The 140,189-nt window shown below is 51.0% G+C and overlaps 4 protein-coding genes, 1 long non-coding RNA gene and 1 pseudogene across 10 annotated transcripts; 3 read left to right on the forward strand and 3 right to left on the reverse strand.

Moving 5' to 3' along the window:
• Positions 1-6,794: 6,794 nt before the first annotated feature.
• On the reverse strand, positions 6,795-12,993 carry DEFB124 (defensin beta 124). 2 transcript variants are annotated; one of them, XM_059705827.1, is made up of 3 exons: positions 12,580-12,993; positions 10,051-10,132; positions 6,795-7,006 (listed from the first exon to the last, which is right to left on the reverse strand). In XM_059705827.1, the coding sequence occupies exons 2-3, from the start codon at positions 10,106-10,108 to the stop codon at positions 6,849-6,851; spliced, it is 216 nt and encodes a 71-aa protein (XP_059561810.1). In that variant the 5' UTR covers positions 10,109-10,132; positions 12,580-12,993; the 3' UTR covers positions 6,795-6,848. The 2 variants fall into 2 exon arrangements, with proteins under 2 accessions (XP_059561810.1, XP_059561809.1); XM_059705826.1 differs by lacking the exon at positions 12,580-12,993 and having other exon boundaries at positions 10,051-10,654.
• A 508-nt stretch (positions 12,994-13,501) lies between these two features.
• On the forward strand, positions 13,502-22,379 carry REM1 (RRAD and GEM like GTPase 1). 3 transcript variants are annotated; one of them, XR_009454059.1, is made up of 6 exons: positions 13,502-13,636; positions 14,623-15,000; positions 16,047-16,129; positions 19,756-19,957; positions 21,222-21,697; positions 21,793-22,379. XR_009454059.1 is itself a non-coding variant. In XM_059705824.1 (5 exons), the coding sequence occupies exons 2-5, from the start codon at positions 14,658-14,660 to the stop codon at positions 21,488-21,490; spliced, it is 897 nt and encodes a 298-aa protein (XP_059561807.1). In that variant the 5' UTR covers positions 13,502-13,636; positions 14,623-14,657; the 3' UTR covers positions 21,491-22,379. The 3 variants fall into 3 exon arrangements, 2 of the variants coding, with proteins under 2 accessions (XP_059561807.1, XP_059561808.1); XM_059705824.1 differs by having other exon boundaries at positions 21,222-22,379; XM_059705825.1 differs by having other exon boundaries at positions 16,050-16,129; positions 21,222-22,379.
• A 33,916-nt stretch (positions 22,380-56,295) lies between these two features.
• On the forward strand, positions 56,296-94,480 carry HM13 (histocompatibility minor 13). Of its 3 annotated transcripts, none has more exons than XR_009454060.1 (13): positions 56,296-56,584; positions 66,048-66,146; positions 70,948-71,030; positions 76,303-76,391; positions 78,303-78,388; positions 78,468-78,593; positions 79,280-79,337; positions 82,279-82,362; positions 85,238-85,274; positions 87,105-87,207; positions 91,250-91,335; positions 93,031-93,233; positions 94,058-94,480. XR_009454060.1 is itself a non-coding variant. In XM_059705829.1 (13 exons), the coding sequence occupies exons 1-13, from the start codon at positions 56,357-56,359 to the stop codon at positions 94,155-94,157; spliced, it is 1,326 nt and encodes a 441-aa protein (XP_059561812.1). In that variant the 5' UTR covers positions 56,296-56,356; the 3' UTR covers positions 94,158-94,480. The 3 variants fall into 3 exon arrangements, 2 of the variants coding, with proteins under 2 accessions (XP_059561812.1, XP_059561813.1); XM_059705829.1 differs by having other exon boundaries at positions 93,031-93,177; XM_059705830.1 differs by lacking the exon at positions 93,031-93,233 and having other exon boundaries at positions 56,297-56,584.
• On the reverse strand, positions 60,272-61,915 carry LOC132240096 (small ribosomal subunit protein uS15m-like; annotated as a pseudogene).
• A 21,802-nt stretch (positions 94,481-116,282) lies between the features above and the next one.
• On the reverse strand, positions 116,283-119,482 carry LOC132239489 (uncharacterized). The gene is made up of 2 exons (XR_009454062.1): positions 119,344-119,482; positions 116,283-118,307 (listed from the first exon to the last, which is right to left on the reverse strand). It is a non-coding gene; the product is annotated as an uncharacterized LOC132239489 (long non-coding RNA).
• On the forward strand, positions 118,605-119,820 carry ID1 (inhibitor of DNA binding 1). The gene is made up of 2 exons (XM_059705831.1): positions 118,605-119,123; positions 119,366-119,820. The coding sequence occupies exons 1-2, from the start codon at positions 118,710-118,712 to the stop codon at positions 119,405-119,407; spliced, it is 456 nt and encodes a 151-aa protein (XP_059561814.1). The 5' UTR covers positions 118,605-118,709; the 3' UTR covers positions 119,408-119,820.
• The last annotated feature ends 20,369 nt before the right edge of the window (positions 119,821-140,189 follow it).

Below are 140,189 nucleotides of genomic sequence, written 5' to 3' on the forward strand. Positions count from 1 at the left end.
CGCCTCATGGAGCCCTGAGCCCCTGTGCTTAGAGGGAAATGCACATCAATAAAACATGGGCCTTCTTGGTGGAAATCTGAGGAAGGGGACAGCTCCCCTCTCCGTCTCCTCGCGAGGTCCCACTGATCTGTTGGTGAGAGCTTGATTTTCACTGGGGGTCCTATTGGACCAAATGCTTCCTTTTCATAATAAATATTTTGCAATGTCCCCTTTTTGTCCTTAAAATAAGATTCATAAATATTTTTTATTTTTTAAAATATATTTTATTGATTTTTTACAGAGAGGAAGGGAGAGGGATAGAGAGTTGGAAACATCTATGAGAGAGAAACATCGATCAGCTGCCTCTCACACACTCCCTACTGGGGATGTGCCCGCAACCAAGGCACATGCCCCTGACCGGAATCAAACCTGGGACCCTTGAGTCCGCAGGCTGATGCTCTATCCACTGAGCCAAACCGGTTAGGGCAGATTCATAAATATTTGACCTGGTCAGTTTGACTCGGTGGCATTGGCCCACGGACCAAAGGGTGTCGGGTTCGATTCCTGGTCAAGAGCACGTACCTCAATTGCAGGTTCCCCAGCCCTGGTAGGGGTGCATGCGAGAGGCAACCCGTCGATGTGTCTCTTTCACATCAATGTTTCTCTCTCTCTGTCTTTCCCCCTCCTCCCTCCCTTACATTCTCTCTGAAAATCAATGGAAAAATATCCTTGAGTGAGGTGTTTTTTTACTATATTCATAAGTATTATAACCTATCTACTCACATAATTTCAAGAAAAATCAAATTAAGAGCTAACTATAATATAAAGGAGGAGAAACTTTTATAATAATATGTATTCTGACATTTTAGGACCTAATGAAATAGTCAGATCTTGTACCATACACAGCATGAGTGTAACAGCTGTGCGTAAAAGGGTGTGCTGTGCGTACAGCTCAAATTCTACCCAAAGCATTTGCTGTCTGTGTCCTGACTTTCCAAAATGGTGAACATTTTGGGCAAAGTCCTGACTAGAACAAAGTATAAGCATCCCTTGATAATACAAAACAGCCTTTGATTCTAGGCCGGAGAATTATCCTGAGTCCCCAACCTGCTAAATTCCAGTAGCGGCCCCATTAATTTTAACAATTAAAAAAAAAAAAAAATGCCACCAGCATTCCCAAAACAACCTCTAGAGGGCAGTATCTCTCCTTTGATTGAGCCATTGGCAGCGTTCCCTTCCTGGTTTGTCTCTTCTTCCTGAGACAAGAGCCGCTGCATCACAAGCACATGTCACTTGCCCAAATACAACTACATGTGCTCATACAAACAGAGAGAAATAAGGTTTTCAGAGGTTTTTTGAAAAAAAATTTCTCACTTTCTAAGTCAAGTTAGTTTTGCCTTTCTATTTTGTTGTTGTTTGTTAATTCTCACCCGAGGTTATGTTCTCCATTGATTTTTAGAGAGTGAAGAAAGGAGGAAGGGGAAGGGGAGAGAGAAACATCCATATACCTACCAGGGGATCGAATCAGGAATCAAACCCCAACTCTTTGGGGTGCAGGCCAACGCTCTAACCACTGGGCACACCAGCCAGCGTAGTTTTGTCTTTCTTAAACTTCATATAAATGGAGTCATTTAGTGTGTACACCTTTGTATTTGACTTCTTTGCCTTAACATAATGCTTTTTAGATTAATTCATGTTATGTGTATCAGTAAATTGTTATTGTTGTTTGTTGAATGGGATTGTACCATATGGATGAAACTCAATGTATCCATTTACTCATTGGACCTTTGAGTTGTTTCCAGTTATGGGACATTATAAATAAAGCTGCTATAAGCATTAATAGAGAAATATTTATATGTGCCTATTTCTATTTAATTTTATACGTAACTCTGCAACTGTTTTTCCAAAGTGGTTGTCCATGTTACATTCCCATCGCAATGTATTTCCATTCCGGCTGCTCCATATCCTCACCAGGACTTGCCATGGTCAGCCTTGCTTTTGTTTTAATCATTCTGGTAGGTGTGTAGTGGTATCCCATTGTGGTTTTAATTTGCTCTTCCCTGAAGACCAATGATTTTGAGAATCTTTTCATGGGCTTCTTTGCTACTCACATACCGCCTTTTGTAAAATGTCTGATCAAATATCTGCCCACTCTACTATGGAGCTTTTTCTGACTGATTATGAGTTCTTCGTACATTCTGGAAATGAGTCCTGTGTTGGAGAGATATATATGTATATGTTGCAAACATGAGCAATCACAGTCCAAAGAAGCCGAAGGAGTCCCTCCTGGAGCCAGTGCCTGGTGGAGACGAGAACTGACTCGGTTTCCGCTGCAGCCAGAGCACCTGGCAATGAAGGCGTCACACTGCACTGTGGGGTCCCACTGGGGAGAGAGATTTATTTTTCATAAAAATGGCCCCTAAACATAACCAATCAGTTCCTTTGCTTTAATGTGTTCCATTGATCGAGAAAAACTTGCTGTGTTTGTCAGTCTCCGTAAAGGCACATTTCTGAGTGGTTTTCAAGGGTAATTTGAGCCATATGTGATTGTCACCTGGCTCTCCAACATAAATGTACTGGTAATGCTGGTAAAATGAACAATTCCACTCAACACTCTGCCATCAATACCCCAAGTGGGGCCCTAGCTGGTGTGCCCAGTGGTTAGAGAGCTGTGCGCCCCACTCCCCTCCCCGGCCCCACCCTCCCTACCCTCCGCCCCCCCGCCCCCCCCCCCCCCCGCCAGCTCGGAAGAGTCTCAGGTTTGAATCCTGCCAAGGGCATGTACCTGGGTTGCAGGTTGGATCCGAGCATGCAGGAGGCAACCAATTGATGTGTCTCTTTCACACTGATGTTTCTCTGTCTCTCCCTCTTCCTTCCTCCCTTACACTCTCTCAAAAAAAAAAAAAATCAATGGAAAAAATATCTTCCAGTGAGATTAACCAAAAACAAAAAACAACAGCAACCCAAGTGAGGAAGAGAGTGAGGAGTCACCATATCGTACCTGACCTCCTACAATAGCCATCATTTTAACTCCCTTGTTCTGTTCTTGTAAGCCCAAAGGGAGCCATCTGATCGCAGTATGAGAAGCTCTGCTAATCTCTACTCCAACAGGAGAATCTCAATGCATGTGAAAAATGCATATAGATTTATATAAATTATACATATTAAATATGTCCATGGAAAGGTATCTATATATAATATATCTATATCAAATATATAGATACCTATATCCATATGGATATATTATACATACACACACATACACACTAGTTTGTAAGTTTTAAATATATATATATACACACAGTCAAATTTTCAGTAAAAAATTCATATATAACTTTTGACTCCCCCCAAACTTTACTAATAGACTACTGTTCACCAGAAGTCTTACTAAAACGTAAATAGTCGATTAACACTTTCTTAAATGTTATATGTATTATATACTGTATTCATACAATAAAGTAAGTAGAAAAAAGAGTGAGAGAAATGGTAAGGTGAAATCAATTTTAGTTTCTTTGTGTGGTTTTTTTAATATATATTTTTATTGACTTCAGAGAGAGGAAGGGAGAAGAGAGAGATAGAAACATCAATGATGAGAGAGAATCACTGATTAGCTGCCTTCTGCACACCCCCTAATGGGGATGGAGCACGCAAGCCCGGCATGAGTCCTGACTGGGAATTGAACCGTGACCTCCTGATTCATAGGTCAACACTCAACCACTGAGCCACGCTGGCCAGGCCAATATTTGTCAGTATTTGAAAAAACTGGGTGAAGGGTTTATGGGGATTCTTTGGACTGCTCTCACAGGCTTCCTGTAAGTCTGAAATGACGTGGAGAAGGAGACTAGTGGCACTCCCCTTGCCCAGTAGAAGTGGTAGCAGTTGTAGCATTTCTTTGACTGGGCACTTACAAGGTGCCAGATGATCTCATCTGACCCCTCAGCTGCCCCATTAAGAGCTGTCATCGAGCCATTTTGCAGAGAAGAATCCCGACATCAGACACAGGAAGGGACTTGCCCTGATCGCACAGCCTGTGGCCTGTACCTGGCAGAGCTGGAGTCTGAACGTGAGTCTGTCTGACTCACTCCCAGAAATCACCACCATCTTCTCTGCAACAAGGACACAAATGCCCTCCAACTACATCTGAGACTGTGCAAAGGAAACCTGGCCTCATCACCCTCTGTAGAGCAACTGAGCGGGCGGGGTCAGAGTGCAGAGCTAAAATTAGTTCAATCCAGTTAAAAACTTGGTCTAATTCAACAATTTAAATATTCTCTTGAGGTTTCTTGAGTTCGGAGAAACTTGCTCTGTCTTTCAGATGCCTCCTCTCCTCCCCCAGCTCCTCCCAGTATGAAGGCTGGTCAGGGTGGGAAGATTCCATGGTTGGGTGCAGCTGCCATCTGCTGGGATCTAGGTGGCTTGAGCCAGTCACTGGCTTTCAGCGATGGCTGGTGCCTGGTGAACTGGTCTGGCCTCCTGCGGACTCACTGGGGCCTAGGGGAGATGCAGCTCGCTGTGGTGCTGAGGTCATCTCTGGGGTTCTTATCTTGTCCTGTTCCTAGGCTTTGAATCCATGACCACCTTGCCCCCACCAGGTTGCGTCCTAACACAGCCTTGTGGCTCCCAGGTCAATGTCTTCAGAACCTACTGGGAGGCTCAAAAGCAGGACTGAGATGCAGGTGTGCGCTTTGTTATCAGGTTAATTGAACGCTCCCCCCTGGCCTCCCCCTGGCTGGGAAAGACCTGCGTCTCCCTCCTCTCCTCCAGCTGCCTCTGGCATATCCCCAGGTCCCTCTCATACCAGACACTGAAGCAGTGGTTCTCACCCTTCCTAATGCCGTGACCCTTTAATACAGTCCCTCATGTGGTGGTGACTCCCAATTTCATTGTTACAAATTGAACATAATTAAAGCATAGTGATTCATCACAAAAACAATATGTAATTATATATGTGTTTTCCGATGGTCTTAGGCGACCCCTGTGAAAGGGTCGTTCGACCCCCAAAGGGGTCGTGACCCACAGGTTGAGAACCGCTGCACTAAAGGGTTAACACCTGGCACAGCAGGTCGCCTCCAAGACTCTGCTCAGGCCCCAGGCTCCACACCCCTCTGATGGTCTGACGTTAGGTGTTTTGAACTCCCCCACTCCTCTCGCAGCCTGGCCACGCAGGGTCCCTTCTCTCCCTCCACCTCTACCCCAGACTTCTCTGAAAAGTCTGAGGACAGTGGACCAGAGCTCCCCGCCCGTGGGGTTCCTCTCAACTTATCCCGCACGCCTGCCCCCTTCTGGGCTCGATCTCAGGGAGAAGATGGCCCAACACTGAGGGTCTCTCAATGGCCTTCCTCCCAAGTGGAAGTCTGTGCTCAAGCTAGAACAGCTAAACCAGTGGTTCTCAGCCTTCTGGCCCTTTAAATACAGTTCCTCATGTTGTGACCCAACCATAAAATTATTTTCGTTGCTACTTCATAACTGTAATGTTGCCACTGTGATGAATCATAATGTAAATATCTGATATGCAGGATGGTCTTAGGCGACCCCTGTGAAAAGGTCGTTCGACCGCCAAAGGGGTTGCCGCGACCCACAGGTTGAGAACCGCTGAGCTAAACACTTCCTCCCTGGCCTTCGCTGCATCAGGAGCAGCCATGTGACCCAAGCTGGCCCGTGAAAGGTAAGAAGTCTGTGAGGGAGCTTCCAGGGCAAGTTTTTGTTTTCCTGATAAAAGTGAGAAACTACCCCGTGCCAACCCTCCCCCCACTTCTTGCTTTAAAGTTAAACAATGATATGAGGCCTGAAGTTATGTGACCCAAGAGGACCCCAGAGATGCTTGCCCTGACATGGTTGCTACCTACCTCCAGATTTTCTTTTAAAATCCTCACATGAAGATATGTTTTAGAGAGAGGAAGGGAGAGAGAGAGAAGAATCTATCGGTTGCCTCCCATACTGGGATTGAACCTGCAGCTTAGGTATGCGCCCTAACTGGGAACTGAACCTTCAGCCTTTGGTGTAGGGGACAGCGCTCCAACCAATGGAGCCACCCAGCCAGGGCTCCTCCTCCAGATTTTTTTACATGAGAAAAAGTAGTTCCTGAAAATTAAGTTTTCTGTTTTTTCAGCTAAACTCAATCCTGATACAGGAAGATTAGAATGCGTGTCTGTCTACCCACCTCCCCGACTCTGCTCAGGCATCTCCCTGGTTTGCTGTCCCCACAGTTCCCTGGGCCTAGGAGGGCAGAGTGTTCCTCTATTCCTCCTCCCTGTTTATATGAAAACTTTGCTTTCATCAAATCCTTATTTTCTACCTGGGCAGGCTCTTAAAATGCTAAGACAGGAGATAAAGGAACAGAGAAAAGTCCTTTCACTCTCAGTAGGACCTACCTTTCGAGCCTAATGCACCACCTCATTCTGCATGCCAGAATTGTGGCTTTAACTCTATTATTAATTCTTAATATAATTAACTCACTTTCTTGATAATTCTTGTGATTATTACAATTAACTCCTATTATGAACTCTGCCTTTCTTCTTGCATTCCTTCTATAAAGTTCTAATCTCCTGATATGATAATTATCCCTGCTTTATGGATAAGGAGACTGGGGAGGCTGAGGGACATTGAGCAATTTTTTTCCCAAGTTGGACGGAGCAAATGTGATACAGGCAAGACCGGAGCCATTTCCAATGGTCATTAATGCCCGCTCTCCTCGGGCACTTCACTCCCTCCACCAACCACCCCACCATCTCTTCTATATCCCGGACCGCCCCTCTCTCCCCTCCCCAGCCCCGGAGGAGGTGGGGGTAGAGGGTGGTGAGCATGAAGCAAGAGGAGACGATGGGCAGCATGTGTTTTATGAAGAGCAAGTGTGCCAGCCCCAGAACCGGCTACACATTGTCTGGCTTATGGGGCGCTGGAGGCTTGAGTCCATAGGGGATACAGCACAGGGAGGCATCTGGACACAGGTGCATGAAGGTTTCATACTTGGTGCAGTAAGTCCGGCAGGCTCCCTGGCCATTCCAGCACCGTTTGAATTCGCTTCTCCCTGTGGAGAGGAAGACCACAGGTCACAGGATAGCCCGGGGGTCACAGGTTAGGCCACTGTGAACGTATATAACCACGGGTCAAAGGTGAGGCCACAGGTCACAGGTTAGACCACTGACCACAAGTTAGTCCACGGGGCCCAGGTTAGATCATAAGTTACCAGTTCGCTTTCTAGTTATGTGCTAGATGGCTGGTCATAGAGCCGTCCACAGCTCATAAGTTAGGCCACAGTACATGAGCTCTGACCACAGGTCAAGGGTTAGACTAGACTCTAGAGGAACAGGCTAGACTCCCAGAGACAACTAGTTACAATTTAGACCACAGATCTCAGTTCAGGTTAGCCCACAGGTCACAAGCTAGACCACTGGTTATAAGTTAGAGAGCAATTTCTTGTCCAGATTAATCCATACCCCAGGTACACTCTAAGCACTTTTCAAAATAACACTCTATTATTGTAGCTGGTCTTTCATTAACTGTATAACCACCCCTGTTATACAGTTAAGGAAACTGAGGCACAGAAGATTAACAACTTTCCCCACGGTTACATGGCCATTGAGGAGCAGGGTGAGGATTCAAACTCAAGCAATCGGCTCCAGAATCCAAACTCATAGCCTTAACATTACCTGCCTCACACACTTAACGGACCTGTTTAACAGTAAAATTTAGTGGAAGAATTTTCGTAAATGGCAAGGCTTTGGGGGCCTAGGACCTGTACCCTCTCTGAGGGTCTTTGGTCACAGCAGGCGGGTGGAAGCATCTGCATTTATTCATTCAGCCAACATGAGGCACTGGCCGTAGAGGGGGTAAGTGCCCGGAAGGAAGTAATGGGTAACTGCCCATTAGGGCGGGTGTGGGAACATGGGGTGCGAGGAGGAGCACTTCTACAAGGCCTGTCTGTTACAGCGATATTTCTACACATACGACCCAGCAACTCAGAAGAACTGGGGCTGAATGGGAGGTGGAGGGGAGAAGTGCCTCTCCCTGAGTTAAAAGAGAGTCCTCAGAATCTTTACATGATACCGTGGGTGTTATTCAGCCCTGTCAACCGGCCCATCCTGTATCTTGCCAAGGTAGAGAACTTAGCATGATACAGAGCTGATCTCAAAATCTCCCTGAGGCAGAGAACCCACACGCTGAAGGGGGTCTGCAGTATACTGATTAACGGGGTGGTGTGCACCCAGCTCAGACCCCCTGAGTCCAAATTCCCGCTCTGCCATTTCCCAGCCGCGTGGCCTGGGCCTCAGATTTCCTCATCTGTACATCCCTCCTTCAGAGGGCAGTGAGAGGGGCTTTAATCATTTTAGCACAGTGGCCGGCAGGGAGTAAATACTCAATAAATGGCAAGTGATTTCATCAGAATGACAGCTTAGCGAGTTGAAGCAACCAAGGCTCAGTCTAGGCCAACCCTACAATTTTACAGATAAAGAAAGGAAGGGACTTGCCCAACTTCTCCGGCCCAGTAAGTGGTGGGGCTGGTACCGGAACCCAAGACCCTGACTCCCAGCTGAAGGCAGTTCCTACAACATCTACTGTTAATCACATTTCAACCTTCCAACCACCCTGAGATACAGCCGCTATTTTCTCCCACATGATCTGCTATCCCTTCCTTTGACTTCATCTCCCTCCACCTTTCTTCTTGTGCTCCCCACTCCAGCCACACTGGCCTCCTCGCTACTTCTGAAACATGTCTGTCTATCATCTATCTATCTATCTATCTATCTATCATCTATATATCTATCTATCATCTATATATCTATCTATCATCTATTGCCCTCCTGCCTCCTTCATCCTTGCTGCTCCCTCTGTCTGGGATGATCATCCTTATATAGTAAGTCCTCACTTAACATCATCAATAGGTTCTGTGACTTTAAATGAAATGTATAAAGACACCAAGGTTACCAAGGGCTAATTGATATATACAAGAGTTAAGTTCCCACAGCACCTCATCAGCCTTATAACCAAACAAGGTTAATCAGAACCTGCTGTATTCTCACTGTAGTCAGATCATTGCTCAAACCTACCTTATGTAAAATGATAAGAGATCTGAAATTTACTTCAAAATAATTCACTGGGCAGAAGGGGCAAGTGAACAACAAAACAGGATTGGTTCAAGTTGATCATTGTTGAGGTTGGGTAATGGATACGGGGAGTTTTCTATACCATATTTTTAAATTTAGGTTTGAAGTTTTCTCAAATAAAATGATTTTTTAAAAAAAAAAAAACCTCACATCATTATGTTTTTCTCTATTTTTGCATGTTTACCTTTTTCCATAATAAAAGGTTTTTTAAAGCTCACTTGTTCCTTATATTATTCTGTCTACTTTCAGGTACATTTGAACTAAAAACTTAAAAAAAGAACTTATCAGCCCTGATCGGTTTGGTTCAGTGGCTAGAGCGTCAGCCTGGGGACTGAAGGGTCCCAGGTTCGATTCCGGTCAAGGGCATGTGCCTTGGTTGCGGGCGTGTTCGCAGTGGGGGGTGTGCAGGAGGCAGCTGGTCAATGTTTCTCTCTCATTGATGTTTCTGATTCTCTATCCCTCTCCCTTCCTCTCTGTGAAAAATCAATAAAATATATTTTTTTAAAAACAGAACTTATCAGAGGCCTTTCAGCTCTTCCACCACCCCATGCACACACCACACTAACCCTTTGCCCTGCGTTTATTCTTCTTAGCCCTTATGACCACCTGAAATAGTATATGTTTATTTGGTCCTTTTCTGTCTCCACTAACTAAAATATCAACTCCATGAAAGCAAGGACCTTGCTTTCTCTCACTACTGGATCCACAGCAATTGTACTAGTGCCTGGCACACAGTAAATATTTTTCAAATGAACATTTGTTGAGTGAATCCCATTTTAAAGATTAGGAAACTGAGGTGCAGGCTGATCTAGCAGCCCCTTCTAAGCTGCTCAGAAAGCCAGTGATGGGGCCAGAATTTAAAGATTGGTCCAGGCCTCCTCTCTTCCCCAGGAAGTGAGAACCTACTCCTTGTTTCTACACACACACACACACACACACACACACACACACACACACACGATGTTACCTGGAGGCACATGACCCAGGACCAGGAGAAACATAATGAGCAGAAGCAGCTGTGTCATGGCCACAGGGCTTCTGGGAGGCCACTGGGGAGAGAACACAAGAGGAGAGGAGCCAAGCCCACCAAACCTGACTGCCTGGGGCCCAGCCTTTATTCAACTGCAGATCAAGGCAGGAGTGTGGGCAGCAGGAGACTTAAGTGGGAGTCTGAGGCCTGTGGTCTCCAGGATGCAGCTGGATCTCAGCCAGCTCTGTGGGGAACTGGCTGGACACACTTCCAGAGGTTGCTGAGCTCTGAATCTGGGGACAGAATTTCCTGAAGCAATGTCTGGGGTCAGAAACTGGACAGCTTCCCCACCTGAGAGGGTAGGGAAAGCCTTGGCTTCAGAGAGACCTGCTTCAATGCCAGCAACGCCCTCTAATTGCTGTGGTACCTTGGACAAGTCTCTTAGCCTCTCTGAGCCCCAGGCTATCATCTAGGAAATGATCGCAAGCCCCCCTTGCAAAGCTAAATACGTGGAGGATTCCTTTCCTGAAGCCAAGGAGGTGAAACCAGAACTCACTGAGCTGTCCAAACAGCACGTATTCAGGCCTATGCAGGAAATGAGAAGAGTTTAACCCCACCACCCCCCAAACAGAGAGTAATTGTTACCTAGCTCATTTAGACGATTACACAAAATAATACAAAGGGAGGCCTGGCTGGCGTGGCTCAGTGGTTGAGCATCAACCTATGAACCAGGAGGTCACAGTTCGACTCCCGGTCAGGGCACATGCCCAGGTTGCAGGCTCGATCCGCAGTGTGAGGCATGCAAAAGGCAGCCAATCAATGATTCTCAGTATTAATGTTTCTATCTCTCTCTCTCCCTCTCCCTTCCTCTCTGAAATTAATAAAAATATATTTAAAATAATAATAATAATATAAAGTGTGGCACCCAGGCCAGCAAGCAGCAGCAAGAAATACCTGGGGCTTGTTAAAAGCGAAAGTACTCAAGCCCTACCCAAACCTACTGAACCAAAAGCTCGGGAGTGGGTCTCAGCAGGCTGTGGCTTAAGAAGCCCTCCGACTGATTCGAGCATATTGCTAACGTGTGAGAACCCCGGAGATAGATCATGTGTGCGCAGAGCTTAGAACAGCGTCTGGTACACAGGCATCTGAGTTGCATCTTGAAAGATGAGGAGAGGAAAGTATTCCAGGCAGAAGAAACATCATGTGCCTGGGAGTGTGGGGCATGGCCAGAGCAAGGAATGTGTTGAGAGGAGATTGGAAATGACCCTGCAAAGGGCAGTTTCTTTTTAAAACTCACATCATTACATTAGTCTGTATGTTTGCATGTTTACATTTTTCCATAATACAATGTTTTTCAACAGCTTGTGTTGTTTCTTATATTATTCTTTCACTGTCATGTACATTTGAAATAAAAAATTTTTAAACTTTTTCGAGACCTTGCACCTCTCCCACCACCCCACCTGCACCGCTATGCTAACCCCTTGCCCTGCTTTTACCAGTATTTACCATGGGCCTTGAGTACTGAGTTCAGGCTTTTCTATTGTAGACACTGGAATTTTTGTGGCAAAGGTGTAACCTGTTTAGATTTCAGTTTTATTTTTAAATTTATTTTGTATATGTTTTTTATTGATTTCAGAGAGAAAGGGAGAGGGAGAGAGAGATAGAAACATCAATGATGAGAGAGATTCATTGATTGGCTGCCTCCTTCACGCCCCCTAGTGGGGATTGAGCCTGCAACCTGGGCATGTGTCCTTGACCAGAATTGAATCCGGGACTCTTCAGAACGAACGAAGGCTGACACTCTATCCACTGGGCAAAACTGGCTAGGGCTTTAATTTATTTTTATTAAATTTATTGGGGTGACGTTGGTTAATAGGATCATATACGCTTCCAGTATACATTTCTATGATACATGACCTGTATATTGCATTGTGTGTCTACCACCCAGTCAAATCATCTGTCACCAAATATTTGGAGATTTGAGTTTTAAATAAAGAAACAGAAATCCAGCCCTGGCGGGGCTCAGTGGTTAGAGCACTGGCAAAGAGTAGAGGGTTTGATTCCAGTCAAGGGCAGGCACTCAGTTGCGGGCCCCCCAGCCCCCGTGGGAGCACCTGTGGGAGGCAACCAATCAATGTGTCTCTCTCACGTTGATGTTTCTCTCTCTCTCGCCCTCCTCCCTCCCTTCCAGTCTCTCTGGAAATCACTGGAAAAAATATCTTTGGGTGAGGGTTCTCCCTCCCCCACCACCTCGGGTGAGAATTAAAAAAGGAAGAAACCAAAATCCAAAGAACAGAGGTGGAGCTGGGACTTAAACTTGCCTCACTCCCAGACAATGTATGGCCCTGCACCACTCCCAGCCCATCTTGCAGGGGGGGAAGGAAAGCCAAGCCACAGAAGGAAGCCAGGCGGGAGGGGCTCAGCTGCTGTGGGAGTTGCCCTGAGCTGGACACTTGGACCCCTTCAGCCATGACAATGAGCCCCACCCACAGGTACAGCCAGTCTCCAGGGGCCTCACATACATACCTGCTCCAGTCCCTCATGACCTAAACGGAAGCGCCCCCCCCCCCCCAAGAGCTTAGATCCTGGCCCATGGATGGCCGAACTCACCTCCCTACAGCCAACTTCTCTTCTATAACCAAGACCACAGTGTGTCTTTCCTCCTCCTACATTGCTGGGAAAAGATTTTTTAAAAAAGCTACAAACCCGTGATAGAAAGGGACAGTAGGCTGAGAGGCCCCTGAGTCTCAGGCCCAGGTAAGCCTGGGTATGTTCATCCTTAGTGTTGCTTAGGGATTGAACGAGCTACGAATTCAGACCATACCAGGCGGGCACAAGTGCTCAGTAAATATGAATCAGAGAGTGGGCAGCCATTCTTCCAGGTACAGGACAGCCCTAGCTGCATAACGGGTGCTTAACCTAGAATGTGGTGAGTGAAGGAATGATGCAAAAAGAAGGTATCCAGAACTCCCCAGTGCAGACTTCCTGCGCCCCCCCCCCACCCCCTCCCCTCAAGCCACCTTCCAAAATCAATTCTCCATCCCTGCAAAGCAGTTTCTGGCAGTGGAGCCCGCGAACTCTGCACCAGGATCACTTGGCACTTGTTTAAATCGCAGATCCCCGAGCCCCTCCCAGGGCTGCTGAATCTGTCTCGGGTGGGCCTGGGTTCTGAACAGCCAACAAGCTCCCCAGTGGTTTCTGTAGGGACCAAGGTCGTCGGGGCGCCCCATTGCTGGAGCGGGTAGTTGTGGGTGCACAGATGGCCCAGACCCACTTCCTTCCTCTCTCTGGCCCCCACCCCAACACTGCCACCCCCACCCTCGACAAAGGCCGTGAGGGGGCGGGTCAGCTGACCCCTGCGTGGAGTCACTCAGCGGCCAAGGCCTCGGGGCGGGGACCCCGGGGCTGTCCCGCTGGGGCGGGGCTGGACGGGGCGGGGTCGCGGCTCCTCCCCCGCCGGGGCGGCGGGGCGGCGGGGCGGTGGGGCGGGACAGGCCGGAGGGGCCGCGCGCCGAGGCGGTGGTACAGCCTGGAGCAGCCGGCAGCTGCGGGCCGGGGACCCTGGACCCCTCCCCAAGCCGAGGTAACGGCCCGCGCAGCCCGCAGCCAACTTCGTCAAGTTGGAGCGGAGTTCGCCCGGCGCCTGCATGGGGCGGGGGATGGGGGGCGGCGTCCTGCGGGCAGGCGGGGACGAGGGGGGCCTCGAACTCACATCCCAGGGGTGAGGGTCCTTCCAACTTGGGGCCCAGAGGGTTGGGTAGCCCCGGACAAGAACCCCGCCCGGATCAGGGGACTCACAACCAGGGCCGCGGGCTGGGCAAATTGGGACTCAGACTCGGAGAATGGCACACGCATTCCCGGCCCCGGAGCGCCCCTCTCCGCCCCCCGCCAGGACCCTGTCCCGGCACCAAGCCTGGCCCCCCGCAGCCTCGGAGCCCCCCCCCCCCCCAGCAGCCACTGGAGGCAGTGCCAGCCGCTGCTGAATTTTTCACGTAGGGGGCGGGCCGGACACGCCGTTCCCATGGCACCAGGGCGCTCGGGTTACCGCGGAGGGAACCCCCGGACCCCCACGCGCTTCAGCGTCCCAGCCCACCCATTCCTGCCTCTTCCTCAGCCCTCTTGAGGCGGGGCAGCGGAAGTGACCCCTCCCCAGGGGCCCTTACCCCTCCTCCACACACCCATCTCCCAACCGAGGGGAAGAGGCCTGGGGGAAGGGGCGTCCCGGGTAATTCAGATCCTTCCAGAGCCTGGGTCTCGTGTTCTGCCTGGGAGAGGCAGGTCTGTGCACACCGTGTGTGCGTGCTCGTGGGGGCATCACCTCGCTGCTGCCCCTCTGCTGCCCGTGGGGGAGGAGATGATCCTCAAGGCACAGGATCCGGCCTCTGGGTGTGCACACATGTGCGTGCACAGCTTGCACACTCACCCTCCCAGCCTGACCCAGGCAGACCCTGGGCCTGAAGCCGGGAAGCCCCCACCCCGAGGCGGGAGGCCCTGGAGGAAGCCACCTCGGGGCCCTGCAGAAGGGGCTCAGCGCACCTGCCCACCGCCCATTCCCCTTCTTACTCACAGAAGGAGGAAGGCAGGAGCCAAGGCCCCTCCCGAGGATGACGCTAAACACGCAGCAGGAAGCAAAGACGCCCCTGCGACGGCGAGCCAGCACCCCGCTGCCCCTGTCCTCCCGGGGCCGCCAGCCTGGCCTGAGCGCGGCGCCTTCCACTTCCACTCAACCCCGGCACCCACGCCTGGGCCAGTCGGCCTCCCTCAACCCTCCCACCCAGCAGCCTTCACCTGCCCCCGACGGCTGGTCCTCTGAATCCAGCGACTCGGAGGGCTCCTGGGAGGCCCTCTACCGCGTGGTGCTGCTGGGAGATCCTGGCGTAGGGAAGACCAGCCTGGCCAGCCTCTTCGCAGGGAAGCAAGAGCGGGAGCTCCATGAACAGCTGGGAGGTAGGGACACGGGGCTGGGCTGGAATGTGGCCAAAGGAGCGATCAAGGGCACAAGGCTGCCAATAACAGCTGTACAGCTCATGCACTGCTCAGCTCATAGGGGCGTCATTCGCACAGACTATGACGTGGATATGCCCCCCTAGAGTTATGCAGGGCACAGCCTGCACAATGGCTGTGGGAGAGAGATTCCTTGAATAGTGAGAATTTTGCCCGTTTTCATGGGTGAGAGATATGGGGTTGAGTCTCTAGTATAAAGAAATGGTGGACTTCCACCTCGCTTAGAAAGCCCTAGCCCCGACTCTCCCCTGACTCTCGGATCACCCCAGCTCCATAGATAACCACCCATGGCCACCACGCCCTGTGGCAAAACTAATATCCTGCCCAAAATGGAGACTCTCAGACTCCGGGTTCTGGGCCCTGGGTTCCTTTATTCCCACAAGATGCAGTGAGCAGGGGCCCAGGATGATGGGGGATGGGGATAGGGCAGAGGAAATGAAGATAGGTTTTTGCAGGACTGGCTGAGAGGACTAGGGTAAGTGGGGTGGGGAGTTGGTTAAAAGCAGAGAGAAGGTGGGGGACACTCTAGCCAGGCCCTTTCTCCAGGCTCTGCCTCTCTGAGGGTGAGAACCCAGACGAGACGTGTGCATATGTGCATCTGTTGGTGTGACAGACAAATGGGGAGACTGTGGCGCAGAGAGGGCAACATGACCTGTCTGAAGTATACAGTAAGCCAGGGACAGGGCAGGACTGGAGAATTCCCAGCCCAACTTTAACCCCACCACCCCACACTCATTCAATCAGCAACCACAACCACCAACGCTGTCTCAGTACCTACTGTGTGCCTCATACCATGCTGGCAGCTGGGGAGACCGGAGCTCCTCCTCCTGGAGCTTCTTGACCTATCAGGAGACACAGGCATCACATGAGTGTGGTGAACACTTCACGGAGAAGTAGAGGGGGTGCAGTGACCATAAAGAGGGGCTAGGGAGCCACACCCTCCCCAGGCCTGCCCTCCTCCTGAGATCCAGCTCTTCCCTCCGTTACAGAAGATGTGTACGAGAGGACCCTCACAGTGGACGGAGAAGACACCACACTGCTGGTCATGGACACCTGGGAGGCTGAGAAACTGGTATGGCCCAAGCAGGATTTGGGGAGATGGGTGCTGAGCCTAGAACCAGACCCTTCCAAACCCCATAGCCTTTCCAACCAAAGACAGAACCTCGCGACTTTCACCTCCTTTGCTCACTCCTCTGGTCCCCTCTCCACAGCCATCCCAGGATGTGCTTCTTCCCCTGCAAGCCTCCCCCTCGTATTAGCCCCCTCATCCTGCTCCACCCACCTGCGCTGTGCAGAGGAAGGAACACTGAGTTTAGCATCAAAATGTCTGAGGTTCAACCCCCTTTCTTTTTTGACCAGTTGTCTGTCTCTGTGACTTTCCTGCTCTGAGCTTCAGTTTTCTCACCTGATAAATGGGTCGATCATTCCTGCCTTCTTTACCAACTGTTTGTTTTCTTTAAGTTCTTCTGCAACTTCAGAGAGTTGAGCAGTTTTGAGCATGAAAAAAAAATGCTGAACATGGGCGAAGAATCATAAATAATGACAACTCTTATTAATTATAATTTAGTAGCTAAGGGAAAAGGAAACCAAAGGGTGTCCTTCCCGGGCCCTGCTCGAGCAGGAAGAGAGCAGCAGGCAGGGGCATGTCCCTGTTGTGTTTTTCTTATCTTGTTTGAGTTTTCCGTTTTTTCTTGCTGTACAAGTAGTACATGCTCACTATAGAACTTTGAAGAATGCAACCAAGCAAAGAGAAGGATCTAAAAATCACCTGAGATTCCATCTCTCTAAGGAGTAGGTTCCTCCCCTAAAACTCAGGGAGGGCCTGGCCACGGAGGGTTTAGGAGGGCAGTGTTGGGTGATTGACAAAAATGGCGACAGCTCTAGTGATGGGCCCAAAGGCTGGGGATGAAGGAGCTGTTTAGCCAATTCTTTTTAACAAGCATAGAAGGAAACCCAGGTCCAAATGAACATAATAAAGATGATGATTCTCTCTTTTTTAAAAAAATATCTTTTTATTGATATTTTACAGAGAGGAAGGGAGAGGGATAGAGAGTTAGAAACATTGATTAGAGAAAAACATCGATCAGCTGCCTCCTGCACACCCCCTACTGGGGATGTGCCCACAACCAAGGTACATGCCCTTGACCGGAATTGAACCTGGGACCCTTCAGTCCCCAGGCCGATGCTCTATCCACTGAGCCAAACTGGTTAAGGCATGATGATGATTCTCTTAACAGCAACTGACATTTATGTAGCATCCTCTTCCTAAGTGTTAGCCCCTGTGCTAAACACTGGACATACATTATGACATTCAGTTAAGACAAAAATTATACAGTGAGTGTTCTTCTGATCCCTATTCTATGAGGAGGAAATGGAAGCTCAGAGAGGTTAAGTAATGTGTCCAAAGTTCTCAGCAAGTGAGATCCAAACCCAGACCTGGAAGAACCCACAGTCTGCACGTTTATGCACTAGGATAGCCCCTTCATCTCCCCTGGGAGCATCACCTTCTGAACCTCCAGCTGAGGTTCCACTCCTTCACCCATTTGGTCATTAAGAAACACTTGCTGCCCTAGCCGGTTTGGTTCAATGGATAGAGCATTGGCCTGTGGACCAAAGGGTCCCCGGTTCAATTCTGGTCACGGGCACATGCAGGAGGCAGCCAATCTATGTGTATCTCTCACATCAGTATTTCTCGGTCTTTCCCTCGCTCTTCCACTCTCTCTAAAAATCAATGGAAAAATATCCTCGGGTGATGATAAAAAAGAGGGGAAAAAAACACTTGCTGGGTATAAATCATTGGCCAGAACACTGGAGACCCGGCAGTGAATAAGGTAGACATGTTTTCTGGCCCCATGGAGCTCACAGGCTGCTAAGGGAGGAGCTATTTTTTTGGATGCTGGTAAGGGAGCGGCTACTTTGAGGGTCCTATGGGGCAGAGTCCAGTAGAGTAAGAAGAGTGTTCAGCGCGAGGGTTCCATTTGGGAGGCGGAGGAGGAAGAGTCCTGGACTAGAAGCAGGGACTGGAGTTCTGTGCCCAGCTCTCCGTGTGGCCATGAGGAAGTTTTCTCTTCTCTGGCCCTTGGTTTTCCTACAAGTAAAAGGAGAAAGCTGAACCAGTTTCCCTGGTCAGTGACTGTGAAGGCAGCTCCCAAACAGGGCCCATACAGTAGCAGCCTTGTTGGAAGAAGCTTCCATTCCTTCCATCGTTAGGCTAGTCAGAGAGGCAGAATCTGAAAGAACTGGGTGGGCCTTTGGCTCATCCAGTAGTGCACTCACTTACTAGTATCCAGCAGGGAGAGAGAATTAAAAATCAAATTCTCAGGCCTCACCCCAGACCTCGTGAATAAGAACCTGTATAAGTAGAATCCTGGAATCTATATTTTAAAATCACACCCCAAGAGATTCTTACCCACCAGTCCATGCAGCAACTGGCTTTTGTGATCCTAACCATAGAGCAAATTCTTCATAAATATTTGCGCAATGAATGAATGAATGGTCAAGACTCACCATCTCATTCAACAGATAAGAAAACTGAGACCCAGAGGGAGGAAGGGACCTGTCCATAGTCGAGGTTGAAAACCCAGAATGAGCAGCTACAGCCATCTGACTCAGCCCACAGTTATTTGACCCGAGGAAGGATCGATGTGGCTCTTGAAAACTCACCCCCTTTGACAATGATGTTGACGATGGATCTGATGTTTTCCTATTCATCTATCTTATCTGGTTATCAGATAACTTTTCTGGCTTCTTTCCCCCTCACAAACAATTCCTCCATCACACTCAATATTTCCCACGCCTGACCCACTCTCTTCTCTCCTGCTCCACCTGCTCATCCTTTCAAATCCCACTCACAGGTCCACTGTGAGCCCTCCCACACTCCACCAGGTTGAGTTCTTCTGGCCTCCCTCCACCACCCCCCTGGCTTCTCCAGCTACTTTCATCTGGGTACTTATCACGGTGCATTATAACTCTCCATTTCCATAGCCTCCCTTCCAGACCATGAGCTTCTGGAGGGCAAGAACTGTGTCTTATAAAGTTGTTACCGAGGTGGTCCAGTCTGAGTGCTGTCCCTGACAACAGAGCACCATCCAAAATGGAGCATCAAAATCATTCCAGTTCTTTCCTTTCCTTGGTCAAAAAACTTGGCAAGTACTCCACTTGCCTCTCCCACCCCCTATCCTTACACCCCACAGTTGCTCCTTCATCTCTTTAGAACGGTCCTGAAAATGCCTTCCCTTGAAATCAGCCTCCATCCTCACTCCTCTCCCTTCCTTTTTTCTCTTTTGAGGAGACGGCAGAAGACCAAAGAACTGTCTTATATGACCGATCCCATTAAACAGGCAAAGCCAGAGCAGCTAAACAGCAAACCCTCCTTAGCAGGAAGAGGAACCAACTTTTTTTTTTTTTTTTTTTTTTTTTTTTGGTCTCTAGTGCCCAGCCTACAGAAGGAACCAATGAATGAGAGAATGTAGTGAGGTAGTGTCATTAGCCCAATTTTTCAAGCAAAGAAACAGGCTCGCAGAGGATCAGCGTATCACTACTTTGAGAGGAGAACAGGGAATTATGGCAGAATTTGTCCCTCAAACCTGCCCAAAGTACAAACCTTAGCTCCATCCCACCCGCTAAACCATCCCAGCCCCTTTCTTAGCCAAGGCCTCGGTAACCTCTGAGGATGGGCCTGGGGTCCCTCCCCTACAGGATGAAAGCTGGAGCCAGGAGTCCTGCCTGCAGGTGGGCAGTGCCTACGTCATCGTGTACTCCATCGCAGACAGGGGCAGCTTCGAGAGCGCCTCTGAGCTCCGCATTCAGCTAAGGCGCACACATCAGGCAGACCATGTGCCCATCATCCTGGTGGGCAACAAGGCGGACCTGGCACGCTGCCGGGAAGTCTCCGTGGAAGGTGAGCCCTCTGGTCCACCCTCCTTCTCCGTATTCCTCTCAGCCCCACTGTCACTGTTCCTCCTCTAGTGTGTCTTCATCTCAGTGACTGCCTGCCACCTACCACCCCCATTCTGCATCTCCTTGCCTCTGCCTGAAAGCTAGGAACCATTCCTGTCTCCTCTCACACTCCCCCAAACCAATCCCCAAATCCTCACTTAAACCCACATTCCCTTCACCCCATTCCCATAGCCTCTGACCCATTCTGCTATTTCCACTTTAGCCTGGGCCAGCCCCCACCCTAAGTCTGTATCCCCACTTAATGAGTTCTCAACAGCTGCCACAGTTTCCCAGAACCAGATCTGACCTTGTCACTTCTTCGCTTAAAAATTCCCATTTGGCTCTCTCATGCCCTTATTCAGCGACACTTTATTCACCAGGCCTGATAGGCCTAGTCCTACAGGATTTTCAACTGTTGAGACCTAAAAATTCCATTAATTGGCTGCAAAATAGAGCGAGAATTTATAAATTCCAAATTCAGAAAGCTTTCGTTGTCTATAAAACATGCTATTGTGCCATCCAGCAACTGCAAACCAAAACGTTTAAGTTACTAGTATATATAAATAGCACTTAAAGTGAGGTGGGGATATTTTAATGGTTGACATATCAGACGGGACTCATAAAGATCTAAAAATGGCCCTACTTTCAGGGACCAATCTAAAAATTATGGAATCTGAGACCCAGAGAGAGAGGAAGCCAGTTCCACTGGGTCACCAGCCACTGAGGACTGGAACTCAGGTCCCTGCCTCCCAGCCCAGTGGCATCCTGGAGATGGAAGACCCTATGCTTTGTGAGCAGACCCCCAAAACTCCGCAGCACAATCCCAGGAGATTCCCTTAAAATGCAGGTTCCCAGAGCACACCCCAAACCCACTGAATCAGTAGCTCCCCCCGTATGATCACTGAATCAGTACCTCCCCCCGGATGATTCTGATGCACAAATTAGACTCCTTCGCTGGCATTCAAGACTCTTCCCTACCTACTCCCAACCCTCCCCCCCCCCCCCCCCCCCCCGCCACACACACACACACATCTTCCCAACCTCATTCTGCCACCAGTATCAGTCGCTAGCCTGTGCACTCCTTCCTCAAAGCCAGATCTGACTTCTTTCTGAGTGCCCTGGCACAATGTTTGGGGAAAGAAAGAAACTGCTTCCCGTGGAGACTGAACCCTCTCTGCTTCCTACCTTTCTCTCCTCCTCCACGCCCGCCCGTCCCCGCCTCCCAGAGGGACGCGCCTGCGCCGTCGTGTTCGACTGCAAGTTCATCGAGACCTCGGCCGCCCTGCAGCACAACGTGGCCGAGCTCTTCGAGGGCGTGGTGCGCCAGCTGCGCCTGCGCCGCCAGGACAGCGCCCGGGACTGCCCCGCGCCCCGACGGCGGGCGAGCTTCGGCCAGCGAGCTCGGCGCTTCCTGGCCCGCCTGACAGCCCGCAGCGCCCGCCGCCGCGCGCTCAAGGCCCGCTCCAAGTCCTGCCACAACCTGGCGGTGCTCTGAGGCCCCACCCGCCCGCCCAGGGTGGTGAACACTGGGGTGCACGACGCCCTACCGACGCCACCGAGGGAGGGGCCCCCGACGGGCAAAGGCGCAGTGACCTGGAGCGCGCATCGTGGGCGCATCTCCCGGAGCCACCGCTTCAGGGACCCCTCCGCCCCGGGAAGCAGTGTACGGACTATGGGACCCGATGCCCAAGCTCTGCACACAGTAGGGTTTGTTGGGTTTGTTGGGTTTTTTTTACACGATTTGTGTCTTTTTGTAAAAAAACAAAACAAAACAAACAACTTTTCTTTATCCTCCAGCTCTGGCCAACCCTCAGAAACACTACCCCAATCTCCCCACCCCCCAAAAAACACCACAGACTAGAAGGATGTCCCGTCTGAATGCCCAGACTTCTTTGGGGTTCATCCAGGCCTCTCCATCTCCTACTCCCCCATCCACACTGGCTACCGACCGGGTTAGCCTGCTGAGCTGTGTCAGGGTCAGTCAATAAAGTCATTGGATCTATTGTGCGTTCCCTGCCCCAGCCTCTGAGGGAGACACAGTGGAGTACAACCACAGTCGAGGGTGATGACCTCCTAGCTTCTCATTAGCCCATTTCTTTTTTAGATGGTCCTAGATAATAACAGGCTGATATGCAAATTGTCATTTTGACCCAGAGTTTGACCAGGGATCCGGCCAGCCGGCCAACCAACTACTCGAGGCCCCTCCCCTGGCCAGTCCCACCCCCGATCGCCCCCACCCCCGCCCCAATCCAGGGCAGGGCCGGCCTGCCAGACCCCACCCATTCATGAATTCATGCACCGGGCCTCTAGTAGAGGCATAAAACATTATCTGGAAAGAACTTTCGCGCTCATCCTGGCAATAAAATAGCTGGTGTTTGTTGGGAGCTGTCTGTGTACTAGACGTCACAATTATTACCTAATCTTCACAGCCCCTGTTCGGTAATTAGGAAACAGAGGCACAGGACGGTGAAGGCTCCTGCTCAAATTCATGCAACTGCCACAAGGGAAGTGGCCAGGATTTCCATCTTGTCAGTCTGGAGTCTGTACCCAACTTACCCACAGTCCTCTTGGAGAATGCGACAAAAAGCTATGGAGCCCGCCCCCTCCGCCCCCCCCCCCCCAAATGGACTTTCAAACACAATTTTGCATACAATTTAAGGAGGGGAGGGGAGTGGACTCCGTGAAACTCAATCCATGTATCCCCAGGATGGACCCCCAATTTAGCCCAACTCATTCGTTTTTCAGAATGTAGAAACTGAAGCCCAGAGAGAGGACATGAACACCCCAAAGCCACCCAGCCAGTGAGGGTGAGGACTAGACCCCAGGGCCCAGCCTTCTCCTATGTCTGTGCAGGAAGCAGGAGGTAGTGAGGCTTCTGGCTGGGGATGGGGTCTTGGGGTCAGGTCAGGAGTTTCCAGCGTAAGGTGAAGGGGTGTCACTAATTTGAAAAGGAACAAGATGTAAACAGTTTGGACCACGTGTCCCTGACTCCTCACACCACTGCCCCCAAACAGCTGCCCTTCCAGATGCCTCATCCCCTCCCCCCCCCCCATGTGGGCCCTGTCCGTGCCACCAGGAACAGGGTGCCAAGGAAGAGTAAAGCAGGGGCAGGCAAGCCATAGCCTGCAGCTGTGACATTCACCCCCCACCCCCAACCATCTTGCCAGCCAGGCACTGATGGCGCCGATTTCCCCATCCCAACTCCAGCCTGGGGAAGGGAAGGGAAAGGAAGGGAGGAGGGTCTTCCCCCACCCAAGCTGTCCCCAGCCTGTGGCCATGGGGGAGGGGCTGTAGTTGTGGAAAGTTGGCAGAGGCAGCCGGCAGCAGCCGGGAGAGTGGAAAAAATGATATCAAACCCAGAAAAATGCAGGCCGGATGGAGGGCCTGAGTCGGCCCTGGGAGGTGAGAAGGAGGGAGGGCAGAAGAGAGGGAGGGATGGGGCCCCACAGGCTGAGAAAGGAAGACGGGCCAGGGAGAGAGCACAGGAGCAATTTCTGAGAAAACTGAAGACTCTCCTATCATTCTTTTCTTCACCCACTAATACTTATCCAGGGCCTACTAAGTGCAGGACACAGTGCCAGGCTCTGGGGAGATGGCAATGAATAGAACGAGTAGGACGCTGTTCCTGGAGGCTGTTCCTGGAGCTCACAGTTGCGGGGGGAGGGGAGCAGATGGAAAACAAGTGAATAAAATAATTACAAACTTAGAAGGAGCTAAAAGTCAGGGTGGTCATAGAGGGCTCTAAAGACAGTCCAATCCACTCAGCTCACAGGTGGGGCAACTGAGGGCCAGAGAGGGAGAGGGCTTACCTGAGGATCCTGGGAGTGTGAGAGAAATCACTGAGACCAGGATTGGGGCCTGGGGAGGTGGGGGAAGTGGAATGGGAGGGAAGAAAGAAATAGTGCCAATATGGGGGGTGAGGAGGGGGGAATAGTATGCAGCCAGAACCATGGTTGAGGTCAAGGGCCCTGAACCAGGGGATCTGTGTTCAAACCCTACTCTCCTGCACCTCTGTGTGCCTTAGTTTCCCCATCTGTAAAAAAGGATTCATGACAATTCCTTCCCTTGGAGTTGATGTGAGGATTAAATGACTTATGATGTGTAAAATACTTAAAGCAGTTCCCACAGCTAGGAAGATTCAGTAAATGTTGATTCCTGCTATCTATCTATATAAAAGCCTAATATGTTAATTGTTCCTCTGACTGTTCAACTGTTTGACCAGTTGCTATGATGCACACTGACCACCAGGGGGCAGATGCCCTGACCCGTAGGTTAGCTTGCTGCTGGGGTCCTGCTGATCGGGACTGGGTGAGACAGGCCGGACACACCCTGGAGTTCTCCCTTGGTCTCTCCTTGACCCCAATTGTGCACTGGTGGGGTCCCTCGGCCTGGCCTGCACCCTCTCACAATCCAGGACCCTTTGGGGGATGTTGGAGAGCCGGTTTCAGCCTGATCCCCACAGGCCAGGCCAAGGGACCCCACTGGTGCACGAATCCGTGCACCAGGCCTCTAGTTATATAATAAGACCTTGGGGAAGCCAGGGTTTGTTGAGGGTAGGGTATTCTGAGACTGTGAAGACTTGCTTGAAGTCCTTGCCCTGCTATGACACTGGAGAACTTTAGGAAAATGTCTTCCCCTCTTGAGCCTCATTTCCCCACACATGAAATAAAGGGATTGAAACTGAACTTGTATTACATACTCATGTACTCATGGTTACGGCCTGCCTCCCCCACAGGAATGAAGGCCCTGTGAGGGCAGGGCCCTCAATGCTGCTCTCTCCTGAGCAGCTACAACAGTGCCTGGCTCAAAACAGGCAATCGGTAAATATTTGTTTAGTGTATTAATTAGCCAATCTGTAAAATGGCCCTTCCAATCCTGACCTCTCTGATTCTAGGAGCCTGTGAATGAGGTATGGGTGGGAAAGCATGTGAGGAAACCACAATATTCCTCCCAGGGACATGGCCAATTATAGTCTAGAAAGTTCTTTCTCATCCATAAAAACATACTGGGGGTGGGAAGATGCTAACTTTGTTTTAATACTTTCTGTGTGCTAGGCCCCATGCTATGTGCTTGCTATGCATTTTCTCATCTCATCACCACCATACCACCCACTTAGTAGGTACCATTTAAAGATGAGCCTATTGAGGTTAAGAAAACCCAAAAGAGAGAACCAAGATGGCGGCATAGGTTAACGCCGGAGTTTGCTGCTTTGAACAACTACTTCAAAAGTGAAACCAAAAAACGAAAGGGACATCACCCAGAACCACAGGAACGCTGGCTGAGTGGAAGTCCTACAACTAGGAGGAAAGAGAAACGCATACGGACACTCAGAGGAGGCGCAGTGCTGAAGTCAAATTCTGAGGTGCGGAGTGCGCGGAGCGGGCTGGCGGTGGAGGGCGCGGTTGTTGTTTTCAATCGGGAGGGATTCGCAGACTCTGAGCACCAGATCCGGGCGAGTCTTTAGGGACCCAGACTCAAACGGGAGAAGCGGGACTGTCTGGCTTCGGTCAGAGCGAGTGCAGCTTTCTCTCCGAGCTTTGCAGCGGGTGCTGGGACTCAGAGAGGCAGAGCCCCTGGGGACAGGACTGAGAGCCGCCATAACTGCTCTCTCTAGCCCACCCTGTTGATCCTGTGCGACCCGCCCCGCCCAAGCCCTGCACAGAGGCATTTGCCGGATAGCCTCAGGCAAAGGCTAGATTAGCACCTCCCTAGAGGACAGAAGTTCTCTCACTGCTGACACAGCTGATTCTCATAGCCACTTGGCCTGGAGGTCAAACCCTCCCTGGAATTAGCTACAACAATCAAGATTTATCTATAAGACTCCGAACAAAGACCACTAGGGGGTGCACCAAGGAAGCATAACAAAATGCGGAGACAAAGAAACAGGACAAAATTGTCAATGGAAGAAATAGAGTTCAGAACCACACTTTTAAGGTCTCTCAAGAACTGTTTAGAAGCTGCCGATAAACTTAATGAGATCTACACGAAAACTAATAAGACCCTCGATCTTATATTGGGGAACCAACTAGAAATTAAGCACACACAGACTGAAATAACGAATATTATACAGACGCCCGACAGCAGACCAGAGGAGCGCAAGAATCAAGTCAATGATTTGAAATGCGAGGAAGCAAAAAACATCCAACCGGAAAAGCAAAATGAAAAAAGAATCCAAAAATGCGAGGATAGTGTAAGGAGCCTCTGGGACAGCTTCAAGCGTACCAACATCAGAATTATAGGGGTGCCAGAAGATGAGAGAGAGCAAGATATTGAAAACCTATTTGAAGAAATAATGACAGAAAACTTCCCCCACCTGGTGAAAGAAATGGACTTACAGGTCCAAGAAGCGCGGAGAACCCCAAACAAAAGGAATCCAAAGAGGACCACACCAAGACACATCATCATTAAAATGCCAAGAGCAAAAGATAAAGAGAGAATCTTAAAAGCAGCAAGAGAAAGAAACTCAGTTACCTACAAGGGAATACCCATACGACTGTCAGCTGATTTCTCAACAGAAACTTTGCAGGCCAGAAGGGAGTGGCAAGAAATATTCAAAGTGATGAATACCAAGAACCTACAACCAAGATTACTTTATCCAGCAAAGCTATCATTCAGAATTGAAGGTCAGATAAAAAGCTTCACAGATAAGGAAAAGCTAAAGGAGTTCATCACCACCAAACCAGGATTATATGAAATGCTGAAAGGTATCCTTTAAGAAGAGGAAGAGGAAGAAAAAGGTAAAGATACAAATTATGAACAACAAATATGCATCTATCAACAAGTGAATCTAAGAATCAAGTGAATAAATAATCTGATGAACAGAATGAACTGTTGATCATAATAGAATCAGGGACATAGAAAGGGAATGGACTGACTATTCTTGGGGGGGAAAGGGGTGTGGGAGATGTGGGAAGAGACTGGACAAAAATCGTGCACCTATGGATGAGGACAGTGGGTGGGGAGTGAGGGCGGAGGGTGGGGCGGAAACTGGGAGGAGGGGAGTTTTGGGGGGGAAAAAAAGGAACAAATGTAATAATCTGAACAATAAAGATTTAATTAAAAAAAAAAAAAAAAAAGAAAACCCAAAAAATTTGTCCAAGACCACACAGCAGAAAAGGGCATTCAGGATTTACTCTCAGACTAGGGAGAAACTTCTGTCTTCATTATACAATTGGGGAAACTGAGGCCCAGAGAAAGGAGATGAATTGCCCAAAGTCATCCTATCTAATAAAAGAGAAACATGGTAATTGGCGTACGACCGCTACCCTTCCCATTGGCTAATCAGGGCAATATGCAAATTAACTGCCAGCCAAGATGGCGGCTGGCAGCCAGGCAGCTTAAAGTGAACATGAGGCTTGCTTGCTTCAGTGACGGAGGACTCCAACGTTCCCCGCCTGCCACTGCAGGCCTCTGAGCTGCAACTCTAAGCAACTATGTTACAAATATAGAAGCTAAACAAAACCCCAGAAACCTGCTTTAGTCCGTGGGGCTTCAGCCAGCAGGATCACAACATTGTTTCAAATACAGAAGGTAAACAAAGGCCAGAAACCTGCTTTCAGCAGCGGAGGCCTAAGGGCTGGAGCCAAGCCTCAAAGCTAAAGCTGGCACAGAATAAAAGAAAAAAGAAAAAAAGGAGCGGTTGGGAGCTTCAGTCACTGGCCAGCCTGAAAACAGCCCTCAGCCCCTCACCCAGACTGGCCAGGCACCCCAATGGGGACCCCCACCCTGATCCAAAACACCCTTCAGGGCAAACCAGCCGGCCCCAATCCGTGCACCAGGTCTCTATTCTATATAGTAAAAGGGTAATATGCCTCCCAGCACCGGGATCAGCGGAGCCGAGAGGCCTCCCGGCACCAGGATCAGTGTGACAGGGGGCAGCGCCCAAACCCCCTGATCGCCCTGCAGCTCTGTGTGTGACAGGGGGCGGGGCCACAACCTCCCTATTGGCCCTGCTCTGTTCATGACAGGGGTCAGCGCCCCAACCCCCTGATCCGCCCTGCTCTGTGTGTGACAGGGGGCAGTGCCCCAACTCCCCTATTGGCCCTACTCTGTGAGTGACAGGGGGGAGCTCCTCAACCCCCTGATCGGCCCTGCTCTGTGCGTGACAGCGGGGAGCTCCCCAACCCCCCTGATGGGCCCTGCTCTGCATGTGACAGGGGGCAGCGCCCCAACCCCCTGATTGGCCCTGCTCTGTGCGTGACAGAGGGTGGCGCCGCAACCTCCCCATCGACCCTGCCTTGAGTGTGACAGGGGACGGTGCCCCAACCCCCCAATCGGCCCTACCCTGAGAGTGACTGAGGGTGGCATTGCAACCTCCCAATCCGCCCTGCTCTGTGCATGACAGGGGCGGCGCCCCAACTCCCCAATCAGCCCTGCTCTGAGCCCGACCAGGGGCTGCACCTCTGCCACCCAGGAGCAGGCCTAAGCCAGCAGGTCGTTATCTCCCGAGGGGTCCCAGACTGCGAGAGGGCACAGGCCGGTCTGAGGGACCCCCCCCCTTCCCCCGAGTGCACAAATTTTTGTGCACTGGGCCTCTAGTCCTATATAATAAAAGCCTAATATGCAAATCAACTGAACGGCGGAATGACTGGTCACTATAACGCATACTGACTCAACGCAGGAGCTGCCCCTAGCCCACAGGCCCCAGGCCAGCCAAGGCAGGTGCCCGCAGGGCCCCACCCCCAATCCCCAATCACCCTGCCTGCCACCCCACAGATCAGCCCTGATCACTGACCAGGCCTAGGGACCTTACCCATGCACGAATTTCATGCACCGGGCCTCTAGTGTAATAATAAGAGCAAACAATCATATCACTCTTATTATGTATCAGGTGCTGTGCTAAGTGCTTTGCATATATTAAATCCTCAAAACTGGTCAGTATTGCCCAGCTGCGATGGCTCAGTGGTTGAATCTATGAACCAGGAGGTCACAGTTCTGATTCTCGGTCAGGGCACATGATGGGATTGCTGGGACGATCCTTGGTAGGGGGTGTGCAGGAGGCAGCCAATCAATGATTCTCTCATCATTTTTTTTTATTCTCTCATCATCTGATGTCTCTATCTCTCTTCCTCTCCGAAATCAATAAAAAAAATATTTTTAAAAAACTGCTCAATATTATCACCATGCCAGTTTTCAGATAAACTATAGCTTAGAGAAGTTCAATGCCCTGCCAAGATTGCAGAGTTAGCAAATAGCGGAGCCAAGATTTGAACCAGAGAAATCTAGTCCTGTGGTGTTATTGCAGTGTCTGTCGGTACAGCGAGTCTGGAGCAGCCTGGTATAAAGAGGGAGGTGTCCTTTGCCAGCACCCTGCTGCCTGGGCTGGGGGCAGGGTGGAGAACAAAAGCACATTGAGAGTATCCTCAGCTGACAGCTGGGACTTTCCACCTTAAGGGAGGGTAGTGTTATGGAAAAAATGATAAAGCTCTGGAAAGATGAACGTCTCCCAGGGGCCCCAAGTCTCCTTGGAGCCCCACCCCCTTGCCACAAACTGTGCCGGCCTGATCCAGGCGAGATGGAGGCCACCTGGATCCTGACACACCCCAGCCGGGCTGCTCGAATATGAGGATCACTGACCTTCATGGAAAGTTCCAATATCTCAGCCAGGGACACAAAGCTACCACTCAGGGACCCCCCAGGAATCAGGGTCAGGCTGGGGCTCCCTGTCCTTGGATGGTGGGAAATTCACGTCTCATGGGGCAACTCAATCCTTCCTGCATTCAGCGAAGGGAAGGGAAGGAGGGTAGAGAGGGTCATCGCTGGCTGTTTAGAAAGATTATGAATCTCTCCGCTCTGCCATGAGCCTGTGACCTCAGGCCAATAAAAGTACACAGAGTGAAGGGGTTAAGGTAGAATCCCCTACGTGATGCTGTCTCGGGAATATTTGAATAATCTAGTTCCACAGCTTGAAAAAATATACAAGTTCGGTTTCAATTTCAGCCGTGCTCCCTTCTGTTCAGTTCAGGGCTCAGTTAAAAATAATACGAACGATGGAATGGGAGCTCTGGGTTCAGCCGTGTGTGCAGTTTTCCCCAGTCCCATCTGGTTCAAGTTCAAGGCTGGAAGAGAAGGCTGTTCCAGTTGCTGTGCTGCCAAACAAACCACCCCGAAGCTCGGTGGCATAAAAACAGTCCTTTTATTATACTTACATATTTTGTGAGTCAGGAATCTGGGCAAAATGCGTACAGCTTCTCTCTGGGGGCCTCAGCGGGGCAACTCAGGGACTGGAGTGACTAGAATTATCTCACGGGTCTGGTGTCATCACTCGCATGTCTGGAGGTTGATACTGGCAGGAAGTTGGAATGTCACCTACACCTGGCCTGGTGAATTTGTTTCCTATGGCTGCTATAACAAATTGCCATAAACTTGATGGCTTAAAACAGCACAAATGTATCACTTTACAGCTCTGTAGAACAGAAGTCCGACATGGGTCTCGCTGAGCTAAAATCAAGGTGTCCACGAGGTGGCATTTCTTTCTGGGGGCTCCAGGGAAGACTCTAGATCCTTGCTTTTCCGCTGCTAGCGGCCACCCACTTTCCCTGGCTCATGACCTCTTCCTCCATCTTCAAAGCCAACAAGGCCGGGACAAGCCTGCCTCTTGCTGCCATTTCCCTGGTTCTCCCTCTCTTGCCTCCTCCTTCCACCCTTGAGATTACACTGAGCTCACCCGAATGATTCAGGATGGCCTCCCTATTTTAAAAGTCAGAGAGCAACCAAAGGACTTGTGTGCATGCATATTAGCACAACCAATGGACACAGACACTGGGGCGGTGGGGGCTTGTCTGGGGTGGGAATGGCTGGGAGGGGGTGGGGGTCAATTGGGGGAAAAGGAGGCATATGTAAAACTTTAGGCAATAAGAAAAAAAATAGTAAAAATAAAAGTCAGGGTATTAGCAACCTTCGTTCCATTTCTGACCTTAATCCACCTTTGCCAGGGACGCGAGGACATGGACAGTTCGAGGAGCTGCTGTTCTGCCACCATAACAGGAGAGAGTGAGGGATGGAGGAAGGTTGTGGCCGGGTCTTCTCTCTCTGCACATACACAGTCCACCTCGTTTTCATGAATGGAGAGGCCCTGCATTAAAGGGGTAGCGTCCTAGTGGAATGTCAGGAGCTCTGGGATGCTGTTCCCAGAGCCTGGCCTTACTTTCCTTCCCCAAGTCCATGCTTCTCTCCAAGAACTCCCGCTTCTTCAAACCTCCAGCGGGCACATCTCCATCTGCCTCTTAGAAACCTACTCCCTACCCGCCGACGGAAGCCTCGCCTCCGAATTATGTCCCTCCCGAGCAGTACATCTTCAGAAGCCTGAGGTATTGGGGGTTAGATTAAGGCTCCAAGTGGCCCAGCAGGGCAATCAAAGGTGTCCTTCGTTCTTCCGGGCTTACAGGACAGTCCAGAGTGTGACACTCCAAATCCAGGTCCCTTCAAGGTTTGCCCACCCGTGTGAATGAGGTTGGTGACCATTTTACAGGGCCAGTTGCCTAGAAAGTAACTGCTGAATATTACACACAAAGGCACTGACTCCAATGCCCACTGTTTCAGAAAGGTGCTATAAACCAGTGGGGTGGACTGGGTGAGGGATGTTCAGGAGCATCAGGGTCTGTGGCCAGTTGGAAGCACCTGTCCTGCCGCCTGGGCAGGGACACAGCTAAGCTGCCTATTGCTGCTGTTAGGGTATGAACCCCGTGTTGCCAGATATTTCTTCTTCTTCTTCTCCTTCTCCTCCTCCTCCTCCTCCTCCTCCTCCTCCTCCTCCTCCTCCTCCTCCGCCTCCTCCTCCCCCTCCTCCTCCTCCTCCTCCTCCTCCTCCTCCTCCTCCTCCTCCTCCTCCTCCTCCTCCTCCTTCTTCTTCTTCTTCTTCTTCTTCTTCTTCTTCTTCTTCTTCTTCTTCTTTCTCACAAACGCCAGCAAGCCAGATATTTGTGTGAAGTATCTCAAAATCCTTAAATCATTATTGCTCATTCCAACTTTTAAAAACCCTAGACAGGAGAAACAAAATATATCCACCGCCAAATTCTGACGGGAGGCTGACAGTTTGTGACCTCTGATCCAAACCCAGATAGTGACAGAGAAATGTATTCTCAGTCACCCCCGGCCTGCAAGGTGACCCCTTATACCATATCATAAAGAACAGCTTGTTGCTTTTGCTCGGCTCCTCTCAGTCCCCTTTCCAAGAGTGCCCCTCCAGGCCTGCTGGGATATCAAAGCTGCCCGGGCCCAGGGCTCTGTTTCTTAAATTGAACTTGGAATTACAGAAATAATAGATTTTCATTACAAGGCTCTGTCAAAACAATAGAAAATAGCTGCATTTGTCTGTTAAGCTGCTCTCAGCTACACATAATAGAAATCCTTATAAGGATATTTCCTAACAAGAGTCCAGAGGTAGGCAATTCTAAGGTGGATTCATCCGCCTGAAAATGCCAGGACACTGAGTGTGCATCTGCATAACACGCTAGGCTTTTTCTTCATGGTTGCAATATGGCTGCCGCAGCTCCAAACATCACACCCTCACACAAGTATCCCAAGTCAGGCTGGGAGGGGAAAGGCCAGAAAGACGTTTCCTTTTTGCCACGGAGGAAATTGTTCTCCCAGCAGTTCCCCTTTATATCTCCCTGGCCAGACCGAGTCTCATGGCCACCTCTAGCTGCAAGAGAGGTTGGGAAAGCAACTAGCTGGCAAAAATGAATGAGGTTGCCACACCTGGCGTGGGCCAATTACAATTCACCCCTTGCTGCCCTAACCAGATGGCTTTGGTGAGCAATGGAGAAGTGGGTATGGGTCGTCGAATAGGTGGATTTGGCATTTGTCACAGAACGCCTTTCATTCCTCCCCCAGTTCCCCTTTCTCCCTGGAGTTACCCACCATCAGCATTTTATGATGTATCCTTCCAGATGTTTTTGCCCACTTACATATACGCCGAAGCAGACGTTTGGCGATTTTTCTTCCACGCTGTCAAGGCTACAATTTTGCTGTTCTTCTCTTTTTCATGGGTCAAGAATAAACCTGATTGCTCTAAGACAGAGATTGGCTTAAAGATGGACTACAATCCAGCTGTGGTCAATGAGGTGTGAGGGAAGTTGGCTGGAAGGTTCTAGAAAAAGTTTCTTTGCTCTCACAAAAGTGCTAAGACATAAACAAAAACAGAGCTTCAGCAGAAAGGGACAGTCCCTTTTCTTCTACTGGTCATCGAGATGTATGAATGACACCTGGAACTGTAGCCAACATCCTGAAATTATGACGGAATCTAGTCAGAGAACAGCAAAGCAGGAAGATGGGAAGTGCCTAAGTCACTAACAATGCAGTCCAGCCACTGACTTAACCATTCCTGAGGCGGCCCCACCTCTGAACTTGTTCCTATGTTAGATAACATGTTTTCAATGCTGAAGCAAATTATCTTGAGGATTTCTGTATCAAAGTCAAAATCATCTGCTGTATATAGGTTTAATTTGCTTGTTTAAAAAATATATATTTATTTCTTTCAGAGAGAAAGGGAGAGAGAGAGAGAGAGAGAGAGAGAGAGAGAGAGAGAGAAACATCAATGGTGAGAGAGAATCATTGATTGGCTGCCTCCTGTATGCCTCACACTGGGGATCGAGCCCACAACCCGGGCATGTGCCCTGATCGGAATCTAACCATCACCTCTTGGTTCATAGGTCAACACTCAACTACTGAGCCACGCCAGCCGGACTTCCTTTGCTTTATTTTTCACATAAATGGGATTACACTTATATGCATTAGGACTGAATTTAGTTGCAAAGGATGAAACTCAAAATAGCAGTGATCGAAACAAGATAGGAGTATATTTCCCTCTCACGGAAAGGAAGTTCAGAGGCAGGCAGCCCAAGGCTGGCATGCATTCCACAGTGCACGACCCTGGCTCCTCCTATCTTTTGGGTCCACCGTCTTCCATCCCATATGCTGCTCAAGCTGCAGCCATCACATCCTAAACTCCAGCCAGCAGGAAGTGGTGAGGGGCCCAGAAAAAGCACCGTCCATCAGAAGATGCACACATTACCACTGCTTACGTCTCATTAGTCACATCACCACCCTTAATGCAAAGGTGTCTAGGGTATTTTATTCTGAATAGCCATGTACCAACTCAAAATCAGGGATTCTATGTTCAAGGAAAGATAGGACAGACATTGAAGGGCAGCGAGCAATATATATCTGCCATGATACTGTAAATATTCAATATAATTTGCTTTTTTGTTGTTCAATTATCCTGATTTTCTATCCAAGCCAATGCATACAAATTTACCTTGTTATTTTGAAATTTATTTTGTTCTTTTTTTAGACTTCTTGAGAACTTTCTTCTTTTTTAATACATGTATTTAACTTTTTTAGAAAAAAGCTATATAATTTATAGAAAGCTCTAAATTTCCCTCTAAGCACTGCTCTAAATACATCCCACAAATTCTGGTGTGTTGTGTCTTCACTATAATTCAGTTTAAAATATTTTCTAATTTCCCCTGTGATTTCTTCTTTCCATAGGTGGCTCAGTTTCCAAATATTTGGGGTGGGACTTCGATATGTCTTTTTGTTATTGATTTATAATTTAATTCTATTGCAAATTTGAGACTTGTTTTATAATTCAACCTGTGGTCTTTCATGATCCATGTTCCATGTGCACTTGAAAATAATATGCATTCAGCCATTGTTGGTTGTAGGGTTCTAAAAATGTCGATCAGGTCAAGGTTATTGATAATGCTGTCCAAGTGTTCCATATCCAAAATGATTTTATGCCTACTTGTCTTGTCCGTTGCTGAGAAAGGAGTGTTGAAATCTCCTTTTGGTCTGTCCATTTTTTCTTTTCCTTGTTCTTTTTCATTGCTGCAAAATATTCCTCAGTATGGATATACACGTTTCCCCCCTAGAGGACATTACGGCTATTGGAAATGGTTTGCCCTTACAGTGTGGCACTGAATTCTTGCACACATAGGAGAAATTACCAAGTTCGAAATTACTAGGTCAAAGGGCATGTACATGTCGCATGTTGACAGACACTGCCCAGTGGCCCTCCAAAAGGACTGCTTTTGCTCATATTCACACCAATAGTGTCCAACTCCCCACACCAGGAACCACATAGGTATCACCAGTTACAGTATTACAATTTATAAGAAATAGACATATTTGATCACTCAGATGATCAAAATGTATTTCTCAGATATATCTGGTCTTCATCCATACAATTCCTGGCTCACAGCTTCCAAAATCCTTGAAATTTCCTGAATGAGAAGGCAATGGGAACATCTTTTGATATAATATTTGGTCTTATTATTCATAACAAGCCCCTTTCCACTACAACTGGATTTATGTTAGTGAAAGTGATTTTTGGAAAGCACCTAAGCACAGGGTCCGGCTGCCAGGGGAACCCACCATGAATAGAGGTGTGGAACTTTCAGTTCCACCTCCTGATTTCCGGGGAGGAGAGAGAGGCTTAGAGGTGAGTCAACCACCCATGGCCAATGAGTCACTCAATCCTGCTTAAGTAATGAAGCCTCCAGGGGGTTCAGAGACCCTCCCGGTTGCAGAATCGGAACACGTCACGAGCCAGCGCACAGGGCCCCAGCTTCACGGGGACAGACGCTCCTCACCCTGTGCATCTCTTCGTATCCTTTTGTAATAAATCAACTATTTTGTCGGTAATGGGTTTTCCTGAGTTCTGTGAGCCATTCTAGCAAATTAACCAAATACAAAGAGAGGGTCATGAGAACCTCTGATTTATAGCCAGTTGCTCAGAGGTACAGATAACACGCCGGGCTTGCGATTGGCATCCTGAGTTGGAGGGGGCCGTTGGAGCCTCCTGTCTGTAGTGGGTCAGTCAGAAGCACAGGTAACAACCTCAGCTTGCAGCTGGAGTCTGAATTGGAGGGCAGTGTTGTGGGACTGAGCCCTTTACCTGTGGAGTGTGATGCTATCTATCTCCAGGTAGATAGTCTGAGAATTGTTTGTTAGCCTGGACACACACACACACACACAGGAATTGGGTTCAGGACCAAAAGACCGGTCTTTTCTCATTTGATATTCTCTTGGGAAAGTGTCTCATTGCTTACTTTGCATTTCCCTAATTATAACAAAGTTGAGTAATATTCCTCTCAATGACTGTGCCCTTAGCTGCCCAAAACCCCCCGTGAAGCTTTGAACTTACAGTTCCTAAGCGCTGGATTAAATTCTTAGCCAAGGCTGTTTCACTCTTCATTATCTGCCTAGAGTAGAGGGGTGTGTTTTTTTCTTCCAGCTACCAGAGCCTTGGTTAGAACAGGGAGTCTGGAATCAGCCAAACCTGAGTTGGACTCCCTCTGGCTCAGCCATCTGAGGGCTGTGTGACTGAGGGCAAGTTACTTGGCCTCTCTGAACCTTTGGAGCCTCAGCTTCACGAAACGATGACAAACATTTTGCACAGGTGTTAGGTGGATTAGAAAGCAGGTATGCAGCCCTAACCGGTTTGGCTCAGTGGAGAGAGCATCGGCCTGTGGACTGAAGGGTCCCAGGTTCGATTCCGGTCAAGGGCATGTACCTTGGTTGCGGGCACATCCCCAGTAGGGGGTGTGCAAGAGGCAGCTGATTGATGTTTCTCTCTCATCGATGTTTCTAACACTCTATCCCTCTCCTTTCCTCTCTGTAAAAAATCAATAAAATTCAATTTTTTAAAAAAAGAAAAGAAAGCAGGTATGTAAAGCACCTAGCACAGCATCTGGCACCTCGTAGATACTAATATAACAAATTAATTTTTAAAAAATTGGTTTTCAGTCCAGCTGGCATGACTTGGTGGTGGGACATCTACCTATTAACTAGGAGGTCATGGTTCGATTCCTGGTCAGGGCACATGCCCAGTTTGTGGGTTCGATCCCCAGTGGAGGGTGTATAGGAGGCAATGATTCTCTCTCATCATTAATGTTTCTATCTCTCTCTCCCCCTTCCTTCCTCTCTGAAATCAATAAAAACATATTTTTAGAAAAAGAAGTCAACTGGCTTTAAAAAATAATAAAGTATTCGTTGAGCACTTGCCATATGCAAAACACTGAGGTAAGCCCTTTTCTCAGATCATTTCTTTAATCCTCACAACAGTAAGAGACAACACCATCTTACAGATGAGGGAAACCGAGGCTCTAAGATGGTAAGTATCATGTCCAAAGTCACACAGTAATCAGCAGAGCTAAGGACTAAATAAAAAATGTCTGACTGCCCTGCCTGCTTCCCGGGGTAGCTAGCTCATTTCATCGATTAAGAAGCTGAGACCCAGAGAGATAAAATGACATACTACGTTAAATGGCGAGTGAGCAGCAACCAGTTGACCAAATATGTTTTCCTCCTGGGTCTGGGTGACCCGCTGGGGAAGAGACTGCAGGAGTGGAGGCAGGGACAGCCACCCGGCAGAGGAGTCAAGAGCATGGAAAATGTCTCTTTCAGCCAATTTTCCTGAGGAACCCTGGCTGAGGCTCAGGGCTGGGAATGGAAAGTGTGCAGGGAGGAGGCAGCAGCCGCATCCATCCGGAGAAGCTGTTTGCAAAGTCCTGCTGAAAGAGGCAAGGGGGGTAAAGGGGGAGGGGGGTGCTGGGCCTGGAGTGGGGGGGAGAGGAACAGCTCTGGGAGGCTGAGGACCTGGCATCTGCCCAAGGCCTGGTCTCCTGGGAGAGGAGGAGCAGGCCTCCCGAGCTTCCTGTTCCTCCTTGGGCTCCCCCGCTCTGGCAGCTCCTGCTGTGCCCTGCCCACTCGTCTGGGCATCGGCCATCCTGGAACTGAGACGCTGGCAAATCTGACTCTCTGGGGACCGTGCACGGCTGACTCAGGGAGGCGCGGCGGCCAGGAAGGAGGATTGATCCTACACGCGGAGATCTTGAGCAGAGCTGCCTGGAGCGCGATCCATCGGCTTCAGCAGCAGCCAGATCTCTGTGATCTCAGGGTGGCCCCTCGGCTCAGAAAACCTCCCTTCACTACTCACAGTGCCTGTTATCCCACCACCATACACACAAACAAGGCTGGTGCTCAGTATGTAAAGGCATGGCCATACCAGTCATCAAAATATTTAGATACATCCTAATTGGTTGTTAATAACCCCTGTCCCAAGTTCCCTCCGAGTCCCCTCCAAGCATAAAGGCCACTGCAGCCCCTCCCTCTGGGGCCACCCAGGCCTCCTCACTTACAGGCACTGAAAGATTAACACCTGCCATAGCAGCGTAGTCCAGGTCTTGTGGGTAGATTGGTGAATGACACTCATAACAGCTGTTAATATTTTTAAATATAGTTTTATTGATTTCAGAGAAGAAGGGAAGAGGGAGAGAGAGAGAGAGAGAGAGAGAGAGAGAGAGAGAGAGAGAAACATCAGTGATGAGAGAGAATCATTAATCAGCTGCCTCCTGCACACTCCACACTGGGGATCGAGCCTGCAACCCCAGCAACCCAGGCGTAGGCCCTGACCGGGAATTGAATTGTGACCTCTTAGTTCATAGGTCAACGCTCAACCACTGAGCCACACCGGCTGGGCTGTAAATATTTTCCTATTACTCTTGGAAACAACCCTTTGGCTTAAAACTGCCTTTTGTTGAAAGGCAAATTGGTAGAAATTTAGAAGTGAAAGGGCCCTGTGTAACCTCTTACTTTTCCAGATGAGGAAACTAAGGCCTAGCAGTGGTTCTCAACCTTCCTAATGCCGCGACCCTTTAATACAGTTCCTCATGTTGTGGGGACCCCCAACCATAAAATTATTTTCGTTGCTACTTCATAACTGTAATTTTGCTACTGTTATGAATCATAATGTAAATATCTGATATGCGGGATGTATTTTCAGGGGTCGCGACCCACAGGTTGAGAACCGCTGGCCTAGAGAAAAGCAGAGACTTGCCCAAGGTCCATGCCTGTCTGTACACGAAAAGACATTAGAACACAGGTCCTTGGCACCTGACACTTCCCTTGGGTGTCAACTTATCTGGCCCCACACACTGAACTTCAGGGGGTGATTGAAGGAGGTGAAGGGGAGGAACCTGTCTCAATGCAGAACTGATAGCCAATCACTTGGCCCTTGTACCTTGTAACTGTAGTCCTAGCAACAATCCCCTTGGTCACTAGTTCCACAGAGATAGTTGTCACGGTAACCACCCCTGGGGGGTGGGGGGTGCCAACTTCCTGACACCAAGAGCCTGAAGATAAACCCAGAAGCACGCCTGTTCCATAGCACTGACCCAGATCGGAGCTCCCGGTAGGAAAGAGACTTGCCCAGCACCACACAGCACGCTCCCCAGCCTGGGGCTCTCACAGCAGCCCCACCCTTCCCTTTCCATGGCTGACTTCCCTGCCCCCATCCTTCTGCCTGCCTTGGTGCTTCCCACATTCCTCCAGCCCTCATTCAGGGTCTCCTTCCCACGGCATCTCACCCTTGGCTGCCTGTCAGCCAGTTCATCCTCCTGGGAACGGCTGACATGCACTGAACGTAGGACTCGTTGCAGGGGCTTTCATCATCAGCTGAGACTCCCTGAAGACCAGAAAGCCCTCAGCACCCTTCACCTCCAAAGGCGGTCATCGCCAATGGTGGCGTGGCTAGCACCGTTAGCTCAGGCTGAGGGGCCCTTCTTGGCGGCCAGGCCCTGTTCTCTGTGTAATGTCAACAGGGCAGCTGCCCATTGTGGAAGGGCTCTGGGCTAGGAGGCCAGTGGCCTGGATTCGGGCCCCACTAAGTCTGATCAAAAGTGTTTGTTTGTTTGTTTGTTTGTTTGTTTGTTTGTTTGTTTTAATCCTCACCCAAGTGTATGTTTTCATTAATGAGAGAGAGAGAGAGAGAGAGAGAGAGAGAGAGAGAGAGAAACATCTATGTGAGAGAGAAACATTGATCAGTTATCTCACACACACGCCCTACCGGGGATCAGACCCATAACCCTTCTGTGCACGGAACAATACGCTAACCACTGAGAAACACCGCCCAGGGCAAACGTTTTGCTTTTATCAAGTCCCTTCTTCTCTCTGGGACTCCGTATCCCATTAGAGAAGCGGTTCTCAACCTGTGGGTCGCGACCCCTTTGGTGATCGAATGACCCTTTCACGGGGGTCGCCTAAGACCATCCTGCATATCAGATATTTACATTATGATTCATAACAGTAGCAACATTACAGTTATGAAGTAGCAACGAAAATAATTTTATGGTTGGGTCACAACATGAGGAGCTGTATTTAAAGGGCCAGAAGGTTGAGAACCGCTGCACTAGAGAGATGGGGATGAGAACACTGTTCTACCACCGACCCCTCATCACCACCATTATAAGGCTGCTTTTAGTATACAATCTAGCATTTTAGTATTATTAAACAAGAACTGGCCTACCTTCCTGGCACCTCCTTTTAGAATAATGGAACCTCGGGATTGAAAGGGTGGTCCCCACACGAGGAAGAGCTTAAGCAAAAGCAGGGAGGCTGAGAAGAATCTAGGGTCCTGTGAGTAATTAGTGCATTGAAGTGTAGGGTGTAATGCCGGGGAGGAAGAGAGAGTAAACTAGAAGGAGAGGATTAATCATCAAATCCCAGGGGTGAGGACATTGCCCCATGGGCCTCAGGGTCTCGCTGAAGGCTCGGAGACAGCCTCCTGCCTGACCCATGTAATTTTAATGCTGCGGATGCCACTGTGTAGGATGAGGGACAGCCTGGTGGCAAGAAAACATGGTGCATGCCAAGAAATCATTCATTCAGCCGGTCATTCAATGAATATTCATTAGATATAATCACGCTGTGTGACTTTGGACGAACTATTTAGCCTCTCTGTACCTCAGATCCCTCATGTGTAAAATAAGGAGGAGCCCTGGCTGGTTTGGTTCAGTGGTTAGGATGTTGGCCTGCAGACGGAGGAGTCTCAGGTTCGATTCCTGGTCAAGGCACGTACCTCGGTGGCAGGTTCAATCCCCGGCCCCGGTCAGGGCCAGAGCAGGAGGCAACCAATTTATGTGTCTCTCTCACATCAATGTTTTTCTCTCTCCCTCCCCTCTCTTCCACAGTCTCTAAAAATCAATGGAAAAAAATATCCTCACTCCTCAAGTGAGGATATTTTTTTTCTTTTCGTTTTGTTTTTTATTTTCTCAGGTGAGGATTTTAAAAAATAAAAACAAAATGAGGAAGAAAAAATGTCTACCCATAGATAGGTGGTGTGAGGGTCAGATGAATTAATACAGGTAAATATTAAGCACCCTGCATGGGATAAAGTTCTCCATGAATGTGCATTGTAATTATCATGATGGTTATTGAGCATCTGCTATGTGCCTGATGCTCTCTAGACAGTACATGTACAGTGTGAACATTGGGGAACGATATACATTGTTCCCCCCTCAAGGGGCTCACAGTCTAAGACGGGAGAAAAAAACTTTAAAAGACCAACTTCAAAAAACATAAATAATAAAAATAATTACAAATGGTTGCATCAAATGTAAATTTTAACTGCCCCCCCCCCAAACTCGGGTGTGCAAAAAAACATTCATTTCTTTATTTTCTCAAAAACCAAATTTAAAAAGGAACCCTCGTGCACTGCTGGTGGGAATGCAGACTGGTGCAGCCACTCTGGAGAATAGTATGGAGTTTCCTCAAAAAACTAAAAATGGAACTCCCATTTGACCCAGTGATCCTACATCTAGGGATATATCCCAAGAAAACAGAAACACCAATCAGAAAGGATATATGCACCCCTATGTTCATAGCAGCACAATTTACAATAGCTAAGATTTGGACACACCCTAAGTGCCCATCAGCAGATGAGTGGATTAAAAAACTGTGGTACATCTACACAATGAAATACTACCCTGTGCTAAAAAAAGAAGGAACTCTTACCTTTTGCAACAGCATGGATGGACCTGGAGAGCATTATGCTAAGTGAAATAAGCCAGCTGGAGAAAGATAAGTATCACATGATCTCACTCATGTGTGGAATATAATGAACAACATAAACTGATGAACAAAAATAGAGCCAGAAGCATCGAACAGACCACCCAACCTAAGAGGGAAGGCAGGGTGGGTTAGAGATCAACCAAAGGACTTGTATGCATGCATATGAGCATACACAGACAGTGGTGGGGTGAAGGCGTATGCTGGGGGGTGGGAATGGCCGGGAGAGGTCAATGGGGGGAGGAGGAGAAGGAGACACATGTAATACTTTAAACAATAAAGAATTTAAATTTTAAAAATAAATAAACTATGTTCCTATTCTCCACCTTCTGGACTGGCGGGAAATTCACTCTTCATCCTCATCTGCCAAGGGACAAGGAGGAAAACCAGGGTCTCTCCCTGGCACTGGACCATGGGAGACCTCTAACCACAGCGTCCAAACCCTCACCTGCCCCTGCAGCTCAGTAGCCCGTGCTTCCAAGCCAAGAGAGGGAGTGTTGCTGGAAGCTAGGACCACTGAGCCTGGGTCCAGCCTCCCAGGCACACTGTCCATTCATCCCCAGAGTCTGGCCACCTCTTGGGGCGCTGCCAAGAAAGAGACAGGAAGATCCCCCCAATCCCAGACTCCCTCCTCCTTCCTTCTCTTTAGAACCTCCAAGAGCTCCTTTCTCTCCCCTTGTCCTTCCCTCGGAAGCAATGAGCACCGTCTCTACACCAAGGGTTGGCAAACTCAGTCTCCAGGACCCCAGTAGTTAACAAAAAGTTGAGACTTGGTGATCAGAAAACACATGATCCACAAAGAGAGGACAGCACAGCTCAGCTCAGCTCACCCAGATGCTCTCAGGCAGTGTTGCCTAATGGTTAGAAGTCCATATTCTAGAGCTATGCTGCCTGGGTTCAAATTCTGGGGTTGCTCTTTACTGTCTGTAGTAAAGTCTGAGTTCTTAGGCAAGTCACTTATCCACTCGGTGCCGGTTTCCTTAACCATGAAAAAGAATAATGCTTGTACCCCTCCATGTGGCTTCATGTAAGAAAGCACTTCGAGTGGTGCCTGACATTGGTAGGTACTCAGTAAATGTCAGCACCCATCACATGAAAATGCAGGCTGAGATGGACAGATCCTTAAATATTCAAAAGAGGTCCAATAGCCAACTTTTTATTTTGAAATTGACCTTTTTTTTAAACTTTGGCAACTGAGTGAAAACAGTTGTTAAACCTTGGTGAAGGTCATACAAAACACCTCTGTGAGCAGGATCGGGCCCATGAAACTGGCGGTTTGCAATATCTCTTCTGTTGAAACGTATCAAAAATGGAAGCCAGAAAGGAAAGAGTCTTAGAGGCAGTCTTTGCTTTGAACCCATGACCAAACCTCCCCTAGACGATAGATACAGAAAGGGCAGGAGAAAATAGAGAGAGAAAATGCAAATGGATATATCAAATTATCCTGGTAGGTAGCGCATTGCACGTTGAAGATGGTTAGGGAAGGTGGCATTTAAGCAGAGACCCAGGAGAAGGAGCTAGCTCAACAAAAACATCAGGGAGAGACAGAAAAGCATTCCAAAAATATACGTTTTTAATTTTAAAAATTAAAATATTTAATGAAGAATATTAAATAGAGAGAAAGAAAACCAGTCAGGGAGGAGCTGCTCATGTAAAGGGCCTGAGGCAGGAAAGAGCTTGATGCCCAAGAGGCCAGCAGGAATGGATGAGCTGGGCATCTAGGCAGATGCGGCTGGCGAGGGGCCTCGGAGACCATGGTGAAGATCATCAAATTGTCTTGAGGGCAATGTGCAGCCACTGGAGGGTTTCAAGCCCAGCGGTGGGGTGTGGAGCTGACTCCTGGAGATGAATTGAGAAGCTGTTGAAATCGCGTAGGAGAGAGCAGGTGGCCTGGAGGGCCAGCAGCCTTGGGCACAGACAGCCCCAGATTTCAGTGTCTTGATCGAACTCTATGTCAAAGGCTGGATTTAAGCCTCAGAGCAGACCTGATGCTTTCCATAGCCACGCAGTAGCCTTCCCATTGCCAGCGTGCCTGGGCCCATCTTAGACCACCAGGGCTGTCTGTTGACTGGCCTAGGCTGCCCTCTGCTGGCTGAAGAGGGCCCTCCTCCCAATTGCAGATTGAAAGCGCGAGGATGCCTGTCTCCCACCAACCTTCCCCATCTCAGCTAATGGCATCTCCGTCATCCAGTAGCTCAATACGAAAACCAAGGACTCAGTTTCTCCTCTGCATCAGGGAGTCCTGCTGATTCTATATTTTAAATAAAATCCTAAATCATAAATTTCCTCAATATCTATTAATCCCATCCACTCTCCCCATCCCCACCGGCCCCACCCTAGCCAAAGCCACCACCATCTCCTCTTTGCTCTATTTTTTCACTTTTACTCTTGTCCTGGCCATTCCAATTCCCGCTCCGCAGTCAGCGTGCTCCTGACATCCTCTGATTCCACAATCCTTTCTCCTCAGTTTGTAACTCCTCACATCAACCACTGTTGGACCAAACATACACACAGGCCCACCCACCCAGGGCTCTCTGCAGGCATGGAAAACTACGAAGATGCGGGAGAACAGGAGAGCTCACCTCAGAGCCTCACAGACAGGCACTTGGCCTCCCCACTCCTCTCTCCATGTGGTGTCCCAGCCTCACACCATCTCACTGGCTCCTCTCCTTCCTCTATCCTCCTTCACTTGCGTCTGTCCCATTCTCCCCCTCCCACAAATCCCTGTTAATTTCTAATGCAAAGCAGATTGACCATTTCTGTTTCTTGGGCACCTACCACCCAAAGTTCTTAAGGTTTCACATTGCCCGCAAGCAGATTGTCATTATCTTCCCATAATATACAAACACACACATACATATATGTGTGTATATACATATATAAAGTACATATATTATATTATACTAGAGGCCCGATGCACAAAAATTTGTGCACTTGCGGGGGGTGTCCCTCAGCCCGGCCTGTGCCCTCTTGCAGTCTGGGACCCCTCAGGGGATGACCACCTGCTGGCTTAGGCCTGCTCCCTGGGGGATTGGGCCTAAGCTGGCAATCAGACATCCCTCTGGTAGCCCGGCAGCCCTTGGGGGATGTCCACTTGCCAGCGGGGAGCAGGCCTAAACTGCAGTCAGAAATCCTTAGTGCTGCTGAGGAGGTGGGAGAGGCTCCCACCACCACCGCTGTACTGGCAGCCATCAGCCTGGCTTGTGGCTGAGCAGAGCTCCCCCCTATGAGAGCGCACTGACCACCAGAGGGCAGCTCCTGCATTGAGCGTTTGCCCCCTGGTGGTCAGTGTGTGTCATAGTGACCAGTCATTCCCAGTCTTTCTGCTGTTAGGGTCAGTTTGCATATTACCCTTTTACTATAAAGGATAGAGGCCTGGTGCACAGGTGGGGGCCGGCTGGTTTGCCCTGAAGGGTGTCCCGGATCAGGGTGGGGGTCCCACTTGGGTGCCTGGCCAGCCTGGGTGAGGGGCTGGCTTAGGCCTGCTCCGGGGTGGCAGAGGGCAGGCCCAATCCCTAGGTGCAGCCCCTGGTCAGGCTCAGAGCAGGGCCGATTGGGGAGTTGGGGTGCCGCCCCCTGTCATGCACAGAGCAGGGCGGATTGGGAGGTTGCGATGCCACCCTCAGTCACGCTCAGGGTAGGGCCGATTGGGGGGTTGGGGCACCACCCCCTGTCACACTCAAGGCAGGGTCGATGGGGACGTTGTGGCGACACCCCCTGTCACGCATAGAGCAGGGCCCATCAGGGGGTTGAGGAGCTCCCCTCTGTCACTCACAGAGTAGGGCCGATAGGGGAGTTGGGGCACCGCCCTCTGTCACACACAGAGCAGGGCGGATCAGGGGGTTGGGGTGCCACCACTCTCACACTCAGGGCAGGGCCGATGGGGAGGTTATGGCTCTACCCCGTCACATACAGAGCAGGGCCGATCAGGAGGTTGGGGCACCGCACCCTGTTACACACAGAGCAGGGCTGATCAGGGGGTTGGAGCACCACACCCTGTCACACACAGAGCCACAGGGTGATCAGGGGGTTTGGGCGCTGCCCCCTGTCACGCTGATCCCGGTGCCGGGAGGCCTCGCGGCTCTGCTGATCCCGGTGCTGGGAGGCATATTACCCTTTTACTATATAGGATAGAGGCCTGGTGCACGGGTGGGGGCCGGCTGGTTTGCCCTGAAGGGTGTCCTGGATCAGGGTGGGGGTCCCCTGATCCAGGGGTGCCTGGCCAGCCTGGATGAAGGGATGATGGCTGTTTGCAGCTGGTCACACACCCTTCAGGGTGGGGGTCCCCACTGGGGTGCCTGGCCAGTCTGGGTGAGGGGCTGAGGGCTGTTTTCAGGCTGGCAGGTGACTGAAGCTCCCAACTGCTCCTTTTTTTCTTTTTCTTTTTTTTATTCTGGGCCAGCTTTAGCTCTGGCTCCAGCTCTGAGGCCTCTGCTGCTGAAAGCAGGTATCTGGTTTGTTTGGGTTCTATAATCGAAACACTGTATCAACTCCAGCTCTGAGATCCAAGCTGGCTGAAAGCAGGTTTCTGGGGTTTTGTTAAGCTTCTATATTTGTAACAATGTTTCAAACTGCAAGAGCAGAGGCCAGCAAGGCAGGCGGGGAACGTTGGTTTCCTCCATCACTGAAGCAAGCAAGCCTCATATTAGCTTCAAGCTGCCTGGCTGCCGGCCACCATCTTGGCTGGCAGTTAATTTGCATATTGCCCTGATTAGCCAATGGGAAGGGTAGCAGACGTATGCTAATTGCCATGTTTCTCTTTTATTAGATAGGATAGATATAGATATAGATATAGATATAGATATAGATATAGATATAGGTATAGATATAGATATAGATATAGATATAGAGTTCCTTCCTAGAAAAAAAATACCAATGACAAGGCAGTAACGTTTTCAGCCTTGAATACATTGTGATACTAACATCTACCATCATTCCAACGTCCTGTGGATTGGCCCAAGATTACAGAAGTCCTCCCTAACTCCAGACTCAAACTACGTAATGGAAGTCTCACCCACCCAGAGGCCTGTGACAAGGGAGCTGGACACCCTGACCACGCTGAGCCAAGGTGGCTCACGCACACAGGAGCCTCAGGGTTCCGGAGGCAAACCCTACCCTGTTAACTCGGGTCCTGAGGCTGCCGTTTGTAGCACGCATTTGTAGCTGTGAAAGAGAACAAAGACGATACGCCAAGGAAAGCAGAGGACAAGCAGCGAGAGGATGCTGGCAGCATGGCCGCCATGGTTTGGGGGTAACTGAGGCCCAGCGCTGTCCCTGCCTGTCCTTTGCAGGGATTTGTTATTCACCTCTTCCCTGGAGTTCAAGGGCCTAGACATTCCCACCTCACGTCCTCTGAGCTGGGCTTCCAGCCCCTGCAAACCGGAGAACCCTGCCTCACTGTCAGAACGACACTTGCCATTCCCTTTGCAAGTCCAGCCTGTCCCCTACCAACAAAGAACAAAGGGAGCTCTGAAATGACGGCTTTGTTTATAAGTCTTCAAAGCTCTTTTATGTTCTTTTTTTGCATGTCAGGAGCAGAGGGATGTGTCCATCATACTCATTCCCTCTTGGTAGACTGTCATCACCGTTTTCCCCAAGGCCCCTGCTTCGTTTTACTTATATACTTTTTGTTTGTTTGTTTTAATTACCAGTTTCCACACTCATTCCCATCCCTCTATAGGCTACCATTCTAATGTACTTGATATGTATTCTTTAATGTGTAAATATTCTTGTTAGCTTTGCAATGTTGCCATGTGATATGTACTATTTTTTAAATCCTCGCCCGAGGATATGTTTTTATTGATTTTAGAGAGAGAGGGAGGGAAAGAGAGAGAGAGAGAGAAACATCGATGTGAGAGAGAAATAGATTGGCTGCTTCCTATACACACCCCCACTAGGGATTGAACCCACAACCTAGGTATGTGCCCTGACTGGGAATTGAACCCTCAACCTTTGGGTGTACAGGACAATGCCCAACCAACTGAACCACCCAGCCAGGGGTTAATATGTACTTTTATATAAATCAAAAAATTTTTATATAAATCATATCGCATATTTTTCTTCATGCTCAGCTCTACGTTTTAAAGATCTCTACAAGTTAGGGGGGTTGTAAGGGATGAATTTAGTGCATCAACCAGATGCCCTCGTAGCATGACTCCCAGCTGACATCGTGGCATGACTCCCAGCTGTCGTTGAGTGGTGGCTAAAAGCCACTCACAGCTGTCACCTTCTCTGGAGAACTGCCAAACAGAAGCCAACCAGCCAGGGACACAACCCCACCCCCTTCCCTAGACTGTGGCCAATGCCTGAGAGATCCAGGGGTGCAAGGGCCTAGCCTCAAGGCAGGAACAACTCCTCGCTGCAGCGGTGCCCAGCGCTCCCCTTGGGCTCAGGCTGAAGTGAGTCTCCAGCTGAGACCCCCTCCTCACTTATCTTTTTACTTCCTTAGCCTTTTCTTCCCTCATTCATTTCCTCCTAAGTACACTTCTCCCCAACATCACTTAAACAAGAATCCTCACACAGGCTCTGCTTCTAGAGAATCTGACCTGTGGTGGTGACCATACATTGCCATCTACGCTGGGTGCTTTTAAGAGGGCAAGAGGTTCTATTACTAACTGAGCCAGGACAAAGGGCAGAAACCATGGCCATCCTGCCCAAACCAGGACATGCACTAACCGAGCATCACTTGGCTTATTGCTGCCTGTTGCCCCCTAACATCCCACAGTATACATCCAGCACATTTTGTCTACTGGTTCCCCAGTGACACACACCTAGGTTTGCTCTAACCTCCTGCTACTAACAAACAACAACAAAACTGCAGAGAAGCCCTGACTGGTTTGGCTCAGTGAATAGAGCGTCGGCCTATGGACTGAAGGGTCCCAGGTTCGATTCCAGTCAAGGGCATGTACCTTGGTTGCGGACACATCCCTAGTAGGGGGTGTGCAGGAGGCAGCTGATCGATGTTTCTCTCTCATCGATGTTTCTAACACTCTATCCCTCTCCCTTCCTCTCTGTAAAAAATCAATAAAATATATTTTAGAAAAGAAAAAATAAAAACTGCAGAGAAATCCTTGGACATGTCCCCTAGTAGACCTGTTCGAGAATTCCTCTAGGACTGTGGAGCTAAAGACACAATTCACATGAGCTATTTGGGCCTCCAAACATTTTCCCCAGGTGAGGATTCCAGCCCTAATGCAAGGAGCTATGGGGCACGGGTTTCTCCCTGTTTCTTCTGCTTCAGTAAAACCCGGTGGCATTAGTGGGGGCCCCACCCTGCTAGAAAGACAGGAGCTCCTGCGGTTCCCTAAAGAGATGGCATTTGACTCAGCTCTGAGGGATGGTTCAGGGTTAACCAGGGTTGTGGGGTGAGAAAAAGGTTTAGTGGAGGAAACAATGTATTCGTGCATTTATACAAATATTTATTGAGCACATATATTTAAAGGCCCTTGTGGTCTCAACAGATAATAAGAACAGTAAACATTTATACAGAGTTTTACTGCTTTCAAGCCCATTCTCCTCACAAGGATCAAAAACCCAGGGCCGCCTGGCTCATGAGAGACTGTACCTTCTACGAATTAAGGAAGTTCTCCTGCCCTAGCACTTCTCAAGCTAAAAGGGCATGTGGATCATCTGGAGACCTGGTAGGTCTGGGGGGAACCTGAACGTCTGCATGGGCTCCCAGGTGATGCTGATGCTGCTGATCTGGGGACCACACCTGGATTAAAAAGGGGTGCGGAACCACACTGCCATTGTCACATCCAAACAATCCGTATTCAACCTTCCCCACTTGTCTGAGGATTTTCTTCAGAAAAATGGTGTCATCGAGAATGACACATTACTCTTGGTTTTCACCTTTCTTTAGTCTCCTTTCATCTACAACAATCTCATGGATTTTTTTTTTCTTTCATGGCACTGACTATTTTTTAATATGTTTTTATTGATTTCAGAGAGAGGAAGGAAGAGGGAGAGAGCGATAGAAACATCAATAATGTGAGATTCATTGATCAGCTGCCTCCTGCACAGCCCCTACTGGGGATCGAGCCAGAAACCCAGACATGTACCCTGACCAGGAATGGAACTGTGACCTCCTGGTTCATGGGTCAACCACTGAACCACACCAGCTGGGCGGCACTGACATTTTTTAAAAGTCCAGGCTGTCTTGTAGAATGTGCCACAATCCTGACTTCTCTGGTTTCCTCATGAGTAGAGGCAGTTTAAACATGTTTGGCGAGATTACACAGGTGGTGCCCCCCACATTGCATTGCATCTTGCCATTTTGTCCCATCCTATCTGGTGATGCTCAGTTTGATCCTTTTGTTAGGGGAGTGCCCACCAGATCACTCCATGTCAAGGAAACATCTTCCTTTTATAATTAACTAGAGGCCTGTTGCACGAAAAGATTCATGCAATAGGCCTTCCCTTCCCCTGGCTGCCGGCACCGATTTCCCTCCGGCACCCGGGACCCAGGCCTTCACTCTGGCCGGAGCCGCCTTCAGTCTTCGCTCCGCCACTTCGTGCCTATGTATGCAAATTAACCGCCATCTTTGTTGACTGTTAATTTCCATATCTCACTGATTAGCCAATGGGAGGTGTAGCAAAGGTATGGTCAATTACCATGTTTGTCTATTATTAGATTAGATAGGATAAGTAATCTGTGGGGCAACACTTTAAAATAGTACAAATATCCTGTTCCTTAACAGCCTTTCTCTCAATAGTTTTAGTCTCCATTGATGATCCTTGTTTCTTTTTTTTTTTTAATTAAATCTTTATTGTTCAGATTATTACATTTGTTCCTCTTTTTTTCCCCCCCATAACTCCCCTCCTCCCAGTTCCCGTCCCACCCTCCGCCCTCACTCCCCACCCACTGTCCTCATCCATAGGTGCACAATTTTTGTCCAGTCTCTTCCCACATCTCCCACACCCCTTTCCCCCCCAAGAATAGTCAGTCCATTCCCTTTCTATGTCCCTGATTCTATTATAATCAACAGTTCATTCTGTTCATCAGATTATTTATTCACTTGATTCTTAGATTCACTTGTTGATAGATGCATATTTGTTGTTCATAATTTGTATCTTTACCTTTTTCTTCCTCTTCCTCTTCTTAAAGGATACCTTTCAGCATTTCATATAATCCTGGTTTGGTGGTGATGAACTCCTTTAGCTTTTCCTTATCTGTGAAGCTCTTTATCTGACCTTCAATTCTGAATGATAGCTTTGCTGGATAAAGTAATCTTGGTTGTAGGTTCTTGGTATTCATCACTTTGAATATTTCTTGCCACTCCCTTCTGGCCTGCAAAGTTTCTGTTGAGAAATCAGCTGACAGTCGTACGGGTATTCCCTTGTAGGTAACTGAGTTTCTTTCTCTTGCTGCTTTTAAGATTCTCTCTTTGTCTTTTGCTCTTGGCATTTTAATGATGATGTGTCTTGGTGTGGTCCTCTTTGGATTCCTTTTGTTTGGGGTTCTCCGCGCTTCTTGGACCTGTAAGTCCATTTCTTTCACCAGGTGGGGGAAGTTTTCTGTCATTATTTCTTCAAATAGGTTTACAATATCTTGCTCTCTCTCATCTTCTGGCACCCCTATAATTCTGATGTTGGTACGCTTGAAGCTGTCCCAGAGGCTCCTTACACTATCCTCGCATTTTTGGATTCTTTTTTCATTTTGCTTTTCCGGTTGGATGTTTTTTGCTTCCTCGCATTTCAAATCATTGACTTGATTCTTGCGCTCCTCTGGTCTGCTGTCGGGCGTCTGTATAATATTCATTATTTCAGTCCGTGTATGCTTAATTTCTAGTTGGTTCCCCAATATAAGATCGAGGGTCTTATTAGTTTTCGTGTAGATCTCATTAAGTTTATCGGCAGCTTCTAAACAGTTCTTGAGAGACCTTAAAAGTGTGGTTCTGAACTCTATATCTTCCATTGACAATTTTGTCCTGTTTCTTTGTCTCCGCATTTTGTTATGCTTCCTTGGTGCACCCCCTAGTGGTCTTTGTTCGCAGTCTTATAGATAAATCTTGATTGTTGTAGCTAATTCCAGGGAGGGTTTGACCTCCAGGCCAAGTGGCTATGAGAATCAGCTGTGTCAGCAGTGAGAGAACTTCTGTCCTCTAGGGAGGTGCTAATCTAGCCTTTGCCTGAGGCTACCCGGCAAATGCCTCTGTGCAGGGCTTGGGCGGGGCGGGTCGCACAGGATCAACAGGGTGGGCCGGAGAGAGCAGTTATGGCGGCTCTCAGTCCTGTCCCCAGGGGCTCTGCCTCTCTGAGTCCCAGCACCCACTGCAAAGCTGGGAGAGAAAGCTGCACTCGCTCTGACCAAAGCCAGACAGTCCCGCTTCTCCCCCTTGAGTCTGGGTCCCTAAAGACTCGCCCAGATCTGGTGCTCAGAGTCTGCGACTCCCTCCCGATTGAAAACAACACCCGTGCCCTCCGCCGCCAGCCCGCTCCGCGCACTCCGCACCTCAGAATTTGACTTCAGCACTGCGCCTTCTCTGAGTGTCCGTATGCGTTTCTCTTTCCTCCTAGTTGTAGGACTTCCACTCAGCCAGCGTTCCTGTGGTTCTGGGTGATGTCCCTTCCGTTTTTTGGTTTCACTTTTGAAGTAGTTGTTCAAAGCAGCAAACTCCAGCGTTAACCTATGCCGCCATCTTGGTTCTATAATCTCGATCCTTGTTTCTTATATTCAGAACTATTTAAGCATGTAATACTGTGTGTCAAATGTGTGTGTGTGTGTGTGTGTGTGTGTGTGTGTGTGAGGAAAAAATTTCATAATGACTGAATCCTATATAATAAAAGGGTAATAAGCAAATTGACCCTAAAGGCAGAACAACCGGGAATGACCAGTCACTATGATGCTCACTGACCACCAGGGGGCAGACGCTCAATGCAGGAGCTGCCCCCTGGTGGTCAGTGCGCTCCCAAAGTGGGAGCTCCACTCAGCCACAAGCCCTGCTGACGGCTACAAGCGCAGCAGCGTGGCAGGAGCCTCTCCCTCCTCCTCGGCAGAAATGTCTCCCCAAGGGCTCCTGGGCTGCCAGAGGGATGTCTGACTGCCAGCTTAGGCCTTATCCCCCGGGGACTGGGCCTAAGCCGGCAGGTGGACATCTAAAGGGTCCCGGACTGCAAGAGGGCACAGGCCAGGCTGAGGAAACCCCCACCTCCCCGAGTGCATAAATTTTCATGCACCGGGCCTCTAGTATAATAATAAGTGAAAAGAGGTGGGGGAAGGACTGCATTTGTTCTTCGGAACAAATATTTGGTAATTTATCTATCCCAGGCTCTAAACAACCTCCATTCTTGATGTCAGCTCAGATCTCCTCTGGAAAAGCAGCCGTATACAGGAGGCACCCACCCTCAGACTGTCTCATTCCCATCTCTGGAGAATATCAAGACAGGTAGACCCAAGCCGGAAATCCAACCCTTGGCAGGAGCTTTCTGAACTTGGGTCAACCCGTCAGTTCCCTGGGTCGCATCACAATCTCCCACCCTGGAGTGTAAAGGGAGATGGCCAGATCTGCTCTGGGCCAAACTAAATCTAGTGTTCGGCCTAGCTCGAAGCAAGTGCATCTCTGATTTCCGGTTGTAAGCTCTCAGATGAGGAGGCTCAGAGCCATGAGGCCCAGTGGCCTGAATTATTGATGAGTGATTTCATCAGGCACACTGCCTTCTCCCATTCACTGAGGTATGTCCAGCTTATTGACACCATCTGCCCAGAACTAAGCTACTCTGGTCCAAACTCCTTCGCCTTCTGGGTAGCTAGCATGTTGGAAAGAGCAAAGTCTTTGGAGTCTTACAGCCCGGAGTCTCTCCTCTCCCACAGCTGACTGTATGACCTGGGCTAGCTAGTTTACCTCTGTGAGGCTTAGTTGAGTCATCTATAAAAGTGGACCAATCGTCCCTTACTAGCATTATTGGGATCAGAGAAGACACCCATAAAGTTAGGACAGTGCCTGGAATGTACTCAGCAAACAACCTACTATTCAAACTTCCATAGTCTGGCTCCTTGCCTTTGTCTCCCCTCACCATGAACCCCATGTTCCAGCCCCTCCTCACCACCTGCTAAGCTAGGACCAAGCTGTGTGATTTTACACCATCCGTGCTGTCTATCAATTCATTGCCTCTCAGCTTTAAACCCATTTTTTTGCCAGCTCTGTGATAATGGGGCTGAGGCTTGTAAAGATTTCTTCTTTGGGTGCTCTCCCTCTCTCCCTGGAGCAGGCCTGCCCGGGCCTTTCCCTCTCCCCTTCCCTCCCCCTTCCTCCCTTCCCCCAGGCACATCACCTTTAGTTTCCTCTCTCCCAAGCTCCAAGGGCCCCTCCTTTATCTCCATAACTCATTTCCTAAGCCCATTTTGAGAGGGTTAACTTGAAACGCAGGCAGGCAGGGCAGGGGTCCAGTGGAAAACAAAAGCAGGTGGGACATAGGCCAGGGCAGACACAGCCGTTTGAGCAGCCTAATCACAGAAACCAACCAAGCAGGAATAACAAAATGTTTCTGGACTCAAATCGGGAGGCCAGGAAACCGAGGGAGGGCCTGCAACAATAAGGTGTACGAATGCATAGAAACAGAGATAAGTTCAGCATAGGGACAGAGAAAGAACACACAGAAACAGGGGAAGTTCAGTTCCATTGCTGGGCAAGAACAATGAGGGAATCAATCAGGTGATGACATGGATACAGAAACAGGCTTGTAGCAAATATACACCCCTCGACTATAAGGCTTTAACAGACAGCCCATTACTGGGGGCCCCCCGCCCCTCGAGGGGAGTCTCAATCGGCTTGTAATAAATTTCCACACTTTCGCTTAAATCTTCTGGTCCACGGAGCTCATTCTTCGGTGTTGCGAGACACGACCCCAGGAAAATACCTCAGCTCACCATTCGGGTTATCGGCTTCTTCGAGGAATTATTTACCTGTGTAATTTACCAAATAAATGTTCTCTTACAGTAAAAAAAAAATTCTCTTTTGCCAGCTGGCAGGATAAACCTTTTCAGTAGAGTATACTAGAAGGCCCCAGAGGAGAATGGATCTTCCCCTCCTGGTTCTAGGTGGCTCATTTCCTGGGTTCTGGAAAGCAGGCTTTCTTCTCCACTGCTTGGCTCAAAGTTTCCCCAGGGCTAGGTGCCTGCAGGTTGCAGCTTTCTCCAGTTTGTCTGACACACTTTCTCCAGCTCTTAACTAGGGCAGCAGTAACATAGCCAGGAGCCCCAGACAGCATGGGCCTGCAGCCAAGTCCAGGTCACTCCTACTACCCACACCCGCTCCTCATCCCTGATCACACACATACTGGGAGCCCCACAGGACTGCTCATCTACACAGACAGCCACCTGAACTTCACCCTGTGGAACTGTCTGGAACCACCCTGGCCCAAGCCATATACAGAAGTGTAATAGGTTTCCAGAGAGGGAGGCCACTCTAAATTACTTATCTCCATTAACATGCTATGTAACATATAACTAAACACTAGCATCTTATAGACTTCATATTTTATTTTGTTCATGTTATATATTGTTTTCCCAACACCACCACCACCCATTCCACCAAACTAAAAATGCAAGCTTAATGAGGGCAGGAACAGACATTTGCCTGTATTATTGAAACCGGACAACCAGTGGGTCCAGGCTGCCTGTCACTACTTGAGCCAATTAAACAGAGACAGGGTTGAATCACATAAGAACGTTTATTCCAATAATGCCAGCGGTATAGGAGAGCAGCGGATCATCCACAAAAACCTGCTCTGCAACCTTCCATAAGCCAGCTGCTTATCTTGAGAAGAAGGGCAAAGATTACATGGGGAAGTCGGGATTACATGCTTGGGGAAGTATGCAATTTGGGTTGGGGTGGGGCTCCATTGTTTGGGCAACAAGGTCGTTATTCCTTCCGTGATATTAGGTAGTTCTTCAGTGAGAAGGGACCACATTCCAAGTTGGTTCCCAGGTCCCAGGTTGACTGCCAGGTCTAAAGTTGACTCCCAGGTCCCGGGGGAGTACAACTCCCAGTCAGGTTAGAAGGTCCTATCTTTAATCAGAACAAGGCCATCACCGTTAACCGAGCATGATTAATATTTCTTATAACTATAGCGAGTCCCCAGTATTCTATTCATTATTCCTTCTCAGTGTCCTCAGAGCCTATGACAGTGCCTGGCATATAATGGGCTATTGAAATACTTAAGGAGTGAAGGAACAATGGAATATTGGATGAATGCATGCGTGAGTAAGTGAATTCTTAGTTATGAGGATTGGGATCTTTGGGACAGTCTGGTCGACTGAGGAAGTCCACTGAGGCTGAGAATAGGATACTCTGGTCTCTCTCAGGAGGGACGCCCACCGCAGGGGTCTCGCGATCCTTTCTTGACCGCATCTAGCAAGTTGCTTAGCAACCGGCCGCCGGGCCCTCCGCCTCCGCTAGAGGGCGCTCGGGCGCAGAGACGTGCACGCGTGCGCGGTCCTGGCGGCGCGGGAGGCACGTCACTTCCTGTTTCTTTAGGGGAACGTGGCTTTCCCCGCAGTGCCCATCTCCTGATGCAGCGGCCGGAACTGGAATCGGACCCGGAGCGCAGCTTCGTTATGGACTCAGCCCTCAGTGACCCGCATAACGCCAGCGCCGAGGCTGGCAGCCCGGCCAACGGCACCACGCGGCCGCCCTCCACGCCCGAGGGCATCGCGCTGGCCTACGGCAGCCTCCTGCTCATGGCGCTGCTGCCCATCTTCTTCGGCGCCCTGCGCTCCGTGCGCTGCGCCCGCGGCAAGGTAGGGTCGGCGGCAAAACCGGTGCTTTCCACCACCACCCGGGCGACGGCTGACACGGGCCCGCCCCGCCCGCCGTGGGAGAGACAGACACCTCCCCTCCCAGCGCCTGACCCCCACCCTCCCCTCCCCTGGCCCACCTCCCGCGATGGCCTGGGGCGCTGCACCCTCGGGGCCCCGTCCCGCGATCCGGTTACTGGCCCTGCCCGGATAGGGCCTGGGTTCTAGCGCTGCCAGCCGACCCTCACTCTGATTCCGGTTCTGATTGTTCCGAGCCAACTGGACCCAGCCCAGCCTCTGCTCTGGCTGTTCATCCCACCTGAGACGGGCACCCCATCCCGGCTCCGCATCAGCCCGCTCTGCCCCTGGTGGGGCGCTGGTCCTGAGGACTCCCGAGTGGTCCAGGTGGTGTCATCCCTCTGTCAGGAGCCCTGCCACACCCCATCCCAGGGCATGGGCATTGTCTAGCGTCCAGGCCCAGCCCTGGACTCGGACCTGTTTAACTGGAATCCGTGGCCTGTAGTGTGCTCTCCCACAATCCCCAGATCAGGCCCTGGTCCCTGCCTCAGAAATAATAATAATAATAATAACAACAACAACAACAATAATAATAATAGTAGTAGTAAAAATGGACACATATGTAATACCCTTTGTAATACTTTAAGCAATTAAAAAAAAATAATAATAATAGTAGTAGTAATTTTAAAAACCTAGGAGGATGGCCCCAGCTTACAGTTTTTCACATCACTTTCTGGAACCAGTTTCAGTCGGCCAGCCCCTCAGTAGCCCGCAACGCGGTGCCCCCCTTTTTAACCAGGCGTAGGCACCTTATTTGACTGGCTCCCTCTCCCTGACAACCAGCTAACCTTGTCTTACCTGAGCCTAAACCCTGTTCCCGCCCCAGGCCCTGACCCTACCCCGAAGTAGCCTTTCTCTTTATGCACCCACGGCAGTCCCTCCACCAATGGCCTACCTGCCGAGAAACGGCTGCTGTTGGCATCCCTGGCTTTCCTCAGCCCCTGTCCCATGGGACACCAGGGAGAACCCAGCACCTCCACCTCTCCTCTTCCGGCCCCCGCCCTTCCCTAAGTTAAGCCCTCTCTAGCCCACGGTACCAATGGCTTCTCATTTCCCGGCACCCAATCCCCTCCTCCACAGCCTCCTGCTCTGCAGCTCCCCCGCTCCTCCCCACCCAGACCTGAAGTTGAACCTGAGCGGAAGCTGCCTTACCCCAAGAGGGCAGGCCCACAGAGCAACTGCCACTTTTGAAACTGCTCACGCCGCCTTCTTGAAACATTACCCAACTGGAGCAGTGGCTGAAGCTGCCACCTTTCTTCCCCAAGACGCAAGGGCGCCGCTGCTGGTTCTCTCTGTGGTCAGATGCCGAGGGGAATAGGCAGGAAGTTGGCCCCATTTACCTTTCTGCTCTGCCCCTTTTAAGCAGCGTTCAGGTGGCCATCAACACCCCCTAACAGTACCTTTCTGGCAGACACTTTGGTGCAGGGAGAGGTTCTGAAATAGACCAGGACCTAGGAGGTGAGGGGCAGCATGTGTACGCTGGGCAGTTCATCTGAGGGGCTCCCAAACTGAGCGATTCTTGGCAGCTTCTCTGCATAGGGATCACTGATCTCTTCAGAAAACACCCTCCAGGCAACAAAATTCCCTGAACTTGCACCGTTGTCTAGGGTGTGGGGATGCTACAGAGATGAGTGGTTCCGAGCCCTGTGACCAGGGAGTTTAGGTGTCTGGACAAGGGAGGAACAGCTAGCTCTGTGACTGCATTACAGGTAGTGCTCAGGGTTTAAGGAGAAAGCTGGGGACCCCTGGGGCAGGCAGGGCGATTTTGTGCTGAGAAGACATGCTAGGAATGAGGAAGCCAGGTAAGTAGGGGTGCGAAGCAGTTTAGAAGATGGGGTGGCTGGAGCAGAGGGTCTGGATAGAAGAGAGCTTTAGATCCACGTCGCCTCAAATACCTCCCCCCAGCATCTGTGGGACAGCAGGGGTTGGAAGACAGTGCATGAAGTCGTAAAGGGCCGGTCCTTACTTATTAGCCTCCCACCACTAGGATATTCTAAAGTTTACCAGGCCTTCACCCTCCTTCATTCTCCCAGCAGCCGAGTGCGGCGAGCAGGGCCAGTTTTATGATCCCATTGTACGGAGAAAGAAGCTGAGGGTCAAAGAAATGGCTTCTCAAGATCACTCTGCCAAATAGTGACAGAACCCGGTGCTGCTGGTCCTCCTCTGGGGCCCGCTCCTTGATACACAGGTGCCCCTAAATATAGAATCCCATGGAGGTTGCCCCTAAATGATACCCAAGTGGCATTTTGGCCTAGGGAAAGGGCTGGCCAAATGACTTCCTTTTTCTGCCCTGAGTCATGCTTCCCCAGTCATTTGGCAGGGAGAGAGGAAAGTCAATATGGGGGCTCAAGAGTTTTGATTTCCCATCAGGGTTAAACCCCAAAGCCAGCTGAGAGAGGGCATGTGAGGACAGAATTCTCTCTGAGACCAACTTGTCCGTAACAGGCAAATTAGTGAAATGAGGAGGAGAAGGAAGCGGGGCGTCCAGGAGGGTGTTGGGAAGAAGTAGGCATGGGTGCCCATCCCTGTCAGAGACCTGTGCTCCCAGAAAAGAGCAGGTCCCAGGCCCAGCAGTAGCTGCCCAGCAGAGTCCTTCAGAGGCACTGAGCCTGTCACTCCGAGGAGCCCCTCAGCCAACTGGACTGGCTCCTGCTCTGTGCAAGGCCCTGGGCTGGGTACCAGTGGTGCCGGCCCTGCCCTCACAGTGTCAGTCACCAAAGAGAAACAGATGCACGCCCAGCCAACTAAACTGAAGGCTGATGTGCCTCCTAGAATTGACAGCAGCTGTCTGCGTGGAGGGTTAGAGTTCAGCAGGAGGTACAGGAAGAGGGAGGCCTGGGACCACAGGGGAGGCGGGGAGTAGTGACGTGAGCCCAGTACAGAGGCTTGGATGGGGAACAAGAAGATGCTGAGGGAGCCACAGGCTTTCTGAGGTACTGACTCCTGAAGACGATGCAACAGTTAATCTTCATAGTGACAACAGTACTGCACAGGTGCTCTTGGGGGAAAAATTCAAACCATGCAGAAATGAAAGGAAAAGGCTTCTCAGTACCACTCCTTGGAAGTAACCCAGTTGGCTGTTTGGTGTGTAACCTTCCAGAACGTTTTTCTGTGTTTATATGTGTGTGCCCGTGTGTATATCCATATGTAAATTTATTTTTCTAAAAATTAGGATTTATAGGGCATAATGCTCTGCAACTTAAGTGTGTGTGTGTGTGTGTGTGTGTGTGTGTGTGTGTGTGTTTTCTTTAACATTGTCTTGGTCATTTTCCTATGTCAGCACTCATGGATCTACCTCATTGTCCTACAGCAAGGAGGGTGGGTAATGCACGCTCATGGTATAGGATTCCAAAAGAACAGAGGGGCGCACAGTGAGTCTTCCTCCCCCACCAGTGGCCCACGTTCCCTTCCCAGCGGCAGCAGACCTGTTACCTGTTTCCAGGAGATTCTGTGCCCTTGCAAATAAACATGCTTTCTCCCACTTTCGCTATATAACTGTTATACTTTATATGCACTTTTTTGCACCTTTCTTTTTTTCGTTGAATATATATTGGTGATAAATACATCAGTACCTATGGAGTGGTGGTCCTGCCTACACGCCAAAAGCATGACTCAGCACCACCTGGGAATTTCTTTTTTAACTTGAACAAAATGAATTGGTTTTCCTTGATTGACGCTGGAAGAGCTCTTTGGGTTCATCTGGCCTTGTTTCCGGGCTGCTGCTGCTTTCAAAGCCCTTCGTTGCTTCTTCAGCTTTTAAACCTCCCGGTAAACCCAGTTGCTCAGAGCTTCTTGGTCACCCAGCTGCCGTGGGCTTTTCGGTAGTACAGAGGGGAAGGTGGACTCAGTCCCCAGCTCCTTGCACGTCTTCTCAAAGACATTGTAGTTGGTCTTAGGGGGGTTTTTGAGCATCTTTTTCCTCTGAGCCATGCTCATCAGCAGGTAGCGCTTGAGGGCTGTGTCCCTTCCATGTTTCTACATGTGCGCTTCATAATTGCGGATCTTGATCGTCAAGGCAACACTTAGGGCCTTCAGGGCGCTGGTGTCCTCAGGGTTTGCCACAACCTTGTTCATCCATTGTTCTTGCTTGACTTTTGTGTGTGTGTGATTTTTATTGTTTTGTTGCTTGATTCTTAGCTTCTCCTTCCGGTTCACCTTTTCCAAAGAAAAGAGTCTTTTCTCGACATCAGCCTTTTCAATTCCAGAACGTCCTGGTAATCTTTGAGCAGCGTGGAAGGGGCGGGATGCCTTCTTGGCTGGGTCGGACTAGTTGCTGGATGTCACATCCATGGCATATCCGCAGACGGCTGGGGGACAAGACCTTGGGGAGGGGAGAGGAAGGAAGGGGAGGACCCCGGGTCAGATGGAAGCCAGGCGCACCCTCCACCCGGCAGCCCAAGGGCAGGGGGCCTGGGGCCGAACGGAACTAGCACCCTCCACGCGCCTTCAGCAGCATGGTGGCTTCTGACCCCAGCGGGCAGCTGCGCTGTGGCCTTCACCGTGCCGACCGGGTTACATGAGCTGAGAACTGCAAATTCTGAATGAGAAACTCCGGTGGGCCCAGCAGGCTGTTTTCACAGGCCGTCCTGGTGAACCTGATGTGTGTTCAAGTGTGAGAACCTTGGCTTAGAGTTCTCCGCGGTTTGTCTAGGTGTGCCAGCCCTCTGCGTTACAGGCCAGGCTGCAGTCTATCTCGTACAGTCATTTCGCACTTGTCGGTGTGTCTGTAGGGTTAACTCCTTGAAATGGGCTTTCTGGGTCAGAGGCAAAGTGTTTTAACTTTACCAGATTGTCCACCAAAGGGGTTATATACCAGGTTAGACACCTGCCACCAGTCCCTGGCTTTCTGTGTAACGAATGACCGCTTAGTAGTCCGTTGGCGGAGATGTTTGCGCAGGTATGTGCTACAGTCAGGTCTGAGCGTCAGAACTCTCTCCTGGCCGGGCAGTAATAGGCAGGAGGGAGAAAGGAAAGAGGCTGGTGAGATGGTGGGAGGCAAAGGGTCGGGGTGCGGGGTTAGTTCAGGAAATACTTAGGAAGCAGAATTGTGGCCGGATGAGTGAGTGGACGTTGTAAGGAGGAGAGAAGACCCTCAGTCTTCAGCTGGAACGGCAGTCACAGAATGGTCCATGAGTTCCAGAGCGTTTCTAGGGCCTGGCTGGCAGCTGTATCCCAGAGCCTGAGCTGAACCAATGGCTGGAAGCCGGGCATCTGTCTTCCCTCACCGCTTTTGCTTCCGCCCTGATAACGGAACATCCAGAATGTCACTGGAAGCTAAATTTATGCCTGCTACTTGTGTCAGCTCCCCCCCTCCCCACTCTCTAATTATGTTTCGTGTGTCAGGAGCTATTGCATTCGCATAGGAGTGTCTGCTCTAAAAAATCCAAATTGAATTAGGAGAGAATCCTAACCGCATTTAGTATTTTTGTAACTATGACGTTTAACTGTTCTGTTGCCAGGATCTGTTCCTCAGAAAGCTCTCAGGCTCCCTGAGCATCTTGTCACAACTTTCCAGCAGAAATTTCTAGATAGGAAAGGTAGAGGGTGCCTAGGGAGTAATAGCCAAGCGTTTGGGCTCCGGAACCAGTGGCCGCAGTGTGAATCCTGGCTCTGCTGCTCTCCAGCTGTATGACCTCAAAGCAAGTTATTGCACCTCTCTGAGCCTCAGTTTCCTCATCCGTGAAATGGAGCTACTAAGCGTACCTGCTTTGTAGGGTTTTTGTGAGGATGTAGTCACGTAAAATGCCTAGAACGGCCCCTAGGAAGCTCTCAGTAAATGTTATCCTTATTACTGTTACTGTCGGTCGAATTTCAAGTCTCCCATTTTGACTCAGCATTACGGCATGGGTTATTTATAACAGCCACTCACGGCGGAGACCTAATTCCTTTGGATGGTGGAGCATCTGTTCAACCTTGGTTTGTCACCAAATAATGTGAAGCCTCTTCCCGCCCAGGCGACTGGGCTGAAATGGAAGGAATGTGTGGAAACGAGCCCTAACACTGGTAGGTGACGCCGGAGTCCCCTGGATGCTTTCACACCATGTGCTTGGCCTTCAAGGTCCTGCTTAAGCGGCATCTGCTCCAGCCACTCCTGTTACGCCCCTCCTGCCACGCAGACGTAGTGTCTGTTTGCTCTCTCACGATCCCCTTGCATGTAGTAACACACTTCGCTTCGACAGCTTGAGTGACGTGCTCAAGGCACAGCACCGAATACTTCCGTGCAAAAACCCTCGTCTCCTGACAAGTCACACTACAGCTGAGGAAGTGGAGGCTCTGAGAGAGTAACTCCCGAGGTCCCACAGCTGGGGAGGCAGCAGGAAGCAGACGGCTTTCTGACATCAGAGCCCTCTCAGCTATTTGGCATGCGTGCCATGTACCAGACCAGCGTACGTGTCTTATTTTGTCACGTGTCACAGTGTATGGTGGTATTCTGTTTACTGCCAAGGTCTTGGCCGCCTTGCCTGTGAACTCTGAGGTCAGGAGCTAGTTTGGGGCAGGGCGGGTGGGGGGTCTGAGTGTGTGCTCACACTACTGCTACGCAGGAAACAGTTTGTGGAGGCACACAGCGGGTGAGGAACTTGGCCAAGTCCCCCAGCACACTCCTGCCAAAAGCAGAAACCAAGGGCTGAGAGAGAAGAGGGAGGGAAGCCCATGCCTCTCAGTGCCAGTGCTGCTCACACACACACACACACACACACACACACACACACACACACCACCGCCACCTCCCAGCAAGGCTGCCAGAGAGCGACTCCCACAGAGCTGCCTCTGGGGGCTCCAGAAGGAGGCTTCTTCCTTCCAGCCCTGCGCCTGGGCCCTCAGCCATGCCTATGTGGGGGTGGGGCGAAGGGGCCTCCCTGATCATCGCAGCTCCTCGTGTTCACAGCACTTCACAGTTTGCCAGGCTCTTCCACATCCCATATCTCGTTTGGTTTAAGCCCCTTGCCCCTTTTAGAGGTGATTGGTCTCAGTCACCCAGCAAGCCATTAAGAGAGCAATGACTACCTTGGCTATACTTCATGTGCATCATTTTGCACATGCATGAATTATAACTAGGGAGAATTCCCAGAGTGGAATTGCTTGGTCAAAGGGTATGTGCATTTGTGCTTTTGGCAGCTATTGGCCAATGTGCTCTCTACGGGAAGACCTGTCAGCCGTGTGGGTCAGCCCGTTTTCCCTGTAGTCTCACCAGCTCACTGTATTATCAAACGTGGATTTTGCCATTCTGATGATGAAAAAATGGAATCTCAGTGTACTGTAATTTGAGCTTCTCTTATTAAGAGTGAAGATGGCCCTCGCCAGTTTAGCTCAGTGGATAGTGTGTCAGCCTGTGGACTGAAGGGTCCCAGGTTAGATTCCAGTCAAGGGCACACACCTAGGTTGCAGGCTCCTCCCCAACCAGTCAATGTGTTTCTCTCACATTGATGTTTCTCTCTGTCTTTCCCTCTCTCTTCCACTCTCTCTTTAAAAATCAATGGAAAAATATCCTCAGGTGAGGATTTAAAAAGAGAAAAAGAAAAAAGAGTAAAGGTGAACATTTTTCCTGTGATTGAGAGCCATTTGTAGTTCCTCATCTGTGGATCCTCTCTTTGTATCTTGAGCGTGTGTAGGTTACGATTTGACAGGCCTGCCAAGTGGCCTCCCCCAGAGGCTGGACCAGTTTGTACACAAATGAGTGACATGTAAGCGTCCCAGTTCACCACCCCGCCATCTCCTAGTGATCGTTTCCTGGGCTTCCTGCTCTATGCCCCATCTCCTTCGCCTTCTGCAACCTTCCATCGTGATGCGTGAGGGCCTCCCTGGGCCAGATCTACCTCTCCAGGCAGCTTCCCCCTTAGCTTGTTTTGTCCTGTCGGTTCTAAGAGGCAGCTGTGAGCCAAAATATTAATGAGACTGCAGCTGAACATGATCCCTTCTCTTAGGGATGCTGGTGCCTTGTTCACAGGATGGATGTGATGGTGGAATCTCAGGCACCCTGATGAGTCTGTGGCTCTTGTGGAGAGAACTTCTCTTTGGCATGAGCAGAAGTCTAATCTGGTGTTGCTAGGACTTTCGGTAGCTTCACTATAAAATAGAATTAGGCATAAAGTGCAGGGAGAGTTGCCGTGTGAAGCAGGCTTATCCCGGTGGGGGAATCTGGAAACGCTTCCTGGCAGTGACACTCGCTGGGTCCTGGAAGACTGAGGGTTTTGCCTAGCAGAGGACCTGGAGAGCACCGTGATTCCGAACGCGTCTCACTTTGCGTGTTTAATATTCTACTATTGATGAGTTTTCACTAGAGAGCCTTTGGGTATGAATTCTATAAAGCTGTTTAATTCCTGTGTTGCACTATTACTCTATTTCCAATTTTTCCATATTTATAACATGAAATTATTTTTATTGCATTCAGTTCTTTTTCATGTAAACATTTATCCTCTGTCAGCTCTTTACCCAGATCACATTCCTGCCAACTACGGCATCTGCCATTGTAAATTTATTCGCGGCTTTCACTCTTACCAGATTCGGTTTTCCCAAATTTCTTAAGTTTTAAGTGTTGTCAAGATTGGCTTCTCATCCCGGCCAGTTTGGCTCAGTACATAGAGCATCAGCTCAAGGACTGAAGGGTCCTGGGTTCGATTCGGTCAAGGGCATGTAACTCGGTTGCAGGCTCCTTCCCCACTCAGGGCTCAAGCAGGAAGCAACCAATCTATGTCTCTCTCACATCGATGTTTCTCTCTGGCTCTCCCCCTCCCTTCCATTCTCTCTAAGAATAATCAATGGGAAAATATCCTCCAGTGAGGATTATCACACACACACACACACACACAAGATGCTTCTCACTATTGGTGCCTTCCCGTGTGTGGGTCCAGCCATTGTCAGTGTTGTGGGTTGTTGGTTTATTTCCACTCAGTATTCACTACCTACTGGATAAGAGATGGATCATATTTACCTCTTAGCTGATCCCTAAGAAAACTGGAAATCCTTCTCATGAGTTCTAGGACAACTCTGCTGTCACCAGTTCCAAAGTGTTTGTTTTTTGTTCTTGTTGTTGTTCAGTTATTACATACCTAGTGACTGCCTCTGTCATGGATCTTCTCCCAGATAAGCCACCTGTGCACGGGGTCCTCCCTGGGCTTTCCCTGTCAGGGTCCAGATTTCCTCAATGGCAACAGAGTGGGATCAGAGCATCTTGCCCCAGAGTGGCTGGGCAGCTCCCCTGGCAGAGGGAACAGCATTAACAAAGCCTGGAGTTAAGAAGACATGGGCTCCTGCAGCACCTGAGTGAACCGGGGCAGAGCGGGGGAAGGAGGTTAATGAGCTCCTGGGGCATCAGATCCTCACCAGTGTCCAGCCCTAGGAGGCCAGAACCACACCCCTGCTCAGTGGGTCCCTCTGCTCTCTCCTCTAGAATGCCTCGGACATGCCCGAGACCATCACCAGCCGGGACGCCGCCCGCTTCCCCATCATCGCCAGCTGCACGCTCTTGGGGCTCTACCTCTTTTTCAAAGTAAGTCTTTGCCACCTGTTGTGTCATTTGGTTTCAGTAACTTTATTTTCTTTTGTTTTACTTTTTCCATCCCAGGAGACATGCATGTTCATTTATAGAAAATAAAAAGCAGGAAAAATATCCTTAAAATTCACCCCTAGGGCCACTTCCCAGAGATGCAGCCACTGTTGGCGTTTGGGCCAGTATCCCACCAATCTTGACTTCTTTTCTGCGTGGAGCTTTTTGGGTTTTTTGCATGATACCCGTCTAGTTTCATGGTACTGTTTATGTTGGGCTGGGGTATATAGCTTGTGTCTCAGACATACCTCTTCCATACTAATTGCTTTTTTTTTTTTTTTTAATTTATCGAGGTTTATTTTCCTAATAAAAGTTACACAGGCTCAGTGTTGAAAACCTGGAAAACACAGAAAAGTAAAAAGGGAAAAACAGCAGTCATCCAAAACCCCTCTTCCAGAGACAGTCACAGAGCCCCTTTGGAGGTGTGTCCTTCCACTGTTTCTCCTGTGCATGGTTTTGCCGTGACTGTGACCATGTGGTGTCTTCAGTTTCGTAGCTGCTTTTTTCACTTCCCATTAATAACATCATAAGCATTTTCTCATGTTACTGCAAACTCTCCTTAAACTATATTTAATATAATGTATCTTATTTTCTAATTATAAAAGAAATATAAAAAGGAAACTTAAAGTAAAGGAGGGGAAAATATCAAGAGAAATACACAAATGTAATCCCCTTTGACATATTAGCCTGTCTCCTTTCAGGCTTCTGATAAGCATATTTTTTAATAGTACATCACACACAAGCACTTTTTTCCTGATCAGTGAAAATTCCTCAAGGACAACCTTTAATTTACAATTTCAAAATACCATGTCTGTGGTTAAAAACCTTTTTCAATCTAAGAGAAGGTGTAAATGAGCCATAATCCTCTCCTCAATATAGTTCCTTATGAATCTTTACATAAAAGATTGTATAGATCTACATTTATGTTAAAATTTAAAAACAAATATGTTTCAAACATAATATGATTTTTATCATGGAGATATTTTTGTATCAAGACAATTGAACCTACCCCATTCTTTGTAACAGCGGCTTGTGGTTCTGTTTTATGGGTGTGTCCTGAGGGGCGCTGAGTGCTGGGCGTCACTGCAGTGCTGCCGGGACACCTTCGTGCACATATCTTGGCACGTACACGTATTGACAAGTGTATCTGCAGTAGGATTGCCAGGTCCGATAGCATCTCTGTTTGTCATTTGGACAGATGGTGCCACCTCCACCCAAAGCGATGGCACCCTTTTTACATTCCCTCCAACAGTCCCAAGTGTGCTGCTTCCTGTGTCCTCGCCTGCATTGGGTAGCAGCCAGATTCTCTGTTTTAACCAGTAAAATGGAATTGCTAATGCCTGTTTCCTGGTCCATTGCTCCCGCATTGTTGGATCAGAGCTACTCTTTTTGATGGTTTTAGACTATCCCCCCCAAGCCTATCCACCATGGTTGATTATATCATCCCCCTCACTTTAAACGGAAAAAATCATTTGGATGTTTACTCTTACCAATAAGTAAGAGTGAGTCAAGTAGCAACAGGTATTCGTCCATTTTTGTATTTCTTTGTTTTTTCGTTTTTTCCTGGGCCTCAGGTGAAGCATTTACCAAATGCTTTGGTTCATAGTGCAACAGCATCAACCCATGCCCGGTCCCCCTCCTTGTTCCCCGCCCCACCCCCCCTCCGCCCCCCGTGCCCCCGGTGCCCACCTCCATCCCCCACCTCCGTTTCTCTTTCTGCCAGAGGTACCAGCTCTAATGGTTTGATTTGTGTCCTTAGATGTGTGTCTCCTTGTAAAAAATATGGTGTTGGTGCATCAGTGTGTATGGATGAGGGTCTGTCTAGTTTCCATAAATAGAGTTATACAATACATCTCCCTCTGTTTCCTTCTGCTTTCCCCGGTACTTCTGAGATCTCTCTGGGGCTCTGTGTACATTTAGCCCATTGCCTCTGACTTTGCTTTTAGCAGGTATTTCTCAAGTCTCTGTTGTGCTAAATGCCAGGAACACACATCCAGGCCCTTACCTCCAGACCTTCTAACATTTTTAGTACTTAGGATTCCTTCCTTAGGCCAGATTCCCCAGGAAGGGACTTCTGGCAGCGGGGGTATGCACATTTCTATTTAAGGCACTGGGTGCCGTTGCTCATTGCTCGGCCTGTCCTCCTCTCCTGGCAGGTAAGCCCCAGCCTGCCTTGTGCCAGAGGACACAGTACACCTCTTCCTCATGTCTCAACGTCCACGTCAACATTTCTGAAAGGCGGCTGCCTGGACACACAGCCACCAGCCTGCTCCCGAGCTCCAGACTGACAGCTGGTTGGTTGGTCTCTTTAACAGTGACTGTCTCGCTGCCCCTTTCCTCCTCTCCTGCGTGGGGCACTGGAGTTTATAACATTTCTCAAATCATACAATTTACTTGATCCCATCTCATCCAAAACTGATTGCTCTGAGGCAGCTCACGAAAATTAAACTTTCTGGCAGCCAGGGCACAAAGAAAGCGAGACCTGGTGCACAATTCCTAGTCCACACAGTCAAGCCAACCAGAAGCTCAGAGGTGCAGCCAGAGAGGAATTTTCCCAAGGGCCTCCATTGACAGAACATATTTCAATGTGAGAGGTGCACCACATCGTCAAGTAAAGCACAACCCATGTGTCTGTGTGCGTGGGTCTTTTTCTCCTAGCGTTCACAGTGTGGGGCACTGATTTGCCCATCCACCCACTCATTCTGTAAACACTGATTGAGCGCCTGCTGCACACCAGGCCCCGTGCTAGGTGCTGGGGACACCAGAGTGAGAAAAACCTTTAACCCGCCCCTGCCCTCAAGGAGTTTCTTATCACGTGGTGGAGACAGACACTCATTACGTGATCACATAGGTAAATGGGAGGTTAGTCCTGGGAAGAGCTGTGAAAGCGAGGTCTGTAGCACCAGGGAAGCTCCGAACCATCCTGCCCAGACCCTCCGTACTAGACGGCAGCACCTCCATACACATCGCCACTGCGCCAGAACCCCCGGGAGCCATCTTGCTCCCTGCTTCTCAGCCTCATAGCCAGCCCCTCGGCACATCCTGCATCTGCAATTCCAGAACGCATCTACATCTGACCACTGCTCACGTCCCTCCATCCCAGCCCAGGGCACCGTCCTCCCTCCGCGGGATTATGCAGTGCCCTCCTCACTGGGCTCTGCTTCCACTTTTACGCTATAGACTGTCTCCCCCACAGCAGCAGAGGGATCCCCCCAGGCCCTCACATCATAGCCCTCCAACTCCAGCCTGTCTCACCCAGATGAATCCACAGCCTTCTCACAGCCCCGCAGAGTCTGTCTCCCTCCTGCCTCCCAGCCCCAGCCCCTGACAGTCTCCCCTTGCTCTCTCAGCTCCAGACTCAGGCCCTCACTAGTATTCCCTGCACACACAAGCATGTGCCCACCTCAGGACCTTTCCACTCATCCTTCCTTCTACCTCAAGTGCTCTTTCCCCAGATATCCTCACAGCTGTTCCTTCATTAAAGGTTCTATCCCAAAAGAAGTGGGTGTCATCCTGTTAGGGGGGCTTTCCCGGGCCACCTGTCTAAATACCAGTTCTCCCCACTTCTTTCTTCACCTGATTGCCCTGCTAGCTTTTCTCCTTGGCTCCCAGCACCACCTGTTACAGTGCACATTGGTTCTTTTGAGCTTCTTTCTCCTTCACTGGCACATGAACTCCATGAAGCAGGGACTTTTCTGCCTTATTCCTCGCTGAATCCCAGTGGTTAGCATGATGCCCTGCATGTAGTAGGCAGTAAACATGAGCTGAATTAATGAGGAATTTCCTCGCCATGTCAAGGAAAGCTGCTCTGAGCTGAGAGCAGAATGGTGAGTAGTGTTGGCCTAGGTGACGGGAGGGGCGCATCCAGGCAGCATGTAGAGCAAGAGCGGGCGTGGTGTGGGCTGCAGCAGAAGTCTGCGGTGGTCACGGTGAGGATGGAGGCCTTGAGCTGTGAGAGCAGAGGGAAGCTGCTGCTGAGAGCTGTAAGCAGGGAGCGACATGATCAGATGGGCAGGTTTAAACAGATTCCAGAGCAGCCCCACTTGGGAGAGCCCAGTGTCCCTGGGGCCCACACGACAGCCCATTATTGTCTCCCAGTTAGAGACCTTCTTAATAACAAATTCAGAAGACGATGCTGTGAATGGGGCATAACAGAACATGACAGAGCCTTCCCAGAGTCTAGAATGAACAGCATGTGACCGTTGGCTTCAGAGCACTGAGAGAGAACGCTTCTCAGTTTCACTAACAACATAAGACCAAGAAGCAGCTGTCAGCACTGGCTGCCATGACTCCGGCATCACCATGGAGGAGTTGTGCGGGGGTGTGATGTAGAGAGTGGGGCAGGGCGCAGATGACTCGTTCGAGTGTCTTGGGGCCGTGGAGAAGGAAACTGGAGGGCACCTCCTTAGGTCCAGATGGCTTTCTTGGGACTCTGAACCTCAGATTCCCTCGCCCACGATTCCTCTGCAGGACTCTAGACGCAACCCTAATGTTGCCTGTCTCCAGGTAATGGGGCCACCAAGTGCAAACCCACGGGCTCCGTTCGAGGTGCATCTGGTGGTCCTCTCTTTTCCCCCCATGGCCACAGAATCTAAAAGGTCCCCCACGCTGTCAGATTCTCCCTGACACTGTGCCTCAACTCCAGAGGGGTGTGACCAGCCTTCAGAAGAGAAGTGCGGACTCCAGTTTCCTGCCAGGCGCCGGCAACCCTGACTTTCTGTTTCTCTTTGTATTTCCGCCTCAGATATTCTCCCAGGAGTACATCAACCTCTTGCTGTCCATGTATTTCTTCGTGCTTGGAATCCTGGCCCTGTCCCACACCATCAGGTCAGAAGGCATCTCTGCAGTCTTTGGAGCGTCTTTTTCAGGAGCCAGTATAGGCTCCTGGATGAGAACTTGACCTTTGGCATCATTCAGAGCCAGGTTTGAATCCTGGCTGAGAGACCCAAGGGAATCTTTCCCCATGTGACCCCGCGGGAGACCTAGCACAAGAATCGTAACCTCTCTGGGCCACAGTTTCCTTACAAGGAGTGATAAGAGTGTCCCCGGTTGCTGGGAAAGTAGTATTGTGAGCAGTAATGTCATTTTACTTGTCACAGTACTGAGCTGAGTGATAGCAGTGTCCCTGCCAGCTGTTAGAGCCCCTGTGCCAAGCACTATGCAAGGCACCTCACACGTGATCTTATTTCATGAGAGAGGGCGGTGTAGGGAGAAGGTAGGAGTGCGGCTCTGGAATTTGACTACCTGACTTTGAATCCAGACTCTGCCACTTAATATCCCTGTGACTTTAGGCAAGTTACTTAATCTCCCTGGCCGCAATTTCCTCACCTGAGTGTGAAGGAAAATACTAGTACCCTTCATGGGTCGTGTGGAAGGCTTTTATCACTGGATCTGTTACTGAGCACTTACTGTGCTCAATAACCGCTAACCTGCCAGAAAACCTTATAAGGTTAGCTTTTGCTTTTAATCCTGTGTTAATTTGGAAACTAAAGCTCAAAGAGGTTAACAAATTTGCTAAGATCACACAGCTGATAAACAGCAGAGGCAAGATTCAAAGCCAGGTCTGTGTGGCCCCAGAGCCCATCCTCTTCCCGCTGTCACTGCTTAGATTGCCACATGCTTGTGTCAGTTCACTAGTGATGAAGGACCTGGACAGTGATCCGCGGGGGGCTGCTGTGGGCATTTTGGACAGGCCAGTTCTCTGTGCCTTGCAGACATTGGGCAGTCCTCGCCCTCTTACCACAGGGGAGTGTGCCCCCCGCCCAACTATGAGAGCCTCCCCATCTGTTTCCATCTGGCCCCTGGAAGTGGTAGTGAACTCAGCTAGGAAGGTAGGAAACCTGGCAGAGGGGTGAAGGAGGGAGAGGCCAGGAGCTGCAAGGTCTGTGCATGGTGAGTGGGGAGTCAGAATCTTCCCAGAGCAGTCGGAGAGAATCTAGAAAAAAAAAGAGAAGGATCTGCTCACAAGGACATTGAAAGCCAAGGTGAGTTTGGCCCCATTCCTCTGGGCACGTTGGCAGAACGGTGTTAGTCAAGAGTGTGAGCTCAAGAGGCAGATGGCCTGGCTCTGCAGGCCCCATATTTGTGTGAACTACTCCAGCTCTCTGAGCACCCCCTTTTTCACCTACAAGATGGAGATCCTCCAGGCACCTCCTGGTAGGGGCAGATCTAGCCCAGTGCCAAGCCCCACGAGTGACCTGCTGGCCCACGATCACAGCTGGAACTTGAACTCTGGTCTTTTTTTCTTTCTTTCTTTCTTTCTTTTTTTAAATGTTTTCGTTGATTTTAAAGAGAGAGGGAGAGAGAGAAACACCAATGTAAGAAAAATCGGTTGCCTCCCACACACACCCCAACCAGGATGGAACCTGGAACCTGGGTATGTGCCCGTACAGGGAATCGAACCAGTGACCTTTCGGTGCACAGGACGATGCTACTCCAACTGAGCCACACTGGCAGGGCCTTGAACTCTGGTCTTTTAACTGAGTTCAGTGTTTTCAGCTCCACCTACCTTCACCCACAAAATCTTGTCTAGGCACCTTGGGAGGATTCTACTCCAGCCTCCATCCTACAGACTCAAAGGCACCTCTGTAATTTGACCCTAGCAGGATAGTGGCAAACCCAATTATTCTTCCTCAAAGACAGACCTCCCTTCCTGGTAGACCATGGGTGGGGTGGGATCCAGGAAGTCACTTCCAGACACTGGGGCCCATCCTGATTAGCAGCTTACCCACTGCAAACCCCCTTCCAGTTCCAGGTCTCACCCGTCTTTGAATAGCTTGAAACCCCCGCCTCTCCCCCAGCCCACCCACCATCACAGAGTGAGAGAACACATAGTTTGAAAGCCACTGGCAGGCCACGTGTTGAGGCATTGGTTATTTCACTTTTATTCCAATAACCCTGCAAGAGAGCTCCATCCAGCTGCTCAAGCAGAATATTTTGAACCTGTATCATTTGTACCCTTTTGAACAATAACTGAGGAAAATGGACCCAAATTTGTCCTGGATTATCTAAGAAGCAGTTGTCCAACTACCTCTTTGTCCGTCTGCCTTTTAACGAATTCATAATTTTTACTGATAAAAATTATCAACAGAAAATAGAACCAACAGCAGCTAAAACTGCACATGGTAACATTTGTGAGTGACTACAAATTATCAGAAGAACCATTTTCTTGCCCGGCCAGTGTGGTCCAGTGGTTGAGCGTTGGCCCATGAACCAGGAGGTCAGGGTTGGATTCCTGGTCAGGGCACATGTCCGGGTTGCAGGCTCGATCTTCAGTGGGCGGTTTGCAGGAGGCAGCCTATCGATGTTTCTCTCTCATCAATGTTTCTATCTCTCTATCCCTCTCCCTTCATCTCTCTAAAATCCACCAATACATAAAGAAGAATCATTTTCTTGATAAAATTTAGAGCACAAAGTTTGACCTGGGAAGATTAGAATTTATAAAAACAGTGAAGCCCTGGCCGGGTGGCTCAGTTAATTGAAGTATCAGCCCTGATGTGCCAGGGTTGCAGGTTTGATCCCTGATTAGGGCGCATTCGGGAGTCAACCAATGAATGCAAGGATAAGTGGAACAACACTCAATATTTTTCTCTCTCCTTTCCTCTTTCTCACAAATTAATTTTTTTTTTAATTTTTTAAGGACGTGTGTTTTTTTTTATTTCAGAGAGAGGAACTGAGAGGAGGAGAGAGATAGAAACATCAGTGATTAGAGAGAATCATCGATCAGCTGCCTTCTGCACACCCCCTACTGGGGGTCGAATCTGACACCTGGATATGTGCACTGACCAAGAATTGAACCATGACCTCCTGGTTCGTGGGTCGACACTCAACCACAGAGCAACACCGGCCAGGCAAAAAAAATTTTTTAATAATACAATAACAGTGGATAGCCATGGGCGAAGAGGTGTTCTCACCATATATGGCCAAAGCTGTTCTCTGAAAAATGTGATATGGATGAGAAACTGGAATGAATGAAAAGGGGAAGAGAGAGCTTAAAGGGGGGGCCGGCCAGCCACCCTCTCCCAGTGGGCCTGCGGCTCCTGAGGCTTGGCAGAGGAGACCTGCTGAAAGGTTGTAAGACCTGAGCCCGAGCCTTGTCAGCCCCAAGGCTTGTGAGATTCCTTCCATCTCCACCACCATTTCCTGGCCCACCTCAGTCCTCGGAAGAAACCGCAGGTTAGGGTTTGGGGGACTGCAGGGCCTGTAGCCTGCCTTTACCTTGCACAATCACTGAGACCCGAGCCCATGCCCAAATCCTGTCTGCCAAGGAACCTCGACTTATTTTTTATCACCTGTGAGCTCATTCCCCACCCAGCTCACCGTTAGAGGAAAAAAGGAGTCAGAAAGCCAAACTTCGCCACTCTAGGAAGAGGAGGCCCTGTCACCAGTTTCTCTGTCCTGTGCCTTCTACCCCCAGGGAAGAGGGCAGCAGGATGTGGTTTCCCAACAGGAAGCAGTGACCTTTAGCTTTGATGTAAGCCATCAAGGACCAGAAAAAAATATCTGCCTCGAACAATAGTCTGCATTTGAAGGCCTTCAAGCAAGCATTTGCCAGCAGCCTCCTGGCACCGGGCGACTATGAGGAGGACAGTGTAGTGTTCCAAGTGAGGAAACTGTTGCATAGAGCAATTAAGTAACTTTCCCAAGGTCACACAGCTAATAAGTGGCAGAGCTGGGATTTGAACCCAGGAAGTCTGCCTCCAGAGTCCATGTTCTTAATTGCTGCTCTCTGCTGGTTGAGAAGGCAGGCATCAAGCTTCTAAGGAAGAGGCCAGACTGGAGTGAAGGGCTTAGTTCCTTGGGCCTTCTCTCTGCCTCCACACATACACTCTGGCTTTAGACTTTCCCAAAGGTGATTCAGCAAACTGAGCTGAATCATCCTCACTCATCCCAGCTTCCGCCTCCACCTCCTCAGAGCCCGCTGTGGAAGCCCACTCCCGACTCCATCCTTGGGCCTGCCACATCTCATCATGCCACAGCCTTACAGACTGGAGGGATTGGCTGTTTGACAAGTGGGGAAACTGAGCCCAGAGATCCTTAATGCCACGTCTTTCTCCAAGCCCCAGGGTCTTAGAGGCTCCCTTTCCCCTGCCTTTACCACTGTGCCCTAGTTACCTCTTGGCCTGCCTCCATTTACCTGCCATTGGAAACACTGTTCTGGATTTGCCCACCTCATTAGTCATGTCGGTCTATCTGGCATTGCCAAATGCTTTCGAGCTTAGAGTCTAGACAAGCTCCATGACGAGGGAAACTCACAGTTCTTGCGTTCTGACTGTAGATGCACTGCTGGCCTAGCTTCTCCCTGCCCTCTCTCCTGTCTTCACAGCAGCACCTCACACAGATGGTAGTGTCCCCACACAGCTGGCGTGTGGCAGGTTAGGCTTCAGGGCTGAGCCACCCAAGCTTGTAGCCGCCCCAGGCTGCATACAGAAGCCCCATGTGCTAGCTAATCTTGCTCTGTAGGTAATCCAGAAAAGAAAGTGTCTGTTCCCTGCCTTGTCTGTTCCCTGCCTGGCCAGGAAGCAGAGTATGCTGGATTACAAGAGAAGGGGCCAACCCCATGCTGGGTTAACGTGAGGGTATTTCCACCCATGGGGTTGTGATTTGTCTGGCTGATCAAGTCCAACGAGTTCATAAAAATCTCAGGCCTCACAAGTCAAGGGAGTGAGGTGACCATCAGGTCATCTAACTTAGGTTGGAAAGGGAGTTCAGGAATATGCATTCTTGACAAGGGACTCTCATACAGATGGTGCCTGGACCAGACTTTGAGATCCATTGCTCTCCTTAAAACTGCATTTTACATGCAAGTCGGCTGCTTTGTGTTTCTTGGGTGATAACCTAGAGGCAGTATGGAAGCACCAGAGCCCAGGGTTCACATCTCAGCTCAGAGACTGACTCCCTGTGTGACCCTGGGCAGTCACTTACCCTCTGAGGGCCTCGGTTTCCAAATGTGTAAAATGGGCACAATAACACCTGCCTGTCGGGACCGCTGTGAGGCTGCTGGAGATCACAGCTGTGAATGGGGGCTTTATTGGGGTGGTTGAGTCTGTGGGTGCCCACGGGAGCTCTGTTTGCCAATCTACTTTGTCTTTTCTTCCAGCCCCTTCATGAGTAAGTTTTTTCCAGCCAACTTCCCAAATCGACAGTACCAGCTGCTCTTCACGCAGGGCTCCGGGGAGAACAAGGAAGGTCAGTGCTGCCCGCTTCCTCCTCCACTCCCCTTCGTCTCTCTGATGTCGGGGCTCTTGGATAGAGCGAGTGATGGAGAGGTGGGCTCTGGGTCACACTGCCTGCTCGGGGAACTCTGGGTGAGCGCCTTTACCTCTCTGAGCCTTGGGTGTTTTGTTGGGGTTTTTTCATCTGTAAAATAAAAGTGATCTGTTACCTCCCACTTAGGTATGTTGTTAGGAGGCAAGTAGGTGATGAGTGGAAAGCATTCAGCACACTGCCAGGCTGTAGTAAGCACTCAGTAAAAGTTGGCTATTGTGGCTATTTTTAGTAGGATTACTTTCCTACCTAAGATTTGAAAGGGAGATTCTATGGCTTTTCTTTTTTTTTTTTAAGAGAGAAAGGAAAGGAGACAGAGAGAAATATCAATTGGTTGCCTCCCACAAGCCCCAGCCAGAGTTAACCCGAAACCTGAGCATGTGCCCTGACCAGGACTTGGTGCGTGGGACGACGCTCAACCAACCGAGCCACACTGTCCAGGGCTCCACGGCTTCATAAAACGTGAAAACTATGGCCTGGCCAGAGCGGCTGGTTGGTTGTCATCCATGCCCCGAAGGGTTGCCAGTTGGACTCCTGGTCCGGGCGCATACCCAGGTTGCGGGTTTGATCTCCTGTCAGGGAGCATGTGGGAGGCAGCCAGAGCCTACCAATCGATGTTTCTGTCTTTCTCTCCCTCTCCTTTCCTCTCTCTATGAAAAGAAAAGAAAAATCAATAAACATTTTTTAAAAAGAAAGTGAAAACTACAGGGAATTGGGGGAAGCCTGGGTTTTGGGATTAGTTAGGTTGTGGGTTCGAATGTTGTAACAGGATTACAATGGCTTGGCCAAACGGAAGGGGTTTCTCATGTAAAAATCTGAGTTTGTGAATGTCACACTCTCTTACTGGAGCCTAGCACATTCTACCTTGTTTCTAAAGAACAGCAATTTTATGTGACTTTTTTGCATCCCTAGTGCATCTGTTGATTTAAAAAGAAAAAAGGCTAAGCTTGCACCAGAGTCTTCAGGGTCCCAGGCGCTACCTGTCTCTTGCTCTGCCTCCTGCCATGACCCTGGCCTCGGATGGTGCTCCGTCACTCCCAGGCCCACCAGATGGAAGGAGAGGCAGCTGGACCACAGCCATTTAGCAGCAGGGCAAGCTGGAAACCGGCCAGGAGCTGTTGGCCGCGTGTCCAGATAAAAATCACCAGGGGAGAGCGGAAGTGGGGCCCAGCGGCAGCCTCCTACCCTCTGAAACCTGGGCCAGTGGCTGTGCTCTGCGGCCCTGGGCTTCCCGGTGAGGAGACTGCCTCTGCCACAGGGCTCCCCACGGGAGCCGACTCGGGGACTCCCTCTTGCTTTTCCTCCAGGCGCCCTCTCTTACTTCCTTCCTCCTCTGCCAGTGACGTAGGGCTGCCAGCAACCTTCCTGATTCCTTTGGCGGCAAAATAGGAAGGTTCCTGAAGGAACGGGACCTTGCTGAAGGCCTGGGCTGTGGCAGCTGGCATTGATTGGCCTCCCACTGTGCCCGGCACCGTGCTGGGAGCTCCGTAAGGGCCATCTCACGTGCTCCCCACAGCAGCCTATCAGGGAGGTGATGTGATCCTCATTTTACAGATAAGGAACCTGAAGCTCAGAAAGGGAACGGCCTCCCCCAGGGTCACCCACCTACAAGTGTGACCTGTGCTCCGGCCGCCTCCCATTGGCCCCACGCCAGGCCAGGCAGGCCTGTGCTCTCTGAGCCTCCATTCCCCCTCTAGGAAAATGGAGAGACTGGGGGTGGCTCCCTTGAGCCTGTGACAGTGCCCACAGCCATGCCCTCCTCCGTCCAGGGGCTGACAGGGGGAGGGGCAGCCCCGCCCCCGGGGAGTGGACTTACCCGGCCTCTCTGCCCAGAGATCATCAATTATGAGTTTGACACCAAGGACCTGGTGTGCCTGGGCCTGAGCAGCATCGTTGGCGTCTGGTACCTGCTGAGGAAAGTAAGTAGCCAGGGCCTGAAATGAGGTTCGTGGGGGGCAGGGGGGCACACGAACTGGTCTCACTCCCACCTTCCCCCAGCACTGGATTGCCAACAACCTCTTCGGCTTGGCCTTCTCCCTTAACGGGGTGGAGCTCCTGCACCTGAACAACGTCAGCACCGGCTGCATCCTGCTAGGCGGCCTCTTCATCTACGATGTCTTCTGGGTAAGCTCTCCCTGCTCCCCTCTCTCTGGCCTGGGCAGCGGTCATCTGACGGAGGGCAGCAGCTGTGGCCTGGAAGTCGAGGCCCCAGCGAAGGTCCCTCTGGGCTCGGCTGCCTTCATCCATGACAGAGGAGAGAGCAGGTCCCGGTGCCTGCAGCCCACTCGTCTCTTTCTCACGGTGGCCCTGGCAGGGGTAGTTAATGCTGATCAATGGGCCTGGCACGGGCACTGATGTGTGAAGCAGAGGCTGCTGTTGACCAAACGCTCTGGCTACACACATCCCTGGGCTGAGACCTGCCACACTCACACCGAGAGGCATTGCTGTGGGGTCGTGGGCAGCCTCGTGCAGGTGCCCTCTCTCCAGCCTCAGGCAGCCGCTTCTCTTAAGTGGGTGAGACTGCAGGGGCATCTCTTGGAAGGGCAGAGCCCTGGACCAACAGGGTGCCTGGCCAGGGACGTCACAGGCCCTTTTCCAACACCTTTGAAATGCCCAGAACCAGAACCCCCTGAAGTGTCCCCAGGGCCAGTTTTGGGGACCACCTGCTCAACTTCACATCTGCTCTGGAGCCCCTCCCAGCTCCCTGTCCTCTCCCTGCAGATCTCAGCAGGACATCAAGGCGCCTGGGGTCAGCCATTCTGTCCCTCCCGGCCCCCACCCCCTTCTAGGCGCCTTTCTTCTCCTTCTAGGTATTTGGCACCAATGTAATGGTGACAGTGGCCAGGTCCTTTGAAGCACCAATAAAATGTAAGTGACCACCCCCACATGGGGAGCCCCTTTGCCCCCACCCGAGTGACCCTTCCCCCTGGGGTCCCTGTTCTGGTCATTCCTGTCTGTTAGCTCTCCCCACACACCTGGTCTTCCTCCAAGCTCTCCTGCGTCTCCAGCCTCCTTTCCTTGTCGTCATTGGTTCATCTGGCCGTGTTCACACCCAGCCACCTGCCCAAACCCTGGCCTCTAGGCACTTGCTCACAGTGCAGTGTGCTGTGGGGTGGGCTGGAGTGGAAGCCAGCATAGAGAGGGGTCTCACGCACCTGTGGCGGGCACGCAGGGGCACTCCAGAGACCTGCAGCTCCTCACTGACCCCTTTAATGCCAGCAGTTGGGCACCATCTCCCATGTGTCTCACACTGCCTGGTCGTGTTCTTCCTGTATCCATCATTTATAAATATTAGAAAATCCAGCTACAAGCATCATTAAACAATGTGGACATTTTGTTAATGCTCACTATAGCAAGCCCAGTGGGAGAGCGCCTCGGGGTTGGGTTAATGACCCCGGTGGAGTCGCCAAGAGCCAGGTGACTTCAGTCCTCCCTCCCCACCGTTCTCAGCATGCCCGCCTGTCCCTTAAGCTCATCCCTTCATGGTCCCAAGGAGGCTGCCACAGTTCCCAGTGTGGATCCCCCACACAGCCATGTGCAGAGGCAGAAAGGGGGAATTTTGTCTCTCCTTCATCAAAGAGGAATGTTTTCCCCAAATCGGCCCTGCAGCTTCCCTTATATTTCACTGGCCAGAATTGGGTCACAGGCCCAAATCCAAACCAGTCATCAGCAAGGGGGATAAGAGAAAGCATGGTTAGCTTAGAGTTTAAGCCTTAGACTGCTCAAGAGTCACCTCCGGGGTCAGGAGACCCACACTGGGGGCTGCGCCAGGCATGACAGCAGGTGCAGGGGAGGGTGCCGCTGGGAAGGCACGAACAGTGAGGGCTCCATGGAAGCATTGGCTCCGCAGTCAGGGTGAAGCCGGCCTCAGAGAGTCAATTAAGAGCTGTCTTTCCCACAGTCATTCTCCACTACTGCAGACAGGACATCTCCATGAGCCAGAGCAGGAAGCATGGCCACACACTGCTCCTCAATGCCCTGGTCCCAGCTCAGGGACCCGAGGAAAACCAGTATCTCCCAGCTTTAACTTGAGTAAATGTATGCAGCCTGCCCTGGCCCCTGAGCCAGGCACTCCTGCTGGGGAGATGGAGGGTCAGGGGGACAGGCCACTGCTCTCCTGGAGGTATTTTAGTTAGCAGCCTTCCAGAACCAAGGGTGTCCAGTGGGGACGTTCCCCAGAGAAGCTCCCCACATGCTTTGATGGATGAACCAGCCAAAGTGTCGGGAAAGGATTTCCTGCATCATGAAGGAGGAATGTGCCTTTACCAGGCATGCAGGGGCAGTGTGGGCATTTGCAAGGTTGGTGAGCACAGCTTCAGCGAAGGGCTGGAGACAGGAACTGCATGGAGGGCCCTGGGAGCGAGTGTGATGTGTTAGGGGAGCAGCAGGAAAGAGGCCAGATTTGGGGAAGGCAAGGATATCATGCCAGGGACTTGGACACTGCTCAGTAGGGGAAATATGACAGTTGAGCGGGGGTACGGCTATCCTGTTTGGTCTCTGGTGCTTAGAGTCTGGTTTTCTGGCTGGGGACGGCCGGCTCCTCCTCTGCTGGGAGTGGCGCTCAGAGGCAGTATCGCAGAGGGTTGCCTGCACATATGCTGAAGTCAGGCTGCCTGGACTTGAATCCCAGATCTGACGGATGCTCGCTGTGAGACCTTAGGGAAGAGACTGCCCCTTTGTGGGCCCTGGTTTCCACATCTGCCACTCAGAATTGGATGGTACCAGGACTGAGATTGAATGGGGAGATCTGTACATCATCATAACTGCGTTCAAAGCAGGACGAAGTCCGCAGGGAGGGAAGGGCGTCTGTACGTTTATCAGGGGAGCACAAGCTTACCCACAACCCCCAGCGTGCCTCTGCCTATGGATCATTGCCCAGAGCTGGGTCACTTGACCTCCCGGCCCCCACCCCCGCCTCCCTCAGCAGCAAGGGAAGTCGGGAATTCAAGGACCAGGATTGTCCTGATCATCTTGGCCTTACAGCACACACTTGATCCATCACCTGGAAAGGTTGCCCCACCCAAAGTCAGGACTGGGTTAGTAAAGAAGGCATGAGGTAGCAGTTAACAATGTGCCAATCATCTAATTCTCTCCACAACCCTATGGACTCAGTTCTGTTGTCACGCCCATTTCACAGGTGAGGAAACTAAGGCAGAGAGCCGTTAGGTAACCTGTGCAAAGTCACACATCAGAGCCAGGATTCTGACCCTGAAGCTCACGCCTAACTGCTCTGCTCTCAAGGCCTGAGGATAAAATCCAGTTACAGCCGCCTCTAGCCATAGCTGGACATGGGGGGAGGGGGCGTGTCTCAGTCTGTTTATCCAGAGAAGCCCGCAGAGGGATTTCTGAGTGAGGCTTTCAGCAAAGAGTGTGTGGGCGTGTGACCTTTTCTCCCTCAGCAGATGCCGTAGAGCCTAGAGCCCAGGTTCCCCTGCTTTAGAACAAAAACCCCACTGCCCCTGCCCGGTCGCAGTGAGACGGAAAGCCTGTCACATCTCAGCACTGCGTGGGCTCTTTTATCTGCTTGGCCTAGGGTCAGTCCCATTTAACCAAGGGTTCCATTGCTGTGTGACTCCGTGAGGGCATTAGGCCTTTGACCAGAGGATCCTAGAGTCTTCCCTGCTCTGACCAGCTGTGGTCTCAGATAAAGACATTGCCCATCAGCCCGTCAGCATCCTCTCATCCCCACCCCCTCCGCCCCCCACCCCCAACCCAGAATGCAGGTGTGTGAGCTTCCCACAGCAGAGGTGGGCTGGGAGTCGGTGAGCTGGGCCAGCACCAACTCCTCGCCTCCCTGCCTCCCCTACAGTGGTGTTTCCCCAGGACCTGCTGGAGAGGGGCCTCGAAGCAAACAACTTCGCCATGCTGGGACTCGGTGACATCGTCATCCCAGGTGACCGGGCGGGGGGAGGGGAGGGCTCCCTGGACCGGGGAGGAACGCTGTGAAACAGGCAGCCTTCCCCAGTGGGAAAGAGGAGAAAGGTGATTCAGCTCAGGGCTTGGTGAAGGAATCCACCCCACACACATGATCGAGCACCAGGCGGGTGCCAGGCCCTGGCTGGGCACTGGAGGGACAGCAGGGCCAAGAGCGTCCTCACTGAGCTGGCTTGGTGGGCGGATGTCACTCAGGAACTACAGAAATAGGCGTGTGTGACAGACTGGAGTGCACGGAAAGGCACATTTCATGACAGTCGTGAAAGGAGCTGACCCCTCACACACCCACACATCACACTCCCCTCACCAGTGTTTGCAGGCATTACAGAGGCGCTGGGAGGGCTCCAGGCAGAACATGCCTGTGTTGCTCAATGGTTAGAGCATCAGCCCCCTCACTGAAGGGTTGAGGGTTCAATTCCTGGTCAATGGCACGAACCTGGGTTGCAGGTTCAATCCCTGGCCCTGGTCGGGGCACATGTGGGAGGCAACGGATCAACGCGTCTCTGTCACATTTATGTTTCTCTGTCTCCCTCGCCCTCTCCCTCCCCACCTCCCTTCCCTTCCACTCTAAAAATGGGGGAAATATCTTGGGTGAGGGTTAACAGCAACAAAAAAGAAAGAGACTGTGGGCAAAGCTGAGCTGCCATTCTGAGGGCAGGGGTAGCGGCTAAGGTCTGGATGTGTGTCTGCAGATCTGGGCCTGGTGACAGCCAAACGGCATACTTGTTCTCCTAGTCCCGGGGGGTTAGAAGTATCCCAGTGCTTAATACGAGAAAAGTTTGCAACAAATTAAAAGCCTATTTATTTTCCACTGCGGAGAGTAATAGCAGTGCTGGTAACCTGGGATGCACAGGTACTTCTGTGGTGATACTTTCATTTTGTGACACATCTGTCGGCGGGGCAGCGGCTTTCTCTCTCAGGCCAATGAGGGAAGTGAGGGGGCTCCCCTACTTCACACACTAGCCAGCAACAGGGCTGGGGCTGAGACCAGCTCTGTCTGACAGCAGAATCGGTGACACCGTCAGGGCTGCTGTTAAAACAGTCATTGCAGCAGTGAGACCATCACAGCAGCTGTCGTTTCTCAAGCACTGTGCTCCGTGCTTTTCATTCATTGCCTTTGCTGCTCCAGCAGCCCGATGAGATAGAAGGCGTTTTCATTTTACCAATGAAATTTTGGTTCGGGGAGTCTTGCCTATGGCTTGGGAGCAGGGGGCGGGGGGGGCGGGGGGGGGGTCTTGAACCCAGGTGTCTCCACAACGGGCAGTGCTGTGAGGCAGGGAGACGTCCCCCCCGGGACGAGGCAGCTCCCTTAGAGAACTGAGTCCGGCGCGCACTCAGCTCACGGCAGCATGGCCTTCACGGGCTCCCACACGGACTTCCCCAGTGTCCGTGCTGGCTGTAATCTGGGCGTGCGGCCCGCACGGGAGGGCCATCTCGGCGTTTCTGTGTGTGCCCACAGGTACCTGCCTTTCAGCAGTCACAGTAACGGGAGCCGATTGGACCCACAGAGCCCGGTGACAGTCAAAGAGCAGGTCGCTGGATTGTTTTGAGGACCAGATGCATTAGGAGTAGTGAAAGCTCTTGGCAAAGCTCTGACCCCGGTTCAGTTGGGGAACAGTTGCAGAACCCGGCCGCCAGGGGGCACTGAGGTCCCCACTTTGCTTACAGAAAGGCAGCGTTTGCTCTCTACCCACCAACTCCCTACTCACAGTCTACAAATGGGGACCAGCTCATTCCCTCTTTAAAGTTAAATATATGTTGTCGGTCGGTGCCTCTGATCAACAAAGAATGTTTTGGTTCCTGAGAGGTTGCTCTCAACTAAATGAGATTCAACCCTTGCCCTGTCTGAGCCCGAAGACCGGTCAGGGAGACAGACAGGCTGGTGTGGGGTGTGTTCAGCATGCAGAGGCTGGGCCGTGTGTCCTGGGACTTCAGGGTGTCTGGGATGGGTTTTAAAGTACAAATGGAAGCTCAGTGGATGGACAGAGCTCCCCATCCTCGCCTGAGTTCCCACGGAGCCTCCCGTGATCTCCTTGCTTCTCCTCTCCCTGCAGCCGGCGCAGGGCCTTTTTCTAAATATGCTTCGTTGTTCTCCCACTTGGAACTCTCCAGTGTGCTTCCTTGCTCAGCATAGAGACCCAGCTCCTCATGCCCCTGGGCCCTGCATGGCTGGTCTGTCCCCTGCATCTCCTGCTCTGGGCTGCAGCCTTACTGCTGTCCTTGACCTCTGCCACAGCCCCTGAGCCTTCTTTCCTCAGGATCTTTGCACATGTTGTCCCCTCTCCCTGGCAAATGTCACTTCCTCAAAGAACTCCACCCCCACCACCACCACCACCACCCTCCCCTGAGCCTGGGTCTCATCTTGATACACCTTCCCTGGGGCAGGACGCGCCCTCTCACTGTTCTGATCTTACATCGGCTCTGGTTCTGGGCGAGCAGAGTGTGTACCCCGTGTCCCCTGGCTGAACTCGGGTGCAGTGGTTTGCTTACCCTCCTGTTGCCTGTGGTGCCTGGTTCTAGCAGCCCTCGATGAACATTGGGCGCAGGAGCCAGTGTGGCGCAGCACGGAGCTCGAGGTGCCAGGTCCGTGTGGTCCCAGCCAAAGCCAAGTCCTGGGCCTTCTCGTGGTTCTAGGTGGCCTGATGGCAGGGAGACAGGATTTCTGCTGGCAGTTGGCGTATTGGCCACTCCCTGCGTCCCAGTGATCGCTCTGTGACGGGACACCAGGTCGGGGACCCAGTTATGTGTTAGTTCCTCCCTGGCCAAGCCAAAGGGCTCCAGCTCTGAGGTGCTGGCTTCCCCGCCACTGCCTAACCCTGGCTTCCTCCCGACAGGAATCTTCATTGCCTTGCTGCTGCGTTTTGACATCAGGTAAGCACCTTAGGACCCTAACCATCCAGCTCCGTGAGTGAGGGGCCTTCCCCTAGCGGGGTTCTCCACTGCCTTCCAGGAGCCCAGAGACGGGACCTCAGGGGACCAGACCCTCCATCCCCCCAGCAGCTGGAGCAGTTCTGATTTTATCTGCATTTTGCATTTTGAGGTTCTAAGTGTTCAAAGAACCTGTGACAAAAAAAAAAAAGTTAAGTATCACAGGCCAAAGGATTTAAACCCATAGTGCTTTCTCCTGCTGGGACTTTGGCAAGTGGCCTGACCTTTAAAGCTAAGGTTCTTCATCCTTAGGTTAGTGGTGAACAAGTTTCTGCCTCAGGATCGCAGATCTGGAGAGCGCTGAGCACAGTCTGACCTCGGGAGCTCCCAGGAAGATCTAGCTGCAGTCAGCCCTCGAGTTTCTTATCAGCCTGGGGCAGGTCGCCATGGCCCAGCTGCTCCGGCTGTCCCCACCCTCACCTTCTCAGACTTTTTCAGTCCATTGTAGGAAGGGAGCACAGGGGGAGGAAAGGGCCAGCTTGAGTCACCAGTTAAAGCACAGGGAAGGTCGCGCTTGAGTTAATACTGCCCCTGGCCAGCAGGTGGCATTCGGTCACCCAGGGGGGAGCTTGCAGTGTGTACCCTTAATTTTGAGGTGCTTTATACCCAATATTGCAAAAGCAGTAATTGTGTTAACAGTGGTCATGAGAAACTCAGTACCAGCGTCACTGAAATCCAGTTTGCATGCGAAACTTAACCTTCCCCACTCGCATACATCTGGCTGTTTGTGTAGTGCCACCACAGACTTACAGCCAGCCTTTGGAAAGGGCCAGTTTGTAAGTTGGGGCACGTCTGTGTCAGCCAGCCACTCTTGGCTGTTCAGAGGTGACATAAAGAGAAACCCACAAAAGTCCCTGGACTGTTTGCTGGAGACGCACATTCAGCTGCCAGCATCCTCAGATCTCCTAGCCTGGACTTGAGGATAAGCCCAATAGAGCTGGTTCCAGAGTTTGTGTAACATTCCCAAAGGGAGTCAGTTGCTCCCCAGGCCTCCAAACAGAGTGGCTGTCAATTTACTCGCAGCTCAAGGCTTAGAAGCCGCCAAGGCAAGGAGAGAAGGGGGTCAGAAGTTCTCGTTCATTTCGCAGACGTTACCAGGCCTTGTCCCAAGTGCTGGTGACATGCAGAGGTCACAAGCTGGCATTGGAAAGGAAAGTCATGTCATGGCAATGCCAGGCTGCTTGTGATTCAGCTGTTCTGAAGCTGATCTTGAATGAATCACCTCCAGGAAGCCACTGGCATTTTATCTATGCAGGCAGCATCTATTACTCACAACAGGGAACTGAATTATTATGTGCCCTGCACTTAAAATAGCTTTACAGTTTCTCTAAAAGCATGGCCCACCTGTATCAGATTCCCCTGGGTTTTTCAAAATGCTGATTCCAGGACCTTGCCCCAGACCTATTAGATCAGACTCCCTGGTCATTGGACCTAGAACTCTTGTGGTGTGTTTTTTTTTTTTTACCAGGTTTCCAGGTGATTTTTGTGCCGGCTAGAATCTTAAGCCACTGTCCTATAGCATTTGATATTCACAACCATCAGGGAGATGGATTGTGGTAGGTAGATCCCCATTTTGCAGATGAGTAGACTGAGGCTGAGAGAAGGAAAGTGGCTTGTCCAAAGACACAGTTGGAGCAGTTCCAGCGTGTGTGCCCACTTCTGGACTGTCCTAGCCCAGAGCTCTCAGCCACCCCAACGCCTCCAGGGTCTTCCCAGCTCCTCTCTCAGAGGGATGCTGCATCTAACACTCCCTCCTTCCGTCCTTTCCCGAAGCTTGAAGAAGAACACCCACACCTACTTCTACACCAGCTTTGCGGCCTATATCTTCGGCCTGGGCCTTACCATCTTCATCATGCACATCTTTAAGCACGCCCAGGTGAGCAGGGCTGCCCTCAGTGTATCGGGAATGCTTCACGCAGGTAACAGGGCCGTCATAGGGGGTACTTGTCGTATACAGAGGTGGGCGGTAGCCATTGCTGTCAGAGCAAGCGTGTCTGATTCTCCACCTTTCACTCGTGGTTCTTGCCTCTGCTTCAGGCAGCACACACATTGGTGGTCAGGAGGAGGAAAAACCTGTTTGCCTTCATCAGAAGGGCAACACCTTCCCCAGAACCTTCCCAGAAGACTTGCCCACATCTCATGGACCAGATCCATGTCACGTGGCCCCAGCTGCAGGGAGTCTGAGAGTGGGTGTGACTCAGCCTCAGTAGCAGGGAGACAGAAGAATGGGGTTGGGGTGCATGTTGGGTGTGTCAGCCCAGTGCCCGCCCTGCCAGATGAGTGATAGGGTATTGGGGGTCCCCTCCCTCACTCCCCAAGCTGGCCAGGCTCTGCCTCTTTGTCCCACCAAAATGGGTACTGAGTTGCCACAGAGTGAACCAGGGTGGGGTGGGAGCTGGAGCCATTGTCAGTGTGCCCTGAAGAGGGGGAGACAATGCAAGCAGACAGAATTGCTCTTTACTGGAAACGGAGCACTTCTGTGTGCCCGGCTCTTCTCGGCACTGCCCGAGGTTCATTGTGAACAGACGAAACGAGTTCAGGTGCCAGACGGCAAGTATGTGGGGGAGCTGAGATTCAAACCTGTGTCACGGGGACACCAAGCCCAGGCTCAGCCCCAGGCTCTGGGAAGGGCAGTGTGGAAAGGAGCTAAGGGAGCCCTGATGGAGGTCTAGAACCCACCCTCTGTGGTTGTGGGACGCCGGCAGGTTGCTGAACTTATTCTTGATTTTCCTCATAGGTGGATAAAAACAAAACGGGGGTAAATAGTAGTAGCCGCCTTGGAGTTGCTTGAAGTTAAATGAGTTAATATGAGTAACGTGCTCAGAATCCTGCCTGGCCCACATTGTACTAGCTGTCATTGCTGTTCCCCGCCTCCCTGGCCCTCCTGGGCACCAGCCAGGAACTTTGTTGAGCAGTTACTCTGTGCCAGGCACTCTAAACCCTTTCGCTCATTCACTTGTTTAACTGTTACAGTATTTAGTATCTACAGTGTGCGTGAAGTAGATACTAGTATTGTTATACAGAAGGGCCACGGCCCTCTACCCCGTAGGTGAAGAAACCCAGACCCAGTGCAGAGCCATCTCTCATCTCTTCTGCTCTAAACAGCCTCGGGTCAGTCAAGCTGAGAGTGACCTACTCTTGGCAAGGAGGCTGCAGAGAGTGATTGAACCTGGATTGGGGAAGGAGCTTGGGTGTCTCTTCTGCTCTCAGACCTTAGATTCCAAGCCCAGAGCCATTCCGCCGGCGGCCACCAGGTGGCAGGCTTGCCTTCTGCCTTGGCTAGAGGATTCCATTGGGAGCTCTCACACAGCTGAGCAGAGGCAGGAGACGTGTTCTTCTCTTTGTGGGGGACACTGTAGCCCAGACAGAAAAGACGACTTTCCTGGGTCACACAGCAAGTCAAGCTGGGCCCCAGCTGGAACCCTGGACTTTTGTCCCCTAGGCCCAGGCCTGTACTACTCCCCAGCAGCAGCCCAGCCGTTCTCCCCAGTCATCCATGTGGGCATCGCCCTAAAAATCTTGAGAAAGGGATCCAGGACATAAGGGGCCTGTTCTGTGAGTCTCTCTCTCTCTCTCCCAGACACAGGCAGTCCCAATGCCAGCGGTCCCCTAGGTAGGGGTGTCCTCTGCCTATGCCGTCTTCAACCCACTGAACCGCTACCAAAAAGCCACACTAAGCCATGGGTCTAGGCGCCTTCTAGAAAGGCCCTTGGAGATGATCGGTGACCTCATTGTACAGAGAGAGGGGTGTGGTTTAGCTGTGGTCACATAGCAAAGCCAAGATGGATGAAAAGCCAGGAGTCCTAACCCCTGCTCACCGCCCTGAGCTGCTTGTACATCTAGCCTCTTCAGCACTGACTATTTGGAGAGGTTCCCTGGTGCCTTGAGAGGAAAGGAAATAGTAGGCTTGTTCTCCTGATAATCTCGAACTCCCTGCCTCCCAAAGGAGCCACTCCCGTCGGCTCTGAGTCCTGCTTTAGCTGCCTCACACGTTCTGGCGTAGACCTTTGTCATTGTGATTTCTATTGCTCTTGGCCCAAAGCCTAGCTCATAGCAGAGACCTGCTACAGTGGGAGAAGCTCAGCTTCCCAGGTTCAAATCCAAGCTCACCCTCTCATAGACACCTGTGTTAACTTGGGCAAGTCATTGCTTCCGTCTGAACCTCAGTAGCATCGTCTATAAAACTCAGATCCTAATATTTATGGTGTTATTAGATTCAAGGATAATGTAATTGTGAAGTGTGTGTGGTTCGCAGCCCACCCATGAAGGTTGCCAAAAAATGGTCTGAAGGTCAGACTCCCAAGGCTGTGGAGCCCTGTTCTCTGGTGAGGGGCCGGCTTGGTTTTAGAAAGGATGTTCCCTCACCCAGTCATCTCCCAGCACCTCCTAACTGTGAGCATCCAGGAAGACACCATTTGCTTAGTACTTGCCAGGGCCTCTTCTGGGTGCCAGCAATCCAGCCATGAGCAGGCAGCTGTGGAGACTCCAGGGGCCCCTGAGAGTGTCCAACAGGAGGACCTGACCATGCGAGGGAAGGCTTCCCCGTGGAGGTAACAGCTGAGCTGAGCACTGAAGGAGAGATCTAGGCAAAGGGGGAAGAGCAGCAGCTATACACACAGAGGTCCTGAGGCTGGAGGTGATGGTGAGGACTGGAATGAGGCCAGTGTGGCCGGAGTGGGACAGGGCAGGCGAAGGTGGAGAAGGAAGAAGGGAGCATAGCGGGCCATGGGGAGTTGAACAGTAGAATGACATCCAACTTTCAGATGCTGCAGGGGAAAGAATGGCTTGAGTGTCTAGTATGCCCAATACTCAGTCCCCGTTTACTATTTAGACCTCTGAGGCCTCGACTGTCCCCCCCCCTCCTCCCAAAGCATCAGCCTTCTATGCCCAGGCGGACACTCACAGGGGATGAGGAGATGGGCTGGGAGGCCTGAGTTCAGTGTGCACAGTAGGTGTTCCATGAACAAGGGCTCTTAGAATAATTGTCATCTTCCAACCCAGGTTCCCCTGGAGTCTCAGTACAGGCCACAGCAAGTGCTCGCCCACAGCAGCTGTGTCACCGTCATCATCTTGTTACTGAAGCAGCGTCTCCTGGAGCATGTGCCCAAAATGCAAACCCCTAGGCCCTGGCCAGCGGCTCGGGTGGTTGGGACGTTGTCCCTGTACTCAAGGGTTGCGGGTTCGATTCCTAGTCAGGGTGCATCCGGGAGGCAACCAAGCAATGTTTTTCTCTCACATCGATCTTTCTCTCCCTCTCCTTTCTTCTCTCTCTAAAATCAATAAAAACATATCCTCAAGTGAGGATTTAATTATACATTTTTTAAAATATATTTTATTGATTTTTTACAGAGAGGAAGGGAGAGGAATAGAGAGTTAGAAACATCGATGAAAGAGAAACAGCAATCAGCTGCCTCCTGCACACCCCCTACTGGGGATGTGCCCGCAACCAAGGCCCATGCCCTTGACCGGAATCGAACCTGGGACCTTTCAGTCCACAGGCCGACGCTCTATCCACTGAGCCAAACTGGTTAGGGCTAATTATACATATTAAATATACTATTTGATTGTTTAATTATATTAATTAAATATTTAATTAATTTCATTAAACCTAGGGAAGGAGGGCCTCTGGAAATAGGACCAACCAAGAGGTTACATGTTTGAACTTAAAGTCCTAGGTGATTGGGATGCTGTCAGCCAGGCTCCGGGCACCCTTCGAGCCCTGCGTACTTGAGTTTCTTGCCTTCCCTCCTAGGGAGGAGCCGCCCTAGTCCAGGAGTCAGGAGCCCAGATTTAGGCCCAGACACTGACTGGCTCTGTGAACCTGGGCAGTAGCTGTCCCTGTCATGCCAAGGAAAGGGTGCGTGGCCCTGAGAAGGTATCCTGCCCAGCATTGCCTCACAGCCTATATCCTCTTGCAGCCTGCCCTCCTGTACTTGGTCCCCGCCTGCATCGGCTTTCCTGTCCTGGTGGCACTGGCTAAGGGAGAAGTGACAGAGATGTTCAGGTAAGGGGCAGGGAGCAGACGTTTGCACAGGTGCACCTGCAGGCAGCCAGTGGAGCTGTTTGTACACGTCTCCAGGGGAACATTGTTCCCACCACCAGCCCCACCCCTCGCCCTTTCCACCAGCAGGTGGGTGCCTGGCCTGTGGGCACCGCAAGAGCCTTTCTGTGGGCCGGAGCCAGGAGAGGGCAGGCCTCGGGGCTCTCCAGACAGCTCCCACAGCCAAAGGCCAGCTGCTCGTGAGAAGGGACTGGCTGGTGTAGGATTTCCCCCCCAGGCTGCCTCACTGTCAGGAGTCCTGAGTTCCCACGGACTGTGCCGTGCCACCTGTGCTGTGCCACCGTGTGACTCTGGGCATGTCCTTCCCCTCCCCGGGCCTCGGTCGTCACATAGGACTATTAGGGAGGCTGCCGTGTGGTGGCAAGTACCCCAGATTAGAAGTCAAGTGTCAGTCCCCGTTCAGCCGCCCCTGTAGCTGTCACCCACAGCTAGCTGGGTTCTCAGTCACATCTGCACACCAGCCAGGCCCATGCACAGCCCCACCCACACCCCCAGGCCTGCGTGACTCCAACAGGTGTCTGCTCCTCAGCACCACTGACCCCGCCTGCCAGGGACCCAGAAATAGCTGCCAGCTGCGATCGGAGCTGCCCACTCGGGCCTTCCACCCAGCTCCACCTGCCAGCCTCTACGTTGTCCCTCGAGCGCCTGCCAGGGCCTTCTGTGCACCTGGCTGCCTCCAAGGGAGCCTGTGACTCACCCCTCCCCCGTACCTGCCCTGCCTAGAAGCCCCAGGCTCCAGCCTGCCTGCTCTTATCTCTTGTTCTGGTAAAGTCTATGGACTCTTGAGACAAGACTGCAGGTGAACTTGGGAACAGATCAGGGTGCTTTGGGGGCAGAGGTGGGACCTGACCTCTGAGCAGAACACCTGCCCTCATCCTCTGGCTCTTGTCCAGTCTCAGCCCCCACCCACCCCTTGGGTAACCTCTCCGGTCCCAGTCCTGTTGTACCCTCATGGAGTCAAGCTCTGAACGCCCCCAGCTAGAACAGAGGGGCCCCTTCACTCATTGGACTTGATTTCCCTAAATGTTCCACACAGAGGCATCCAGCCCTCCCTTCCCAGCCCCACCCCACAGGAGGTTCTTAGATTGAGGTGGAAAAGTAGGTGGTCTCTCTCTTCTCTTTCTGTCCAACTCTCTCCCTAATTCTCCACCTTATCCTTTGTTTTACTTTTCACTTTATTGTTATGCCCCCCTTTTTTTCATTCATTCATTTACTTTCCAATAGGTAACAAAATTCCCTGACTGAGAGGGACAACACCCTCAATGCCCCAGACACCCCACAGGCCAGCTCTGTCACAGTGTGTCTACACTCAGACACCCTTGCACCTTAGAGCAAGTACGGGTACGTGTTCCTGCACAGATGGTGGCATTCTCGGAGCACCTGCATCTTGATTTTTCACCCAGCAGCAGATCTGAGAATTGTTTCCACCAGCCCGTGGACGTCTAGTATCCCCTTGTATCAGTACATTTTTCTTTTTTATTCTCCAAGTAATAGCGGCTTCTGTCCAGAGAAGCTGAACGTGCAGAGGGAGGTAAAAGAAAGACACAGTTGTGCTCGCTGCTCCTGGGAAGAGAAGGCTCTGTCCTCCGCTAGTCTTTTCCTCGCCATCTCTCTTTTCTGTCTGTCTGTCTCTCACAGCTACGAGTCCTCAGCGGAAATCCTGCCTCATACCCCGAGGCTCACCCACTTCCCCACCATCTCGGGCTCCCCAGCCAGTCTGGCCGACTCCATGCAGCAGAAGCTAGCTGGCCCTCACCGCCGGCGCCCGCAGAATCCCAGCGCCATGTAATGCCCAGCGGGTGCCCACCTGCCCGCTTCCCCCCACTGCCCCAGGGCCCAAGGTAGGGCAGACACCCCAGCCCCAGTGAGTGGGGTAGGGAGCATTGCCAGGGGCCGGAGGCTGCTCCTCCACAGCCATCAGGCAGTCCCTGCACCCAGCTGTGGGGCCAGGGACCGGGCAGCCCGAACCTCGGTGTCCTCACCGAGAACGCGGGGCTCTGGAGAGAGTGGGTGTCAACACCTCCGTCATACAGTAGTAGATACTGTTACTACTCGCTGTGCAGAATCTTGGGCAAGTCACTTTCTCCTTTCAAAGCCTCTTTCTTCATCTGTAAGTGGGCATATTCCTGCCTCAGGGGGTGATCTAGTGAGGAAATGTGGGCATTGTCCTTGGCATGAACTCAGTTGCTCAATAAGTGGAGCCCATAGTAAGAGTTAAGCCAGGGTATCCGCCTTCGAGAGTGGCGCCTTGCCACTTGCCAGTAGAGCAGCCCTCTGCCCGCTCGCACCCCTGGGGCTGAGTTCTTTGACTTCTGCCATGTGGCCTGGGAGTCAGCCATCTCCCAGAGCCGCATCCTGGCTGCCCCTTTGTTTCCCCACTGTCTCCAGCAGAAGGTTCAAGAAGCTTAAAGTTGGTTCACACAAGCCCAACCACTCCTCCATTTGCCACTGCCCTTGCCACCTCTTGGCACCACTGGGCACTGGAAAGCAGAGCTGCCTGTCTGGGAAGGGCACAGAGCGGGCGGGCCAAGCACTGGAGGAGGCTGGGCAGTGGAGAGAGGGCTGGCATTCCTCGTGAGCCCCGGGTTTTGGGGGGCTGGCGGGGCACAAGGATTCTTCTCTCCCTCACCTCTAAGTGTGTTTTTATTGTTTTGCTTTTTGTCAGTTATGAAGAGTCAAATCCTAAGGATCCAGCAGCTGTGACAGAATCCAAAGAGGGAGCGGAGGCGTCAGCATCAGAGGGGCTGGAGAAGAAAGAGAAATGATGTGCTGGTGCCTGACCCTCGAGGGCTGGGCCAGGCAGGCGGAGATGGACCAGGCAGGCGGGGCTGGGCCAGGCAGGCGCACGCAGCCAGAGGGTGCCCCAAGGAGCGCGGGGCAGCAGGGCCCTGCAGTGCCGCCTCTGTGGCCTGGTTCCCCTTCCCCTCGGCTGGCCTTCCTCTGCCCCTCCCTATCACCTGCAGGCAAAGGAAGCCCCCAGCGCCCCCTCTGCCCCAGGTGCCAGGTGGGAAAATGGGTCTGATTTTTAGATTTTTGTATCGTGAACTGACTGCCTCACATTAAAAACTCATCCCGTTGCCCACGCAGACCCCTGCGCTCCTAGCATCTTACAGTGGGTCTACTAGCTCTCTCTCCCACCCAGAAACTGACCTGTAAGCCCCTTCTTGGGGATTGGACTGATGCAAAGGGGGGGGGGGGGGCGTGCCCTGACCTCTGGGCCCCTCTGTCCCATCCCAGATGCCTACCCAGTCCTGGCTCCGAACCCCACGGATGCCATGTGGCCAGCAGAGGGGGCCCACGAGCCCTCCTTCCACTAGCCATCCGGTTTTCCTCACCACTGTCCTCGCACTAGGGGGCAGGGGCAGCAAGCAGGATAGACGGGTGCTGGACGTTTCACCTGCCACCCACCCAGCCCATCAAGGGAAGTGGAGGGTTGGCACCAGAAGGCTGACCTCGCTCAGCGAAGGGACCAGTATCTGTAAAGTGGAGAAATGGGCAGGGCCTCGTGGTCCCCAGGGAAGAGTTGTTTTTTTAATTCTTTTTAAATATATTTTTATCGATTTCAGAGAGGAAGGGAGAGGGAGAGATAGAAACATCAGTGATGAAAGAGAATCATTGATTGGCTGCCTCCTGTACGCCACACACTGGAGGCCGAGCCCACAACCTGGGCATGTGCCCCGACCAGGAATCCAACCGTGACTTCCTGGTTCATAGGTTGACGCTCAACCACTGAGCCACACCGGCCGGGCCAGAACCAGCGTCCCTGGTCCCAGGGTGGACCCGGCCTCATCTGGAGAGCAGGGCCCGGCGCTGCCCTTCCGGGGCTCTTCCCGAAATGACTCCCGCGGGGCCAGAGGAGCCTGAGTCTCGGAGCGACCCACTTCCCACAGCGATGCTGGTCACAACACAGGGCCAGAGCCGCTAGAGAAACGGGGGACTGGGCCCAGCGCCTGGGGGCATCCGGGCCCAAGAGCCGCAGCTCCCGGGCACCGGGCCTTCCATGGCCTGCAGGAAACCCCGCGGACTCTCCGCCCGCCTGGAGGGGGGTCACAGAACCTGAGAGGAGGGGGTGCCACTGGGCAGACTCGTCCTCCGAAGTGCCTGAGCGGGGGCAGCGCCTCCCCTCCGGGCCTGGTCACTGGCGGTGTGCCGGCACCTCCGGGCCGTCTCTCCAGCCTCTCTGGGCCGAGGACTCGATGGGAGAAGCCAGGGTAGGAGGTCTCGGGCTTGTCCTGGCCAGGGGGTCCCTTTCAGGGGCTTCTCGGCCCTCTCCCGACTCCAGCCGCCTCCGGAGGGAGGGAAGGCCGTGTGGTCCTGGAACAAGGCCCCTCTGAGGGCGGCGTTCGGGGCAGGCGGCCCAGGCACACAGTGCGGCTGGCGCTGCGGCCGGGCCCACAAAGGCCTCATTGAGTCACCGCCGGCCCCCGGCGGAGGCTGAGGTGGCGGTGGCGCCGGGCGCCCGCCACCTAATGACCATCCTGGCCGGGCCAGATGTTCCACAGACCTCGGCAGCGGCCGCCCCGGCCCGCCCGGCCAGCCGGCACCGCAGAGGCCACTCTAATTCCAATTAACCAGCTTCAGCTGAGCAAACAGCGGGCAGCGGTGGCCCAGCCTGGGCGGTAGGCCCGGCCCGCAGAGCCTCCGAGTCTAGACTCCAGATGTGAGCTGCCACCGCCAGAGTCCCGTGGAAAAATGGCACCCGCTGGGCACGGGGTGGGCCTGCTCCCGAGCAGCAGGGGCGGGTGTCGGGCGGGGCCCTGGGCAGGCCCGGCTCCCGCCTCACCCCAGGTGGGGGCGGGTTCTTGGGAAAAGGCTCCGGAACCCCGCGTCCTGCCCTGGTGGGTGAGGCCCCCCGCTCCGTGGCCTCGGTCTCCGCTAACTGCAGTGACGGGAGGAGTCTGCGGGGGCAGACCGCGTGTCCAGCATCGAGCTGTGTATTTCAGAAATGTTACTGTTGCGACCCTGGGAGGCAGGTGCCATCAGGGTCACGGAGACGGGAGACTGAAGCGGAGACATTGAGCGCCCAGCGGGGATGGGAACCGAGGCACCGCGACTGATGTTCGCCGGAGGTGCTGTCTGACAGGACGCTGGGCGCTGGGTTCCATTTCCGGGGGCACCTGGGAGAAGAAAGTCCAGTCTGACAGAAGGGCTGGCTGCACGGTGGGACCGGAAGGGGCTGCCCACTGCGTCCTGTTCCCGCAGCCGAGAAATGGAGGAGAGCGTCCCTCCCAGCAGGTCCCCCTTCGGGAGGTGCAGCCTGGAGCCGTCCGGCCGGCCTCAGCACCGGTGTGAGCTGGGCAGCGGGGAGCACGGGGCCAGCGCCCCGCCGGTGCCGCCGGGCGGAGTGGTGATGGGGAGACAGACTTGAAATGGGTGAACAAATGGATAATGTCAACCCCTAGGACAGAAAAGCTGCCCCGGCTCCCACAATCCTGTTTGGGGTCCCTGCGGGGCAAGGCCAGAATCCAGCTGTCCTTGCACAAGGGAGAAAACTGAGTTCCCCCAAAGGGGGCAGACCTGACCGGGGTCGCACACGGCGTGGGCGCCCGCTCTCCCAGAGCTCGGATTCGCTCCAGGTTCCAGGCTGGGCGGTGGGAGGCGGAGGCCGAGGAGGGCGGAGCGGCTGCATCCTGCCCGGGTGCGTCAGGAAGGGCCGAGCGGGAAGGAAGGCACACCCCCTCCCCCGCCGCGGCCACACCTGGGCTCCGCAGGCGGCAGGGGGGCCGGCCCGCGCCCGGCTCCAGCGAGTCTGGGCCGCCTCCCCGCGCCGCCCCGTGGGGGCCGCCAGATGGGCCGGCCGCCCGCCCAGTGGCGCAGGCAGGAAACGCGGCCCGGGCGGCCTGGAACGCGGCCGGAGGGGCGGGAGGGAGGGCGGGGCGGGGCCAGGTTTGGCCACGCCCCTTGGGGGAGGGGCCACGGCCGCTCGCAGAGACCGACCGCGTAGCCGTCTGAGCCTTGCAGTCTGGCTCTGCCTCTCGCCCTGGGTTTCCTGGCCTGCCCCCTCCCTCTCTGGGCCCCAGTTCCCCACCGGGAAAACCGGGCTGGTTATCATTCTGGGGCTTCAGAGCGGTTTTCCCCTCTGTGTCTTGGTTTTCATACCCGGGAAATGGCTCCCGCGATGAGCCGTCTCCAGCACCCAGCCGAGCGCCCAAAAGATGAGGGCACTCAACATCAGCTGAATGATTTGTTGAATGTCCCAAGGCTGGGACAGTCCTGGGGACCTGGCACACAGTAGGCACTTCATAAGTGGACACGCTCACGTTGTCTCGGGTCTACTGCTTCTCAGTGTGTGACTTCGGGCAAGTGGCTGCCCGTCTCTGAGCCTCAGTTTCCGCATCGACCTGCCGGCTGGCTGTGAGCACGGAGTGAAATAGCCATGGCGAGCACCTGTAGTGTAGGCCCTGGATAATGACACTTATGGGGAAATGTACAAGATGTGTAAAAGCTGTGAGGCCAAGAAAGATTCAAAGGAACTGGGTGTGTTGGAAAGAAATTTTTGCTGTATGTGTAATCTTTAGTATATTTTATAATCATTAAAGTTCTGAGCCAAGTGAACATAGTTTTTAAAAACAAATACAATTGAAAATAAAAATGAATCCACCTCTGGCAAAAAGAAATATTAACATATCTCCATCTAGCAAAGGAGGCATCTATCTACTAGTAAAACTCAGAGGGGCTGAAACCTGCCCAGTGTCACAAAGAGCTTGAAATGGCAAAGATGAGATCTGAATGCAAATTTGCTAGACTCCAAACCAAATATAAAGAGGAGTGAGGAGAAGTTCATCTCTCTCATTTACCCTTTTTTTAAAATATATTTTTATTGATTTCAGAGAGGAAGGGAGAGGGAGAGAGAGAGAGAATCATCAATGATGAGAAAGAATAATTGATTGGCTGCCTCCTACATGCCCCCTACTGGGGATTGAGCCTGCATCCCAGGCATGTGCCCTTGATCAGAATCAAACCCAGGACCCTTCAGTCCACAGGCTGATGCTCTATCCACTGAGCCAAACGAGCTAGGGTTCATCATTTACTCTTCATCATTGCTGCCAGGAGGGGATCCCAGTCTGAGCAGAGGGGAAAGACCAGCAGAGTGAAGAAGAGTAAGAGATGGGGAAAGGTGAGCAGACCCCACAAGGCAAAGCAAGGAACTCAGGTTTTATCCTGGAGGCAGTGGGGAGCCAAGGAAGGATTCTGACCAGTCCTTTCTAAGCATCAGAAATGGAAAAGACCAGCCTGGCCAGTGTGGCTCAGCTGGTTGCGTGTCATCCCGTGCACCAGAAGGTCACTGGTTTGATTCCTGGTCAAATGCCCAGGTTGCAAGTTTGGTCCCTGTCAGGGTGCATGTGGGAAGCAACTGATCAATGTCTCTCTCTCTCTCCCTCTCCCTTTGTCTCTCTAAAATCAGTAAAAACTTTTTCCTGTTTTTTTAAAAGGAAAGAAAGAAATGGAGAAGACCAGGAAGCCAGGCATGGGGCTCCAGGCCACTGATGGTGATGCTCTGAGTGATAAAAGGGCAAGGGCCTTGGGGGTGGAGAGCGGGCCAGCGCATGGGCCCAGGCGCCCCGCAGCAGCATGACAGGGCCACAAACACAGGCGCCCCAATTCTACTAACCGATTTCCTCTTCTTCGGAGGTTGTTTAACCCGTACCACTTACAACCTTTAAAATGTCCTGTGATCCCTCAACGGCCCTGGGTCTGCTCAGGTGCAGGAAGAAGCCTAAATTCCCAGCAGCTGTGAGCTGAAGGGAACCAGGGCGATGAGAGTGCTGGGTAGAAAACAGAACCGGATTGCCCCCACCCAGAATGGTGGTCTCAGAGCCACGGGCCCGTGATCCTGTTTGCACACATTTGTGCCTGATGCCCCCACGCAAGTGCAGTCTGCCTCATGCAACATACAGACGTCAGTGTGCGTGAGGCACCCATGCGCAAACGCAGACCTATGTGAATGTGAACTGCACAGGTGCACACCCATCCCTGCAGGGATGCGGGAGGTGTCCGATCTGTACAATGAAGAACAGCAGCCACCATTATTGAGCATTCACCATGTGCCAAGCCCTGGTTCAGGTGTTTACATGCATTGCATCCTTAATACTCACACCACTCCCCAGATGAGTGTCCATTATCCAGATGAAGGAATAAAGACACAGAGATCCACACAGCAGTCAAGAGCTTCCCAAGCTCTGGGCTCACATGAGGCCACCACCCTCTTTGTCATTTTTCATGTCATGAAATATTCATTTATAAAAACTTTAATTTTTTTAATTTTTAAATCCTTGCCTGAGAATATGTTTTTATTGATTTTAGAGAGAGAGGAAGGGCGGGGGGTGGGCAGAGAGAGAGAGAGAGAGAGAGAGACATCTGTTGCCCGCCAAAGGATCCTAGATATGTGCCCCGCCTGGGAATGGACCCCACAACTTTTGGGGCACAGGACGATGTTCCAACCAACCAACCACCTTGCCAGGGCTATAAAAACTTTTTATTATCCAGGATCTACATCTGTGCCTTGTAGAAAATTAGAATATGTGTTTAAAAAAGGGGAGGGAAATAAAACAGCAAATTCCTGCCACCCAGAGATTACTGCTGTTAACAATTTGACATCGATTTCAGATTTTTTTTATACCAACCATGTATTTTTTCATGCAAATCACATCCATGGTGCATATTATTTTTATATCGATTTTGCTTTCACAGTCAACAACCTTCCGCTTCCCATTTTGGTCAGTTGTCATCTCCTGTACTACCCAGGGAGCAGCCAAGCTCTGTCATTTTAAAGTTCACCAAACAGGAATCTGCATGAGAAGGCAGACCTCTGTGTGGCGGCGATGAGGCCCCCAGGGTCTGCCAAGGGCCTTTCCTGCCTCCCCCCTTTGCCCTGCCCTCCTCAAAGCTGTGAACGGCTGAACCCTGTGCCTGCCTGGTGCCAGCCCTGAGGGGATGGGGGAGAAGACCCAGATAAGACTGAGGCCATTGGTGCCGCATTCCAGACCCCACGTGCCTGTCCCTGGCAGGCACACACCCACCCCTGCCCCACATGGCGGCTAAGCTGGCTGCCCACCTGCTCTCGGGCCACTTGGGGTCCAGCTGGGGCCCTGAAGGGGGGGAGGGGAGCTGAAAGCACATGGACACACGTGTCACAGACGGTAGAGAAAACCCAGGGCCTCGGTTGGAAAGCCAGCTGCCAAGGTGTGGAGTTGCTGGGCGGGGCCCAGCCTCTTTCTGCTTGACCTGGGTCCTTTCTGCCTGAGAGGCTCTCTGTGCAGTTATGAGTGTGTGAGAGAGCGTGTGTTCTTGTGAGAATGTGTAAGTGCAAGTAAGCGTATGGGTAGGCGCGAGAGTCTTGAAATCTTATGTGGGAGCGTGTTGTCAGTGCGTTTCCCCCGGGCTGTGTTTGTGAACGTGTGCTCACGTTCTGAATCTGTCTTGATATGTTGAGTGTGTGTTTGTGAGAACATCTGTGAGCTAGTGCCTGCACTGCGTGTGTGTGAGTGGGAGCTCTGGCGTGGTGGTGTGTGCGTTTGGAAAGGGCTTTTGGAAAGGCTTTGCTTATACGAGCTGGTGAATGTGTGCTGTTCGACTTTCTGCCCACGTGTATGTGTGTGTGAGGCTGTGTCCCAGGTCTGGTTCTGTGGTCCATCCTCCCCTCTGCCTGGGTCACTCCCCAGTCTCGGGGTCTCCGTGGGTCTCCCTGCGTCTCTGCTCTCTGGCTGCATGGAGAAACTCCAGGTAGAGCACAGAGTTAGAGAAACAGGGTTTGAAGTTATAACGCGGCCATCCTCTCTCTGTGTGGCCTCAGCCATCGAGCTTGAAGCCTCAGTTTCTCATCTGTAAAATGGGGGAACCGAGTTACTGGTTATTGTTGTTACTCAGTTACTCTTATTCTCTTTCTGCCACCCGCCTCCTTTGTAAACACTGGCCAGTCCTTTCGCCTCCACTAAATTGATAACACCTTTGTGTTTTAAGTCTAAAACCTGTTTTCCCCCAGCTTGCTCAACAACTTCTGCAACTATTTGCTAATCACCCTGGATTTACCTGGGACATATTTTACATGAATGAAAAAGCCATTCAGTAAATAGCGCTGGGAAATGCCCCACGGAGATGGAGATGCTGGTTAGTGTGCAGGCTGGGAAAAGCTGGAACTTTAACTATTCAGGCCCAAATGTTCAGAGCAATCGGTGGGAAAGTTGCAACTGAGAGGGGAAAAAAGGGTTTTTCTTCCTTTAAAAAAAAAGTCTTTTTGTTTTCAATCTGTGTCTCTTTTGAGCCCCACAGGATGGAGATGAACTAAAATAAGAAATTAAACAAGAGGGAAAATCCCATTATCTGTTTTTTTTAAATGGGTCCCTCGGGATTCCACGGGACCCCCATCCCAGCCGCTGTGTGGTCCAGGCCTGAGAACACGGAGCCCCCCGCCCCTGCAGCCCACGCCCACCCACCGCCCAGCCCCGGCGGCAGTTTCCCAGGATTCACATGGTAATGAAGGCATCCATCTTCTCCCAGACACACACTGGGCCCTCCGACCCTCCCAGGCCAGCACACAATGGCCCCCGGAGCCTTGGCCCCACCACCTGTTGGATTTTCCCAGGGAAGGGAGGGAGGGTGGAGAAGAGCTCCCTCCTCCCAGGCCCCAGCCCCACTGGCACCCTGATCCTGGGAGTCAGACGGTTAGAGCGCCTTGTCCTGGACTCCCCGGCCATCCCCAGCCGTCTGCACCCTCCGTTTCCTCATCTGCGAGCTGGAGGTGATAGTCCTGAGTCACAGTGTGGCTGGGAGAATGCCACAGGGGACTTGGCACTGCAGGCACCTGGAGAGTGAGATGAAGGATAAGCTGTCAGTCATCACCACTGTTGTATGCTGGACCGGATAGGGTGCAGCACGTTGCATCATCGTCACAGTGCGTCCCCACCACACCCTGAGGGTGGCGCTGCTAGGACCCCATTTGCCGGAGGAGACACGGAGGCCCAAGGCACCGACTGTTTGCCAGGACTTGTGCCTGGCTGACTTCAAACTTTTACCACATGCTCTTTAACTGAGTGGTGCTGGAATTGTTTTCCTATTGGTTTATACCAGTGATGGCGAACCTATGACACGCGTGTCAGAGGTGACACGCGAACTCATCTTTTTGGTTGATTTTTCTTTTGTTAAATGGCATTTAAATATATAAAATAAATATCAAAAATATAAGCCTTTGTTTCACTATGGTTGCAAATATCAAAAAATTTCTATATGTGACACGGCACCAGAGTTAAGTTAGGGTTTTTCAAAATGCTGACAGGCTGAGCTCAAAAGGTTCGCCATCACTGGTTTATACCCTCCAGGAACCAAAATGCCCCCCTAATAAGACGTAATTCCACCGGTGATAAGTCACAGAGGCTGGGGAAGAGGCAGAGGGAGGCATTCACCACAGGTAACAGGAAAACGGATCATTGCTTCTTTATTTTTAAAAAATATATTTTTACTGACTTCAGAGAGAGGAAGGGAGAGGGAGAGAGAGCAAAGGAGAGGGAGAGAGAGAAACATCAATCGCTGCCTCCTGCACTGCCCCCTACTGGGGATCAAGCCCGAAAGCCGGGCATGTTCCTTGAGCGGAAATCGAACTGGCTCTCTGGGTGCAAGGTTCGACGCTCAACCACTGAGCAACACAGGCTGGGCAGATCGTTGCTTCTTTAAATGGAATCATGGAAATCACAGGCTCCCCCACCCCACCACTGCTGCTCCCCAGTGTATGAGTTTCCTCTCCTGCACCTGGTGCAAATCCAGCCCCCACCTTAAATATTTAAATGGAGGCTTTCTTTACGCATTTATGGGTGTAGGGATACAATTAAGGAGTATTTAAATTTTGTTTAGAGCCCTTCTGCATTTCCAAATGCTCTGTGATGAATATGCGTTGTCACTTTACACAGCTTTAATACAAGGAATATCTTTTTACAAAAAAGCAAATCCTACAGGTACATACAACAAAAAGGGGAGGGTCCACCTTCCATCTGAATCCTCTACCTGATCCCACACCCCCGCCCCCAAGGTAACCCCTTTACACCTTGCTGAGGTCCTGGGCATTTAACAAGTATGTTTTAGAGACACCTAGAACACATTATGTGACCTGAAAGAAGCCAGTCACAAAATACTGTATTTTATATGATTCCATTAATATGAAATGTCCAGAATAGGGAAGTCTATAGAGACTACTAACGGGTGTGGGCTTTCTTTGCGGGGGGGGGGGGGGGGGTTGTTGAAAATTGCGGTAATGATTGCACAACTCATTGTTTGGGTGAATGGTATATTTAAATGGGTGGATTGTATGATATATGAATTATATCTCAATATAATAAGAATCTCAAAGCTGTTAAAAAGGAAAAAAGTAAATTCTAGAAATGCTCTTGTCTCTGAGCTCCCCGCAGTGACAGGTGCTCACACCTCCAAGCCCGGGCCCTCCCCCAGGTGGCAGTGACTGTGAGCAGTCCTCAGCCCCATCATGGACCCAGGGGAGTTTCTTCCACCCCTGAAATCACACGGGGGGGGGGGAGCCCCAGGGGCATTACACTCTCCCTTAAACTTTTAAGGGTCCACACCTCTCTCCTTCTTGCTTCAATTTAATTTCACTTTTGAATACGTAAAACGTGCGCACGAAACAAAATTTAAAAATGTGCAGATATTTTGCCGAAACCGGTTTGGCTCGGTGGATAGAGCGTCGGCCTGCGGACTGAAGGGTCCCGGGTTCGATTCCGGTCGGGGGCATGTGCCTTGGTTGCGGGCACATCCCCAGTGGGGGGTGTGCAGGAGGCAGCTGATCGATGTTTCTCTCTCATCGATGTTTCTAACTCTCTATTTCTCTCCCTTCCTCTCTGTAAAAAATCAATAAAATATATTTAAAAAATAAATAAATAAAATGTGCAGATATTTCGCTTGTCTCCCTCGGAGGCAGCGGTGGTCAGCGATACAAGCCAATGGGTATTTGATCTTTTTTCTTCTCTGCTTCTTCTGTTTTAAACACAAGTGATGGCCGCCTGTGTATACCCCTCTGCAACTTGTTTTGTGTTGCTTTTTCCCCACTTAACAATGTGCCGTGGCGACCTCAGCAGCTCAGGGTAACAGGGAGCTTCCTTGTTCTCCTTCATGGCTGCGTGTATGCTGTTATATGGAGGAAACAGCCTTCATTCAACCCGTCCCCCAGTGATGGACACACAGGCTTTCCCCAGCCGGCATCCTGTCACACATGTGAGTGTTCCTTTAGTGTAAATTTCTGAAAGTGGAAGTGCCAGCTCATGATTTTCCCAGGGCCATGTGGTTTATTTGGTTTAGTTAGCCATTCTCCTTTTGATGAGCGTTTAGGTTGTTTCTAACTGGTTACTCTAATGAGGGAGAGGGAGAAACATTCCATGTTCCTGCCAGGCCCCTCTGGCAGTGTGTTAGACGCTGTGGATCCTCTCCCATCCCCCTCTCCAAAAACGCATCAAATCACCCAAATTTGAAACCCACCCAGGAGCCTCCAAGTTAAGAAACTCTGATCTAAGTGAACTGCAAATGGAGAGACACAGAGCCCACGCTGGCAGGGCTATGTCTCACCTACAGCGGGAAGAATGACCTTGAGATTCAGGGCACCGAGTCTCCTCTGCTCAAAACCCTCCCCAGCTCCGGCCTCACCCAGACCAGAAGCCAAAGGCCTCACTGTGGCCTGGTGACGCCCTTCCCCCACCCCACATGGCCCTGACCTCCCTTCCTAGCACCCCACTCCTTGTTCACCCAGCTAAAGGCACGCTGGCCTCTTGAACACACCAGGCACACTTCTTTATTTTATTTTTGTTAACGCCAGGCACACTTCTGCCTTAAGACCTCTTCCCCCAGTAGCTGAGGGAAGTGAGAGAGCAAGCTCTTTACTGAAACATCACCTTCTCAGAGAGGCCTTTGCTGACCTGCCCTCAAACCCATTTAAGATTACAACCCAGGCCGGCCGGTTCAGTGGTTGAGCCTGGACCCTATGAAGCAGGAGGTCAGGTTCAATTCCCAGTCAGGGCACATGCCTGGGCTGTGGGTTCAATCCCCAGTGTGGGGCCTGCAGGAGGCAGCCGGTCAATGATTCTCTCATCATTGATGTTTCTCTCTCCCTCTCCCTTTCTCTCTGAAATCAATAAAAATGTGTTTTAAAAAATAAAAATATTACAATCCACTCCCCCCTCTCACCTTCCCGACCCCTCCTTTCCTACTTTTTGTCCATAGTGTTTACCACCCACGCGTCATTGGGTCTCCACGCTCCCTGTTCCTCAGTGGGAAGCGGTGGGAAGAGCACTGTACCCCCGCAGGGGCGGGCGGCCGTGAGCGTGGAATGAGGACCTCCAGGCCGCCACGTGCCTGGTCAGCGCCAGCGCCACCGTGGCTGCTGGGGCGCCGCGGGTGGGGGCGATGCAGACGCGGGTGCGAGCTGACACCGCCCGCAGGACCCGCGCGGACAGGGGAGGCGGCAGGGCGGTGCTCACAGGGGGTAGGAGGCTCGCGCCGGCTTCCTGGGACGTCCCTCTGGTCCTTCCCAGGAGGAAGGGAGGGTGCTGGTGTGGGGGGTGGAATGCGTCCACCAGCGAGGCCCTGTCCCCCGCTGCCCGCTGCCCCACGTCCCCGGCGGCGGCCACGCCGGCCGCACCTTCCGCGGCCCCGCCCCCAAGCGGCCGCGGGGGGAGGGCGGCGGCTGGAGAGCGAGCCGGTTTTTCCCAGGCTCCCCCCACCCAGCGAACATCTGGCCGCGAACATCTGCCCTGGCCTTTGTCGCCGGCCCCAGGCAGGCCGCGCACCCATCTGCCGCCGCCCGCGGCCTCCGCCCCATCTGTGCGCTCCCGGGGGCGGTTCCCGGCGCCCTCGCCCCCGCCCGCCGGGCTCGGTTCCCACGGGTCGGGCGCGGGAACCCGGGGCCGCCCATCTGTCCGGCGCAGCGGGTCCAGCCGCCGGCGTCCCCACGGGGCGGGACCCCGTGCGCAGGAATGTCTTTCGGATGGGTGCGCGCCCCGAACAAAGCCCGGGGTGCGGGCGTCTCCCACCGGCTGGGCCCACAGACGGGACCCAGGCCGCCCTGGCGAAGGGCAGCCGCTGGCGCTATCCTCACCCCCACCCCCACCCCCACCCCCCCAACCCCCCACCACCACCCCCACATACACACACACCACTCCGCTCTCCCCACGCCAGCCTGCCGCCGCCCAGCCCACCTCGGCCCCCAGCACCGCCACCGCGGGGCCCTGCGCACCCCTGATCTCGGGCCGCAGACCTTTAATTTCGCTCGCCTGGAAATGGGCTTTTCTCGTCGCTAACCTAATTTTTTATTTTGTGACATGAAAATGATTTTTTAAAATATAATGTTTTGTGCCCCTGATCCCATATTCGCACCACCCAGACCTCACAGCCACGGGCAGTTTGCTGTAGTCGCCCCTCTCCCAGCCTTTCTCCGAAGAAGAAAACTTTTCCGAGAACGCGGGCCTTTGCTCCAAGACTATCTGCTGGCTCATGCGCCCCAACCTGGGCATGTGTCCTTCCAGCCCATGTTTTCTTACACGTTTACTGCACATCAATGTTTGCGTGTTTTCAAATTTACACTTTAAAAAACGATTCTGTGTTTTCCCTATTCTTGCGTGTACCCAGGTCTAGCTCATTCCTGATAACGGCTGTGCCTCCTGTCATTCTATTTCCCTGCCCCGCTGTTGGGCAAGCAGGTGGTTTTCCATTGTTGCTGCCGCAGACACAGCTCCGGTGCTCCTGCCGGCGTCTGGCGTCCTGGGCACAGACCTTGCAGGGCATGACCGTGGGAGTGGATGGCGGGTCATAGGTGTGCCAGCGCTCACTTTTACTCGGTCTTGCCACACGGAGCTCCCAAGCGATCCTACCAGTCTGCACACTCACCGGCGGCGGGGGAGCGTTTCCCACAGCCCCACCGCGTTTTATATTTGCAGCCTTTGAAGCTCTTTTAGTTTGATGTGGCAATTGTGTCCTTCGTGCATTCCAGATGTGCAGCGCTGGGCCTCCCCCTGCCTCCCGCTTCTTCATCTCAGCTGGGACAGCGCCTCCTCCGGCAGGAAGCCTCCTTACCCTCCCTTAGCTGACAGGGCCTCTCCCGGCCACACCTTGCCTCTCACCATCCCGTGCTTCTCTGCCACAGCGCTGGGAACCTGGGGGTGATGGCCTTTCCTATGAGACTGGGAACTCCTTGGGCAACAACCTTGTTTGCAGGCCACTGAGCAGGCTGTGGGGAACACGAAGGTGCTGCAGAGCCTGTTCCTAGAAGGCGCATGGCATCTACTCAGAATAAGGGGCTCTCTCTCTAATTCCTAAAGAGATGACAGCAAACCCACACACTGCAGTCAGTCTCCAGGGACCACCCACCTGACCGGGGGTGTTAGTTGACTCCCATTTGGTTACTTCCAACTGGTAATGGCTGCCTCGGCCTCTTGTTCCGCCACTGCTGTGCCCAGTACAAAGTGGGGTGCACTAATTGCTTCTGGGATGAGTCGCTGGCCTTTAATGATTCTAAAGTTCTGTAAGTGGTGGAGCATGTATCCGATGGTTTAACAGGGGTACCTTTAGGAGAGGTGGAACAGTCAGTCACCATAAGAATAGTAATAATGGACTGACAATCCTCGGTGTGGAGGGTGCAGGAAGAGATTGGACAAAAATCTTACACCTATGGATGAGGACAGTGCAGGGGGAGGGGGGGTAAGGGCATGGGGTGGGATGGGAACCGGGTGGAGGGGAGCTATGGGCGGGGGGAGAGGAACAGCTGTAATAATCTGAACAATAAAGATTTATTTTAAAAAAAGAATAGTAATAATTAGTGTCTATTGAATACTGACTTTGCTGGGCACTGTTCTAAGCTCTTCGTGTGACTTCACTCGTTTCGTCCTCACAGAGACGGGAACTCATACCATTCCCCACTTTCACAGACGGGGAAACAGACACGAGGACATGAAGTGATTACACTCGCACGGCTCCGAAGCGGGGACTGGACGGGAACCCGGGCTCCTTGGCTCTCTGAGAAACCTCGCTCTCCTGACTTCTAGGAAAGGGACCCCTTTCTTCATTGAGTGTTTCTTAGTTATCAACTTCCTTTAACTAGATCAGCCCTGCGTTTGCATCAGCAAAAAAATAGAAGACTTTTTAAACGACTTAAGAGTTTGTCATGAGTCATAGTATTTGAGGAGTGTAGCCACACCTGTGACCTGAGGCAAGGGTGCAGCTCGAGGTGCCACCCCCGGTGACAGAGTGCTTAGGGTTGGGGCGAGCGAAGAGGGTGGGGACTGCTCCAAGCTCCTGGGCAGGGAGCTGGGCAAGCCTGAGAGATGCACCCTCAGCTGGTTCCCTTTTCCGGGCCCCAGGGCAGAAGGGGGAGCCAGGTGCAAGGGAGGCAGGTGAGTCAAGGGGAGAGCTGGATTGGGCACCCGGCAGGAGGCAGGGGAGGGGGCCTCAGGGGCACATGAGGAACCATGGAGCCCCCTCAGGAGGCCTCTTGCCCCGTCTCCCTCCTTCCATGTCATGGACTTTCAGCATGGGGGTGCTCTCTGCTGGGCCCTGTGAGCCCCCTGATTTGGGATTTCCTGGCTGCTGGCATCAGCCTCTGGGGCTGTCAGAGTCAGACCAACTCCCGTCCCTCTGCCCTGGGCAGGGCTCAGGCCTGCATTTCAGGGCATGAGTTCCTGGGGTCTGGGTGGGTGTGGTTGAGTAGCCGTGGGTCCTTGGAGCTTATACGGGATTCTGAATTGTGTGTGTGTGGTGGAGTGATGTCTATACATAAAAAGACTTTGAGAGGCGGTTGGAGGCAGCCTTAGAGCTGTTGAAGGTGGGTGTGGTTGCATAGGGGAAGCTGGTTCGTATTTGGTTGTTTCCTCTAAGGATGTGAGCACGTGTGTCTGCATCCTGGTGTGAGCAGCACTGATATGGGTGTAAGTGTTATGTGTAGTAACTCTGTATTGCAGTGTAGGGTGTGTGTATCTGTGTGTTGTGTTCATTGTTGTAGCTTTAGTGGGGTTCTGTTAGGAGAGACAATTAGGTGTTTTGATGTGTTGCCTCCTTGGTCTCTATTTTGGTTGTTGTGTTGGTTGTGCACGTTTGGGTCTGGGTTGTGTACCTGGGTGTCAGTGTGTGGTTGTATGTCATGGTGTATGGCTGTGCTGTGCATTTGGACAGCTACTTTGCTGGGTGTGTGTATTAAAGTGTTGTTGGCAGATGCATCAGTTGTCAGTTTACATGTATATGCTGTGTTGGTTGTGTAGGTGTGTGTATTTGTGTGTGTGTGTGTGTGTAGTACTTTCAAGTTCGGCCTGTGCTGAGTGACCTAAGAAGGAAGCCCCCTGGGCCCTTACTCTGCCCTTTCCTTTGGCCCCTGAGTCCCAGGGCAGCAGTGGTCCTTGCTGAGGCCACAGGAAGGCGCCACACCCTCTCTCTCAGGGAACCCTGGGAGGGGCCCAGACTGGCAGCTCCAGCCTCCCTGTCCATTGTTCTGGGCCTTCGTTGGAAAACAGGATGAGAGGCAAAAGATGGACCCAAACCTGGACCCCCCTACACTCCCTGAAATGACCCAAGAGCCCATCAAAAAACCCTTAGGATGGAGGGCCAGGGACCATCCCCATTTTACAGATGGGGAAACTGAGGTCCAGAATGGATAAGAGACTTGGCAGAGGTCTCACAACTGATTAAGGACAGAGAGTTTGAAGCCTCCACAGCCCTCAAGTGCCCATATACGGCCTTCTGCTGGGCTGGGGGATAGAAAATGAGACCCCTGGAAGGACACAAAACTATCTATTCTGCTACCATTTCTGAGTGCTTACCGTGTGCTAAGTCCTGAAGTGTCATAATTCTGTAGGTTAAGGTCAAATTTTGTCCCCATATTGCACATAAGGAAACTGAGGACCATAGGGTAACAATTCCTTAACTCAACAGATCTGACCCTACATACTCTCCCATGTAAGTACTCTGCCCGGGAACTGGAGCAGGTCCTTCACCCTCCCTGGGCCAGGCCCCGTGCTCAGCTCTGGGGACCCAGCAGTGGCCAAAGGCCCATGGTTCCTGCCCTCCTAGAGCCCGGGGCAGGCGTGGGGATGGAGGAGGATGGACAATCTCCAAGAAAACAAAGATCTTTTCAGATGGTAATAAATTCTATAAATAATTAAGACCAGGGGAATGTGAAAGAAAGTGAATAAATAGCCAAAGGAGGTTCTAAGAAGAGCTCTGAGGAGGTGACATTTGACCTGAGACTTGAAGAATGAGAAGACTTGTAAAGATCTGGGATGAATGCAGAGGGAACAGCAAAGGCCCTGAGGTAGGACCCAGCCAGTTTAGGAAAGGAGGCCACATGGCCGGGGAGAGAAAGGCCGGGCAGGAGAGGTGGCTGGCGGTGGCGGACAGGGGCTGCAGGCTGGGGAGGGGTTTGGACTTTATTCTCTGATGGGCAGAGAGGCGGTGTTGGCTGAGCGCAAAGTGCTGGGGTAGAGTGTGGAGGGGGTGCTTGTGGTCTCCTGTTACAAGGAGCAGGGAAGGGGGGGCGGTGGGAACAGCCAGAGCCAAAGGTCTCTCCCCCGCAGCTCCGGCAGTCCCAGCCCAGAGGCGCCGGCCTGGCGGCTGGAAGACCGCGCTGTGGGCACATCTGGGGAGCAGCTGCCGGGCCAGGGCCAGAGCAGCCAGAATGGGTCACGTGGCACAGGGCAGGCCCGCCCTGGAGCCTGCAAGGCCAAGACTCCCGGGAGGGGCAGTGGGGAACACGCTGGACATGAACACGCATCAACGAGGATGGGCTCCGCAGTGTAGACACGCATGCACACAAGCCTTCAGCCCACAGCCACCGCCTCAGAGACAGACCGCCTGGGTTCAATGCCACATCCCAGCTGTGTGCCGCCAGCAAGTCACTCAACTTCTCTGGGCCTCAATGGCCTCAACTGTAAAAGGAATATACCTATTACTACCAGTCGTAGGTTAACACTTGGAGCTCTGCCTGATACAGAGGGAGCCCTTAGAAAACGGGAGCCTTTGCCTTGAGCCCTGGAGGCCAGAGGAGAGATCTTGAAGGCCGAAAAGGTGATGTGGTGACAGAGAAATCATGAAAACACATGTCCACTCATCACCAGGTGCTGCCGGTACCTCTTGGCATCGCTTATTTCACGCTCATAACCACTCCACAGAGAACAATGAACATGAACTCCAGGTTACAGATGAGGAAACTGAGGTGCAGCTTGTCGATGATAGAGCCAGGATTGGAAGGTGTCAAGGGCTGGTCCTTTTTCCTCTCTGGGCCCCCGTATTCCCATCTGTGGAATGGTGCATTATAAAAATAATACAGCTGTTACCAGCGTCAGGGAGCAGCTGTGAAAATCAGACGGTGCCAGGTGCGTATAAAGGGCCTCCCAAGAGACTACTAGCTTGAATCCTGGTTGAGGGGCATGTAGGTTCATTTAAAGAGTCCTGCTTAGCCGGTTTTGCTCAGTGGCTAGAGCATCGGCCTGTGGACTGAAGGGTCCCAGGTTCCATTCTGGTCAAGGGCACATGCCCAGGTTGTGGGCTTGATCCCCAGTAGGGGGCATGCAGGAGGCAGCTGATCAATGATTCTCATCGTTGATGTTTCTCTCTCTCTCTCCCTCTCCCTTTCTCTCTGAAATCAACAAAAATATATTTAAAAAAATAAAAATAAAGAGGCCTCCAAACTTCCTGGCCACCAAAAGAGGGGGGGTAGGACTGGGAGGCAAATGCTCACTCAATTCACACTACCCGAGAGAGGGCCAGAAAAATGCCTATTTGGCAACAAGATAAATAGACAGTCTTTGTTTAAATTCTTTGTCAGGCCTTAAAAATGTAAGAGATAAAAATCATGTCTGGAAGTACTGAACATTTTCTGGAATGAAATGAAGCCATTTTTTCCCCCCACAGACCTAGGATGAGTATGTGTATAGGGGGTGTCGTTATTTCACTTGGAAAGTTTGAGGGGAACACCGTGAAGGGAAAACTTCATGGGGTCTGAAAGCTCATCTCACATGGCTCACTAAAAAAACCCAGAAGTAAAACTGCAAACCACATGAGCTCTGGGGGCCTGGCCTGAAATTGAACAGACACTATTCCTATCTACTGTTTAGTGAGCACCTACTACATTCAAGACCATCACAGGAGCTTTGGGATCCTAATCTCAATGAATCCTTTTTTTTAATAAAGTATTTCTATTTTTTATTATTTTTATTTTGTTGTTGTTAATCCTCACCCAAGGATATTTTTCCACTGATTATTAGAGAGAGAGGGAGAGAGAGAAACATCAATGATGAGGGAGAATCATTGATCGGCTGCCTCCTGCACACTCCCTACTGGGGATCCAACCTGCAACCCAGGCACGTGCCCGGACCTGGAGCCGAACTGGGACCTTCTGGTTCATAAGTCGATGCTCAACCACTGCGTCACACTGGCCAGGCCATAATATAGTCTTGACGTAGTTAGCACATGACCTGGCAGGAGGTGGATGCGCATGAATGTTATTTTGGGCGGGGGGTGGGGGGGTGGGGGGCGGGGGGTTCTAATTGTTCCTTGACCCTCTCTCCTACTTGTCTGCAAAGTGTCTTTGACATTCCACCTCATCCCAACCATCAGTCAGGCCAGAGTGAGATATACTAAACATTTAAAGTTGGCTTTTTATTACACAAAATATTTCACGAATACACTTCTGTTTTAAAATGTATTCAAGAAATACCTATGTATATTGGATCGGAGACCTAAAACTATAAAAACCTAAAGCTATAAACCTTCTGGAAAACATAGGAGAAAATCTTTGTGATCTTGGATTAGGTAGAGATTTCTTAGATATGACAAGAAAAGCACGATTCATAATATTAAAAATTGATAAATTGGACTTCATCAAAATCTAAAGCTTTTGCTTGTCGAAAGACGCCAGTAAGAAGATTAAAAGATGAGACACACTGGAGAAAATATTTGTAACTCATATATCTGATAAAGGATTTGTATTCGAAACATAAAGAACTCTCAAAACTCAATAATAAGAAGACAAAAACCAAGTGAACAGAAATGGACAAAAGATTAAAGGGATCTTTAGCCGAGGGATCCCTGTGATGGAGCTGTTCTGTGTCTTCACTCTGGTGGTGCTCACAGGAATCTGCACGCGATAAAACTGCAGAACTAAATACACATACAAAGGGAAGCATGCCAATCAGGTGAAATCTGAATTTCATGTGAAATCTTCTTGTAATATTGTACTCTATTTATGCAAGATGCTTCCATTAGGGAAAGTGGGTAAAGGATAGAAGGGGTTTCTCTATTATTTCTCACGACTTCATGTGAACTACAATTATCTAAAACTAATATTTTAATGAGCAAAGAATGAATGACACCTTGCCAGAGAAGATATATGGATGACATATAAGCACCTACAAAGATGATCAATATTTTTAGTCACTCAGAAAATACAAATTAAAGCCTTGGCCAGTGTGGCTCAATTGCCTGGGCTTCATCCCATGCACTGAAAGGCTACCAGATAGACAGAGAAACAGCGATCAGACTATCAATCCCCAGAGGGAAAGTAGGGGAGGGTAAGGGGAAGAGATCAACTAAAGGACTTGTATGCATGCATATAAGCCAAACCAATGGACATGGACAACAGGGGGATGAGAGCATGAGGGGGGCGGGGGGAGTTAGGGACTAATGGGGGGATGAGGACACATTTGTAATACCTTAACCAATAAAGAAACTAAAGATTAAAAAAAGAAAAGAAAGAAAGGCTACCAGATCAATTCCTAGTCAGGGCACATGCCCAGGTTGCAGGCTCAGTCCCCAATAGGGGGCGTGCAGGAGGCAGCCAATCGATGTTTCACTCTGTCTCCCTCTCCCTTCCTCTCTCTCTCTCTAAAAGTCAATAAAAATAAAAATTAAAAAAGAAAATACAAATTAAAACCACAGTGAGATACTACACACATCTATTAGAATTGCTGAAAACGACTGACCACATCAGCCGTTAGAGAGGACATGGGGGACCTGGGCCCTCCACGCTGCCGATACACCTCTTGGGAAAACATTTGAATAGTTTCTTATTAAATTAAGTAAATACCTACTGGGTGACCCAATCATCCCACTACTGTTTGCCTAACAGAACTGAAAGCACAGATTCATATAAACACATGTATACAACTGTTCAAGGCAGCTTTATTTGTACTAACCAAAAACTACAAACAACTTAGATGTAAATGGATAAGCAAATTGTGGTATATCCATACACTACTACTAAGCAACAAAAATGAATGAGCATGAATGAATCTCAAAATAATTGTTCTGCGTTAAGAAAAAAAAGTAGGCTGAGAAAGCTACAATAAAGAGTACGCACTGTATATACATTATGTATGTATGTACTGTGTATATATACTGTATTTCATTTATATAAAATTCTAGAACATGCAAACTATAGAATAAAACAGATAACCAATTACCTGGACACTGAGTGGAAGAGTGGGGAGGGATTACGAAGGGCAAAAGAAAACTTCTAGGGTTGATTAAGTATATAATTGTCTTGATTGTGGCAATAGTTCATGAGAAAGAGAGAGAGGAACTTATGAAGTCATACACTTCAAATATATACACTTTGTGTATGTCAATTATCTATAATAATAAAAAAGTAATATGCTAATTAGACCAGACAGCCGAATGACCCTTTAGATGTCATCCCCAATGAAGCTGCCACAGCAGGGGCCAAGGCAGAGGTAGTTAGGGGCGATCAGGCAGACAGGCAGAGTGGTTAGGGCCAATCAGGCAGGCAGGCAGGCGAGCGGTTAGGAGCCAGTGGTCCTGGATTGCAAGAGGGATGTCCGACTGCGAGAGGGTGCAGGCCGGGCTGGGGACCCCTTCCCCCACCCCGTGCACAATTTCATGCACTGGGCCTCTAGTACTTCAATAAGACTGCTTAAGGGGGGAAAAATCAAATACCTATGTGAAGATAAAAGTGAAATCCTAATTTCACATTGTTCTCCTTCACCTCACTCCTCTTCACAGTGGTAACAGTAGTAATTTGGTATTTATCCTTTTTTTTTTCTCTTTCTAATATTTTTTATTGAGGTGCTATTTAAATACAGTGAAATGCACAAAACTATATCATTCAATGTGTTTTGACTAACTCTTACACTGTGTAATGCACACCTCAGCATGACAGGGAACACTCCCATCACTCCAGAACGTTCCCTCACACCCCTTGCCTGGCAACTCCCACCCTCCACTCCCAGAGGCAGCCCCCATTCTGATTTCTTTCATCGTACATTAGTTGTGAGTTTTAGAACTTCATCTGAGAGAAAGCACACAGTATTGTGTTTGAAATTTTCCGCAGCATAATTTCCTCTCATTTTAAATTCATTTCCAGATACACATGTACTTAGGCACAGTATGTTTGCTTTCTTACAAGAGGTCCTACCTTAACCCCCAGTCTAACTCTTGCTTCCTCTACCAACAGCATCTAGATATCTCTCAGAACCAAACTTCCCCTGCCGCAGGGCCAGTGCACAGCACTGATGTTCCATCATCCTTATATAATACCACTGTTGCTGGATATTTAGGTTATTTTAACTTCCCCTCTTGTAAATAGCACCTCAACGAACATCTTTGGGAAGACAGTTTTTTAAAAGGAATGTCTCATTCTTTTTAAAAAACAGTAGTTTGCCGAAACCGGTTTGGCTCAGTGGATAGAGCGTCGGCCTGCGGACTGAAAGGTCCCAGGTTCGATTCCGGTCAAGGGCATGTACCTGGGTTGCGGGCACATCCCCAGTAGGAGATGTGCTGGAGGCAGCTGATCGATGTTTCTTTCTCATCGATGTTTCTAACTCTCTATCTCTCTCCCTTCCTCTCTGTAAAAAATCAATAAAATATATTTAAAAAAAAACAAAAAACAAACAAACAAACAAAAAAAAAACAGTAGTTTACTGATTTTTAGAGAGAGAGGCACTAAGAGGGGGAGAGAGAGAAGCATGGATGTGAGAGTGCAACATGGATCGGCTGCCTCCAGCACACACCCTATCAGGGATCGAGTCCACAACCCCGGCACATGCCCTTGACCCAGAATCCAACCGGCAACCTCCTGGTGCACAGATGATGCCCAACCAACTGAGCCACACCAGCCAGGGCTGAGCAGACATCTTTGTGCCTGTGTGTGTGTGTGTGTGTGTGTGTGCGCGCACACATGCGCATGTGTGTCTGGAATTGATACCAGCAAAAAGAATTGCTAGGTCAATTAATAATCACTCAATAGTAAATTAATATTATAATTTCCTCTCCCGCTGGTCATTGTCCTTCCAATTCTTTAGCAATTCTTCTGCACAGCAAAATGTTCTCTCCAATCATTAGAGGATTGCAAAACAAGCCTAGGGAGTTTGGAGAGCTTGCGGGGTGTCATAAGAGGATGGGGAGTCCAGCTAATTAATTGATGATGTCTCTCCTTTGAAGCTAGTCTCCCTGATCAGTTTTCCTGGTTTCCTCATGTGGATGCAGTGGGCTGGTTTATTGACCCCCTTCTGCAAACTTCTGTAGAAAAAGGAAACCTGACACCCAGTGAATTAATTGGTGTGTGTGTGTGTGTGTGTGTGTGTGTGTGTGTGTGTGTAGGGGGGGGGGGTAATATCATCCCCTCCTGTGTGAGCGCAGAATTTTAGCCTCCTCATACTTCGGGTGGCTATGCGGTTTCCACAGCTCTGGTCCATCTAAGGTTCTGGAGGCAGACTGGACGTGGCTGCATTACAATGAAGTGCCCTTGTTATTAACAATGCAGCCATTACAACAGTGCGGCTCCTGGGAGGCTTGTTGAGCCTCAGTTTCCTCCTTTGTATAAAGAAACCAAACAGCTCCTCTCTTTGGAGTTGTAGCAAGGATTCCAGAAGAGGATGCAGGCAAACTCTTCACACAGTGCCTGCCTGGCAGGAAGTAAGAACGCAATAAATCGTCACTTGTGTGATTATCATCAAAATACCAGGCAGATAGTATGGCTCAGAGGGCTTGAGACACCACTAAATTCACCCAGCAGCAGAGCTGGAATCGGGACTCGGGCCCCTTTCCCCAGGCAGTAAGGGGAACTGGAGATGGGGAGGAGGCGGTGAGGAAACCTCCCAAGCGGCCCAAGCCGTGGGCCTGGTGGGGAGATTCCAGGTGTGGGGCGGGAGGTAAGGTGACCCTTGCCCGGCGACCGCGCCCGTGAGGAGCCCATTCCCAGGCCTCCTGCCGGAGGTCCGCAGGTGACTGGCGGGGCCCCGAGTAGCGCCGGGAGCCGGGTTTGCCGTCTCCATGGCGACCGCCCGCGCGGCGCCAGCCTGACAGCCCGTCCAGGTTTTATGAATGGGTGACGTCACGGGCCTGGCGTCTAACGGTCTGAGCCTCTTGTTCAGACGCTGACACAGACCAGCCCGGGAAGCCCGGCGGGGGGAGGGTGGGAGGAGAGGGGGACTCGAGCTCTGCAGCTGCCGCGCTGTGGGAGAACCTGATCCGAAATCTTTTTTAGAGGGGAAACCTCCGAAAAAAGGGGAGAAAAATTTAAAAATCACTAGTTGATGCAGATTTAGGGAATTTTTGCAAGGGGCTGCAAATTCAGAGTAGAATGAGGAGATGCAGCCCCACTCTGGAAGCCATCTATCCAGTTCAGGTCCCAGAGGCCCAGCCCCCAGTCCTAGGGGAAGACTTTCCCAAATTAAGTGCTCCCACCCCGAGGGGCCTGGGTAAGTCGCCCTGGTCCCAGGACATTAACACTCCCTGGCAATTGGGAAAGAGAGACGAGCCCCAGTTCAGAGTGTGAAAGGAGGGCCCGCTTTACTTTCGGACCAAATATTCGCGAGATCAGGGTCCCAGAAGTCGTCTTCCAACAGGTTCCAGAAGCCCAGGCTCTCTGGGCGACCCAGAGCCAGCCGCTTCTTCATCCGGGCTCAGTTTCTCTCATCTGTAAAATGGAGCTGGAGAGGTGAGAGAACGAACCCGGGAAAACGGATTCTTGGTTTGTTTGTTATCGGCAATATCGATTTAGCCTCCTTGCCTCCTCCCCGAGGTTCCCAGGTAGCCACCCTGTCCCGTGCCTTCCCACTCTCTCTTTGAGATTCGGGGTCCCCTTTCCACGCCCTCCAGGGCACAATAGTAGAGCGGGAGGCGGGGCCCAGAGGCGCTCGAGGCCACACCTCCAGGCCTCTCATTGGCTGCTTTTGAACATCTGGGCCCTCCCCTCGGGGCGGGGACGCGGCGTCTTTATAATGATCCGGCCGCGGGGTGCGGAGCGTGCCTTCTACAACCGTCTCTGCCGCGCGAGGGTCTCCTCTTGCACGCCCAGCTCCCGCCTCCTCGCTCACCCCGACGCCAGAGTCATGAAGGTCGCCAGTGGCAACGCCGCGGCCGCCGCGGGCCCCAGCTGCGCGCTCAAGGCCGGCAAGGCGGCGGGCGAGGTGGTGCGCTGCCTGTCGGAGCAGAGCGTGGCCATCTCCCGCTGCGCCGGCGGCCCCGGCGCGCGCCTGCCCGCCCTGCTGGACGAGCAGCAGGTCAACGTGCTGCTGTACGACATGAACGGCTGCTACTCGCGCCTCAAGGAGCTGGTGCCCACCCTGCCCCAGAACCGCAAGGTGAGCAGGGTGGAGATCCTCCAGCACGTCATCGACTACATCTGGGACCTGGAGTTAGAACTGAACTCGGAATCTCAAGTCGGGACCCCCGGGGCCCGGGGGCTGCCCGCTCGGGCTCCGCTCAGCACCCTCAACGGCGAGATCAGCGCCCTGGCTGCCGAGGTGAGGTCCGAGTTGGAACACCAGATCGGTCTCTTCCTACAGATGGGGAAACTGAGTCCCGGCGAGGGAGGGGGGACTGGACCCTCCGCCGACCCTATCCTTTGGGGTCCCTGGCTGTGTCGGGGTTCCCAAGGACATGGCAAGAAGCGCTCCTTCTCGTGTCTGCTGGGGAGGGGGCGGCTTGCAGCCTCGTCCCCTCCAGCCCGCCCGCCCGTCTCACCTCTTCTCTCTCCGTTTCACAGGCGGCGTGTGTCCCGGCGGACGACCGCATCTTGTGTCGCTGAAGCGCGTGCTCCAGACCCCGCCGACCCCAGCCCTCCCGGGGCGAGAGGAACGAGCGCTCTCTGGCCCTCCCGAGCGCCTGCCGCAGCCGGGGAGGAACAAGACAGATCAGCGGCCTTTGGGCGCCTGTGGATCCAGCCGAGGGCTGGGGGACTGACGGGACAGGCCGCCCTTCCCTCCACACCTATCAGCCACCAGAGACTTGGGGGAGTTCCCCCCCCCCCGTGTGTTTCTATTTTTTGAAAAGCAGACATTTTAAAAAATGGTCACGTTTGGTGCTTCTCAGATTTCTGAGGAAATTATTGCTTTGTATTGTATATTACAATGATCACCGACTGAGAATATTGTTTTACAATAGTTCTGTGGGGTTTTTTTTTTCTGTTGTTATTAAACAAATACTTTAGATGATGGTAAAGTTGCAGTGTTTTTGGATTGAGGGGAGGGGCCTGGGTGGGGGGGTGGCCCCTGACCCTCTGTGCAGCTGGCGCTGGGAGGGGGGGGGGGGGCTGGAAGGCCACATCTGGACTGTCCCTTTCACCGACCTGAACTGTGTTTCCGGTGTCTTTTAAAGTGTTCTTTTCCCCCATCACCGGTCATTTTCCTGTTCCCTATTGTCATACAGTTAAATACTCCAGGGTTTCTCAAAGCGGTCATTGAGGCATCTGGGGAGGCTTTTATAATGCAGATCAACCTGCCCAGGCCCCTCGGGGTTGAGAGGTAGTTGAGCTGAAGAATCAGGTCACTGGGCCCACCTGCACACTTGCCAAGATGGAGGAAGTGAGATCCAGAGGAAAGGGACTTACCCAGAGCCCCAGCTTGTCTGAGGCAGGACTTTCATTGCTCCATTCCCCGGTAGGAGGTGCCTCCCCAATGGGCCGCCTAACCTTGGGTCCCAGCAGGCTGCCCGGGGGCTCGAGGCTTGTCCAAGTGGGTGAGCAGGTTGGCAGGGCCAGCCTCAGCACAGCTGCAGGGCCACCTGCTCTGGGTCCGGAGCCGGCCCCCTCACCCTGGCTTGGCTATGCCAGCCGTTCACAGGAACCTCCTCTCCCCCCCAGGGCTCCTGTGTGGGCTCTGAGGAGTGGGTGAGTCAGTCCCCAGCTCCTGAGCAGGAAAAAGGTGTCATTGGCAAGGGCCTATCTGCCTGGACACGTGTGTGGAGTTTGTAGTCATGGGGAGTGCAGAAGAGTGAGCCTGTGTGTGTGTGACATGCATGAACTGGTAGCTCTCCCGTGGGGCTGGGTCCTCTGTTGGTGTCCAGGCCTGGGGTGTATGCAGAAGGGCAAATATGTGCACATGTGTTCTGCAGATAAGTGTGCAACCTCCAGCTGTTTGGGCTTGTGTGTTCTGCCTAAATGCATTGTGGGCATCTCTGCATGGGGCTGGCTTGATGGATGAGATGGTGTGTCTGGGGGCTGCAGAACCACACTGGGTTCCTAAGTGTGTAATTGTTCTGTAGATTGGCTGGCATTTCTGGATCTCTGCTGGTCTCGGGTGGAGGTGGGGGCTGCTGTATCCAGGCAAACCCTTCCTGAAAAGTTCAGGTGCCAACTTTCCTGGCAATTGTTTGGCCCTGGGGACACCAACTCCACGTACCCTACCAGGTCAGCTCCCATGCATTACGCGGGGAGAAACCGAGTCCCCAAAAGGGCAAAACGCTTGTCCCAGAGAAGCTCAAGACTGTTACTAGGCTGTTAGTAAATAAAAATAGAATAAAAGACAGCACCTCCTACGTGAGCCTGCCTCTGAGCTCAGCCCTTTACAGAGAGGATTTCTTGTGGGGCTAACAGCAGGATTCTGATCCTAGGTTTACAACAGAAACAGAGGCTCAGCGGCGATGAGCAGCAAATAAATAAAAGCTTATCGTCTGGTGGGCACTGCCTTTACGGCAGGTACCACCCCTTGTCTAACCACCACGTTGCACACCTGAAACTAATACTGTATCAACTGTAATTGAAACATTAAAAAAGCCAGGCACCACCCCTTCCCCAAGCACCGCAGGAACTTTATCAAAGGACACAATAATTGGAGGTAAATTAAGTCCTTCGCTGCTTCCCATCCACTCCCCACCCCGCTGCTGTTTTATAGCATTGACTTCATAAACTTGTAGAGAAAAAATGAAGTAGAGCACTTCGCCCGTAGTGTTTGCTAGTTATAAATTATTGTTAATTGTCGCCTGGTGTCCTTGGAGTGTCCTCAGAGGTGCACGTGTGCCCCCACTCCCCCCCGGGTGTGCCCCCCCCCCCCGCAAGCCCACCCACCGGGGCGGGGGCGTGTCCCCCGCACGCACTCCCGCCCGGCGGCCCCCCCCCCCCCCCGCCCCCTCCGCTCAGGCACACTCTGGCTTCCACGTTTCCCTCTTTTCCCCTTTGGCCCGGGCCCAGCCCATCTGGAGGCCGGCTCCGCGGCGGCCTGGGAGCGTTTCCATCAGCTGGGCCCGAGGAATGCGGAGCTATTTAACCTGAGCATCCCCAGGTGTACGGAGGCGCCTGGCTGTCTGGGGCCCGCCGCCTTTGGCACGGCCGCGCTAGACAAACAGCGCCGCCCCCGCCCTGCCCCTCCGCCCGCAGCTGCAGCCCGGCCTGGGAACGGGCGGGCGCCGGCGGCTTGCATAAGAGGCTCCCGGCTTCGCGGGGGGAGGGAGCAGGGGGACAGAGGCCTGCGGGGTGTGTGTGACTGTGTGTGTGTGTGTGTGTGTGTGTGAGACTGTGTGTGACTGTGTGTGTGTGTGTGTGTGTGTGTGAGAGACTGTGTGTGACTGTGTGTGTGTGTGTGTGTGTGTCCCGGCTTGGGAAATCATTAACTCCTTAATCCCTCCTGATGGGCGAGGAGCCGGGAGGTGGCCCGCAAAGAAACACCCAGACAGTTTCGTGGACACTGGACTTTGCCTCTAGGGCAGTGGGCCCAAGACCTGAAGTTTTTTCTTTTTTTGTTTTAACAAACACAGAGCACTTAGGATGTGCCAGGTACTATATACTAAGGTCTTTTTACAAAATATATATTTTTATTGATTTCAGAGAGGAAGGGAGAGGGAGAGAGAGACATCAATGGTGAGAGAGAATCATGGCTGCCTCCTACAGGCCCCTCCTGGGGATGGAGCCCGAAACCGGGCATGTGCCCTTGACTGGAATCGAACCCGGACTGTTCTGTCTGCAGCTGACGCTTTATACACTGAGCCAACCCAGCTAGGGCTACTAAGCTCTTTTTAAAAACTGATTTATTTAATCCTCACAGCGGGGGCGGGGCGGGGCAGTGTTGTTATATACTCACTTTAATCACAGGAACAGCAGCAGCACACCGATCATAATAGGCTAGCAGTTCAGTAGGAAGGCCGGTAGGCCACCGACCCTGATGAGCCCTGGATGCTCCTCACTTCACCTGTGCGAGCCTCCGCTACCTCACCTGGAAAATGGGCTCAGACCCTCCCCTCAGCCTCCAGGACCCATTGAACCGCCGTGTAGTAGAAGTTCGGCTCTGGGATGGACACTTGGTAGATGCCGGAGTGAAATGGTTTGAGCCTTTTCTAAGGGGGTTTTATCTTATCAGCCCTGTCAGGTGTGTGGACCCACTGGTGTTCCTACTTTCCGATGAAAAAAGGGAGACAGCAGCAGAGGGTGAAGTGACCCACCCAAGGCCATGCTGGGGCCCTCACTGACTTGGAGGACTTTTCCAGAAATCCGGCTGGTCCCCACCAGGCTCAGGAGAGTCTTCACGTTCCCTCAGGTCACCCAATGGAGCCTTTTCCATCTTACTTCCCAATTGAAATCATGCCTGGTCATTATAGATTTTTTTTTGTTTTAAATGCATCAACTGGGAAAGCCAAGACACAATACATATCACAATTTTTGCAATCCACAGTTTGTTTTGGCATTTCTCAATTTCAAAAAGCTTACTAGAGTAGCTTTAAGAGATGGGACTGACCCAGGCTCTCAGTCTCCAAGAGGACCTGGTGGTCTGGGAGGACAGGTCACACAGCTGGGCACAGGTCGTGAATTAGGTAGAGACCAACCCAGCCTTGGGCAAACTACGGCCCGCGGGCCGGATCCGGCCCGTTTGAAATGAATAAAACTAAAAAAAAAAAAGACCGTACCCTTTTATGTAATGATGTTTACTTTGAATTTATATTAGTTCACACAAACACCCCATCCATGCTTTTGTTCCGGCCCTCCGGTCCAGTTTAAGAACCCTTTGTGGCCCTCGAGTCAAAACGTTTGCCCACCCCTGGACCAACCGGACTGTGGACATGTCTGCTTTTGCCTTAGACCAGTGGTTCTCAACCTTCTGGCCCTTTAATACAATTCCTCATGTTGTGGTGACCCCCAACCATAAAATTATTTTCGTTGCTACTTCATAACTGTAATGTTGCTACTGTTATGAATCGTAATGTAAATATCTGAGATGCAGGATGGTCTTAGGCGACCCCTGTGAAAGGGTCGTTCGACCGCCAAAGGGGTCGCGACCCACAGGTTGAGAACCGCTGCCCTAGAGGCTGAGAGACCACCAGGCCCTGACTTCTGGATGCCTGACCCCCATAGGGGTCAAGGGTGTTTCACACACAAGCCCCAACCGTACACTTGCCAATCGGAGTCACCCAGACCTCAAAATTGGCTTAATGGGGGGTACTCCAGGAGCACCCCACACTTGGCCTCCTGAGGCTAAGGCTCAGAGGTGGAACCTGTCTTCATGCCAGCTATTCTTACTGCGTTCCAGAAACTGCTGGCGAGAGAGGTCCCTGCTGCCCGATGTCACACACAGCAAGCCCGTCCAGGAACAGGAGGGCCGAGGACCCCCGTTTGGCTGCCAGAGGGAAAGGTGGTGAGTCACGGGCAGGCCAGGTCTGGGCGCCTCTTTCCCGGAAAGGGAAAGGAAGGGAAGAGAGGAAACCAGAAGGCCTGGAGGCGCGCAGGGGGCGGGGGGCGCCCTTATCTTCCCAGGACCGCCCTGGCTAGAGCTTCCTGCCCCAGCTCTTGCAAAATCTTTTTCCCAGAGCTGCTCACAAGAGGGGCACCCAGGGCCGGTAGAGGGTTGCATCAGGGCCTTGTGCAAGGGGTGGCTGGGGACAGGGATGGGGGATGGGGTGGTGGGAGGGAGGTAGCTGGGGCCAAGAGGGGGCAAAGGAAGGCAGATTATGTTCTAGGCCCTGTGTCACTTCTGATTGGTCACATGCTGCACTGCCCTGGCTCTGCATTCTCAGCTTTAAAATGGGTGTTACAGCCCTTGCTGGTTTGGCTCAGTGCATAGAGCATCAGCCTGTGGACTGAAGGGTCCCAGGTTCCATTCTGGTCAAAGGCACATACCTAGGTTGCGGGCTTGATCCCCAGTAGGGGGACGTGCAGGAGGCAGCCAATCAATGATTCTCTCTCATCATTGATGTTTCTCTCTTTCCCTCTCCCTTCCTCTCTGAAATCAAGAAAGATATATTTAAAAAAATAAATAAATAAATAAAATGGGTGTTACTGTCACTGTTTTGAGGTTTCTGACATCATTCTGATGCCATCCACGCATCAAGCCCCAGACCAGGCCATTGCCATATCTACCTGGAAAACTGTACCAGCTTCAATGGTACCACCCGTTTCCACTGCCGTATAGTATTCTGCAATGTAATTTATTTACCCAACCTCCTGTGAATGGGCCTGTGGGTTGTTTTATGGTGTTTGCTATTATCAACAGTGCTGCTCTGAATGTCATACATGTTTCTTGGTGAATGTGTGTGAGAAGGAATGTGATGGCTGCATCACAGGTATGTTCAATTTAAATGTTATTAGGTTGTACTGGAGTCTTTTTATTATTATTCAACAAAGTTACAAAGCTTCCTAGTGTTAGGAACTAACGAGACTGCAGGAGCTAACAGTTTAGATCAGTGGTTCTCAACCTTCCTGATGCCGCGACCCTTTAATACAGTTCCTCATGTTGTAGTGACCCCAACCACAAAATTATTTTCGTCGCTACTTCATAACTGTTATTTTGCTACTGTAAACAACATGTAATTATATATGTGTTTTCTGATGGTCTTAGGCAGCCCCTGTGAAAGGGTCGTTCAACCCCCAAAGGGGTCGCGACCCACAGGTTGAGAACCCCTGGTTTAGATAAAATTCTTGCCTTCTTGGAACTTACATTCTAGAAGACAGACAGTAAATAAATATGCATGTGTATGATCAGAGGGGGATTTACCTGGAATTGCTGAAGCTTAAACTTCACATCTTCTCATCTGGAAAGGGCGCTAGCAATGTGTTTATGGCTTATTGGTATGTGTTCATGTAAAATTTGCAAAATGCTGTGCCTATATATCTAGGCTCCAAAAACCTAGATTCTTCCCTTTATATACAGAGGGGGCACAGCAAGATCCAAGCTTAAAGGCAAAGCTTCAGGAGGCACAACTGCGTCATCTACGTCTAGGGCTGCTGTTCCTTTCCTTGGCTTGAGAACCCCATCTTTGAGCGGCAGGGAGAACTGGGTGACCAGTGCGCGGCCGCTGAGTTCATTAGTGCACGAGCGAATGTAGGCACCACGCCCACTCTGGTCTTTCTTCTGCCACTGGCGCCCCCTCCTGGGAAGATCCGGAAGTGCGCCAGCGCAGGTGAGAAATGAGGCCTGAGTCCTGTAGGCGACGAAAACTGGTGCCTTGGCGGACTCTAGCGGAATATGTGGGAACTGCATCCATATCTATGCGCACCTAGGAAGAATATTTTCTGTCTGGTATGTGAATGTTGGTGTACACGTACACAGCAGGCGACGAATTCAGAAATATCCGCCCTCAGCCGTGCTCTGGTCAGGGCCTTAGCTGCTCTTCCCCCCACTCTCTCATCCTCTTCTTCCTTGCGGTGGGACAGCCCCTCTCTGAGAACTCATTACCTCTTCAATAAAAGGAGGAGATCTTGGGCAAATTCTTGAATTTTTTGTTTGACTTGTGAAATATATACATATATATATATGTATGTATATATCTACACTAATAAAAGAGAAAAATGGTAATTGGTGTACGGCGATACCCTTTTCATTGGCTAATCAGGGCTATATGCAAATTAACTGCCAACTAAGATTGGCAGTTAACTGCCAACAAGATGGCAGTTAATTTGCATATGTAGGCACAATGCAGGGAGGCGAAAGGGAAAGCAGGAAGAAGCCCCCTGCCACTGACAGTGATCGGAAACCCAGCGGGGAGCTAAGAGCCGCCTTTGCCCTGCCCCCCAGCCATGATCAGAGAATCAGGCGCCTTTGCCGCCCTGGCCAGTGATAGCAGGAAGTAGGGGTGGAGCCAGCGATGGGAGCTGGGCACGGTTGAAGCTGGCAGTCCCGGGAGTTAGGGGCCCCTTGCCTGGGCCTAAAGCGGAGCCCACTATCGCGATCGAGGGGCCGCTGCAGCTGTGGGTCCCCGCTGCCCAGGCCGACGCCTCAGTCAGAGGCATCCTGCAGGGGCAGGGGCGGAGCCCACGTGATCGCGGTGCCCCCCCGCTGCCAGTGCAGGTTCCCGCTGCTCGGGCCAGACGCCTAGGCCAGAGGCGTCAGGCCTGGGCAAGGGGCCGATCCTGTGATTGGAGGGTGATGGGGGTCAACGCCTGAGGGCTCCCAGTATGTGAGAGGGGGCAGGCTGGGCTGAGGGACACTCCCCCCCACATACACCCAGTGCACGAATTTCGTGCACCAGGCCCCTAGTGTATATATATATATATATATATATATATATATATATATATATATATTACTAATGTATACAATTTAAAGGTAATAATCAAATGAACATTTAAGCACAGGCCACCCAGCTTAAGAAGTAGAATATTAGTTCTTTTGAAGCTTAATGTGCCCCTCTGGACGTCCTTGCAAGACTTTGCCACTATTCAACTTTGTGTCAATCAATAACATGTTCTTTTTTTTATTTTTTCCACATATGTACCAGTATGCATCCTTAAGTAGGTTATTGCTCAGTTTTACCTGGTTTTGCCTTTTATGTAAGTCGAATAATACTGTGTATAATTTTCTGTCACTTACTTTTCTCATGCAACATGAATTCCATGAAAAGCATCTATATTGATGGGTGTAGCCTTAGTTCACTCGTTTCCACTGCCGTATAGTATTCTGCAATGTAATTTATTCACCCAACCTCCTGTGAATGGGCCTGTGGGTTGTTTTATGGTGTTTGCTATTATCAACAGTGCTGCTCTGAATGTCATACATGCTTCTTGGTGAATGTGTGTGAGAAGGAATGTGATGGCTGCATCACAGGTATGTTCAATTTAAATGTTATTAGGTTGAACTGGAGTCTTTTTATTATTATTATTGATTTCAGAGAGGAAGGGAGAGGGAGAAAGAGATAGAAACATCAATCATGAGAGAGAATCGTTGATCAGCTGCCTCCTGCCTGCCCCCTACTGGGGACTGAGCCTATAACTCCGGCAACTGCCCTAACTGGGAATCGGGAATTGAACCTCTACCTCCTGGTTCATAGTTAACCCTCAACCACTGAGCCACACTGAGGAGTCTGAACTGGGGGAGGGGAGCGGGGGGGGGGGGGGAAGGGAGGGGAAGGAAAGGGGGGGAGGGGGGAGGAGGGTCCCTTACTTAACCCAACACACCCATTATAATATAGAGATAAGAAAAGGAAAACCCAGAGATGTTAAGTGACTTGTCCAGAGTCCCTCAGCCTTGGCCTCCTGGAAAGTAATCTTGGGGGTGGGGAATGAGGACATACTTCCTTTCCATTTTGAGGATTAGCAAGACGAGTTTACCCTTCCAACCGTCTTGGAGGCTGGTTTTAGAATTCTGGACTAAGTAGAAATAGAAAAAGCAACTCCTTAGGGAAAACTCTAGAACGTAAATGATAGCAGCTTGGGATGAAAAGTCAAAATTTGAAAACCATCCAGTGTAACAGTGGGATTGTCTGGTAAACTTCCTTCTGTATCTTCTTGCGTTGACCCTGAATCAGGAAACTGCGCAATTGAAACTCTGATAGAAAAGCCTAACATTCCAGCCAGGAAACCAAGAATAAGGGCCCCGATGACCCGGAGAGTGTGAAGAGAATTCTGTTATTTTATGTAACCTTTATCTCAGTCATGCACCCAGGAGGCCCATCCGTGCTGCAGTTTCCAATCCTACTGAGAGAAAATCCGCCCTCTGGACAAGAGAACGTGGAAAGGGGCTCATGGAGTGCGGACAGTGTGGGAGTCCTTCAAACCTTCTTTTTTCCTCTGTTTTCTCTTGCTGCTTTGTCCTGAGGCAGGCCCAGTGCTGGTGGATAAAACTCTGAGAAAACGTCATATTTCTGACCAGAGGACCAGAAAGAGGGGCCCCTGGGAGCCAGAGAATGTAGAGGAAATCCCAGGAAGGAGAGAGTGGACAAAGGGACCCCTCTAAGTCTGTATATGAACCAGCACAAGTCCTGGGCTCATCCCAAGCTGTGCTTGGGTGGAACACACCCAAGAAGGTTGGCAAAAGCTTTGAAAAGGACTGGACCTCATATAAACCACTGACTCGGTCCGAGACTAACCCAGCACCAGGCAGACCCAAACAGAAGAGCAAAGCTTTGAAAATAAAATGCCCACAGAAGGTGACATAAAACATGGAGTCTGAACCTAACCAGTTTTGCCTGCTTTAAAAAAAATCTACAGAGGCTTTCGACAGTACCCAGAATCTCACAAAGTAATATTTAAAATGTCCAGGATACAGTCCAGGATAGAGCGTCAGCCTGAGGACTGAAGGGTCGCGGGCTTGATTCCAGTCAAGGGCACACGCCTGGGCTGCTCGATCCCCAGTGTGGGGGCGTGCAGGAGGCAGCTGATCAATGATTCTCTCTCATCATTGATGTTTCTAGCTCTCCCTCTCCCTTCCTCTCTGAAATAAAAAATAAATAAAATAAAATTTTAAATGTCCAGGATACAATGCAAAGTTACTCAATAAGGAATCTCCAATCAATTCTCAAAGAAAAATCAATACATGCTAGCCACGATAAGACCTAGATGTTGGAATTGTCAAAGACTTCAGAGCAGTTACTATATCCATCCTGCAGGAGGGGAAGGTAAATGCTTTAGAAATGAATGGGAAAATAGACATTCTGAGAAGATAAATGGAAACTATTTTTTTTTTTAAAGAACCAATAAAATGGGAAGGTGTTGCCCTAGCTGGTTTGGCTCAGTGGATAGAGCGTCAGCCTGCAGACTGAAGGGTCCTGGGTTCGATTCCAGTCAAGGGCACGTGCCCAGGTTGCGGGCTCGATCCCCATTAGGGGGCTTGCAGGAGGCAGCCAATTGATGATTCTCTCTCATCATTGATGTTTCTCTCTCTCTTTTTCTCCTTTTCTCTCTAAAATCAATAAAAATATATTTTAAAAATGAGGAGGTGTTGGTCAAAAGTACAAAGTCTCAGTAATATAAGACAAATAAGTTCTGGAGATTGTACAACAGAGGCCTAGAGATAATATTGTATTTTATACTTAAAAACTTGCTGCGAGGGTAGGCCTTATGTTAAGTGCTCTTACCACAAAAGGAAAATCAATCTTGAAAGCAGGAGGGTTGGGAGAAAACTTTTGCAGGTGATGGGTAAACGTATGGCCTTGATTGAGTGTATACTTTGTATTTCCAAATGCATCAAGATGGATGCAATAAATATGTACTGCTTTTCGTATGATAATTATACCTTAGTAAAGTGACATTTTTTAAAAAACAACAACACTGAGTTATATTGGGGTGGGGGTGGGGGAGGAGGAAGAGCCAAGTGACTAGAAGAACATTTTAAAAGAACTATAATAGAGAGGAACCAAGATGGCGGCATAAGGTACAAACCTGTACGTGCTGCCCCGCACAACAACATTAAAACCACAACTATAAGACAAAACAGCTATCATCCAGAACCACGGGAAAGCTGGCCGAGTGGAAGTTCTATGACTAGAAGGAAAGAAAAAAGCTCATTGAGACTGGGTAGGAGGTGTAGAGGCGCCAAGAACAGAGGTATGGAGGCGCGCGCAAGGCGGCTGCACCTGGGTGCGCGGTTTTTTTCAATCGGAAGGGGATACAAGCTTTCGAATGCACTGAACTCATTTACAGTGAGGCTCTGGGGTCCCAGACTCCTACGGGAAGAAACTGGACTGTCTTGCAGCGGGTCGGAAAGCGAGGGTGACTTTCTCACAGAGCTGCTCGCAGGGATCATTGTTGCTGTGGGGGCATGGGACTCGGGGACACAGAGACCCCAGGAGTCGCAGAACCGGCTGATGACAGCCATTGCTGCTTGCTCCGCCCTGGTGATTCTCTGAGACCCCACCCCACTCAATTTACATCTCCACCCCAGCTGTGCACGCAAAGGAATCACCTGCACTTTTGCAGCCTAACCTAACAAACTGCAGCTGGGTCAGAGAGCTCCAAAACTTCCAAACCCCAAACAAAGAGGAGAAATCTGCTGATATTGCTGTAGCTCCTGCTGGATGGACTCACACAGTGGTTGACTTGGAGATCCAGGAGCCAGGGTACCCCTGGTCAGACACCAGATTTCAACTCCTCACATCCACAAGGGGCACACTCAAGAAGCAGACTCAGTGAGCCCCAAAGCCCCACTGAAGCAAGTCCTGCCCCATAAGGGTGTCTCCAGCACAGCAGTTCTTCCACTATAGGCACAGCGGGTCCTCGCAGTCAGCCAAAATGCGGAGACAAAGAAACAGGACACAAATGAAAGAAATGGAGGAAAGCAAACTAATGGAGGACATAGAGTTCAAAACCACAGTTATAAGGTTACTCAAGAATCTTCTACAAACCTCCGAGGAACTTAGTGAGACCTTCGAGGATCTTAATGAGAATGCCAAAAAAAAAAAATGGAAAATGGACCAGTCAGAAATTAAACACACACTGACTGAAATTAAAAATAATATACAGAGATCCAACAGCAGACTAGAGGATCCCAAGAATCAAGTCAAAGCTTTGAAATACGAAGAAGCAAAAAACACCCAACCAGAAAAGCAAAACGAAAAAAGAATCCAAAAATATGAAGATAGTATAAGGAGCCTCTGGGACAACTTCAAACGTACCAACATCCAAATTATCGGGGTGCCAGAAGAAGAGAGAGAGCAAGATACTGAAAGCCTATTAGAAGAAATCATGACAGAAAACTTCCCCTACCTGATGAAAGAAATAGACTTACAAGTCCAGGAAGCAAAGAGAACCCCAAATAAGAGGAATCCAAAGAGGACCACACCAAGACACATCATAATTAAAATGCCAAGGGCTAAAGACAAAGAGAGAATCTTAAAAGCAGCAAGAGAAAAACAGTTACCTACAAGGGAGTACCCATAAGACTGTCAGCTGATTTCTCAACAGAAACCATGCAGGCCAGAAGGGAGTGGCAAGAAATATTCAAAGTGATGAATAGCAAGAACCTACAACCAAGATTACTCTACCCAGCAAAGCTATCATTCAGAATTGAAGGTCAGATAAAGAGCTTCACAGATAAGAAAAAGCTAAAGGAGTTCATCACCACCAAACCAGGATTATATGAAATGCTGAAGGATATTCTTTAAGAAGAGGAAGAAGAAGAAAAAGGTAAAGATAAAAATTATGAACAACAAAGTGACAACAAATAAATATCTATCAACAAGTGAACCTAAAAATTAAGTCCGAATAAACTGGTGAATATAATAGAATCAGGGGCATAGAAAGGGAGTGGACTGACAATTCTTGGGGGGAAGGAGGTGTGGGGGGTGCGGGAAGAGACTGGACAAAAATCGTACACCTATGGATGAGGACAGTGGGGGGGGGGTAAGGGCATGGGGTGGGGTGGGAACCAGGTGGAGGGGAGCTATGGGGGGAATAGAGAGGAACATCTGTAATAATCTGAACAATAAAGATTTATTAATTAAAAAAATAAAAAATGAAATAAAGAACTATAATAACTCAGATCTTAAAAATTTGCTGGATGATCTCAATCTGTAAAATACGTATGTCTTGAAAGCAAAAAGCAAAAAAAAGAAAAGAAAAAATCGTAACATTTTCTGGGGTATTTCAATGAATGTAGATGTAATAAATATGGCAACTATAACATAGAGGGGAGAAGGTAAAAGCATCTGTATGGTTGCAAAGCTCTATATTTTACCTGTAAGTGGTAAATTATTAACACTCAATAGATTGTAAAAAGTTAAGCATGTATGTTATAATCCCTAAGGAAACCACAGACCCTAGAGAAAATTAACACAAGGATATATAGACAAAAAGCCAATAAATAAGTTAAAATTGAATACTAAGAATAATCAAATAACCTAAAAGAAGGCAGGAAAGGGGATAATTTAAAAGAATAATTAGCCGAACCGGTTTGGCTCAGTGGATAGAGCGTCGGACTGCGGACTGAAAGGTCCCAGGTTCGATTCCGGTCAAGGGCATGTATCTTGGTTGCGGGCACATCCCCACTAGGGGGCGTGCAGGAGGCAGCTGATCAATGTTTCTCTCCCATCGATGTTTCTAACTCTCTATCCCTCTCCCTTCTTCTCTGTAAAAAATCAATAAAATTAAAAAAAAGAATAATTAATAGTAGACCTAAATTTGCTCTAATCAATAACTACATAAATGTACTGATTATTACATAAATGCATCAATAAAAGACAATAATTGTAGTATTAGAGTAAAAGCACAATGATATTCTGCCTATATGAAGCTCCTTTAAATATAATTATATGGTAGATTGAAAGAAGTGTGGACAAAGATACACCATGGAACCACTAATTTTTTAAAAAGTTGGTATGGCTTTATTAATAATAATGGATGAAGTAGAATTCAGAATAAGAAAAATAACCAGGGATAAAGAACATTATATAATGATTAAAGGGTTAATTCACCAAGAAGACATCACAATCTTGTTCATGTTGCTTATAAACAAGGCTCCTAAATATAAAAAGCAAAATCGGATTGATCTGAAAGGAGAAATAAAGTCAGAATTATATGTGTGGATGTCAACACTCCATTTTCAGTAACTGAAAAACTCAGCAAGAATATGGAAGACCTGAACAGCACTGCCAATCAACTTGACCTAATAGGCATTTACAGAAAACTCTTAACAGTAGCACAGAACACATTCTTTTCAAGTGCACATGGAACATTCACCAAATAGGCCAACTCAACAATGAACAAATGCTGAAAATTTAAATTATATACCAGTAAAGAATGTTCTCTGATCATAGTGGGATTAGAAATCAAGAACTGAAAGATATCTGGAAAACCCCCAAATATCTGGAAACTAAACAACACTTCTAAATAACCCATGTGTCAAAGAAGAAGTCTCAAGAGAAATTGGAAAACATTTTGAACGGAATTAAAACGAAAATACTATACATCAAAATGGTGAGATGCAGCTAAATCAGAGCTAAGAGTGCATTTTATGCAATTAAAAGCTTATTGGAAAAGAAGAAATGTTTCCAATCAGTAATATAAGCTTCTACCTTCAGAAACAAGAAAAAGCAAGAACAAATTAAGCCCAAACCAAGTAGAATGAAATAAAGAGCAGAAATCAATGATATGGACACAGAAAAACAACGAAACCAAAAGCTCGTTCTTTGAAAACATCAGTATGACTGGTCTCCTTATACAAGGGGGAAAAACTTGGACACAAACCTCCATAGAGGGAAGACAATGTTAAGAGACATAGGGGGAAGGCAGCATGTATAAGCCAAGGAGAGAGGCCTGGAATAGAGCCTTTCCTCGCAGCCCCAGAAGGAACCACACCTGCAGACTCCTTGATTTTGGACTTCTAACTTCCAGGCCATGGTACTCTCTTAGAGCAGCCCTAGCAAACTAATACATGAATTTAGCAAGGTCTTAAGAATATAAGGTCACTATATAAAAGCCAGTTGTGTGCCCTGGCTGGCTTGGCTCGGTGGATAGAGCCTGTGGACTGAGGGGTCCCAGGCTTTATTCCGGTCAAGGGCACATGCCTGGGTTGTGGGCTTGATCCCCAGTGAGGGGCGTGCAGGAGGCAGCCCATCAATGATTCTCTCTCATCATTGATGTTTCTATCTCTCTCTCCTCCCTTCCTCTCTGAAATCAATAAAGAAATATATATATATTTTTTGAAATATATATTTTATTGATTTTTTACAGAGAGGAAGAGAGAGGGATAAAGAGTTAGAAACATCGATGAGAGAGACCCATCGATCAGCTGCCTCCTGCACACCTCCCACTGGTGATGTGCCCGCAACCAAGGTACATGCCCTTGACCGGAATCGAACCTGGGACCTTTCAGTCTGCAGGCTGGTGCTCTAACCATTGAGCAAACCGGTTAGGGCAGAAATATATATATATATATTTTTTAAAAAATATATTTCATTGATTTTTTACAGAGAGGAAGGGAGAGAGATAGAGAGTCAGAAACATCGATGAGAGAGAAACATCGATCAGCCGCCTCCTGCACATCCCCCACCGGGGATGTGCCCGCAACCCAGGCACATGCCCCTGACCGGAACCGAACCCGGGACCCTTCAGTCCGCAGGCTGACGCTCCATCCACTGAGCCAAACCGGTTTCGGCAAAAATATATTTTTTAAAAAAATGAAAGTCAGTTGTGTTTTTTTGTTTTGTTTTGTTTTTTAAATAACGTTTGAAATCCTGGCGTCTGGAAGTTCAAAATCAAGGTGCTGGAAGATTCCATATCTTCCTGGTTCGTAGACATCCATCTTCTCATCGGACCTCACATGCAGAAGGGATGAGGGAACTCTCTGAGGGCTCTTTTATAAGGGTCCCCATCCCATTCGTGAGGGCTCCACACTCATGACCTAAGCACCTCCCAAAGGCCCCAGCTCCTAATACCATCATGAGGAGATGAGGTTCAACATACGAATTTTGAGGGAACACAGACATTCAGTCCATCGCACAGCCAGATCCCACTTCATCCCAGCCTGGAAGTGGAGGGAACCTGAGTGACTAGGCTTCGCATGGAGAGCATTCGGGCCAAGAAGGCTGTGAATGTCCATGTGTGTGATGTTGGAAAATGGAAAGTGCTGAGAAGAAAATAAATCTAGACTGATTAGGGAGGCACTTTCCACGGGGTCAGGTAAAGTCTCTCTGAGGAGATACTATTTGAGCTGAAATTTGTGTGGTGTGTGTTTGTTTGTTGATTTTAGAGACAGGAAGGGAGAAAGAGAAACATTGATTTGCTGTTCCACTTACTTATGCATTCATTCGTTGTTTCTTGTATGTGCCCTGACGGGGGATTGAACCCTAAACCTTGGCCCATCAGGATGATGCTCTAACCAACTGAGCTACCCACCCCGGCTGAGCTGAAATTTGAAGGACAATGGTGGGGTCTGAGGCAGCCAATCAGTGTTGATGTTTCTCTCTCATCAATGTTTCTATCTCTCTCTTCCTCTCTCTGAAATCAATAAAAACAGCTACCTGATGCTGAGGATTCCGTGGGCCAGGAATTCAGAAAGGGCACGGCAGGGATGACTTGTCTCTGCTCCACGATGTCTGGGTCCTCAGCTGGGAAGACCTGGTGGTGGTGCGGGATTTGAGTGGCTAGTGGCTGGGATCATCTGGAGATGTACACGTCTCGAAGTTGAGGCTGGCACCTCCGCTGGGCTAGGAGCAGACAAAGCATGTGCATACGACCTCTCTGGATGTTCTGTCCATGTGGGCTAATTTGGCTTCCGCTCAGCTTGGTTCTAAGACTGTCCCAAGAGCGTATATAGCATTTTTATGATCTAGCTTTGGGGTCACACAGCACCACTTCCAGCATGTCCTAGTCAGTCTAGATTTATTTTCTCCCCAGCGAAGGTTCAAGGAGTGGGGTCACAGATCCCACTCTTCAATGGCAGGAGAGTCAAGGTCACATTGTAAGAAGAGCGAGGGGAATGGGAGGTCTTGTTGAGGCCACAGTTACTGGTAAGTCTCCTGGGCCACATCAGGGGGATATAGCCCCAGGTTCATGAGCCAGTTGTGTCCTAGAGAAGAGAAGGGGCCCGCCTAGGGGCTTGGCCAGGGTCCCTCCCCCCCCCCCCCCCCGCCCACTCCTGGTGTGGTCTGTGGTACAGAAAGCCCTGGGAGACCTGGAGCAGACCATTCCAGGTTAGCCCTACAGCGTCATCTGCCAGGACCAGTGCCTACCCCAGGACTGATTTGACCCCCCTGCACCCCCCAACTCCCGGGATCCCACCGCTTCAGCCCTTTGCCAAGTTGGACTATTCCCTCGTGCTGCTGCTGCAGATGGGAGCAGAGTCTTGGATTGGCATAGAGGCAGGGAAACCGAGGCCATGGGTTGAAACCAGAAGAGGACAGAGCTGGGAATAGAACCCCAGACGTGGGCCTCCCAGGGCCCAGCTTCGGTGTCCCTCGAGTTCCGACGAATCCCTCGCTCTCCCAGCGGAGAGTTCGGATACCCGCCGGGCAGCTCCCAGCCCTTCCCGGGGTCAGAGCAGCGGGCGGCACCGCGCTGCCCAGCGGAGACTGGGTGACTGACCGGGTGGGCGCGGCTGGGCGGGACCTGGGAGCTGCAGCGCCGCCGGACCACAGGGAGGGCGGGGCTAGTGGGGGGCGGGGCCAGAGGGTAGGTTTAGCCAGGCTGTGCCCGAGTAACTGACAGGGCAAGGGGCGGGGCCAGGCTGAGCGACTGAGGAGGAACCTTCAGGGAAGGGGCGAGGCCAGCAGTCGGGCGGGGCCGGGAATAGCTGACCGGCAGGGGCGGGGCTGAGACGGCGGAGCGCGGGGCCACTAGAGGGAGCCCGGCGGGAGGGGGATACAGTGACTGTCCGCGGGGCCGGGAAGGGATGGCTGGGACCTCGAGGCCGGGAAAGGAAGGAGGAGACGCGGGTGCTGGCAGGTGTCAGGACAAAGGTCCTAGAACAAAGGCCTCCTGTGGGTGGGACCAGGCACGCCTTGGGGGCGGGGCTAAGGAGTCCTGCATGACAGCCGAGGGCTCGGCCCGAAACAAAGTCCTTACAGCCCTGCAAGGGATTCCCCTTACGGCTGAGCACCCGAGCTTCGTGCATTTCGTGCCCCAGGGGAGGGAAGGTCGCCCTTGCTGCCCGGGCTGCCACCACGGCCTCCCCTCCTCCGAGGGCGTCTGTCCTGGGGCCGGATCGCTGCAGAGAGATCAGACCTGCCCGAAGGAGGTTTCTACCTTCCAGGTCCCCGGGTCCAGTTCGGTCTCAGCGATAGTCAGCCCAAGGCGGCCACCTGCCCCTGATCCAGCTACCGGGTCGTTCCCAGAGCCGGGAAGCCCGCCACTAGAGGTTGTCCCCGGTTCGGCGTTTGGTTCTGACCCGCCCGCCTGTCCACAGTTGCAGAAGCGCTTTCTGAACTGGCCCCTGGAGCTACGGATCTTCGCTCGAAGTCCTCTGAGCCTGCGCTGCTGCCTGGGCACCCGCGTGCTGGTACTGCCTGTCGCCCCGCTGGCTTCAGCGCTGCGGCCAAATCGCGTGTCAGCCGGAATCCCGGCGGGCCCCGCCCCCGATCCTGACCACGCCCCCGCTCACCGGCCCCGCCCCGCCCGGCTGGCCCCACCCACTTCGTGCCCCTGATTGACAACCTTTCATCTCTAGCCCCGCCTCACTTCTTGGCCCGGCTCAGACCACCTCCCCAAATTCAGCCGGCCCTCGGGGCTCCAGAGCGGCTGAGGATAAAGGTCCGCCACTCTGTCCATCGCCTCTTCCATATTTCGCCTGCGGGTCCTGCATGAGGTCGAGGTCTTTCTTGGGCCCGAGGAGGGTCCTACGTGAAGCCTGAATGGAGGGGGGCGGGGAGGCCGCGGCCGAGGTCTTTAAGGGCAGAATCTAGGGGGCTCCCTGGATCTGATCAAGTGAGCCGGAGCTGGAGGGTCGCACTCAGGGCCAGCGGGAGAGGGACAGATTCCTCTCACATACTGTCCCTTCTCTTTCTGCAATGTCAATCTGCATTCCCATTTACGCAATCCCAGCCTTAGCGGTGAGTGGCCTGTCATGCCCCAATCGGAGCTCCCTCCCCTCTGTGCCCAACAAGATTTCCGGGGAAGACTCCTGTTACTGGCTCCAGAACCCCCGAGAGACCTGCCTTATAAGAGACACAATTCCCAGGTTCAGGACCTCCAGAACCTGCTCCCCATCGCCTCACAGGCGGTTGTTCTACCCTAGTTCCACCTTGAGCCACCCAGCCTGCCTCCATCCCATCCCCCTCAGCCCTGGGGCCAGCTTCCCCAACAGATGTTCCTTATCACAGCATCGCCCCACATCCTCAGTCTGGACAGCCTGCAGTTTCCACGGAGGCGCGGGTGGGAGAGGGCAGGGCGGAACAGAGGGTCTGCATCCCCAAATGCCTTCCCTTGGGAGGCCCTCTGAGGGCTGGGGAAACTGCGGCCCATGTGGCCACCAGCTCAGCGGGGCAGCAGTAGAGCCCCTCACTCCAGTGCAACCAGCACCCCTGTCCTTGACAAGACTCAAGGCGAGCTCTCCCCAGGTTGCCTGAAGAAGGGTCTCCCCTCGCCCTCTTCAGGACACTGGTCAGCATCCAAGAGGCAAGTGGCTGGTCTTCTTGGGTGTCTCTCAGGTCTGTCATTCGCTTTGTGTCTGTTACCGCTAACGTCCAGAATGGAGATTCATCCACCCTGCCCACTGGAGGGCTTCTCTATCACCCTCCCAAGTCCCTGTTCTTGAAGGCTTATCTGCCCCCTGGGGACGAAGGAGGCACCTACCTCCAGACATTGGCTGGGGTGTGTCCTTATGGCCTCACTGGGCTACACAAACCCTGCTGGATGGGGGAGCACTGGGCACACCTCATGGGCCCAGAGCTGGGAGACCTAGAAATCTCTGGTCCCAGGTCACAGCAGTGACCCATCACCTTCAGTGTTCTAACAACCCCAGGACACATTTATTTAACTCGTGCTCTGTTCCATTTAGCCATATCACTCCCCTACTTACCTTTGGTGACCTTCCTTCTTCTTCTTTTTTTATAATATACTAGAGGCCTGGTGCATGAAATTCATGCATGGGTAGGGTCCTTAGGCCTGGCGGGTCATCAGGGCTGATCAGGTTCCCCGCCTCCCTGCCTCCTCCTTTCCTTGCTCCCTCAGTGCCCCACCGCTGCTGGTCGCCCACCATGTTCCGTGCCGCCCCCGATGGTCAGCACACATCATAGCGAGCGATCGAACTCCCATTCTCCCAGTCGAACTCCCCAGGGGACACTTTACATATTAGCCTTTTATATATATAGATTTTTATTGATTTCAGAGAGGAAGGGAGAGGGAGAGAGACAGACGCATCAATAATGAGAGAGAATCATCGACTGGCTGCCTTTTGCACGCCCCCTACTGGGGCTGGAGCCTGAAACCTGGGCATGTGCCCTTGGCTGGAGTCAAACCTGGGACCCTTCAGTCTGCAGGCTGATGTTCTATCCACTGAGCCAAACCAGCTAGGGCGACCTTCCTTCTTTATAAAATAAAATCTAAGATCCATACCACGGCCTCTGAGGCTCTGCTTTGTGGTCCAACCCCACTCCAACTTTCCCTTTTGCCCATCACATGCTGGCCAAGATCACCTTTCTCTGTTCTTGGAATACACCTGTGTTTTTCTGCTCTTGGGCCTTTGCACAAGTCTTTTTCTCTCCTTGGAGGAACTGGACTGTAAGCTCTATAAGGGTAGAGATTGTGTTTGGTTTGTTTGGCTCTATATCTTAAACTGGTAAACAATAGATAATAAATGCCAGCTGTAATAGGTCTTAATAAATAATCTATATAATAAAAGCCTAGGACTTGTATGCATGCATATAAGCCCAACCAATGGACACAGACATCTGGGGGGGGGGGGGAGGGCATGAGTGGGGGCATGGGGGGCAATGGGGGAATAAAGACACATATGTAATACCTT

This window comes from Myotis daubentonii, chromosome 8 (genome assembly GCF_963259705.1).
Source record: "Myotis daubentonii chromosome 8, mMyoDau2.1, whole genome shotgun sequence".
NCBI classification, from domain to species: Eukaryota; Metazoa; Chordata; class Mammalia; order Chiroptera; family Vespertilionidae; genus Myotis; species Myotis daubentonii.

Bases quoted from the DNA above. Each gene is read 5' to 3' on its own strand.
- DEFB124 (XM_059705827.1), bottom strand. From the start codon at position 10,108: ATGACACAGCTGCTTCTGCTCATTATGTTTCTCCTGGTCCTGGGTCAT. The intron at 7,007-10,050 runs GTAACATCGTGT...TCCTCTCCACAG, and splicing joins CCTGGGTCATGTGCCTCCAG to GGAGAAGCGAATTCAAACGG.
- ID1 (XM_059705831.1), top strand. From the start codon at position 118,710: ATGAAGGTCGCCAGTGGCAACGCCGCGGCCGCCGCGGGCCCCAGCTGC. The intron at 119,124-119,365 runs GTGAGGTCCGAG...TCCGTTTCACAG, and splicing joins TCAGCGCCCTGGCTGCCGAG to GCGGCGTGTGTCCCGGCGGA.
- REM1 (XM_059705824.1), top strand. From the start codon at position 14,658: ATGACGCTAAACACGCAGCAGGAAGCAAAGACGCCCCTGCGACGGCGA. The intron at 15,001-16,046 runs GTAGGGACACGG...CCTCCGTTACAG, and splicing joins GCTCCATGAACAGCTGGGAG to AAGATGTGTACGAGAGGACC. The intron at 16,130-19,755 runs GTATGGCCCAAG...CCTCCCCTACAG, and splicing joins CCTGGGAGGCTGAGAAACTG to GATGAAAGCTGGAGCCAGGA.
- HM13 (XM_059705829.1), top strand. From the start codon at position 56,357: ATGCAGCGGCCGGAACTGGAATCGGACCCGGAGCGCAGCTTCGTTATG. The intron at 71,031-76,302 runs GTCAGAAGGCAT...CTTTTCTTCCAG, and splicing joins GCCCTGTCCCACACCATCAG to CCCCTTCATGAGTAAGTTTT. The intron at 87,208-91,249 runs GTGAGCAGGGCT...ATCCTCTTGCAG, and splicing joins ACATCTTTAAGCACGCCCAG to CCTGCCCTCCTGTACTTGGT.